This window comes from Hesperophylax consimilis, chromosome 27, assembly GCF_061612785.1.
Source record: "Hesperophylax consimilis isolate HC1 chromosome 27, BYU_Hcon_1.0, whole genome shotgun sequence".
In the NCBI taxonomy this organism is placed as follows: Eukaryota; Metazoa; Arthropoda; class Insecta; order Trichoptera; family Limnephilidae; genus Hesperophylax; species Hesperophylax consimilis.
In genome coordinates this window covers 2,960,362-3,084,589 of record NC_142862.1, presented here as the reverse complement: position 1 = coordinate 3,084,589, position 124,228 = coordinate 2,960,362, and the positions used below count along the sequence as shown (strand labels likewise).

The window sequence follows — 124,228 nt, the reverse complement described above, 5'->3', positions numbered from 1 at the left end:
ATTTATGTTCCAAGTCCCTTAAAATGGATCATGTCATAAAGGTGGTCATCAAAACAGTGAACTTTATTAAGTCGTGAGGGTTGAATCACCGTCAGTTCCAAGAGTTTCTCAAGTCTTTGGATTCACAGTATAATGACGTTACATTTTATGCAGAAGTAAGATGGCTGACCCGTGCCAAAATGTTGAAAAGAGTGTTTGATTTGAAGCAATCATTCTTCGCATGCAAGTCAAAAAGTATCCCAGAATTTGAAGACAAGAAGTGGGTTAGCGACTTTGCATTTCTGGTCGATATAGTTAGCCACCTAAATGCTGTTAATACTCTTCTACTCGTCAACTAATTAATAACACATATGATCTTATTTCCGCATTCCAAATGAAACTTGGGCTTTGGGAACAACAGTTAAGGACAAAATCTTCGCTCACTTTCCTAGATTGTTATTGCAGCCAGACGTCACACAAATGGCAGCGGATAAATACGCTTCGTTGATATCCGACTTGAACCAGGAGTTTGAAAATCGATTTCAAAAAGCATTGTGTGTTTTTCGCTGCATTTGTAGAAGTGAATTTATAGCCGGGAATTTTAGAAATGGAACACATTGTGAAATATGTTGTGATAAAAGTTAAAGGAGAAATTCATTCAGGTTGGTTTGGAAGAGTTTTACAAAACATATTTGGACAAGAAGAAATATCCTGCATTTTACAAACATGCTCTATCGATGATTTCGCTATTTGGAAACACTTATTAAACCTCAAATGAGAACACGAATCATTGATGAGCATTTGGAAAAGTGTTTACCCACAGCAACAACATCAATGTAAGAAAGGTTTTAGGTGGTACGCCTGCTTTTTGAATATGTAAGAGCGAGATGACAGATCGATGTATAAAAGACGATGGATGCATCTGCTCGCTCTCTTATCCCAACCGACAGCTAAGAAGATAGCAGTAGACAATCACTTCTATATTGTTAATAAACGTTCAATCCGCATACGCATTCTAATTATTGAGTACCACCAAGTCTGTACATAACAGTTATCAACATTGATGCACTTAGTTCTGACAAACAAAATCAGACGTCTCACTAAAATTTATTATATTATTATTATTTTTTGTATTGCCTAACTCTAATCTAATAAATATGATTCTCATTTTTGTTATATCTTCTAAAGAGAAAGATATATTTCTTGTTTGCTTTGAATAATAAAATAAATTTTGTTGTACGGCTCGGTAGGAAATACCATTTCTAAAATCTGGCCCGGCTGCTGAAAAGGTTGGCCACCCATGATCTACATGTTTTTCAAGTGCATGGTATTGTTGAGTACCCCGTACAAAATGTAAAATATCCCCCCACCAAAGGTATTAAGGGTATACTTAAAGAATTTACAATCTGCTCTTTCATTGATAGCGCTAATTTAATACATTTTTTTCAGCGTACATACGCAATATGAATAAACAGTTTTGTCCCTATAAAAACTAAATTCTTTCAAGAAAGGTAATAAAAAATACAATATTGCATCGGTGATTCAATCTTTCTTGAAAATAACCTGTCTATGCTCGTGTCCACTGGATTTTTATTTTCACTTGCTTTACTAAATTATGTTCTAATCTTATCTTTAGTTCTTATCTCTTGTCAACTTTTTTTACCACATAAAAAGCCAATTTTTCAATAGGTAAACAAGCACAGTTTGATTTTATCTGAAATCTTATCGGGGGCGGATTAGCAAATATTGTAAATTTGCCATTTGCAATAGGACATTTTCGTCAATTAAAGAAAGATTTCAAATGCGTTCAAATTTAAAAAGAACGTAGCAATTTTTCGTTGTATTATACCCTGCGTTGCCCGAAATTTACACAGAGATTTGCGAAATCTAATGTAGACAGTCCCCTTCCTCTTGTTTTGAAGGGCAAGTGTGCAAATTTCATCAGCCTCGAAATAAAACTGTAGATTTGTATAAAATATAGGCAGACGCCTGCCCGATGTCCGCCCGAATGCCACAAATACACAGATACTCTCCTTATATAAACAATAGATTGTGGAATTGAAGTGTTTTACTAACCAGAAAATAAATCTTCATTGATGTTTAAAGAGTATATTAAAAAAAGGCCATGTAACTTCTAATAAGTTGTCAAAGGCTTAACTAAAATTGGGTTATCTTTTTTAAACATGAATTTAACAAACTATCACATTTAGCCAAGTGACGTGCCCAAACTAAAATCAAATCAATTTCACAATTTCTTTGTCAGTTTTAAAATCTTGAACGACAATTTAAGGCCGACCAAGTGTTGCCATTGATGTTAAATTGCTCTTCCTCCTTTAAATTAATATTCTCTACATAACTATAATGTAATATACGAATCTAGAATAATAAATCTACTTCTACACCAACCATTAACCAAAAACAGTTAATAAATGGACTCTTCGTTAAACAGACGTGTTGTCGCTGCGTAGGCAATCGGTTTGACCGCTGATAATTGGCGTAATGATACTAATTTTAAAAAGTGCAGGGTTTTGTAAAAATAAATACATAGATAACAAAATTCTTAAGTCTAAGTCTTTTAAAAATTTGATATTAAATTTTGAATGTCATTAATTTATTGGTCAATTATGTAAAAACACTGTAAAATAGGAATGAAAAAAAAACTATGATGTAAAAACTTTGGTGTAGAAACTAACAAAAAAAAAACAAAAAACTAATTCCCCTCTGGAATTATAAACGAGTAAGTAATAAGATAAGATATATTCGAATTGAATTAGTCTCATATTAATTTGCTAAGAAGCACAAGGTGTTTTGATAAAATTATTAAATTAATAGTCCTTTTTCAATAACTTGTTGTATAATTAAGGCAGTTTCACCATATAGCTCCATCATGGCTACCCCGGTCATTCCCTCCAACCCGAATAACCGAGGTGAAAAAATGATAATTTCGCAAGGAAAGAGTGGCTACCTGGATATAAAGACAATTTTTTTGGAAGAAGGAGGTGAGAAATTTGATAATTTGTTTCATAGCCCTTGAGGTGTTTTTGCACAAAAACGGCGCTATACAAGTCATCCAAGTATTATTATTATTATTATTATTATAGATTATAGAATACTGCTGACGTGTAGATACATAGCCTTGCTCGGGATTTTCTCTAGTAAATAGTATAAAATAAAGTCGCTGTTCGTGTCTGTCTGTGCGCTAAGTTCTTCTAAACTACGCAACGGATGTTCACTATCATTTAGAGAATTTCTTCCATAAGCCGACGTTTCGGACAGCGTTGCAGTGTCCATCATCAGGGCAGATCCGGTAGATCCGAAGATGTGTAAATTTTGGTTGTCGAGTTTGTGCTTATTTATTTGTGGCCTGGGCCCGTCCAAGTGCAAAATGCCAACGGAAGTGGCGACATCTTGTGGCGAATTCTGAAAGCACAGTATTTATGATAGCCTAGGGCCCATCCAAGTGCGAAATGCCAACGGGCCTAGGCCACAAATAAATAAGCACAAACTCGACAACCAAAATTTACACATCTTCGGATCTACCGGATCTGCCCTGATGATGGACACTGCAACGCTGTCCGAAACGTCGGCTAAAGAAGGAGTTAGCGCAACACGGCATAACACCCCAAAAACAAACAACAAAAATGCTTTTGGCCGTGAGAATCTAAAAACTTACCTTCTTCCATAAGGTTTATATTGTATATATATATATTATGAAAGCATATTATATTTATAGAAAGTAGAGAAAAGTCGATGTTATCAAGTAGTTAAATATATTTTCGAGCGCTTACATTGCTAACGCTGGCTAAACCTTACGAGATACGTCAACATAATTTACTACGGAATTGTATATCTTTAAAAGGCCTACAGAAAAGTCCGGGATGGTATATGTCTATCGCCTAAGGATAATCCCCAGCAACGATGGGTACACATCAGATAGTTTGTTTAATATTATAGAAACAAGCAGTACGTTGGTCACAGTGATGAAACAATGTAGAGATATTAAATATTTCAAGGAGGGTTCCTATCACATTTCCTTGTAATGTCTAATGCTACGTATACATCTGCGAGCCGAACTGCCGAATAAAACCTCAACTTATGGGAAATAAATGAAGCAACCGCAAATGGCGCGAAACGCGGCTTGCAGTTGAGTCGTTCCTTTCCCGTAATTTGTGATACGGTTTGCAAATGTATACGTAGCCTTATATGTGATATGTATATTCAGCAAGTAGTGTATAGGTGTGTGTGTGTGTGTGTGTGTGTACATGCATGCGCATTGAACAGTTTATATCATTGACATAATGCTACTATTAAATTTAGGCAGTGATCTGAAAAAATGTGAAGTTAAAGTTTAGACAAATAATGTTATGGAATATATGAAGAGCATGATTAGTTGGAGAATTAGATGTTGCATTTGTTTCTTAATTGAGCGCATGGAACAGCACTGTATGTCTTAATAATAGTATGGTTTTGACTTTGTGAATTCTACTACACAGGGTGTAATTTTATATGAATGGTTTTGCACACACACGCCTCAGGGAGTTCAATTCCATAGCATTCAGCCTACTTTCATCCCTTCTCTGCCAGTTCCATGTCTCACTGCCATCAGAGATGTGCTTTATTTCAAATAAATCCATTTCAAATGGAAATGCAAAATGCAAAATGGGTATTTTCCATTTTGCATTTTAAATGCTTTTCTCAATGCATTTTCCATTTTAAATGCTTTTTTGCAACATTCTTCCTACTATCTCCACTCATCTTTTTTTCATAAGCCCCAAATATCAGTCGGTCCTCAACCTCGCTATGAGAGATAATTTACATTTGTCAAGTTGCTGCCTGGTAGGAGCCCTGGCAATTGAGTGATACCATTACAAAAAATACTGATTCAAATACTGAACATGGGGCCATGACGCTGTAATATTAAATGTTAGATAGCAGTTTCTATGTTTTTACGTTGGCAACATTAGTCCCGCGCAAATTTTTTGTGGTTTCATAATCTGTAGTCGTGGTGTTTTTGGACTTACCATCATGTAATATGTTTGTTCTACATTGATGTCTATTATTAAAAGACAAAACTATTTAATAATTATTTTAATTCTTTGACTTGAGAAACCATTTTGCATTTGAATGCATTTTGAAAATATGTATTTTGCATTTTGCATTTGAAATGCTTTTCTAAAAACCATTTTGCATTTTGCATTTTCAAATGGAAAAGTTTGTACCCATTTCCATTTTGCATTTCAAATGGTTTTGGGTACCCATTTTGCACATCCCTGACTGCCATACATCAGTTTTGGTATCAACACTTCAACGTGAACTGCTAGCTTCGCTTCGTTGAACATCTTTTTATTAGCACCAACGGCGTTCAGTCCCCTATTAATGGAGTTAAATACACTACTTGTGACTTTTCCCAAGTATTCATTAGTTGTCCACAAAAATGTACTTTTTAAGTAAATTAAACTTTGAACATCTTTTTGTAACATCAAATGCAACGGCAAATAATGTTGAAATAAGGTTGGAACGTATAGCGACCGACCGAAACTACTCAATAAAGTGTTTCTTTTTTCCCAGTATGTTAGATTTTTTTAACATAAATTTAATCTTTTGCGGCCTTTGACCTCGGAAGTCAAGTTGAAGTATATCACATTATTACTGTTAAAAACAACAGTTGGAATTAATTCGACCCGTATCGAAATATGTATAAACACACAATAAAAATCCAAATGAATATGTTAGATTTAGAAAAGACTAAAGGAAAATCTTTAATAAAGGTGCTCGTAAATGGCCAACAAAAATTACTCACTTACTGGAAATATAGCTGGGCAATGCTTTCGACAACACTGGACGTGAAATAACTGGGCAATGTGGGGTACAGCGGCAGTGTGACCAAATGCAATCTTTCCTAACCCACCTAGGGCAACAATGGCCGATAACCATGATGTTCTTGTATCAAAGTGAATTTCAATTATAAATTCAATTATTCCCCTTTATGCAAATGACTAATTAAAAAAAAATCTGTTTTTAGACGGGGGATACGTTCCACAGAATAGCGTGTAAAAAAGAAGTACATAATGCATATGAAAGAGGAAGATTAATTGGATGTTAAAAAAGAAAACAGATTAAGGTTTTAAGATTATCAGTAAGGTATTGTGCGTACATGTTGAGTCGAATGTAAGATTCTAATAAGAACGGATGTTACTATGTTACATTATTGGACCTTGTTTTATCAAAATCGTGTAAAATTACTGTTAAAACAAAGTTGTCTGTATACTGAGGAGGTCTCTTCTAGGGTAAAAGAGGAGGTACCATTATCTCTATAAACTCATGGAGGAATAATATATAAATTAAAAGTAAAACAATGTTTAAATTTCAGAAAACAGAACGCCTCAAATAATCTTCCAAACACGTGGAGGAACGACTAAACCTAAGAAAATATTAAAATGTGAGGATTGTGGTTACTTATGTGAAAGACAATCATATATGTGTCGACATGCCTTGACCCACTCCGGCGAAAAACCATTCAAGTGCGTGGAATGTGACTTTGCATGCACCAGGAGGGCAAGCATGAACATACACATGCTAAAACACAACGGAGAAAAACCATTTTCATGTTCCAAATGCGACAAACTATTCACAAGACGGACCGGCTTAAGGCAACACCAGGTCATTCACACGACTCAAAAGCCATTCACATGCACAAAATGCTCCTTTGCAAGCAGGCAAAAGTTCAGCCTTGACCGACATATGGCAACTCACATTGCTGAAAAGAGATTCAAATGTACCTTATGCGAGTACTCTTGCTCTCAAAAGCAATCTCTAATACGGCACATGCAGAAACACACAAACACGCAAGGCTCCATTTCTTGTACTGTGTGCAACTTCAAGTGTTCTCGTAGGGATTATTTGGCGAAACATATGGCATACCACCAAAATGTGAAGCGTTATTCTTGCCCAGAATGCAAGTATACTTGTACGCAAAACTCAGCCTTGACAAAACATATACTAATGCATTCAACGGCAAAGAAATTTCACTGCGACCATTGCGGTCATTTGTGTGCAAAAAAGTCTAACTTAAGCAAACATATTACTGCGACACATAAGGAAATGTTCTAAGTGGTCCTTCCTTATGTAAATAATTTACCATATCTATGCGCTGTCGCATGTAATTCACGAAGTTTACTAAAACACATACAGTGTGTCAAAAAGTACTGCGTGATGGGATAGATTGCATTGAGAAGGTCAGATTTGTAAAGGGTAAAACTTTACATTTTACAAGATCAAGGGTTATCAAAACAGTTTCTGCATTAAATGTGCCCAGAGAATTGTGTTATTTTAATAAATATAAGATGTGTACAATGAAAACAGTAATTAACAAGATTTGTTAGGTTTTAACCTATGGCGCCAAAGTATGTGTCTTGATGAAAAGGCTTAAATAACGATAGTAAAATTATTTTTCAATATCCCCATAAATGTCAAAGTTATGAGCTTTCTAAGTTGACATTGACTTTTTGATATAGTGGCATACAGAGCTCCGGGCCAAAAAGGCCCCTTTCTCTTTCATCATGAGTTTAAATTATGGTTGTTGGAAAATATTTGATTTAGTTTTTGTGAAAAATTATTTGCAATGGTACATGGCTGCAGTTAGGGGGATATTTAAAATTTACGTAGGATTTGTTTGGGTTTTTTATGTTTAGTTTTGATATTTACATCGTACCGGGAAAGACAATTGATGGACGCGTTTTCATGGGTTGGAATGACCAAATAAAAAGATTCCGCGACACGATGTGGTCTTTAACCTTCCAGCGGGCGCGTTGAAAAAATTTCCCTTGAGCGGGCGCTTGTCGTAAATTTTACGTCATCGAATTTTCTCCATGTAAGTGGTGTTTTCTTTATACAAATGTTAGGGATTTTTTTTAAGGATATGAAAAATGATAATAGGCATTACTTAAAAAAAAAAATTGACTTTCTAAAAAAAACGAAGCAACACTCTTAACATGTTAATATTTCAAAACAAAATATTTTATCGACCTATTTAGTCAGAATCAATAGTCTCATCCTTACAATTGTTACAAACCACCTCATCTGAAGAATGGTTCTTGCATGTAAAGGACTGGCAACGGCAACACTTCATTGATGCTGGGGATCTTTCCTTATCCAGTGCACATAACCGACAAACACCGCGTTTTGGAAAGCTTCTATTTTCTTCTTCTGTTATCGGTTCAACTGCCCTACCGTAATTCACTTTGAGAAAAACATTTATATCTTGCGGTAAATGTTTGACATTTGATTTGACTCTAGCATAGCTTGAAGCTCGATGCTTACGACTAAGTGGAAAGAGTGGGGGAAGCGATAAGGCGCGTCTGTCGTAAATTTTACGACAGCGCGCCCGCTGGAAGGCTAAGGAGAGGGACTTCAGAGTCCCGTTGGGTAGTTGACATTGATAAAATGTGTGCAGTGGAGAATACCAGTGTAAAATATTATGGCTTAAGAAATATTTATTTATATATTTATATTTATTGCCAATTCAAAAATGAATAAAATACTATCTCTTCAAAATGCCCTGCTAGGTTTTGGCATCACTGCATCAGCTGTTTCTAGGATCACGTCGCATATCTACGCAGGTTTTAAATTCTCAGATTGTATTAAAAATTTTATGAAATATTAAGGCGATGCCATACGTCATGTGACATTTTGAATCAAGCCGCTAACAATAACACCCCTTATGTAGATGGCGATAAGGTTTAAATTCCCGTTCAACACCATCCGTCTTTTTTGATAAATACAAGAAAAAAACATCGCCAAAAAGTGGCTTTTATTTTATTTTGCGGACGTTCAGGCACAAATATTTAATTGTTTTACGATCATTTTATAAATAACTTAATTTTCCACATTATACAATAAATCCGTAATCGAAAATGCATTCGTAAGTAGGAGATTTTGAACTTTAAAGCAGTTTTTATAGGCCTGATACATTATTTTTTCTAGGCTTTTTAAAAGACTTATCTAAAAAATACTGGATCATTTCATAGGCCAAAATGTGTTCTACTAGCAGTATTTAATTATAGCATCTAAAACATTTCTAAGGACGGGTTGTTTCGGAGAATCTGAACAATTCATCAAATTTCAACGTTCATTTTCGGGTTCTGTGAAAGACTTATTCAAGTTCTGTTTTTATTTCAGTTTTGTCAAGCAACTAGCCTACAATGATATAAAAACAGAACTTGAATAATTCTTTCACAGAACCCGAAAATCAACATTGAAATTTGATGAATTGTTCAAATTCTCCGAAACAACCCGTCCTAAGTGATCAAATTTTCAAACCAAAAAAACATGAATTTTTCATTGCTACGCATGGCATCGCCTTAATACCAAATAATAACAATTACAAATATAAAAATTCTGATATCAAAGATGGAGGAACCTCTTTTACGATTATTTTGTCGCTTTCCTACCACTTTTTATTGTAAACTGTAGAAATACCACTTTATATGAAACTGAAAACTTTTTTAATTACACAAACGTATTTCAAAGTTTATTGTAAATTCACTTTTTTTCATTTCATATAAAAAAAGTACAAACTTTGGCAAATATGTTAAGTTTTAAAGTCAATGACTTTTTTTAATATATTATAATTACTAGCTGTACCCCGCCATGCGTTGATGCGGCTCACTCTATCTGTGCAGATAGAGAAACTATAGCACTAGTTGCTTTTAAGTCCAACAGATGGCGCTATTTAAAAAAACGCATGTTTTTACCGGTCACAGGTGACATCTATATAATATAGGTGTATAAAAACACATGCGTATTTGAATGCAATGTTGTGTTGTGCAAATGTGGTGTTATTTATTTCTAACAAGACAGTTTTATTCTTAAAAATCATCTTCTGTTTAGCTATCGCTCAAGGAATGAGCAGAACTATGCAAATTTGCGTAGCATCACTCCAGTGGTTAACAAATGGCTTCAAAGCTGTTAATGACAAACAAATAAATAAAATCAACTGTCAAAATTGTATCACCTGCAATCAAACATACATCCAAAAAAAACAATGGTACTTTTTTAATATTTACGCTTGATTAAATATATATTTTAATATACATAACTTTAAAACTTTGCATTATGTTTAATTATTACTTAAGTAAATAGATTTATACTACATAATAAAAACAACAAAAAATACTCATTTTCTTTTTATTTCCTGTAAAAATATTGCAATAATAATTTAATCGAAAGATGGAATTTGCAGTAATAAAAAATTGTTTTCTAGTGCAATGTCACGAAAGAATCCAAGAAAATAATTTAATCTAATTCTACGTATTGTATTCCACATCAGGGCAAGCAAAATGAAAACAAATTATGCTTTGTTATCAGTAATCCTACGTAACAAAAAAAGTACTATGTAAAAAATAAAATGACTTTTACTACTGCAAATTCGAACATAAGTGCTTAGGTATACAAAACATAATACAAGTAAAACTACCTATCATTGGTGTACTGGTAAAATCCATTAACTCCTCAGGCCTCTGCATATTCTGTCAGAAGGAATCCAAATAAATGGAATAATTCAGAATGCATCTGAAGACTAAAAACTATTTTTGAAAGGTGGTGAAATATGCTTTCAAATTTTATAATTTTGAAATAAAATATAATTTTTGAAATATTCAAATTTTTTAAGCCAAGAATAAAAAGTTTTAAGAGTGGCTCAGTTATGGAAATATCATAATTTTTTCTCAAATTGCCGTTGAAATAAAATAAATTTTTTGAAATATCCAAATTTTTCTTTGGTTTCATAGAAGTGTACATTTTAATTCTTCCGTGGTTAACTTCTAGATTTGAATATAAAGCGTGGTGAATTCTATTTCTAACCATGACAGTAAGGCAGACGCAACAATTTCTACAAGATGATAGGAGCTGTTCCCAAAAGCGAACACATATCGCATTCCAATATTTGCAATTTTGGAAATTCTGAGTATTGTACGTGTACAGTACAAAATTGACTTAGTAGGGATTTTACTTGTGTTTTGACAATCCGATGTATTGCTGTCATAGAGTCAAATTTTAGACTCAATATGTTTCTCTCGTCAATAATTTCAATTTACGACTTATGGTAAATATTAAAACATATTCAAATTGAAGACAGTAAAACATACGACTTAATGGAGTCGAAATGCCAGTCGAAAGGGGACAATTTTTTATATAGGATCTCGTACTTGAGTCAGTTCATGAAAAAATGTGACTCAATGGATTTTGCTTGTAAACCGACAATATTTCATAAAATGTAATACAAAAAGGTCAAACCAAATGTTTTAATGTATTTGTACATTAGTTCTTGGATTAATTCACAATAAATTATTAATAATTCAAATAAAGACACAAAAAAAAATAAGTTTTAAAGATAATTTTCTTTGGTATTTCAGTTCAGCCATAAAACAACATTACATAGGTAATAATATTAAATTATTATAATTAATTATACATAAACTGATATTGCATTTTCATTTCTTATCATCACAAATAATCCTGGTTCGATATAAATTATGAAATCAACCATGTTGTAAATTATTGCAGATATAAAGAAATATTATTGCATTAGATAGATAAAACTAATAATTTGAAGACTGGAGGAACTAAGCAGTGACTCATTCGCAGTTGGTGTCAGCAGCATGGCAATGAGTCGTTTCCTCTCTCATTTAATCTTGACTTCTTTAATTTTTGCAATTAAAAAAAAAAACTTGCTCTTCCAGTCTCAAAAACACCCAAATGGGTAGCAATATTACTCCACTAGATTTACACAGTATAGATAAGGGAGTAATTACTCTATTGAACACTTTTGAAGACCACAATGATGATCACTTGTATTAAATTTTTTTAAATACAGAATAAATTTTCGGGAAAAAACAACCCCAACAGGTCTCAGACCTTGAAAATTAAAAAAAGTTTTAATTGGGAACAGGAGTTAGTGTTGCGGCCAGCATTTCAATAGCAATAGTCATCCTGTGTAAGCGATCCAACTGTTGTCTCTTGTACTCGAGTTTCATATTGTAGTATTGCTGCTTCAATTCGTTTTTGGCTTTTGCGGCCAAAATGTCTGAAGCACTGACAGTCTCAGAGGGATTGACAGGTCTCCATCTGCTGGCCCTGTGCTTGGGTTTGGCAGGAGTTGATTCAGTTAGGATAACTTCTGGGATTGTGGCTTCAACGGTCGGAAGGGCAGTTTCAACGGCTTCAACCGTCGGAAGGGCAGTTGCAACAGCTTCAACAGTCGGAAGGGCAGTTTCAACAGTTGGAATCGTGGCTTCAACAATCGGAAGGGCATTTTCAACAGTTGGAATCGTGGCTTCGTTTGTTGGGATTGAGGGTTCAATGGTTGGGTCAGAGCGAACAGTGGTCAGGACTGCGGCTTCAACGGTTGATTTTGTGGGTTCAGCAGTTTGGTCGGTGGGAGCTTTGTTCAGAATTGTGGATTCAATGGTAGAGATTGCTGATCCAATGGTCATAACCGTGGGGACAGTGGGCACCGTGGTAGGGGCTGAGATAAGGTCTGCGGGGATGGTAACCTGATTGAGGCAACAGGTTGGTGATTCACAGCATGTGCCTTTTGAATGTTTGGCTATGGCTGCCTTCCTCGCTGCCGAGTGCAGATCCTGCCATATCTGAAATAAACATTGAAAATAGTTAATAGTTACTCATTTATGGTGCCAACTTGCTGTCATGATGGGAAGAAGGCTAAGATCTGTGGATTCATGTCGTGGAAAAGAAGACAACTCAGGTAACTTTATTGCTACAGTAAAAGGAATAATATGGAAGATAGCATCACGGGCCCATGGCCTGGGCACTTACTGGAGCTATGCAGAATGTTTCCAAATCAATAATAATGTTAGCTAATAGACAACAGAATACCCATTAACAAAAATATGAACTGAGCAGAATGCTGGCAGGCCTGTGAAAGGGGGATTGCTTGTATAAAATATGACGACAAAGTCATCAGAAGCAGAATGCCATCAACTATAACAAAACTGGAGTAAAGGAGAATGAGTAAAGTGGTTATGATTTTAGTAAACCAGTGGTTTTAAAGTGAATTTAGCAATCGTCGTGGATAATAACACGTTTTGAAATGAGTAGGTAGTACCAAAACACCTTCAATGTTCTATTATAAGTACCGCATGAGCAAGAATATTAAATAGATTCATGTAAATATATAAATCATGCAGGTATTCATAATAATAGAGAATTATTATCCCAATCAAACCTAAACATGGTTAGCCTGACCCAATCCAAAATATGGCATAACACTAATGATACGACGCACCAAACTGCCCAGTCAGAAGTTTTATGTCCGAGACACCGAAAACCTAGTTTTCAAATTTTGTAACGTATTTTCATGAACTTTAAAAGTAAGTTATAGAAAAACAGTAGGTAAGAACATTGGCAAAATATATTTTAAAACACTAACCAGTCTCCATTGCTTCCATTCCATACTTTGTCCCGGGATGTCGTTCAACCGTTCCGCAATGGCTGTCCATCTTCGCTGGGATCCTTTGGTATTGGCCGTAAACTTCGTACGTAAAAGCTCTTGGTCGTTCGACACCAACTTCACCAGCAGATATTTTTGATCTTTGCTAATGCTTTCACCAGACATTTTTAGTGTTTATAAAAGCTTTTGTAACTAGAAACAAACCGAAACAATTAAACGTCAACAAAAGTGTAAATAAACAACAGAACCGCAAATGAACCACTCACAACAGAACTGTGACAGAAACGATCCGGAAACCAAATACTCGCAGCGGGAAATGAACCAATCAGCGAGTTGGTTCGAGAGATCAAATTCCATAGAAACTTTACAAAACATAGATAGCAAAATATTCTTCGTTTGGGTACTTGACTACTTGCCTATTAAGGCGGTGCACTACGTCGTGTAATATTTTAAATAGAGCCGTTATCAATAACATTCCTTACGTAAATGGCGATAAGGTTTAAATTTCCGCTTAACACCATCGGCCTGTTTTGATTTATGCAAAAAAAAAACATGGCCACAAAGTGCCTTTTATTTTATTTTGTGGATGTTCAGGCATAAATATATTTTTTTCCGATCATTTTATAAATTACTTAATTTTCCACATTATACAATAAAATCATAACCGAAAATGGGTTCGTAAGTAGGAAATTTTGAACTTAAAAGCAGTTTTCATATGCCTTATACATTTTTTTCTGGGCTTATAAAAAGGCTTATCTAAAAAATACTCGATTATTTCAAAGGCCAAGATGTATTCTACTCGCAGTATTTAATTAAAGCATCTGAAACATTTCTAGGCTACCAAATTTTCAAACCAAAAACACATGATTTTGCATTACTACGTAGTGCATCGCCTTAATTTCAGTTAATTCTGCGTTTTTCATGTATAGGTACTAGGGTTTAGATAATTTGGGAGGCGGGTTTGGGTTCCACATTCCATTAACCATTCATTGGAACCATACCACTGCAATAGGTCACCGAGTGATTCGCTACGTTCGGTGACTTAGCAGAGGTACCTGGGTTCAAGGGGTAAGGATTGTCCATACTTGATGGCGGACGCGTCTGCCCACCATCTGCATGGTGGAAAGGATTAAAAGAGGCTGAATGAGTGAAACCCTTTGATTTCTCAAGCCAGACTTTCTCATCCCAAACGCCTTGCATCACACAGGGTGGGACGGATTCATATTTCACTCCTGGATTCACTGACCCCCAGATTCCTATCCACCTTTCATACCCTTTTCCTTCCGAGAACTTCCTCTCCTTCCTTCTTTTAAGAAAGACCCTGAGCATAGCAAAGATTACATAGGAATGAAATTGTTTTCTTCAAGGCCTCTCCTATGTGGAATTAATGTAAAAAGGTACCTTCTACAAGAGTGTGAAGAACATTATTAATATAAATTAAATTTATAATCCTAATGCCATGAAAATAAGTCTTTTCTTACATAATAATATTAATAAAAAGTTTCATTGTTGCCTCGGCAATAAATAGGTACTTATTGATCACCCATTACCATTCAGATATCGTAATTTTTTGCTGGAGTTCTTTATCACAATTTCACATTTTTTTCTCAAATATACTATTTTGATGTGTTCAATTTAAAATTAAATCGCTGGCTGAAAACCCATGAACTAAGACGCCATAAAAAATAGCAACACAAAAACAAACATGGCGTAACAAATCGTTTCATCCGTCAAAACATGTAGCAGAGCACAAATAATGCTCCAATTACATATAATTTCGTTATTGTTTACTGTATATTTCGTTTGCGCAGGTAACTAATTGATATAACATTCATATTGTATATCTCATGAACCAGAAATGGCGTAATTCTTTGTTTGGGAATCAAACAATTACATCGATCAAAAGTATCTACAGAACCTTGTTCTTGATAAATGTTTTTCTATAGCAGGTCGCGAATAAGTAAGATATGCTCACAAAATCAGTATGAATTTTAATTTTTAAGGAATAAAAATAAATTCGAATGTAATATTGTAGTATTGTTATCAATTTGTTGACACAGAGAATTAAAATCACAAAAATGCAAGAGCATGTAGAGTTATTTTCACGCTTTATCTTGAAAACTACAGAGATAGGCACTTAAATTAACAAAGTCTACCTACAATATACTTTAATTTACGCTCGCCTTGGTCCTCTTTCATAAAAGTTCTGAATAATTCATACACTAATGAAAATTCTAACCTCATGTGAGGTAAACCTCTTATAGCTAAGTATGTACTATAATTATAAAAGAGGAGTCAAGCGAATTATTTAAGACAATAAATTGATGACTGCTAGTTTTGATCTACAAATAAAATAGCCTTAGGTACCTACTTTATGTAAGTATTTGTTAAATGTTTTAGTATGTCATCAAAATGTTCTTGCCAAAAGTCATAAAATTTAGTTTTATAATCAAATAATTCATTCGGGCACAATCTATATGATCCGTTTAACCTTTACAGGTGATGTAGATGTTTATTAAACAAACAAAAAGTACATATATTAACCGGTCGGTGGCTGAGTTGACATCTCGTTTGGGTCCCACCCAGGCGTAGTGTGTTCAATTCCTCGGCTGGCTAAGTCCTCCATCACACCACGAGCAACATTTTCCGCTTACTGTGGTGGTAGTAGGAGATTTTCAAATATTGTCAGGATATTCATAACCCGGCAATGTTTGTCTTACTTTTAAAACAATAAAATAAATATTTATGTTTTAAAATCACCCGTGAAAGAGAATTCTTCAGTTACCGCATCAAATACAATACTAATCACAATCTGATTTACACTCACATTTCCCGGTTTTTACACGCACATTTTATTTAAATATATTCATTAAAAATCGATTGTTTACCTGGCGGCCATTGTTATTTATGTGAAAGTTTTAAGGTTGGTTTTTTTCTCTCTCATTTAACCAAAAATATATGAACGTAAGAACCTAAAATAAGTTCTCAGTTTGGATTTAATAGGAATAGTTTTAAAAAATATATTATTATGTCAAAATATGGTGTGAAAAAATTACATCAAATTATTATTAGTTATTAAAATGCATTATTTTCCATTTTCGGTTTCTGAGATAGTTGTTTCTTGTTGTTATCTAACGGATAAGTGTTTTTAAAATAAAATGTCCTTATTAACCATGCCTTTGGTGCCAATGTCCCACTCTGTTGGGAACAAGGCTCAGATACCTGGGAAGACACATTGTAGAACCAGAAGACATAGCCACATATCAAATGACAACCCTGGTGAACTTTGTTAAAGATACCGGGTTACTGTTAAAGGAATGAGGTAAAATGGGAGATAGCACAATGGGCCTATGGCCTAAGTGCTCACGGGGACCTTACGTCAACCGTCTCCTATATACAAAAAAAAAAATGTCCCACTTTTCTGCATATTTATCTATTTCCCAAATTGGGGATGCCATAGTCCCACTGGCTCCAGCCAATTGGTACTCATAAACGATCTGGGCTTTGTCAATGTGAATTTAATGTATAAAATAATTAACATATCTGAATTAATACATAATTGTATTTTGTACTATAGGTTGGGCCGAGCCTGAGTTGGAGCAGCCGTCCTACCTTGAGATCAGTGCTGTAGATCAGAACACCTCGGAAGGGCTGATAGTCAAGGCCGTCAATGACAACCTCACCCTGTCCTGCGCCCTGCTCAGGGACGGCAAGCAGCTACCCATCAGCAGCATGAACCTGCAGTGGTCCATTCCTAGACAGGATGCCAACAGGTACAGCTACGGCTATATACTTACATAATACTGGGTGCTGACGACTATTGGAAAATCGGCAACGTTCACGATTGTCAACCGTTGAGCAGTGGCGGCCAGCTAATATGTGCTCCCGAGCGCCGAACAACCAACAAGATTTCCGACATGACTAATCACAATACGAAACTCGGTTCGGTTCTAATATCTCATTCAAAAGGTACCTACTTATTAAGCGCCCTTAACTTGCAGACCGAATTTGACTTGTGCCTATGTTCGTAGCAGTTCGTTTTGGATTGCGATCCAAAATTTAACTGCTTTGTCGCATATTCTGTGGAACAGTCGAAAGCGTGGGTACATACCAGTTCATACTATTCTTTGCAAATAATACCATATCATGGACGGCGTTCGGGGTTTTACCACCACATCAGAAGGAACGGTTTATTCAGTAGAAAGTTAAACTAAAACGCGTATGTTTAATGTTATTGTCGATATCGTGGTTTCAATTTACCATCTGCTATTTTCAGCGAATGTTTCGCTTCTTCGATACAAGCATTTAAGATAAAATTTGTCATTAAGAGATGAGTGATGGTCAGATTACTTATTATCAGTTTAGTCAGTAGGTACTTGCCTTTGCCGGGCACGGTCTGTTGAATTAAAAAAATTTCTTACTCTGCGAAAGTTTTTAAGTTTAATTGCAGGTTATATCGATCTTGTATATCAATTATTAATAAGGTATATCAATTGCAGGTTATACTAATTTACGATTACTTTTGTGTTTGTTCAAAGTATAAATTAAGAATGATGTCACGTCTGATGTCATCCTGATGAGCGTCTGATGAGCGTCGGATGAGCGTCTGATGAGCGTCTGATGAGCATGGACCCTTGTCAATCACCAGGGCTATTATGGGGCTAAGGCAAGAAGACATAATGTGTAAAAGCATTGAAGAACCTTGATCATGTTGTCACGTCTGAAGGTGTTTTGAGAGTCCGCCAGCGGTGAGCAGGTTGCGCCGGGTAGAGATTCGTCTGATGGAGTGCGCGAGGCCATCCTCAATTAAACAGCATCCATTGAACGTTTAACGGAACAATGATGATTCATCTTTGTGTCACCTCGACAGCATGCTTGGTAATCCAGTGTAGTCTCCAAGGAATTACGCTTCACAAATAAAACCATTTTTTAATCCAAATAACCGATTGTATATTTTCATCTCTTCAAGCCACAACACTCGAACAAGCACAGGCCGATCTCACACAGGAGTCGAAACGTTGGTTATGTGTTTTGTAAATTTAAACGGAAAGTCTCCAAAGGATAAGTTCAAGGTATCCGCGCGATCTTTTTCTCAAAATTTCAATCTCCATTTTTTTTCGCCTAACGCCACGCGCACCGCGGAATCGTCCTCCCGCGTATTGTTCCCAATCTACCTACCCGCGTAATTTTTGCTCGCCCCTCAAACCGGTCGCAGGGCAGCCACCCGAAAAACTCTCAACAAAACAATAATCAGGCACTACCGTGGCAATCCAAACTTGCACAATTCTTTGACGTTACAATTCCCCGCAACCCCCGGAAATTTTACGCCGCGAAGTGAAGTAAAATTACCAAAACAAAAAAAATCACGCAAATACCTTTCTTTCCCGGACATGTACATAAAAGACAAAGCTAGTAGAAATAAATAAGCTTTTACAGAAAACCATAAAACTAAACAAGTTATAAACCAAGAAAACGAAAAGAGAAAACCAATTCGCAGATTGGTGTTGCACAACCGTTATTATTATTAATATTTACATGAGGATTGTACCTTCACTTTTATATCTCTAATATGAGATTCGCAAACACTTACTCACTTATCGAGAGATAATCTCTCTGAGACACCAGTGAGTATGGAGAACTGAAGCTCCCACTTTATTCTTTGAAGAAGAAAACAAAAACACATATATATTTTTAACAGAAAATAAATAAAGTAACTACCTAAACTCTCTTTCTCTCCCTATGTTTATATAAATCAAAATTACCATTCTAAGATAAAAACTTGAAACAATAGAACTTAACAAAATAAAAATCCACTAAATCTCTAAGGGATCTTCACAAAATCAATTACAACATTGATTTAAAAATGTTCAGTGCAGGATTTACATAACTTAATGCCAAGAATTTTAGATGAGGTTTTACAATCAGAAGATAAACCTGTCTATCGTGGTTGAATCAGGGTTTACATATAAAAAATACCTAGCATATTCTCTTCGAATGAACATTGCTTGCTCAAGAAATATGACTAAGGAAGTAACCTAGATGGCATTCTAACAAAAATTTCACTTACCATGTAAGCAAAGAGTCGAAATTTCTTGGACAAACAAAATATAATTGGTGTTCAACTATGTGCTTTAGATAATTGACACAGGTTACGAGGTGTACGAGCACAATTCAAGAGATCGACACTTGTACTACAAAATTTACAGCATAACACTGGTACTAGCAATGAGATACTTATGCATATATTACTTATAACTAACCAAATTGTACTTATGACTAACAAAACTGTACAAAGACACACTCTTACGTAGCAGAGGTAAAACGATAATATCCAGACGGAATTATTTAATAGGTAAGTACGCCAAAGCAGTATGTACTTCCCTTTGTTTGAAACAACACAATTTGAGAATTTCCTTAAGAATCTAAGACTTAAAAATATATATATTAAACTAAATATATTTAATCATAAAACTAGTACATTGAACAACTAAAATAGAAATTACATAATCTTGTGTATGAAAAATTGCTCAATTCTTTCACACACAAAAAAAATAAGAATCCTTCTTTCCAAGTCCCCTGGAGACTCTTTGGATACTAATAAAACTTCGATAGTTGACAAAAGTATAAGAAAACTCAAATGAACTTGTGAAAGAAGGGTTCAGACCAAAGGATAATGACAACCAAAAGTTATGTCCATTATGTTGACGGGACGTCAGACGTGACATTGGCGCCCAACGTAAATAAAGTTTTAAAACAACTTTAGGTGCTCGTATTTAAGCCTATGGCAAGGGGATACTCTCTATCGTATCAAATTTAAGATTAAAAATTGTAATTTAATAATTTTTAATGTATAAATTCTCTAATAATATGCTTAATGTTTATATATAATGTGCATTACGAAGTACTTATATGTGTGCATTGCGTGGTTGCGTTGTGGCTTCGTTCGCTTTACATTGATGTTTTGTTCGGTAGACGGTGTACAATGTTGACGTGAACTAGCTTCGTTCGCTCATTTGCTCAATATATATTTTTTTAAATTAACTACTGAATGATATTCGGGTGCTGTTGTTTTAATCCACTGGTAACACGGACCTGTCAGTTGATATTGTTTTGAACATAGTGACAGCGATAATGTTTATTATTGTCGATCATTTGATATGTCATTACATTTGTAAATGCGAGCTATACACTTATATAGAATTTGAACACATTTGTTACGACTTGCGGTAACGTGTTAGTGTACCAGATTTTTTTTTTTTTAAATTTAAGAGTTAATGTTTTTTAAATAATTTTTGAAAAATTTCTCAAAAATTTTTTTTTCCTTTCAATTAAAATGGCGATTCCTAACATCAATAGTTGTACGAGGGAGGAGTTGACTGTACTTTTAGAAGATAGAAAAATTGTTCCAGAAGCAACCCTTACAGCAATGAGACAACAGGCACGTAATTTTAATCTATCATTAAAGGAAGGGGGCTCCGAATCAATAGACAAATCCTTGGATCCTCAAGTAAATAATATAACAAATAACTACTATTATTCAGCAAGAAAGGAAGATGAAGTCTATTCATGGCAGTTACGTTTTGACGGGACGTCAGACGTCAGGGATTTTTTGTACAGGGTCGAGGAACTGAGTAGAGCCAGGAAAACTAAGACGGACAATTTGGTTTTGGGTTTTGGTGAACTTCTTGAAGGAAAGGCGGCCAACTGGTTTCGTGCATTAGATAAAGAGAATTTAAATTGGAGTACATTGAGAAATAAGCTTATAGATCGCTATGAACGCGAAGACAGCCAGGTAGAAGCAACGCGATCAATTTACACTATGCGACAGGACCCTAACGACACTGTTGCTGATTTCGTGGACAATTTGAGAATAGCGAATTCCAAATTACTAGAACCCCTTTCTGATCAGCAGTTAGTGCGTCTGGCAAGGCATAGTCTTTTAGACAAATATGCAAGTGTATTAGCCTCCAGCGACACATCCGATCTAGAGTCCCTAGTTTCAGCTTGCACAAAAATAGAGATGTACACTTCAAAGCAACCCTCACATAGTCAACCTCGGCGAGCTGTTCATTTTGAAGGACCGACTTCTTCTTCTTCTTCTTCTCGAAATAATTCTTCCCAGAACAATAGATCTTTTTATTGCAATTTTTGTAAATTACAGGGCCACTCTTGGAATAACTGCAGGAAAAGGCAAAATCAAAATCAACCTCGGTTTTCAAAAAACTAAAGGGCGGTTTTCACCATCTTACGTACGAGGATGAGGGGAACCGTACTTTGTTTTCATCTTTAGAGTGTTCTAAGACACGTGCAATGCAGGCATTCACGCCTCTGGAACATGCTAAGGATGACATCAGACCACATATTAATATTAACATTGCAAATAGGATCTTTTCATGTTTATTGGATAGCGGCGCTTCGGTTAGTTGTTTTGGGGGAAATATTTATAATTTTTTTACTAGTTTAGGATTTGAATTAAGATATTTAAATTCTTTTGTTACCACTGCAGACGGTAAACACCAAGATGTAATAGGCACGATGCGAATACCTGTTACCTTTAATGAAAAAATTAAAGACATTTTATTCTTTGTAATTCCGTCACTTTCACCTACGATTATTTTGGGGGTCGACTTTTGGAGACAGTTCCAAGTAGCTCCGCAACTGTTTCCAGAAGTAAACATCACAAGTTATGATTTTGAGAGGGGCATTAATGAAATTAGAAAAATTACTGCAGCTTCTTTTCTCTCTCCAAAAGATAATTGGAAGTTAAAAGAAATCATCAAAAAATTTGAAACAATTTCATTTGAAAAATGTGGGTTAGGACTCACCCATCTTGTGCAACATCATATAGAAACCACGGGACCACCGATAAAGCAACGTTACTATCCTTTGTCTCCAGCGCGTCAACGCTTATTAGAAGCTGAATTAAAGGAAATGTTAGCTTTAGGTGTTGTTCGCCCTTCACGATCGGCTTGGTCTAGTCCAGTGCTTCTAGTAACAAAAAAAGATGGTTCCGCAAGATTCTGTCTTGACAGTCAAAAAATCAACGCAATTATGAGGCGAGATTCATATCCACTACCATACGTGTCACGCATTTTGGACAAGCTTCGTGGCGCGCGTTTTATTTCGTCTGTAGACCTCTCGAAAGCTTTTTGGCAGATTGCTCTAGATGAGTCCTCAGCTCCTGTCACAGCATTTGTTGTACCTGGTTATGGTCTTTACGAGTTTACGCGTATGCCCTTTGGCCTAAAAAATGCACCCAGCGAATTACAACGTCTAATTGATAAGCTATTTGGCCCTGAATTTGATGAAAATGTGTTTGGATATGTAGACGACTTAATATTAATATCGGTTGATTTTGAATCTCACTTAAAACTACTACGAAAGGTTTTCGAACGATTAAAAGAAGCTGGTCTAACAATAAATTTAAAAAAGAGTGAGTTTTGCAAGAAAGAACTAAAATACTTAGGTTACGTGGTAGATTCAGAAGGACTACGGACAGATCCGGTTAAAGTTGATTGTATCAAACAATATCCAATCCCGAAAAACTCAAAGCAAATTAAAGCTTTCATTGGATTGTGCGGTTATTACCGCAGGTTTATTAAAGACTTTTCCACCGTAGCAGCACCGTTAACTAAACTTACTGGCTCAAGAAAAGGAGTAAGTAATTTTAAATGGTCTCAAGAAGCAGAGGACGCATTCAACAAATTAAAAGAAGCCCTCACAACAGCTCCCGTAATGAATTGTCCAGACTTCAAGTTACCTTTCATTATACATTGCGATGCCAGCGCAGTCGGAATTGGTGGAGTTTTAACGCAGAACTTTAACGGCGAGGAACACCCAGTGTCTTACTTTTCGCGTTGCTTAAATGTTCATGAAAAAAATTATGGTGTCACAGAGCGCGAGCTTCTTGCAGTTTTGGACTCGGTTAATCACTTCAGACCATATATAGAGGGGACTCATTTCACTGTGATTACGGATCACTCAAGTTTGCAATGGTTGGTGTCTCTTTCGAACCCTACCGGTCGGTTAGCTAGATGGTCTACGCGATTGTCGCAATTTTCTTTTGATGTCATACATAGAAAAGGCAAATTACATACGGTACCTGACGCACTATCCCGTATGGAAGTCTCATTATTGTCGACGGGGGATGCGCCTGCTCCAGTTCCCACAAGTACTGATACATGGTACAATAACTTGTTCTCTAATTGTCTTAATGCACCTCAAAGATTTATTAATTTCAGAATTCTGGGTAACGAACTATTTAGACACTGTAAGACCCGTTTCGCCCTTTGCGAAGATACGGCGTGGAAATTAGTAGTACCTGCAGAGAAACGTATAGATATCTTGAGGAAAGAACACGAATCAGACCTTTCATGTCATCCGGGAATATTTAGGACTTACAAAAAGGTTCATCTACATTATTATTGGCCTGGAATGTATAAGGATGTGAAAAACTTCGTAAATCGGTGCAAAACATGCAAAGCTCATAAGATTAATACAGCTGCACCGGCGGGGATTTCTGTTAATCCAAAAATAGTCAACAGACCAATGAAAATGTTGTCCATTGACCTTGTCGGTCCACTGCCAAGAAGTTATTCCGGATTCACATATATTTTGTCAGTCGTAGACGTGTTTTCAAAATACACATGGATTTTCCCACTTAGGAACGCTACCACAAAAAGCATTGTTAAAAATGTAGAGCAGTACATTTTTCTCATTCATGGGGTCCCACAAACATTTGTTTGCGACAATGGCAAACAATTTATATCTAATGAATTTAAAAAATTGCTATCTGATTATAATGTTCCGGCATCTTTCTATAATGCTTACTACACGCCACAAAATAACGTCGTAGAACGTTATAACCAAACGATAGGTACTACACTGTCTATTTTGACCGAGTCCGACCAACGTAATTGGTCTAGGTTTCTGCCACAAATACAGTCAGCACTTAACAATACGGTTAACTTCGCGACAGGTTACACACCTTTTTTTTTAATGCACGGGCGTGAACAAATAATTGATGGCAATTTTCATAAAAATTTGATCTCTAGCGGTGCGGATTCGAATTTAGAGGAATCAAGAGATAGTTTTGCTAAGAAATTAGAGGACTTGGCTCCGATTTACAATAAAGTTTCGGAGGCCTTGTTGCAGGCTTATAGGAAAAATGCTCAACATTATAATTTACGTAGGAAGTCGGTAAATTATGAAGTTGGAGATGTGGTGTGGAGGAAAAATTTTGTCCAATCGAGTGGACCCAATTTCTTTTCGCACAAATTGGCTCCGAGGTTTGTGCGAAACGTTATCAAAAACAAAGTTTCTAATTTAGTGTATACCCTTGCAGACATGCAAGGCAAGGTAGTAGGAAATTTTCATGTTAAGGACATAGTTCACTAGCTTATGTTAAGGACATGTTAAGGACATAGTTCGGCTAGCTCAGTCGGTAGAGCATGAGACTCTTAATCTCAGGGTCGTGGGTTCGAGCCCCACGTTGGGCGCCAATGTCACGTCTGATGTCATCCTGATGAGCGTCTGATGAGCGTCGGATGAGCGTCTGATGAGCGTCTGATGAGCATGGACCCTTGTCAATCACCAGGGCTATTATGGGGCTAAGGCAAGAAGACATAATGTGTAAAAGCATTGAAGAACCTTGATCATGTTGTCACGTCTGAAGGTGTTTTGAGAGTCCGCCAGCGGTGAGCAGGTTGCGCCGGGTAGAGATTCGTCTGATGGAGTGCGCGAGGCCATCCTCAATTAAACAGCATCCATTGAACGTTTAACGGAACAATGATGATTCATCTTTGTGTCACCTCGACAGCATGCTTGGTAATCCAGTGTAGTCTCCAAGGAATTACGCTTCACAAATAAAACCATTTTTTAATCCAAATAACCGATTGTATATTTTCATCTCTTCAAGCCACAACACTCGAACAAGCACAGGCCGATCTCACACAGGAGTCGAAACGTTGGTTATGCGTTTTGTAAATTTAAACGGAAAGTCTCCAAAGGATAAGTTCAAGGTATCCGCGCGATCTTTTTCTCAAAATTTCAATCTCCATTTTTTTTCGCCTAACGCCACGCGCACCGCGGAATCGTCCTCCCGCGTATTGTTCCCAATCTACCTACCCGCGTAATTTTTGCTCGCCCCTCAAACCGGTCGCAGGGCAGCCACCCGAAAAACTCTCAACAAAACAATAATCAGGCACTACCGTGGCAATCCAAACTTGCACAATTCTTTGACGTTACAATGAGTTTGAATGTAGAATACATTAAGAACAATAGGTCGAGTTTTGAAAACAAAGTGATAATAAACAATGCCGGTCCACCTAAAACCTGAACTGATAATAAAACAAGAGTGAAAATCTGGATCGAAGAAGTTTACTCGATCATTTAACAAAACAATGTATAAAAAAGCTTCGTAGCTCTGTGCATGTGATCAATTGAATAGTTTATTTTGTTTTACGTTTTGAATTTACGATGTTGATTCAGTTTGGACAATCAGCGGTGTTACTGATGTAACTCATCTTTCTGAAAAAATCAAAAAACATAATTCTTGTCATTTACATTTACAAAAAGTTTTGAGCTTAAAGGTTTTAGGAAAAGTTGACATCGGAATGCAATTGGATTCAGGCTATCGTGCCTAAGTTAAACACCATAATGAGCCATTTAATAAAAATCGATACAGGTCAAATTTCCCAGAACATGATTTCAATGTGACGCTTAAAACGTATGACTTCCTAAATAAAGTTAAGTAAAAGTGAAATCTGTGCAATTTACGCCCGCGACGATTTTTCAAAAGCTAACGGCGCTTTATCAATTTTACAAATTTTTTATAGTACTTGTTTATTAGAAGACTTTCCCGAGACTGTGAAATTACTAAAACTTTTGTGCACCATTCATGACCTTTGGAATGACCTCAGCTGAAAGCTAAAGATGTTTCTCAACGTTAAAAAGAATAAAATCTTTTTTAAACACGTTGAGCCAGGACAGACTGAACGCACTATCAGTGTTAAGCATTGATAGAGGTCTTCGCTAAACAAAAGGAGCAGATAATAGAACTTCTTTATAAATAGGTATCTACCTTTATTTAATTTATTTTATGACTTAATGTTGTAATCCGGTGAACCCCAACATATTTTGACCACCGGCCGCCACTGCCGTTGAGTATAACGTTGGAACTACACTTCAACTATAGATATTCAAATTATTAGATTTGCCCTAACACCTATAACATAAGTCGTACATTGACCACCGAAGAGCGCACATTGAAATAACCAGACCGTGCGCAGAAAAGTAAAGTTCGCTAAAATAAGGCAAAGGTTTGCAGCGCTGTTCATTGTGAGACTTGTCTGCGTAGGATCTGAATGTTTATTCTTAAAATGAATTGCCTGACGTAGGATACTAAAATTGAGTGAGGTGACAAAATTATAACACATTTGTAAACTTGTCTAAATAGTGTAATAAAATATTAAAATTTGTAAACAAGCCCAAATATTTGTTTTCCCGATTTGGGATGTGTAGTTATGTTTTTTACGCAGCCAGCAATTTACGCGCCATTGTAAAAAAGGCTAGTAATGCAGATTTTATTTTCGAGGACCGAATGGTGAAATTACAGTGCGAGTTGCCTGTATACTGTCAGATTAATTTATTGACAAATCACCGAAAGTGGGACAGCCTCCCGCGCTCCGCGCAAGTTGGTTTTTCTCCTTTCCTCTTTTGGCTCGTCTATTAATTTGGTTATCTATGACACCAACCCATTTTCCCTTTTAATTGCCAGAAGGTATTGATATGGCTGTGCACGGCTGACCGTGAATTTTTTAGCAACAAATTAGATCACTGTAAAGATTCTTTTAAAGATCACTGTAGATCACTGTAACGATCACTGTAGGTCACTGTAAAGATCACTGTAAAGATCACTGTAGGTCACTGTACAGATCACTAAATATCACTGTAGATCACTGTAACGATCACTGTAGATCACTGTAAAGATCACAGTAGGTCACTGTAAAGTCGGTAATATTGATAAACTAATATTGAGATTAATAAGAGCACATGTACTATGGCACAGAACCTGTTGATTAGGTCAGTTATTTTTTTTAGAATTTTGAATTCAACCCTTTCTATGACCCGAATCCAGTGTAGGCAATCATGTAGAAGAGGAATGATATAGTGTTTGGTGGCACTGCGTATTAGACGAGCTGTGTTATAAAATGCCATTTTAAGGATCAGATTGGTCCCTCTATTGATTCTCACGTCAAGACTACTTTAAAAAAAATCAACAGTTTACATTTATTTCAGTTTGTACATAAGTATTATACAGCCAAAATAAAACCATTTATGGATATCCTCCTTGTGACTTTACCTCTACTGAGACAGCATAATAAGGAATAAGTAAATTAAATTTGTAAGAAAGGAATATGTAATCAAAAATTTATACATAACAAAAGATTATATAAGACGAAAAATTTACAAAACAAAACATTTATCAATACACTTGTAGCCATGGAGAGAGATTGTAGATATACATCAAATAATAATAAATATGTAAACAATAGAGACATAACATTATTCACAAACCATCAGAGAAATATTCTTTTATGGACCTCTTGTATTTGGTAAGTTCGCAACTGAAAATATCTACCTTGGATAATACGCTATTGTAATTATTGCATAGTCTGTTCAGGCAAGAATTCTGCTTAGAGTTCGTTTTGCATTGATCCACTCTGAAGTTGTGTTAATTTACATTAGAAGATGACAATAGAAAGGAAAATCAAAGAAATTAACATTACCAGTGAACAATACAAGAACAGCATGTATAGCTTCAGACACACCACAGACAATCCTGATGAGAGACTTGAGCAGTGGGACCCCTCATGTTCTGTTTAAATATACAACAGGCAGGCCAGCATACAAACTATTGCAGTAGTCCAATCTGCAAAACCATTTACCAGTCATAGCAGAATCTCTCGCACTAATGTGTGTCTCCTTAACTGACAGGTCCAGTACGTGGGTGGACGGAGGGGCGCTGTGGCTGTCCATCACGCAGCTGACGGCCAGCGACGCGGGGCAATACATGTGTCTGGAGCGGAAGAACCGCGTGGCGCTGGCGCGTGTCGCTCTCGTAGTCAGGGCCAAAGGTACGTCACAACACATCAGTGTTATCAATGGTACTATGACAACTTTATTGAAGAAAAAAACCTAAACTAACCTCTATTATTTGATCACGTTTTGCAGTATATTCTGTTTTATCCGGTTACCAAATAACAAAATATTCTCAGAGTTGTTTATTTGTCATGCAAGTAAAACTTTTTACTTTTGGGTATATATAATTTTTTTTTCTTTAGTAAAAGATTGTACGAATAACAAGCCAGAGAAACGAACCATTCTCACGACAACGACATCATGCAGGTATGGATGTTCCGCTAAAATTCTCGCTGGTGCACTGGGGTGCAGGGAAATAATGCTGATAGTCCCTCCATAGCAGTCTCTATTGAAATATCTGTGAAACAGACTAATTACAATTGATCTATTGCAATACTGTGCACAGTCCATTTCTGGGTTATCCAAGACTCTTTATTTATTAACGCCCTTTTTAGGGATAGTAAAAATTACTGCCTCAGTAACAATCTATTGTATTTGTTAAGTGATAATGAAGATGTCCACTGACTCAGTATAATTATTACCCTCCATTAGTATTCTGGCCAGTGAGGAATACATATGGTAGTTAGTCCCAGAATTTCTGCACTGAGATAAATCCTAACTTTATAGAATTTATTCTTTATTCTTTCATTAGCTTGTACATGAATATTGTAATGTGGGTTCCAAATGGGAGAATTGTACTCAAGTTAACTTATAACAAAGGCAAAATATAACAGGTTATGTGCTGTAAATTTTATACAATTGATAAACTTACATGTAAAAAACCTTACCAATAGAATCTGAAATTTAACAGCCATAATTCATGGAAAGATATATACATTGTTTATACAGACAAAGGGGGTTGTTTATCTGTTGTATAAACTTGAAATTGTAGTCTTTATTCAATGTGTAACTAAAACAAAGGTTAGTGGTTGGGAAATGTTTTTTGTTATTAGTAAGGCTATTAATATTGCATTTTGCAGGAACCTTGCTATCTTTATTCACTTCTGAATTTTAATGTTTTAATACTTTAGATTATCTTTCAGCACTAGGCGACTTTTCTCAAGATTTGTTTTTATTTTATTAATATTTTCAGGGGTATACCCATATCCGTACTGCAGTTCAGTTCTGATGTTCCTTTGTGACAAGGCAAACAGCACCATGCCCGGCGCCAAGTGCGTGCCCTACAGTTTCCTATGCGACGGGCGGCCCGACTGCCCCAACGGGCGTGACGAAACCAGGGACACATGCCAGACGGACGACCCCTGTCAAGGTCGGTGCTATGCCTTCCCACACAAACTTTAATTACCAACAGCAGCGTGACCCAAGTTAATAAATTACAGCCAAGTACGTGCCCTGAGGCTTCCTTTGTGACTGCCAAAATAGCTAATTGCCAAATAGCAGTAATTTGCATTACTGGCGAGAAAAGGTTTAAATATGCACTATGCATATAATCCATATAATGTTTAACCGTTTGAGTGCCAAAAAATTCATACATTTGCTTGTAAAATGCCACCAAAAAACATTATTTTTTATGAAACTATATATATTTTTAAAACCCCATAAATTCTTTGAATTTTCAAGGATTTCGATAAATCAAAATATGATATTGGTTTAGAATCACGCGGAGGAGTATCCCGAAGTCCAGGCGTTTCGAAAAAATGAGAATTTTCGGTAGAAAAATTGGTTCCGGGAGGTACATTTGAAAATGAGTAATTTCCTGTGTTACTCTCCATTTCTTGGTCACGATCCGAAGAATTACTGGAAATTCGCATCCTGCGGTTGGGAAACACAGGTATGACATCACTGACATCACTCTCATCAGAGCTACTCTTACTCGAACTTGAATTAGAGGAGTGGAAATCGTCGCTCCCGCTGTCAGACATTTCAGAGGAATTTTCAATTAACTAAAATGAAAAAAATAATAAATGAATCTGAAATTTAAACGGTTTACTACGATCTTACAACTATTAAGATAATACTAGCTTTTTGCCCGTTGCAGGCAACTGATGGGTAAAAATTAATCGCGCGGTGTAGTATTTGAATGTAGATGAGGCGAGGGTGTGGGACTGCAGATTTTTAAGTAACATAAATTGCCCCTTAAATAACGCCTGCTCGCGTCCCCTTAAGAGTTACATCCCAGTTTTCAAAAAGTATGTGGGCTACGCTAGGTTTGTATAGACTGGTTTGTGATTTGATTCAAATACCTGTTTTCCATGTTATTTTCTGAAACAAAAAATTGCCCCTTAAATAACGCCTGCTCGCGTCCCCTTTAGAGTTATATCCCAGTTTTCAAGTAGTTTGTGGGCTACGCTAGGTTTGTATAGACTGGTTTGTGATTTAATTCTAATAAATATTTTCTGTAACAAAAAATTGCCCCTTTAATAACGCCTGCTCGCGTCCCCTTTAGAGTTACATCCCAGTTTTCAAATAGTATGTGGGCTACGCTAGGTTTGTATAGACTGGTTTGTGATTTAATTCTAAAACCTATTTTCCATGTTATTTTCTGTAACATAAATTGCCCCTTTAATAACGCCTGCTCGCGTCCCCTTTAGAGTTATATCCCAGTTTTCAAGTAGTTTGTGGGCTACGATAGGTTTGTATAAACTGGTTTGTGATTTAAATCTAATACCTTTTCTCATGTTCTAACCTAATCTTACCTCAAAAACACGCAAAATTTAAAAACTTTTAAAAATGTAATATGTATGTTTGCATGTGAATGAAGCAATGAATGTGTGACCACAAATTTATTCAAATGTATGTATGTTTGAATGTATGTGCCTAAAATTAGCTTTTGGCCCGTTGCAAGCAACTAATGGGTAAATGTACTAAGCCATTTGATGTTTGGGTGTAGATGAGACGAAGAGTGTGGGACTACAAAATTAAAGAAAGAAATATACTGATCATGTTTTCAGTACGGGGTGACAGTACCCATATGTAAAAACTTTTAACTGAAAAAAGGTTATTTAAAAAAAAAAAAAACAATTGAATAAACCGTTTTTAATAGTAAATTACTTTCCCAAACGTCTGTGCTCCTGGTAGATTACAGCGTCACCGAGCTAATTTTTCGCAGAAATGGCTTTATAAGAATTATCATTAATTTAATAAAAAAATAAAAATATATGCAAAACGAAATATGTTACCTACTGGTTAAAAAAATAAAGAGATCATGCTATGTATGAATGGCTCCCGGGGCGACGGTTCTCATGACCGCCACCCTAAATTAAATGATTATTATTAATCGCGAAATGCAAAAACCTTTAATAAAAAAAATCGTTACTTCAACCTACTTAATATTTATAACGCAAAAAAATTATTCGTTTTAAAAAAAATCAGAATGTGAATGAAGCATTACCTATGTTATTTTTGATTATTAAATGAAAAATCTTTATCATTGTATGTGGACCCAATTTATTGGAAAACGTTTTTAAGTTTGATTAGCCATAAATATTTTTCTCAAAACACTGGTTGTTTATCGATCATCGATCTATTTTATCATCGATCTGTGGTTTCCATATGTCATTTGAACTCAATATTTATGTTTGAAGTGTAGGATGCGCATTTTTTTGCAGGTTAATAATAATTATTTCATAACACTTCGATTTATTTTATAGTTTCTATGAGGCTGTGCAGTTTAATGTTTATTATACCATAATTTGCAGCAAAAGCTTACGGGAAATGCACTGTGTTTCAGTAAACTCTTTGATACAAAACGTCAAATTCGTGCACATAAGGAAGTCTTTTTAAACTTTAATTTAATAAAAATAGAATTGAAATGCATCTTTTACAATGTATTCAAAATTAATTTGTCGTTTCGTGTCATAATTACGTTTTAACGTAGTGTGTATTCCAAAATCTGAGCCATTAGGTGGACAATATTTACGAATAATAATAATCCTTGTTTCTCCCAGGGTATTTTCATAAGCATTTGCAGGGAGAATAATCTACCATAATACATACGTAATTTTTTTTAATAACCACAAACATATCCAAATAAAGCTGAAACTGAAATCAGCGTTCAACGCAACCAAAATTGCTTGAACGGCTCTCTGATGGCAATTGAATGTTATATTTGAATTTCTATAAAACAACTGGCTTTTAATAATAAAAAAATAAAATTTGGATGATTTGCGTAGCGATGAACAGACTTGTAATATATTTCTACCATCTGTCTTACAGATTGCATTCACCGACTTGTCGATCATTAATACAAAACTATATGTAGGTACAATGTATTTGACCAACAAATCTATGCTGTGTTAAGATTTACACGCTACTTGTAAAAGTATGGATTGTTTCACAGGACTTGAACAATTCATCAAATGTAATTTTTTATTATTATTTCACTGGAGAACTGTACGCAATACTTAAATAATAACAGAATTTGAATATTATCTTTGAAATTCTTCAAATTGTAATTAAAATAATGGGTCGCTTTTCCTCCCTCCTACAACATGAGTCTCTTCAAGGCCTGTATTCACTCTTTTCTTTCCTCAAAAGACCCTCCTCACTGCATCCCCAAAGATGCCATAAGCCCCGAGGGAAATTATTTTCATTCAGGCCTCCTGTGCATTTAGTGTAAAAAGGGGGAAAATAAAATAACAGATTTTGGAAATAAGTAAAAATCAAACAAAGTTTTAATTTCATTAAAGTGTATTTATTTTTTTAAAATCTGATTCAATATAAGTAATATGGGAAGAACCAGAAAGAAACCCATATATCATATTAATTGCGTTTCATATATTCATATTTCATGTCAAATATCAGCTAGAATAATAATATATAATATAATATGTAATCTTACTTCAAATTATTTTTATATTTATTAATCATTGTAAAAAAATTGTATTTACGTATATTGTACAATTATTTTTGTGTTATAACTAAAAAAATAAGAATATGAAGTACTCTCAAGGTATAGAATGTTAAAATTAACAGAGAAACTTTTATTTAAACATATTAAAAATATGTTAAATCGTTAAAACAAACTGTCCACATACAATTTTATTTGTAAATCGTTGAATTCTAGGAATTGTTTTATAAATAAAGTAATATTTATTGATCTACCTTCAAAATTATCTTTGTAAGGAATTTACTGTGCAGGTAAATTATTGGAAATTACCTATGTTAATTCAAGGCCATCTGTTAAATAATAATTTATCTGATCTGACTGCGTATTTTTTCATTTAATAAAGAATTTAACCTTTGATAGAGATAAGCATTTTAAAGTTTGCAATTTAAATTTGATTCAATCTCTGAATATAAAACATTATGCTACGAAAGCTTTCTTCCTAGAAGAGAGAAGGCCAAATGAATTTATCGCCAATATCGTTTTTCAAATTCGCCACAAAGGCCTGTACCTTCAAAATTCTATTCAAGTAACACTGCTCCCCGTGTCAAAGGAAGTTGCGTTACTTTTCAAATATCGCTTTAATAATTATCTAGAAAATGATGAAAAAACATTTCATTAATTGTGCTAAAATAAAACACACTCTCGGGAGATCTTTTTATCTTTCTTCTACTTAGTCTGATAGGTCAGTATGGAAACGATATGCTGTTATTAAGTAAATCTCTGTGATTTGTTTTGGGATATTATGCTGTGTTGCGCTACCTCCTTCTTTAGGCAACGTTTCTATATAAGATATACTTTTTCAAAGTATGTGTGAGATAATTAATTATTCGTTTATCGTACATGTTTACTTTTCTATATTTCATTTTAAATAGTGGTCAAAGATAATTAATATTTTTTTATAGTTAATATGTTAGTCGAGCTATTTTTTTTAGTAATTTTTAGAACAACTTTTGAGTTTGAACTTGTTTTACTTTTTAAAGTTTAAACAGAATATAAAAATAGTTAAAATGCTTTTGGGAATCTATTTAATCTGAAACTAAATTTTCCTAATGATAAAAATCAACAGTTCCCTCAAATAGTGACAAATGTAGGTTTGCGTTATCATCAAATGATAAGTTCAAGTCACACTGTATGTATTTAACCCTGCGAATAAATTTAAAATGGGAAGATTAGTCTTAAATAGATTAAATTTACTGGTTTAAATAGATATGAAACGACAATACCTAATCTAAAATTTCCCTGTAAACAATGTTTTGGGTTGTTACTCCGGCCTGATTTACACCTTGACGACTTCCGTCGACTATTTGAATTTTTAATGAATTTATTGTTTTGACTCTGGAGCAAGCTACATACAATTGTCCATGCGTAAATACGGGTTCTGGTAAATAAACACCAATCTGATTAAAAGTTTGACCCTGCGATTTATTAATTGTCATTCCATAAGCAAGCTGAACTGGGAACTGGCGCCTGTAAAGATTAAAAGGAACAGTTACATCTACGGAAGTATCTAATATAATTCTAGGTAAAAAATGAATGCTCCCCCTTTTATCTCCTGTGATTGTTTCAACCTGTAAAATGTTATCTGAAAAATTTTTAACTATCATTCGAGTTCCGTTGCATAAGCCATTTGCGATGGACATATTTCTTAACAGCATTACTACGGCTCCAATCTTTAAATTCAAGGCATGAACAGGTAAACCGGGTGGATTGAAAGAATTTAAAAATTCCAATGGAAATCTAACCTGCTCCTCGGGATCTGGATTACCCTTGTCATCTCTCGCGGAATCAATACTATAAAATGTTTTCAATGGACCTTCTAATTTTTCTAAGACTTTTTCGTTAATTTTACGTGCATCTACATTTTTGGGACACAGTATCGCTCTGTCACTGAATAAATTGGAATCGGCTATAGAATGAGAATCTCCGTAAAGTGCGCTAATAACATCTTGGCAAATCGTACTTGACGGCAAAACTATTGATGACGGTACGCAATTTTGAGGAGTTGGTAATGTTCCATTCCCCAACTCCAACAACCATTCGGCAAACGCAGTCTGGTCGCTCGCAGTACGCATATTGATATTTAGATGGATCGTTTTAAATAATCTCCAAAGTGGACTCCTTTTGATGGACGATGCAACAATTTTTCCGCGGGAAGCTCTACGACAAACGGGCAAGACTTGTCTAAAATCTCCGCCTAAAACGATAACTTTCCCGCCAAAGGGCAGTTCGTTTCTCATTACATCTCTTATCGCACGTTCTATCATTTCAAAAGCTAAAATAGGAGCCATCGGAGCTTCATCCCACAATATTAATTTGGCGTTTCTTATTAAAGTTTTATTTTTATTTGAAAGTCGACACGTCATCGAACTATTTAAATTTAAAGGCAAATTGAATGCAGTGTGGCACGTTCTGCCACCGGGAATCAAAATTGCGGCTATTCCAGTCCAAGCTACGCTTAAAACGCTGAACCCCTGCGATTGCAACGAATGAACTAATGTTTTGTACAAAAAAGTCTTTCCTGCTCCTCCTGCACCATCGATGAAGAAGCACCTAGAAGAACCTTCAATCGATCTATCCGAGAGCACTTGAAGGATTGAATCAAACACTTCTCGTTGTTGGGCGTTCAACAATGACTGCATCTCAGATGCCAGGTTTCCTTCATTTACATTGTCTGCACGACTAATGTCTATATTCACAGTTCTATCAGGTTCCGGTAGACCTTGTGCGATGCAAGAAGAACCTTCGTTCAGGAGGGCGTCACTTATTTCGAGAAGTGCCAGATTCACCGCCAAGTCTGCACTATCAACATTTCTGAGAAAATCTTCCGACATGGCTGATTTGAAAGTATTCCAAATTTGCAGTGGATCAGAGGGAAGACAGTGAACTAAAATGACAACAAAAAGATTTCTAAGTGCCTTCGGCATCATGAAAACAACCCCTTCTTCTAAACACTTTACCCATTCGTTGATATTATCCGTCAGTCCCAATTCACGGGCTGCATCACTGAAAGTAGGAAGAATGACGCCGTCAACCGTTCGGAGATGTTCATAAGAAGTAGCACCTTTGACTTTCAATAAGAGAATTCTGAGATGATAAAGTTCTCGATTGCGTGGTGAAACGGAAACAATTCGCCCGATAACTTTGTCGCCCCCTTGTTTGCGTTTTTTCCAGATCTTATTGCTGTTGAAAACAAAAAAATTCGGGATATCCTGGTAAAAATAGGAATGGGCAGAGTCATCTAATCGATTCAAATTGTACCAAGCAGTTAAAGTCGTAATGTGGCTGAGCGCTAGTGCTTCTTCTTCATTTCCTTCTCTGAAATAAACCTGTTCTCCGCCCGGCAAATGTACGCCAAGTAAAATTGTGGTATGGGACTGACCGTGAATTGGATTTTCGAGAATACGCCAAGCTGCTTCCGGGGCGCTGATGAACCTACAATCCAAAAACTGACTAATTTCATCATGAACGATCGCACTGTTGCTGGTGCTCTCAGCTGCTTCTTGAAGAAGTCTTATTTCCATGCGAGCACAATCGTGACCCTTAGCGAGATACTTATGAATGTACTTAATTGCAACGACGGAAGAACAAATTTCAGCATTAATGTGGGCGTTGAATTTTCTTGTCAGATATGGGTTGAAGGGCACGACAAACCTATTGTCTACTTTGAGACTACGACACAAATGATCCTCTGCACTATTGTCACGCCGTTTGTACACCGGGTAGCCGTTTAAATCCGCTTCAGTCTCTTCGCGAAATGCTTTAGGAAATTTCTTAGAGCATTTCCCGTCAACCATACAAATTGAGTTAGGATTGACTGCGCCGCATGGACCGTGAATATTATGCTTTAGAATCGTCCTATATAAATCCTGGTCCCTCTCTCTGTCGGGTAACTCTGCACTGATGACACTATCTATATCGGACGGGGAATACAACTTGTCTGAATCACCAAGAGTGAACAAACCGTGAAGATGTGGCAAACCTCTCTTTTGTTCCTCAATTACGTAAACGTACGCTAAAACCTTACCGAACACTTCCCTTTTAACAATATCATCGATGAACTCCTCAACCTTCAGCTGGAAAACTCGCGCCACTAAATCTGGCCTATCAGAGGCACTTTGCCATGGATGGAGCTCATTAACTATTTCATGCCATTTTGGATTACAGGTTAACGTTATGAACAGGTCAGGCCGACCGTATTTTCTGACCACTGACATAGAATCCTGGTATAATTTAGACATATGCCGAGGGCCACCGATGAAGGTCGACGGCAAGATAACGACGTTTCCTGCACGAATGTCACGATCTACATGCCTATTGTTCAAATGATCCAACAATCCCTGGTAACACTCGACGCGCAATTCCTGCTGATGTAACCTCAAATAACTAAGTCTACTGGATTCGCAGCGAACATACGAATTGACGATGTACTGCTGAAACAACTTTCCTGAAGAATGAATGGGGTTGAAAATAGCACGCCTAATTGCAATTTTGTGCGAATAAAATTGGAGCAAAGTGACATTCTTCCGAACTCGAGTCGCAAAATCTGGGTGGTGCTGAAGATCTGGTGACCACGCGCATTCTCCTGAAGGAAATAGCAAAGGAAAGACCATGGAATCTAAATTTGGAGATAACATACTGATGCGTTGGGTGCTATGAGGCCTATTATTGGGGAAAATGGCTATATCAATTTCGGCAGGCAGATTGCCTTGATGGTCTTGAACAAAAATCACAGCGACATCGTTCGGACTCGTTGGAGCATTATATCGGCGCTGATCGTCGGATGAAGAACGCGAAAACAACAAACTAACGATACGCTGTGGATCACCGCTTTCTCTGCAACGTGCTTCTTCTTCCTCAACAGCCGTTTGAAGATTCATATAGCTACCTGCATAAGGACTAATTTGACGGATTACCCTATCTACAATGGACATGATTTCCTGGACACAATTCACGTTGGCCGGATGATTCATTCGAAGAGTGACTGCCGTGTCTGAATCAAATACATATAACTGAGCATAATAGGGGGCTCGATCTGCTTCTGGCTCCATCGTGGTTGAAGTAAGATGACATATCTCGCCTGAAATTTTCAAACAAAACGGACCCCTGCCTGGAACGTTGACAATTTTAGCACCAAAAGAAGCAAAAGCGCTGGCATTGTTGTATTGTCTGATGAAAGCTCTGAAATTCTTAGCACGGGCACCATTTCCTAACAAAAAGTCTTTAAACTCGGCTGGATAGTCTGATTGTGGGTTGAAGAAGACCTTTCCAGAGTGGCAACAACTATGTTTCAGACGACTTCTCTCTGCTGCAAAATGAACCGCTCGACAGTGGTTTACGGTACATTCACGATCCAAAACTCCTAAATAATGAACAGAAGGAGACATTGCATTTGAAGTTCCTGAAATGGCACATTTGAATGAAGAAACACTGCTCCTATTGCGTGGAAGGACTATTCTGGGCAATAAAACTGTTTCAAAATTTAATACGTCACCAGGGTTAGATGCAGTCACGTTCGTCGCTGGTGTAGGGATTTCGTTGATCGCAGAAACCACATCATGAGGTGATTCACGAACCTCGGATTCTGCAACAGCTCTCGTTGGTGCAGGAGCGTTGGGCGCAAGAACCGCTCCATCATGTAATGCTTCAACTACGAATTCCGCTACACCTCGCGATGTTGATGGACTTTCATCCACCACTGGAACTACATTACGTTGAGCATGTTTAATGCGATTGTATTGTAAATTTAATATGTTACCAGGGTCGGAGATCATCGTCGGTGCAGGGATTTCATTCAGCGCAGAAACAATTTCATCATGTAGTGATTCATGAACCACGAATTCTGCAACAGCTCTCGTTGGTGCAGAATCTTCATTTGGCGCAAAAACTACTTCATGATGAAATGCTTCATCAACCATGAATTCCGCTACACCTCGCGATGTTGATGGAATTTCATCCGCCACTGAATCGACATTACGTTGAGCATGTTTAATGCGATAGTATTGTTTGTCTGTTTGAATTTTTTTTTCTTTCGAATCGATTTTTCTCTGTTTATAAGCAGCTTTTTTATTCAAACATAATTTATTTTTGCGTTCTAGTTCTTTCCGTTCAGCCAGTTTTATTTCAGACAATTTTTTTTCAGCCAGTTTTTTTTCAACCAACTTCTTGCATTCAAATTCTGCATTCTTTTTCTGCTGTCTCTTTTCATACGCTACTTTGTTTATCAATTTTATTTTATTTTTGCGTTCTTCTTCCACAATAATGCTTTTCTGAACATTTTCAGCCTGTTTTTTACTTTCATTCTTTGCTTTTTTCTTTTGATATGCTATTTGATTTAAAGTTAGTTTTTTTTCTCCTGTATTTAATTTACTTTCATTCGCTTTGAATTTTTCATTACCAAACATTTTCATATTTTCATTTTCCCGCCTATTTTCCGACCCTCTAGAACTGGTATCGGCGATACATTCTCCCATTTGATCAATAGCTAATTCCTCTTTCTTATCAAGATCATCTGGCACAACATCCATATCAATAATTTTCCTATCGCCGATGCATTCAGAAGATATTTCACAAATTTGTGTGGGAACACAGCATTTTCGCAAATTTCGCCTTTCACACTGAGCATTTATAGCACACTTACCCTGATCTATCAACTCACTCCCCGAAACACTACTTTGCGAACTTTCATTCATAATTATTCAGTAAAATCAATAAAAAATTTCAGACAATGCGTAAAACACAGCTCTAACAGTCAAAAATCTGAAATCGAAAGAAAGTTCAAAACCATAGATATTGCAATTAAAGTTAGCGTCCCTAGCTAGGGATGTCGACATAAGAATAAAAATGTAACTTGTCACTGTGACTCGGTAGTGATTTTCGTCACTGACAAAATTCAAAATTTAAAAAATAAAGAGATAAGCACTTAATATAAGAATAGCTCCCGGGGCGACGGTACCCATGCCTGCCTCTCAAATTTAATGATTATTAAAAACACGCAAACTGCAAAAACTTTTGATTAAAATAATGTTTATTTTACAAAACAATAACACCGCTTCACCCTATATAACTTCTGCGCTCTGGGTACAATTTATAAATTTGCGTGACGCTATTGATGTAGTTTTTCACTACGGGGCGACGGTACACGTGCCAAATTATTTTTACCAAACTTTATTTTATTTCGTTCAAAAGCACTATCGATTTTTAAAAATATACTGCCAAGTAAGTACCTACACAGTTTTTATTGTTTCTTTGAATTCACAACATTTCGCTGCTTGTCTACGATCGGCTATTATCTCTGACTAACCAAAAGCCCGATTGTTGGCATTTTTTGTTAAAATAGCAAATGTCAAAACTTTGGCCGGTTACTGTGACACATTTTGAACCGAACGCCATCTGTGGGACGGCCGAATAACGTTCCTTAACCTTCGGAGGATGAATTTTTTCGATAATATTAAAGGCGGACGGCGTATTTGCTGCGGATTGCAATCATCAAGTTGAGCGTGTAGATTTTATAAAAAAGCATACCGCGTAGTTTTCGCTAGACCACGTGACTTCGCGAAGCTCTCCCGATTAAATAATTTTTTTGCTTGTCGGGCGAACCTGGCGGCCGGAGAGAGAAATGCGCCCTTTCGTATAGCGCCGCGAGCGCTTCCAGTTTCTGCCGCTAGATGCTACTCAAATTTTTGTCGACAAATTATCCCGAACAAAAAAATTAGTAAACATTTTCATACAAACTTACACTGACTCGAGTTTCACGTTTTTACACGCAAAATTGAACTTGAATTCTATGCAAACAGAGAGGCGTCTCGGTCTACTTTCTCTTGAAGCCTGAAACAAATGAAAGGCAACTTTTTTCAAGCACACGAAAATGAACCTAGAGTGTGAGCGACTTGAAGGTTCAAGTGGTCGATTTTCGCCTAATTTTAAGCGACCAAATAAAACAAAGAAACTGAGTATTAATATATGTATTAGAATAATATTTACCAACGCCGCAGCACCACACCCGACGTACGCGCGAATCAGAACACGACTGACGCAATCGACGGAAATCGACGATCGGCAATCTTCGTTAAAACACGAATCGACGAAAGTCGACGATTGGCAATCAAACGGTTAAACAAAAATTCTGTCGTAAAATAGTATATGAATTAATTACTAATTAATTGCATTAAATTAATTACAATGAAACTCGCTTAAGAAGTTTTGGTCCCTTGGAAACTTCTTAACCCTTCAGGTCTCAGATGGACATTACTAGCCACAAACATCATATTCCATTAGACCCTCTGAAGGACAGATATGACCGGTGCGTCCATACATTATAAAAGTATTTATTTTTATCTTTTTTTCTATGATGCGTAGAAAGGTAATTTGTTTGTGATTGAAAAGGTAAATAATTATTATTCTCAGTTTGTATCAAATATCGGTAATGGATAAAATACATAAAAAATGTCAAAGTGCACGATTACAAATTGGCAGAATTTTTTTAATGACAGTTGAAAGGAAAATATTATTTTTATTTTTTTATTGTATAAACGGCATAAAAAGTGAAGTTATATTTTTGTCACTAATTACCCATGCAAATGAATATGTGCAAAATTATGGACGTTCCGAGTCAAAATGTCTCTTTTGTTAACATTTTCATGTTTGATATTGAAAAATAATGTTTATATCTATCAATGTTTATTTCAAATACAAACATTCAATACAAACAGCGCCCCTGAGGTGATAACTCACAAAAGCGGCGCTATAAAAATTGACCAATATTATTATTAATGCAAAGATAATTTTATCCAGTTTCTAAAATGGTATTTTTTTCAACGACAACTTCAAAAATAAGCAATATGAAATTCCATGAAATTTCACCATGTCTTTGGTACTTGATGGTAAAAATATTTTAAAACCTGATGTGTTAAGAGAGTTTTACTGCATATTTCATTCCTCAGGTAAGCTGATGTGTGGTGATGGGCGATGCATACCTCGGGAGTGGTGCTGTGATACCCGCAGCGGGCACACTTGTCTCACTCACTCTTGCTGTCCACAGATAGCTATCGTGGGTGAGTAGCTGTTGCCTATCTCTTTGCACAACTGTGTACATTATATAAAGGCAATATTAATAACTTGTAATGGGACGAAACCACGCAACCCCGAATACTTTCTGGCTCATACCTATTACGGAATCCATTACACATATTGCGCAGGACATTGTAAATCTCCTACTGATTATGCAAATTATTAACCAACTAATCAGAGGTCAGCTCCACGCTACCTACCAAATTTTGTACCACGGACGGCCTATATAAGTGGGCGCAGGGCCTTGAACGAGCAGATCCTAAACCGGTTGTAGGCTCAAGACCTGATACTGGTAGAGCGAGATGTGTTATTAACCAACTAATCGGAGGCCAGCTCCACGCTACCTACCAAATGTTGTATTACGGACGGCCTATATAAGCGGGCGCAGGGCCTTGAACGAGCAGATCCTAAACCGGTTGTAGGCTCAAGACCTGATACTGGTAGAGCGAGATGTGTCGTCTCTTCCAGTGAGGTTAAAGAGATTTTTACCTCTCTCGCGAATATAGTTATATTGGTTTTTACATGACTGTTTATTGATTAATGTTATTTTTACTACTGGAGTCTTTGTTTCAAACCCGCTTATAAATTAATTATAACTATAAAATCCTATTCTACTCAGATTAATTTATTTTGAAAAATATATTTTTTTACATTTTGTAGAACGAACTGGTGGAGGACTAAGGAGTGGACGCGGAAGGGAGAACAGTAAATCACAATCACTGCTGCAGACCACGCTCTACACCGTCTCTGGTTAGTCAAGATTACGTTTATAATATGTAATAGAAATATCTGGTAAACATGTTTGTACCTTGAGTCGTATTTAGTACTGGTGTCTTTTATTGAAATGCCGTGTTGTGAAAGAAAAATATATCTAAGCACTTGAATTTCATTAAAATCCATAAAAAAATTTGCCGTAAGCTTAATCCATTTCTGTTAGCGTAGACATGACCTGCTATAGCCATCCCAAGCCAAGGTATGAGCTACCGTGCTAAGGCTGAATGACACTATATCTGGTGCCTCCGAGATACGGGGTCGCATCTCCCAGTATTTAGTCCTTACCCCAGCGCTCGGGTCTTTGCTGGGGTGGACCTTGTATTTCTCTAGATAAGCGCGGGACTAAAAATCACCATTCAAACAAAAAAACTCAGGGCCTTTAAAGAACCTGAAGTGGAGAGGAGAGCTGAGACCACCTTGGTGGACTCTTCTCTCGTGGGACCTTCAGGGAACCCAAACAAAGGGATACTTCCAATGAGAAAACCCTTACCACTTCAGGTTCATAAAAATCAAATCCATAGGAATGAGGTGAAATGGGCTCAAGTAACTCAAAGTGCTCAAAGTAACTATCTGTATTCCATCTCCGCTTTAATAATTTAATTTAATAATAAGCTGTTTCCGAGTATGCTATTTTTGTTTCAGTGTGCCTCATGATATTCCTGATAGCCGTCACGCTCCTCATATCTGCAATATGCAAGGCGCGCCTCAAGAGAGCCACCCACTACAGCGCCACCCTCCAGGGGGGGCAGGGCGAAGTGCCCCCCGAGGGCTCGGCCTCCCCCTCCCCCCCCAGCGACTGGGGCTATACCAGGGTGCCCAACAGTGATGCATACAACCCCCAAAACATCGACTCACCCAGAATGGTCTGTCCCACTTACAGTGAAATCAATAACTCCAGCGTATGTAACGTACGCCAAGATTCAGCTGAACTACCGAGCTATTTTGAAATCGCTTTTGAAAATCAGCAAATTAACAATACTAATAATATCAATAGCAGTCCCCAAGCTAGAAGACCGACCGACTTCGGTATGAGCACCCTTGCTAATGCTATATTCAACGCGCGCTATCGCCCCGTCCCGCAAGAAGTAGTCACTTCCTCTTTTAACAACAACGACATCAGTGATTCAGATAGCTCGTGCAGATCTCCCGGAAGTCACACTTTTAATATATACACGTCCCCGGCTAGACGAAATAATAACTTCGCTTCCCCGAGACGGAATAACGAATCCTTCGATTCGCCCCTGAATAGATTCGGAGAGACCCCTGAAGCATATCTGACGAGAAGATCAGCAGAGCAGAGAAGATTGAGAAGAGCAAATGCGTTGGATCGGATTTTGGATAGGTTCGGACTGAACGCACCTTACACCGTCGAAAGGGAATCTTCACAAAGTCAACCAAGTGGCAGTGAAAATGTGGAGACTCCGTTATCACCTGAGAATGAGAATTTGAACGGAAGACGTCAGTTTGTCTCGTCCATTCTCGGTAGATTGAGAAACAGCTTTAACCGGACTCCTAGAGTGCGGGAAACAACCGAAGTGCAAGATATAAGCACCAACAGTCAAGTGGAGTCAAGGAGAAGGCCCGACACTCCAAACGTCTTGGAACTGAGCCTCGAAGAAATGGATCTCGCTAGGAGTGGTAATGGCAATGATACTTACACGTTAAACGGTAGAACTATTCACTTACTAGGAGCCAGTTTTGAAGAGCGGCCTGACCTATATAGCCTCGGTCTCCAAGGATTGTATATAGTGGACGGGATCGTGGAGAATCTCAATAGGTTTGTCAGTTGTCCAGTCTTGCCACCTCCTTACTCCGAGGTGGCTAACGCCGCTCCGTCCAAAGTACTAGGACCGCCTCCGCCATACGTGAGCAGAGAAAATCTCACTACGCAAGGAGACGCCAGCAATGAAAATGCCCAAGCAAGCACAAGCGGCAGTAATGTCGCCGCTACAACAATTTCAAATGATGTTGCAACATGTTCAAATGCTGTTGATAGTGATAATGATCCATCCTGTTCAAGCGGCGATGTTGTTGACAATTCAATCAACAGTCCAAATCAAATTTTAAATTCTGCATCTCCGAATTTTGAAGACGCGATGAATTTAAGTAGAGATTTGTCTGTCGAAGGTTTTGTCAATAATAACAATTGTATACATGATTCTACACCATCCATAAATGTAGACGCTGAAGTCAGTCTATTAAAAGACATATTAAATGGAAACGGTAATGGAAATAATGGAATTCGTCCGTCTAATACTCTAGGAAGTTCGTCGAACGAGGGAAATTTAGAAATAATGTCTAATAGGTTAAAATTAGAATCGGCGGTACTGCATATCGAGCCGAATGACGTCTCAAACAACAACGTCGTGGAACAGAATTCTACCGAGCGACAGAGCAACCAAAACGACCAAAATGATAATCCGTCCTTCGTTAGTGAATCGCTAGCTAACCGTAGTTTAGAAAGCACGACCGGGCCCACTCTAAAAAAGAGCATTTTCCCGCCCATTAGTCTGGAGTTTATAGATTCCGATTGCATCACGGACTGAATTTTCAACCTATTTTTAAAATATTGCACCTAAGCTTTGAATTAAAAAGGTTCGCAAGTCGTCGTTCATGAAAAAAATAGTTTTTGAAGAGCTTGAAAAATGCAATTTAAAAGAAAGTGTCAGAATTAAAACACAAAATCATGATATTCTTTAATTTGAAACATTTACCTACTAATCTGCAGGTCAGAGGATAGGTGAATTTATTTTGTAAAAAAACGACCACATCTTATGATCTGATTTTTGAATTTCTAAATCATTTTCCGAAACTTGTATTATTATACTACTTTGGCTAATGTACATCGTAAGCTAATTCCAAGCTGTTGTTAAAATGTCATTTATGGTAAGTACAGAGTATACAGCGCTCCTCAATGCCCCTCGCAAATACTAATTTGTTTTATGACCATAAAATAAAAGGGGGCCTACTCGGTATCTTTAATGTTAACAAACCAGTAAGTTTGTGGTTTAACCTTTCCTTGCCGGTGCTGTCAACTGAGTGAACCTCGTCTCTAATTACATACTAAAGTATATCTGTAAATACACTAAACACAGAGTTCATAATTTAGATATTCCTCCACAATACATTTATGTATTGCATTAAATATTTACAATATATAAATATTTATCGAGTGTATAGAACCACAGCATGAGGAATTTTTTAACACTGTAGGGGAAGGGCTGATTCGGGTTTGTGACACGGCTAAACCGGCGGCACGGACGTTTTGAGATACATGCTAGGTTCCCAGGCATTAGTTGATCACTTAACAGCAAAAGTTTGCTATGTTACAGAAAGGATTTGCTGGTGTACAGCAAATGTTTCTCGTATAAAAACGAGGATTTCTTATACCACAAAAATTTATATTAAAACAAGGATTTGTTCCTTGACAGCAAGGATTCTTTATACTACGTATAGCAATGATTTGGTAATTGATGGCTGCGGTTTGTTATACAGTTTCCCTCATTACCTGGGTGTTAAGGTTCCTGCAATACGCCACTGATAGCAAAACTGCAAATAATGCGATTAAAAGTCAATATGAAATAATTTTTTAATGGATTCATTGCAATATCAGCCATTTGTGCAGAAATTGTAAATTTCCAATCAAAATGAATGAATAAAAACTTGTATATAATTGCATGTTAAACTTTTGTAACGGTTCCTATTAAGTTTAACAAGAATTTCACAATGTTTCGATAGGGTATGTGTGATGAGAGTTTCCAACTCAGAAGTTTGTTAATAGGCTATCCTGCTAATAATGCAGAGAAATTTGACTTTTATCGCCACGGCTAAAGCATTTCTACATTTGGATTCCGAGCAGAGATATCTTACCAGTGCATTACTGAGAGTATCTTACACTCTCGAACAAGGTATTTGAACCCATGACCTCTGAATCCAAGGTTAAGCAGTTTACTACTCATCCACAGGGTATAATGAGGAATTACTGTATACAGCTATAGTTATTTATCTTTTTGTTATATGGATTTGATAAATCACTCAGAGATTTCAATGTTCTGTGATTACAGCTTAAATATCATGGGAATAGCCTTAGTTTGTTAATTTTTATCTTGTCAGTCTTAGGTTAGGTAATTCGCATGTTATTTATTTGGGAAGGTACCTATTAGAGGTACCTGGAAGGAACAATGTAGGAATTAGATGAGTAATGTTAGTAATCGTGGATGGAGAAGTCTGTAACCCTCAACCGCTACGGAAAGGGATGAAAATGAATTAATTAATTCATATTTAAATTAATTATTATTAAAACTACTCTTTATGTAAATAATATATTATGTAATGTAAGATTGGTTGGATGTAAAAATGACATCTTTTATTGTGTTATTTTATCTTCTTGATTAAAGCTGTCCAATGTAAATAATACTTTAATAATGTATGTTGCAATATTTGTGAACAAATAATATCAACTCTATTCCTTTGCAGGAGTGATCTTAGGTTTGTGAACAATTATCCTGAATAATTTAGCTAACATTGCGTAAATCGTACAGTGATGATCTCCTGAGATGTTTTCCAAGATCGGTGTGGGATAAATTGTGCCATTTTTCAAATTCGGTCTTCAATGGACCGAAACAACCAAACGTCTTAAGCATGAAAACTTCTTATGCGAATTTCACTGTACTAGATTTAAATATCTATTATTTAGGAAAATTAATAACGACAAAACTAAAGTAAAATTCACTTCTCTAAAGTAACGATTTAAAAAAAAAAAATTCTTTATGTACAGCACAGTGAAACTCTCTTATAAAGTTTTTCAAAAGACCCAAACAAACTTCTTATGTGGAGAGACCTTTATGAAGGTACCAATTTTAGGAGCCGAAAAACCTAAACTTTAGCTTGTAAATTTCTTATGTGCAGATTTTACTGTACATTATATGATTGACAGTTTTCAAGCTATTGACCCTAACACAAGTTTTTTGAAATCTCATATAATTAATTAATAATAAATCAATTTGTGAAGAGATAATTTAAAATGCGTTTGATCGACTACATGCTTTTGATTGTAGTGTCGTATTGATGCATTTTATCGGCAATCGAATCCACAGATTCTGGATCCAATGCTGACTCTTTTTCTACTACACAATGAAGGCCTTATATATTTTCATATTCTGGTGATGATCGGTATTTCAAATATTAAAACTGTTGTCATTTTTAACTCCAATCAAGGAATCGCGCGGAACAATTGCTGGAAAAAATTGTCTTACAAAACGAGGCCTTGTTTTCTATTTAGATTCGTTCTAATTAAACTTAATATTAGTAAGTGAATGGCCGTTAGTAGAATTTCTTTTTAATTTTAACACACGCCAGCAGCGTAAATAGTGAAAACTCAATATTACATATAATAAAGTACAAAATCAAATGGTGAAATTGCAGAAAACCGTGTAAATATTACGCTAGCTAATAATACTGTTGGCTTAAAATTGTTTACTTATTATCTAATAATATTGTGTAGGTATTCTTAACTTCTCAGTGTAGGCACTAAGACACCATTGTGCACTGCTAATCTATGTATGTGTGAATACATTTCCTCATTTTCCACCATTTGTGACCACTTTTTAGGAGCAGCAGAAAAACGATAATACAGACGGACTAAATAAATTTGTAGCATTGAAAGGTATGCTGTGATACTCCGTTCCTGTGGGATCAGTTTAATGGATTGTATCTGACTTTATTTCTATATTTCTCAACGATGTAATATGTTGTGATGATAGTATTATTTAAAATGAAACGGTGATTGCTACGAATTGAACTATGCTGGTTCAAAATTTCCAAAGTTCTAGCTTTTTATAAATGTGGAAACAGAATGCTGTATTGTCCTTGTTTTTGACAGGAATTAACAAACAAATTAACAGGAATTAAAAAACAGGACAACCTGAAAATTGTTGCATTGATTATTGGCCTTGCAATTTCCAGACATAAAGCTTTGATAGTTTCAGAGCTCACCGTTTGATAGTTTTGCTGCTTCGGACAAACAAATGTTCTGCTTTATGATTTAATAATGCTATCTTATGATGCCGCAGAAGCACTTATTAGAAAAAATCGAATCTCCTGGACATTTGGCTATGTTGACTTCGCATAGTTAAATTCAGAACGGTCAATGTAACGTTGATTTAACTTTCTTGTTCTACCGGAAGTCGGATAGCAGTAATATAACATGCTTTTGGTAACTGAAATAATTATCCCGTTTATCCGGTCGAGCGATAGAGACTTCTCGGCGTTTGGTTTTGGTTTTGGCCACGCTCATTACAAATACCATACCTCCGAATATTAATATGGAAACTAATCATCTGCTTAACTATGGTTTAAAGCCAATGAATCTACCCATATTTCACTATTTATTCCATATTTTTAGGTCATTTAAAAAATAAATTATAAAACGTTATATTTAAAAATGCATGAATTCTGTATGTTGGTTACAGAAATTGCCCTAACCTTGTACTTATTTGGAACAATATTGAAAATTACTATTTGTTTGTGGTTTACTGGAAATGTCCATAGTCACAGACATTAAAAAAAGCAATTTTTAACATGCCAACAGATGTTCAATTTTTATAAAGCTAGACTACACGATACAAAAAATTATCTAGAATGTTCCATGAAAGGTACATTAGTGACATCTTTTGGTATTCGATAGAAGCTTAATCAAGCTAGTGACTAATCATATTAACTGAATGCAGGAAGTTTAAAATAAATTCATTTTAATTTATAAAAACCAGCTACCCAAATTTGGGTTGCTAACGCTCGAGTGGCTAGGTTTAAAAACAGACCACTATTGTAAAGTGCAAAGGTCAAGTTATATACCTTCGGAGGTATATCACCACGTCTGAGTAAACTATCGATTAGTGCTACTCCTCGAGTAACATATATATATATATATATTTAAATGTGAACACCGCACAAGAGTCCCAACTGCTCCCAACCGTCTGGAGCCAATGAGATTATGGCACCCCCAATTAACGTATGTTTTGAGGCTGAACGTAGTGGGGAGAGAATGATGGGGTGTGGAAAGTACCTGGCTATTTAGATCGGTCACCAAACATGACTAAAGTCATTTCAAGCAACGTTTTAGTTCTGAATGGTGGTCTTGCACCGGGGCGATACCAGTAGTATCTTTCACTCTGGAACATGCCGCAAGTATACTAAATATTATTGTATAATATCACCTAAAATTTATGCGCGCCGGGATTCGAACACGCAACCTTCTCATTGCTTATCGAAAGCCTTACCCATCGGCCATGGAGGCTGTCAAATCAATCTATCGATTAGCACTACTCATTGAGTAATGTATATTTTCTGTTTCACCACTGTTGTGTAATGCTTCCCATCAAGTATCCTATAATTAAAATTAATTGATTAGTAGTTAGTCTCTTATTCTTTTATATAAGATACTATCAGTATCGCCCTGGTGTAAGACGACCATTCAGAATTGAAACGTTGCTTGAAATGGCTTTGGACGAGTTTGGTGACTAGATCTGAATAGATGGGTACTTCCCCATCTCCTTCCCTTCCCCACTACCTTCAGCCTCACAACATACCCCAATTGGGGATGCCATAATCACACTGGTTCCAGACGTTTGGGACATATTAAAAAAAAAAAAAAAAAAACATTACTCGACAGTTTACTCAGACGTGGTGAAATACCCTATTATAAATGAGTGGATTATACAAGTACCTGCATAGTCTGTACTTATTATGAAGTAATATTCAATACACAAACCATTTGTTGGTGAAAACAAGTTATTCAACTTTAAACATACATATCTATATAAGACAATACTACATTGTGGTTCACATACTATTATTATATCTTGTTAATGTCGCACTAGTATAAGAACAGTTTCAACGTTGTTTCTCTGTTATTGTTGATGATTAATATTAAACTTGTTGCTTTTATCATTCGTAGTAATAATATCTGGATAAAACTGCCGTGACCAAGTCAAGCTGTTAGAAAACCTTTAATTTGTTTAAAAAACCATGTTTTTTTAAATTATTGATATTTTCGTTAGCTCACAAAACAAGAATAAAATATTTATTTTTTCTTTTCAAATCTATGGTCTTGTTCAGAATAGATGTATTTTAGTCCAAACAATTTTCACCATCCTGTTTTGTACGAAATTGCTGCATTTTGTGCAGCTAACTTCTGTTTCAACCAACGTTATCCTGATTTTGTTTGAAATTGCTGTATTTTGTGCAGCTAACTTCTGTTTCAACTATCGTTATCCTGATTTCATATGGAATTGCTTCATTTTCTGTGGCCAACTTCTGTTTCAACTACTTTTATCCTGATTTTGTTTGAAATTGCTGCATTTCGTGCAGCTAACTTCAGTTTCAACTATCGTTATCCTGATTTTGTATGAAATTGCTACATTTTGCGTTGATAACTTCAGTTTCAACTATCATTATCCTTATTGTGTATAAAATTGCTATGTTTTGTGCAGCCAACTACAGTTTCAATTGTAATCCTGATTGTGTAAGAAAATGCTACATTTCGTGCAGCTAATTTCATTATTATCCTACACATTTTAATAGTCTTAGCACCGAATATTGTTCTCCCATCTGAATGAGTCTTCAATGTGATTTTGAATCTCTTATTTCCTGCTGTGCCTACAAATTTTCAAAATACCATTTAAAAAAATAATAAATAGAAATGCAGATATCTTGAGACGAGTTTCGACTAAGCATGTTCAAGTTTGTGCCAAGTTGTTTAACTCGCGTTATTCACTGTTTTTAAAATCATTATAAGTTTACTTGTTCTGCAAAAATGTCATATTAATATTATGTTTGTAATCTTTTGAATGTGTGTTAAAATTTTCTTGTAATATTTTGTTAAAATTTTTAAATCTTGATGTTTAAATTATTATTCTTTGTTATTAATTAAATTTTTTAGAAATTTATGTACGTATGTAAAACTTATTTGTATTTTGATAACATTCGGTTAGTTATGGAGCTTCATCTTTACACACTGGGCAAAACTCATCCCGCAATCTGCTACATTAGTCAATTATACATTATCTTGGATTTGATCAATACATATACTACTTTAATAGATGTAATGTTGTCACTTAATTTTTGTTCTATGGCAGTTTTAACGTAGGAGAATTTGACAGCAGAATAAATAGGGTAAAGAAAAGGAGAAGGTTACTGGATAATTTATTGCTGTAATTTAAAATTTTGAAACAATAGTAATGATCATCCAATGTGTCCGGAAACTCAAGTACAAGTGGGAAACTGACTTTCGATTTTTTAGGTTTTTAGCTACTAAAGTGTTAAAAAAAACTTTTGAAGCCAGGTCTACGCTTATAGACATTAAATTACCTAAAAAATTATTAATTTTACCTACTTTTGTAAATTTATTAAACTTACGATTTAAAGAAAAAATATAAACCTTTATATTATAAATTTATTTTGACAACGTAATTATTATTTTTTTTTTTTGTCGTTTGCTGAAACAATTAAAAATGACTGCTTATTTTGATAATCGATAGCTACACTATTTAAGTCATCCTGTAATTTGATAATAATTTAGGTTATATATGGGTGCGTACAAATTGGCATCATTGGAAAATAATTCTATTTGGGATTATTACTGTCACATCATATTATTATTATATTACAGATTATTATTAATAATTGATGTCATTATTAAGAATATTTTTTTGTTCTTACCTTTTGTATATATACTTATATTTTTTACACTTTATGCCATATAATTTAATATTTATGTTAATGGCACATGTTGTACCGTTTATATTTAAATAAATGATTTACTCGATAATGAAAGCTCAAATGTGGTGTAGATTCACCAATTCCGATTTTACTACGAGTTTCTGTACACCGTGTATTTATGCATTAGAAAAAAGTTGATTGCGACATCCAGGATTTGAACTCAGGACCTTTGGATATCTGGGCATCTGCTTTAACCACTGCGCTATCGCATTCTATTTAGATGATTATTAATATTGTTTCAATATTTAACATCATTTTGATAAAAAATAAACACATTTTGAATGAGAGGGTCTTCAATTTCGTGTTGCGATAGTTGTTAATTATTATAAGTTATTAAATAAAAGATGGCCGCCATTTGGGTTGAAATCTTCAGTTAAAAGCGTTCAGATAGATATTTTTCTCCTTTCATCCGTACTACATTATATAATGCACATAGATTAAAAAAGAAACAATGCTAATTGACAATATAACTAATAATAATTTAACTACAGGGAAACTCTCCTATAAGTATCTTTAAAAACTTTTCATGAGGGAATCTTATAGGAGGATTTTACCGCATACATATTATTAATCACAGTTTTCAAGTACCACCAAATGTTACATAATTATACTTTGAAAGCATTCATTTAGTTCACTTAACTGTTGTCCGATACAAGATTGAAATTACACCACAATAGAGGGTTGGAGGATTTAAAAAAAAAGTGTACTGATTCATTTTATCCGTCATTTTCATTTTATTGTGTAAACAAAAACCTACCTAACAACCACTCTGTAAATTGCCATCGCAACACAGGCGTTTCACACCTAGTGAGATGGGCAATACGTCATTATTGTAATTAAATGTTATATTAAAGTAATAAAATAATTATCGTTATAAATGATATTTTTTGGGTATATAACTACATTTGAATTGGTTATAAATTACATTTTGTGGCTTTATAAATTACATTTTCTGGGTTTATAAATTACATTTGGTTGGTTTATAATAACACTTGATAGGTTTATAAATTAAATTTTGTGGGTTAATAAATTACATTTTGTGGGTTTATAATAACATTTGATAGGTTTATAAATAAAATTTTGTGGGTTTATAATAACATTTGATAGGTTTATAAATTAAATTGTGTGGGTTAATAAATTACATTCAGCTGGTTTATAATAACATTTGATAGCTTTATAAATTACATTTTGTGGGTTTATAAATTACATTTTGTGGGTTTATAAATTATATTTTGTTGGTTTATAACTTACATTTTGTGGGTTTTATAATTGCATTTTAAAATTACTTTTCATGGCTATAACTGGTTGTGGTATATTGTTATCAAGTTTAATTTGCAGAACTTCATGTTAATTTAATGTTTTTCTTGTATGTAATATTTATTAATAATATTTTTTAATTTATAACAAACACTTTTTTTGTAAACAAGTTCTGCTCATAATTATTATTACCAATGCCGTTTTTGATTTCTGAGCAAATTATGGGAAATGTTTTATGGTTATTACTATGTAAAGTTACCAATTTATTGTATTGTTTAAATTTGACTAAAGGTCGTTAAAATGAGGTGTTCCGAATTAATAATTTGGATGACTCACTGGGTTTTTTTTCCCCTTACGACTTTCTTTTTCTTCTTGGTCCAGAATTGAACTCAGCTTAAACATAATATGTGGCAAATTAATTATAATATTAATAAAATTTAAAAAAATGATTTTTACTATAAGTAACTAGTTTAGAAGTAATATAAATAAATCGTGTTGTTAGTGGACTCACCACAGTTTGATAATGCCTTCAGAAGGCGAAACTGCTTTCACACATAATAATAATCACACAGCAGAACTTGTTTATAAATAAAATGTTTTTTAATACATCTACTTCAATTTAGATATTGCTTTCTTCATTGGATTAAATAGATTCTTGGAAGTGGAAATAAACCCATTTACTTAGATCGAATCGAGCAGATAAACTCATTATCGATGAAAATTCATTCTTTTAACTTTTGGCGGCAATCACGATTCACACTCGGACATATGCGCATTTCTCTGAAATTGGATGATGTTACATTTCAAAATTTACAGCAGTTAATATACAAAATAAATCTCAATTGGGATTTGGCTTAGGTGCTAGCGCCGTTAGCGGTGTTCACGTATTTTAGTCAGTCCCTCGGAAGGAAAATTCCAATCGTCGGTCCCAAAAAAAAAATTCTTTTAAATTGGCTACCAGCCGGTGATGGGTCAACTAGGTCGAAAATTGAAATTAGATGTATTAAAGTAAATAAATAAAATTATTGAATATACAGGGTTTTCCAATAAGAGGTGTTATTTTGAATAGCCCACTATTTCGGTAGATGTTACTTTTGAAGCTGTCATTTTTTGACATTTGACAAGTAGAAACTACGCCAGTAATAAAAATGGAACGATACACGCTTCAACAACGCATTGAAATTATTAAAATTCACTTGAGTGAATCAAATGTAAATCATCTTGAGTGATTAGGCCCATTTCCACCTCGGTGGCTTCGTCAACAAGCAAAATTATCGCATCTGGGGCTCAGAAAAACCAAGAGTTATTGTTGAAAAGCCTCTCAATCCTCAACGTGTTACTGTTTGGTGCGGATTATGGTCCGGCGGAGTCATTGGACCTTACTTTTTCGAAAATGAGACTGGAGCAACAGTTACGGTGAATGGATCGCTATCGAGAGAAGATTTATGATTTTTTATGGCCGGAATTGGATGGTATTGATCTGGACAACGTTTACTTTCAACAAGACGGCGCTACGCACCACACAAGCAAAGAAACCATTGATCTTTTACGATTGAATATCAAAATAACACCTCTTATTGGAAAACCCTGTACTAAAAAAAACTTTAAAACCACTTCAAATTGTGGAATTTCACATATTGTGGAATTACAGTGACGGGTTTATAGATTACCGTTTGGTGGTTCATTAATTAGATATTTTGGGTTTATCAAATACGCTTTATTGGTTAAGTAAATAAATAACATTTGGTGGTTAAATTAATAACACTTTTTGAGCTTACACATTACATTTTGTAGTTTATTAATAATGCATTGTGGGGAATAAATAGACATTTTGATTTAAACATTAGGTCACATCAATTTAACAATGAGTAAAATGTATAATAATTATGATTACATCGATCTCATGGATATTAAATACATTAATTCTGGATTTGTATACCACTGTAGTTAAAAGAGTCTAGTTAATAAAATAAAACTACTATTCTTGGTCAAAATATTGTACTGTTCATAATCAATTAATAACGAAAATAAAATATTTTTGGTTGAATATTGACAAATGGTTTTTTTATTTACCCCCATAAAAATCATCCAATTAAGGCGATGCACTACGTAGTAATGCAAAATCATGTGTTTTTGGTTTGAAAATTTGGTCGCCTAGAAATTTTTCAGATGCTTTAATTAAATACCGCGAGTAGAATACATCTTGACCTTTGAAATAATCGAGTATTTTTTAGATAAGTTGTTTTATAAGCCCAGAAAAAAAAATGTATAAGGTCTATGAAAACTGCTTTAAAGTTCAAAATCTCCTACTTAAGAACCCATTTTCGGCTATGATTTTATTGTATAATGTGGCAAATTAAGTTATTTATAAAATGATCGGAAAAAAATAAATATTTATCCATGAACATCCACAAAATAAAATAAAAGGCACTTTTTGGCCATGTTTTTTCCTTGCATAAATCAAACAGGCGGATGGTGTTAAGCAGGAATTTAAACCTTATCGCCATCTACATAAGGGCTGTTATTGATAGCCGCTCGATTTAAAATATTACACGACGTAGTGCATCGCCTTAAAGGAAAATGTGAAGATTGAGGTGGTATTTCACTGTCTCTAGATAGCTTATCCATAGGATAACGTATATTCATAAATAAACAGATAAATATTAGGAATAGGTAGAAAACTCGGCCAACGTATCTGATATGATAATGAATAATAAATATATAGCCACTAATCATAGGTTTGTGGCAGCTTTGCGGCAACCCTGCAACTGCGCTATGAATCATCGGCAGACTACCTATGAGAAGATAATATAGGATCGGATTACGTCGTTCGGAATCCTCTGGACGTTTGAGCGCCTGTATAAATTCTGCAATACAGATCGTAGACAGTACACCGTGACTCCTTATCTCTCCGAGCAACACTTCATGCACGAACTCAGTGATTAACAAGATCTGCAGGTATATTATTCAAATAGACAGGATGTGATGAATAGGCATATTCAGTCGTACCAACCAAACGGTTTGTTTTAATGTAATGATGGTATTTAATCGCTTTTAAATGACGATTTATAAACTCTACATAAAATAAAACTTATATTTTCAGAATCAGCATTTGTTGATCTATATGAATACGTATTTTTAGGCCATAATATTTTTCACTGGAGTTCCTTATTATGTTGTATTATTCCATATAGCTGTGATGAAGAGAGTTTGGGCTATTTCGGTATGGGTAGGGGAAGAAAAGGAAGGTTAGGAAGTACCTGGCTTTTCACATATGGGTACCAAATACGGCTAAAGCCATTTCAAGCAACATTTTGATTCCGAATGGAGGTCTTTCACAACTTTCACTAATTGGTATAATGTTATCAACGTATCACAAATAAATAGTTTGCAATATGTATTCAGAGGCGCTTGTATTGCAGTAAATTCAAATCTCCTGGTGGAAAATGGACTTCAAGCTACGTCACGAATTTTTAACTAATCTTTGCTCTACCCCCCATTAGCCAACCTTGTTAAATATTATATATTTTTTACGAATCTTGGCCATAATTCATTGGTTTGAGTCAGGTTCAAGTGCAGAATAGTAAACTCATACTATATAAATAAATAAATCGTAAATTGAAAATACTACGCTATCCTAAATTATTTTTTTTTATGCTTCCGATTTTGTTGTCCGGGTTAAATCTTCCCCATAGGAAAAACTAAACCCTTCCACTCACTTTTCCACAAATGATCATCTAGTCAATCAACATTATGTAAGTGCATTATATAAGCAAAATAAATACAAAACAATACAAGAACAACTCGTCAACTCACTAGAGATCAAATGGGAAAATAATTCACCGACTCCAGATATTTTCATATCAGAGGGTTCGGCTCGGTAGAACTTCTAACAGGGCCTATAAATCCTACTGATCCCTCAACATTTTTTTGAATTTTTTTTTTATTAGTATTATTATTACTGGTAAGTTTTTAGATTGTCACGGCCAAAAGCATTTTTGTTGTTTGTTTTTGGGGTGTTATGCCGTGTTGCGCTAACTCCTTCTTTAGCCGACGTTTCGGACAGCGTTGCAGTGTCCATCATCAGGGCAGATCCGGTAGATCCGAAGATGTGTAATTGTTGGTTGTCGAGTTTGTGCTTATTTACTTTTACTTGTACTGTAATACCTACAGGCTTGTAACGGATTGAAGCTGGCGGGACGGTATCGCTTCCAAGTAAATAAGCACAAACTCGACAACCAACAATTACACATCTTCGGATCTACCGGATCTGCCCTGATGATGGACACTGCAACGCTGTCCGAAACGTCGGCTAAAGAAGGAGTTAGCGCAACACGGCATAACACCCCAAAAACAAACAACAAAAATTATTTTTACTATTGAAATGTTCAATGAATATCATGTATAATAAAAATTATCATGTATTTACTTTATTTATACAAAATAAAAAAAAATCCTTTTGGATAGCCTTGGATAACCTAATCAATAAATAAACCTCTCACTAGATTGATATCTTCGGGCTTTTTGAATCAAACAAATTGGTCCTAAAAAAGCATAAATATGCCAAAATAAAAATATAATATATATATATAACTCGGAGCCTACTTATTATACTATACACCAATGAAAAACTGGTAAAAATTACCCTGGTATACCCCCCTGGCCTATACATACACCAATGAAGAACTCAGAAAGTTTATTCCATAGACTTTTAGAGTTTTTCATTGGTAGTAACCCCCCTGGCCTAAACGTCATTCGTCAGTGTTGTCATATTTTGAACAATATAAGTAATGTCAAATGTCAGAGTAGTACCTACCTAGTTATCATTTGTTTTATCTTTGTCTTGTAATTTTTCTCTGCAGAACTTCTGTCAACTTCTGTCTTCCGTCGGTCTATGGTCGGTCTGTGCTGGTTGCTACCGTGTAGTTTTGACATATTGCTAAATGTCAATAACAATATCAGATTATAAATAACGATTTCGCTGCATTGTATTTGAGCAATACCAGTGCACGTATCAGATTACAAATGATTCGTTAAACTCAATATACGCTTTAACAATACGCGCAAATTGTTCGGCAGTCAACGTCATCCAGTGCAAGCGGCTTCTAAAATGACTCACATTATTAGGTGACCATTAACATCGATGCCTTTTCGATTCAAATTGCTATTCCGCAAACTGTTCGGCAAGAAGATGAGCGGCCAATTCAAGGAAGTTCCCTCGGGTGTGGTGGTCATTCAGAAATTAGCGGCAACATGTTGCCCAAGGCGAAGGTTCAACCGTCAGTTATGGTAAGTTCCTCTTTGTTTTATATTCTGATCGTTAATTAACGAAGGTGTATGTGTAGACAACGTCAAAAACACCCCGTGAATATGGTATCAGTTATAAGTTATAACCATGTACACATAATGACAGTTTCCAAACCATCACATCCTTTATCCAATGGATCCAACACTGTTTATAAAATAATACGGTCTTCATAGCACGTTTTCGTAAATGTTTCCCTAACCGCCGCACTTTTCCTAGGCACAGATTATGGAAATGACACTTCGTTTAAACTTAATTACCACAAGAAACAACGATTTACGTCAGGATAGATGGTAAAAAATGCATTATAATTCCATTTTTATTCAATCAAAGCTCATAATTTACCTCAAAACGATCCCTTTCCCGCCATTTCTTTATGGAGTGACACTTGCGTAAGCTTGTTTCAATGTTAATACGCATAAATTACTTGATTAACCCAAATTAATAACATAATAACCTATTTTGTACATGTACATAATTGTTTCTTGTAGTAATTGTTGAAACAAAGTGTAATTTCCATAATCTGCATAAAAGTGCGTCAGTTAGGAAAATAACTACCAACATGGTTTATGCTGTGAATTCTGTAAAACGTATCCTATCCAAACTGTTAGAAGAGCAGGCAAAATATTCTAAGAATCCTTTTTTCATATTGGCCAGTATGCATATTTATTGGAATTAAAATCTAGGTAAACAAATATTAATAGCTTACACCCCTTATCAATTAAAAGCAAATATATCTGTGATAATTATCACCATAATCGTTTGCTATATTTGTAAACAACCAATACTGACATTGAGGTTATTCACATCACCTAGGTAGGTACTAATGGTGGACTTTATTAGAACTGTCATGATTAATTTCATTGTCAGGTCATTGCACTAACAACACTGTTCGCTAATATGATGCTAGTAGAAGGAATTCAAATATTGTCGTCTGGAATTGATTCTTTAGGCGGGAAAACAGCGTTATGTGGAAAAGTGAGTTCTGAGATGTGGGATGTTGAACATTTCATTTAACTGTAGTGAGCATGTATACACTGAAAGTTAAATAAATTTATGTGTAATAAAATATTGTAATTAATATAAAACACATTTTATGTATTTTAATCCATTCATTCAGAAGTTTTGAGTACAATCAATGTAAAAGAAAAAAATAACTCGTATTGAGATTAACTCGTAATGACTTGTATTGAGAGGGCGCTAATGGCCGTCTCAATAGGGCTTGAGATCTGTTGTTGAGATTTTTGATATTAATGTAGTTCGATATATGGCCCGTAATTTTAATTAATCTGTACAAAAACAGCATTATTTCAATGACGCCGTTTTCCTCATAAGGGCTCAATTATTGTCTTTATTTTTAAAACAAAGGAAAGAGAAATCATTCTTTGTAATATTAGAAAGGAAGGAGTGAACCTGGGTCTCGAAGAGTTGGCCTGAGGTTATGAGGTATAATATCTACACAATAATATCTACATTGTACAAATGTTGGGAATGCATTTGAAATTAAAGGAATCAATGAAGCTAGATCCTGGTAGCACATTCCATTGAAATACTGGTAAAACCAACCAAAAGCTTCCCACCTGACACCTACATACTTTCTAAAGGTTGAAATCCGTCCATTAATATAGGGGAATCCGCCAAATTTAACCCCTTTTACGTAGAGTCGAGTGTTTGTTTTCAAGTATCTATGGGCTCCAGACCAGAGGTGGCTGCCACTCAAGAGTATGGCATACTTGTGATTTTTACAGGTTTGTATCTGTTGTATGTTATTTCATGATAATATAATTGTTTTGATTAAGTTACAATGGCATATTTTTACATTTTCAATTATTGTTTCAAAGCTCCATAGCTATCGATGGAAATGACTTTGTCTTTTGAAAATTGTTTCATCTATCCAGAAATTTCAAACAGAAAAAAACAGTGCAAATTTCATGATGCCAGGGCTCACCGTTCAAGATCATTTGCCGACCTGAACTAAAATATTAGTAAAATTTTAAATATTTCGATTCTGATGTGTGTTGTGATGTACATATATTGTTGAGTTTGATGAACCATCATAGATATCTCTAAGATAAATTAAAAATACAGGAAATGAATATCTCATTGATTATGACACATCAGTAGTTTGTATTGATTTACCTTGACATATCAGCAAGTACTAGAGGTATGTATTACCATGTCTATTAGAAGTTTACCTGTGTAACTAGCTGTATTATATTATTATAAAACATATAATATATAAGTGTAATAGTTTGTAATTGGACAGTCAAGGTTTTTATTTTTCATAAAACGTGTTTACAAAAGAATCTTATAATGAAGACAAAAAAATCTTTGTTCGTCACTCTGAAGGTTAATAAACTGAATATTTCGCATTATGATGTGATCATAATTTCTTTTATACTAAAGTTTATTTTATTTTATTTGGTTTTACGCCCAGCCGGGCTTTTACATGAATTTTAAAAACTGAATATATCTAGTGAGCTATCGAAAATTATCCAAAAAAATTTTTAAAGCATAATATAATAGTAAACTGATAAACTGAATATAAAACAATATTAGTAAAACGTGTAACAGTAACATAAAATAATATACAAACTAGAACAATACTTCATATAAATGCCAATTAATTTCTTTAAATTTATGCTGGAAAATAGTGAAAAAAAAAACATGAGAAAAGTTACATTTTATTTCGATGGCCTAGCGCACATATGTGTTAAGTGTAATTAGTAAATTGAATTGAATTTTTGGCATAATATGGCTAGTTTGCAAAAACGCTTTGAGCAATCCCTTGTCATAATGTGTCTAATTTATAGAACCTAAAAATATATATAGGTGGATTCATTGACTTTAAACCGCAGTAAACAGTTAAAATGGTTCGATACTAATATTTTGAGGAATAATAATAATTGGATGACTTGTATAGCGCCGTTTTTGTGCAAAATCACCTCAAGGGCGCTGTACAAACTTATAATACATTTCTACAGTGATCTATGTTATTACTTAACTATTTATGGAGAAAATATATAGTACAATACTTACCTGGTAGGTCACTTGAGATTAACACTTAATCAACATTATTTAATTGTTTATTAGCAAAATTTAGATACAGGATTTAATTGGACTTAATAGGAAAATTGAATATAACTGAACTTTCACTTAGGAATGGTATATTTAATTTAAGGGTACGACAGCTTAAAAAGGTAAGTTTTTAGTTTAGACCTGAATTCTGTTGGACTTGTTATGGATCTTAGTTCCGGAGGGAGTTTATTCCAAGCCTTCCTTCGGCCCAGATACTCCGAAAGCGCGATCACCAAACTTAGTATTTGGCTTGCGCTTAGGTTCTATCAGTCTGCCTACAGCTGATGATGTTGCTGATCTAAGAGTTGACTGCCTCAGACAAGTGTTTTCCGGGACGCATAGTTCAGAGATGTAGGGTGGGGCCATTTGGTGTGTCCGTGGGTAAAGTGCACAAACTTCTAAAGGTGATTTTACACAATAGTACAAGTAAAAAAGATAAATAAGTTTTTTCTAAATTTCAACATTTTATGGTTGTTTTCAGGTACAAAAGTAAAATTGTTTGTTTGGAGAAAATAATATTCTTCTATTGAAAAATATTTTTGTATTGAAAAAAACAATATATATATATATGTATATACAACCAGTCGTTTTAGTGGAAGAATACTCCAGGTTAATTTTAAGGTGTGAAGCAACAAAATTAATGTGAAAATCCGCTTTTTATCCACTGTAGATGAAGTAAGTAATTTAAATTTCCCACGGAACATCTATTTACAAAGTGTTTTACAAAAACATGTAATTGTTTTTACTTAAAACTGCTCTCAACACATTTGTGCGCTAGGCCATTGACAGTAGTAGTTGAAGTCCTCGGTGTTGTCCGGTCTTTACATATAGTATTTCGAAATCAGATTTAGACGGTAATTTTCTTCATATTTTGAACGTCAAGTATGCGAAATTTCATCAAGTAGCTTAAAAATTAAGATTTAAGGCAGGCATGGGCAACCTTTCCCAGGTATGGGGCCAAATCATCATTCTGTCTCCGAGTCAAGGGCTGGACCAAATTATTAAATAACATAATAAAGTAATATTAAATTAAATAAACACATTGCTACTTCTTATAAATTTTTAAATTTATATACCTAATGAACGACATAATATTAATATTCTATACTGATTACAAAATTTAGTGTGAAGATTGGATGTACTTGAATTACGAGACTGTCAATATTGGCGTTGGTTTTGCATAAGGAACCTACTGTAGGTGTCGTCCAAGCGGTGGTGATCATGAATTAGTAAAGTGGAGCCGCTGCAAGCGCCTGTGTCGTCTCCATTATTTAATCTCTCCCTGAAACTATTCATTTCTTTCTCTATTACTTCGCTGAGATCAATCAGGGCCGCACAAAATAGCTCGGCCGTCCGGCGGTTGCCCATATATGTTTTATGGTGTTAATAAAGGGGGTACGGATTGTTTTTGAAATCTCGTATAGACAGTGACCTTTCTCCTGTTTTGAAGGTCAGGCATCAGGATATCGTTATTTTTCACAAGTTTACTAACGGTCTATTAAAGTAAAGTCTCTCTAATTTGTCAAAAAACTTGTGTAAGACAATAATCCTGAGGCAAATACTTTATAAATACTTCAGTTTCATAAATGATAATATCAATCACAAATCCTACAATTATAATCCCAATCAAAAATCCTACAATCATAATATCTATCACAAATCCTACAACTATAATATCAATCACAAATCCTACACAATTAAATTGATTTTTCACAGGTTGCGCTAGTGTAAGTATGTACAATATAATTTCTGTCTGAGTTGATTGCACATGTTTGGATTGCATATATTGGTATGTTCAGTTGTGCAAATATAACAAAATTTATGTACTACTACAAACAAAACCACTTTTATTTACATGCAGCCAGTTTTTATTTGCTAGTTTTATTTATTTCTAGAACAATAATTTTTTCCACAATACGGTATCGAGTGGAAGATACTCACACGGCCATTGTTCCCAACTTTTAGATCGATCAATCTGAGGCACCGATCAGCCAAGTGGTTTATTCAGTGATGCTCGTTTCGCCTGTTTCCAAACATCTTTATCGTTGAAAATATATTTTTAGTTTCCCCGCCCACTTTCATAGACAATAAAATGACATCAAAGTAAAAGCTTTCAATCTTAAATTAATATTGTACTTATTATTAATACAGATAATTTGTTTTAAGTAAATACGAATACGAAAATAATGCATGAACCAAATGATGTTTGACATTTCGGTGTCATTTTTCACTCTGTTGACACTTTTTTATAACTGATCCTTTTACTGAGCAAGAGGTTAATCCAGTTGTTTGGTTCCTCTAGCTTGTTAGGAGAGTTGCGTTGGGAAGAGCGTAATTGTGCCTTTGAGGAATGTTGAGCCAAATTTTCGGCTCAACAGTTGATCAGTAGGTTTGGGAACAGCATGACGGCTGCTGTATTGCTCTGGTAAAAGACCACCATTCAGAGTCGAGACGTTGTTTGAAATGATTTTAGCCGTGTTTAGTGACCAGATCTGAATAGCCATATACTTCCCAACCTTTCCCTTCTCCACCTCCTTCCCCTTTATGGATGCCATAGTTCCACTGGCTCCGGCAGATTCTTGTGGGGTAGTCACATAATAAAAACCCTTTATATATTTAAATAGACCTAACCTTTTTGTCATTTTAATGAATCAAGCAGCAAGTAACTTATTATCAAACATACTAATTTCGGTTGTCTGTAATGTGCGTAATTCTTGTGTGAAATTATTCACAGTCAATGAACTCAAATTTGCTTTGAACTATTTTTGAAAAAAAAGCTGAAGTGGAAGAAACCACAATAATAAATGACATTTGTCTTAAAATTAAAATTGGAAAGGAGTCAACTATATTAGCAATATATCGATCACCTTTATCTTACAATTTAGATCCTTTTATTAAATCCTTGGATGAGGAACTCTCTTTACAAAAAGCAACTAAAAACTTATTTCTTATTGGAGATCTAAACATCAACATTCTACATAACGGTCATCCCCAAAAAAATGAATATCTACAGAAATTATCCTCGCATGGTCTTAAAAGCCTAATAAATGAACCCACTCGAATAGTTGACAATTCCAAAACCTGTATTGACCATATTATGAGTAAAACTAAAAAACATACCCAATCTGTCATTTACGAATTAACAATAACTGATCATTTTACAACAATCCTAGCTATAAACCAAAAAAAAGAAAGAAAAACTCGAAATAGACCGACGACAATAGAAAAATCTGAATCAAACTGGAATGCCGTTAAATAAAACTTGCAATGAACTGATTGGAATAAATTACATAATATTGACAACCCAAATGATGCGTGGGATAGCTTCATTGATATTATCAAACATAACATAGTGTCCAATACCAAAAAAACTGTAAAGAAAATTTCACAAAAGAATATATACATCAAGCCTTGAATCTCGCAGAATATTATAAACTGCATAAGAAAAAGAGACGAATTACATAAAAAACTTAAGCAAAATCCTTATGATATACACAAACTACGATACTACAAAAGATATAGAAACATTTGCAAAATCATTATTAATACCACAAAAGAATCCTACTATAAAAATAAAATAGAAGCATGTAACGATAATCCCAGAAAAATGTGGCAAATTTTAAATGAAGCGACCAATTCTATATTCACCAGTAATACATCAAAAACCGATGAACTGAGCATAAACCAGGTTCCCACTCTACTTGCTGAAAACCCTGACAAAATTCTTAATCACGTTAATAATTTTTTCACAACCATTGGATCAAAATTAGCAAAACAAATTACACCTGGTGATGATGCAGTCGCACCAAATGAAGTAAGCAATCTGTAAAGGGAACTAAATTTCAAACAAATAACCGTTGACGAAATCAACAACATAATTACTTCCTTAAAACCAAATGTATCATCGGGGGATGAAGTAATCTCAACAAATGCAATAAAACATCTCAGTGAAGAAATTGCCTTCCCACTGACACATCTAATCAATTTGTCTATAACTAAAAGCATATTTCCCACGTCCCTTAAAGTAGCAACTGTCATACCTATATATAAACAAGGATGTAAAAATGATATCAAAACTTTCGACCGATAAGCCTTCTAAGTACCTTTTCTAAAATATTGGAAAAAGTGCTAAAAATACAACTTATGAAATACCTAGAAGATAATAAATAATAACCTATTATCGAAAACTCAGTATGGTTTTAGACAAAACCTGAGTACTACCGACGCCATAGACGATATCATAAATACGATCACGAAAAGTTTAGACAGGGGAAATAAATCTTTGGCGATATTTATAGACCTACAATTTTTATTTTTTATATTTACTCCACACAGGAGGCCCTGAAGAAAATAATTTCCCTCAGGGCCTATGTCATCTTTGGGGATGCTGTGTGGAGGGTCTTTTTGTGGAGAGGAAGGAGTGAACATGGGTCTTGAAGAGTCCCATGTTGTAGGAGGGAGGAAACACAGAGGCCGGCAGTTCGTTCCACAGCCGAGCTGTTGAACTTAAGAACGAATCGTAGAAGCGACCCGTTCTCATGTGACAAGTGTCAACTGTGTACAAATGTTGGGCGCGCGTTTGGCGTGTATCCCGACTACGCACCGGTGCCGAAGGGATCAATGACGCTAGTTCCTCAGAGCATCTTCCATTGTAATACCGATAGAACAAGGACAGCATACCTACCTGACGCCTGTGCTCTAAAGATTGCAGTCCGTTTGTTAAGATTGGGGAATCTATCTAACGGACCGCCCGTTTCTGCACAGAGTCAAGGTTTTTTTCAGGTATTTTGGGGCTCCAGACCAGAGATGGCTGCCAAATTCGACAGTAGGGCGCACTTGCGATTTGTACAGGATGAGCAGTTGTGTACTATTAAAGTATCTGCGGGCCCTGTACAGTACGCCCAGCTTCTGAGAGGCCAATTTTACTCTGGCTTCGATGGAGCCCCCGTACCTGAGCTGGTCACTTATAGTTACACCAAGCATATCAATGGAAGGCCTGTTCGGAAGATTGCTTCCGTTGAAGGAGACTAGATTATCATTTGGATCCCTTTTAGACGTAATCAGACAGGGTTGGGTCTTTGAAACATTAAATTCGACGAGATTATTTTTACCCCAGGAGGAAATACTCTCGAGATAACCGTCCATTCTCTGCTTCAAAGCCCTCCGAGCCGTTGGAGTTTGTGTGCCCTTTGGGGGCTTGTCAAACAAAAAGCTATCATGAACTGTACTGTCATCCGCGTAGCAATGAATCGGTGCACATGTCAAAAGGCAATACAATAGGCCTTTGATACAATAGACCATAAAATCCTTTTCAAGAAGCTAAAAAAAATCGGGATGTCAAACACAACTTTTAACCTGCTAATAAGTTACATGTCAGAACGTACACAGTGTGTTAAAATTGAAAAGCACAATAGTAAACCTCTACCAATAAAATATGGTGTACCGCGAGGAAGTGTCTTAGGACCTTTATTATTTGTGATTTATATTAACGATATCTGCAACTTACGCACAAAAGGAAAAATAATTTCTTTTGCCGACGACACTGTTATTTTATTTAATGAAAGTGATTGGGTAACCAATAACAAAGAAGCTGAACATGGGCTTGTACTTCTGCAAAAATGGCTTAAACAAAACTCACTTACACTAAATGTCAACAAAACGAAATACTTAACATTTTCTATAACGGCCAGAGGACAACCAGCTGAGCATTATGCTCTCAAAATACATGATTGTCAAAGAAAAAACTTAACGCAATCATGTCACTGCTCCACCATAACACACTCCAAAAATATAAAATATCTCGGCGTTGAAATCGATGAAAATCTTCGATGGGACACTCACATAAATAGCATTACAAAAAAACTTACAAAGCTCATGTACTATTTAGAAACGTACGCAATATACTGAATAAAAATGATCTATATAAAGTCTACTAAGCTCTTTGCCAATCACGCTTAGAATATGGGATTATTGGATGGGGATCTGCCTCAAACTTTCACATGAAGGAGCTCGTTAAAACACAAAAAGTAATAATAAAAATAATCCTGAAAGTACCCATAACGACTCCATCAATAGAACTTTAAAAAAAATTTAACGTGTTCAGCATTATAAAACTGTACTAAAAAAATGCACTACTCAATTTTAAAGAAAAATATGAACACCTTGCTGAACAACACACCTACACTACAAGAACGAAATCCTCAAATCTACTAAACATTCCAAAATTAAATACATCTTTCGACCAGAAAAACCACTATTTCCATGCTATAAAATTATATAATGCTCTTCCTATTGAAATTAAAAAAACCAAAGATAGAGAAAAGTTTAAAAAGGACATCAAATTATGGCTAACTAAACATGAAGATGAGGAAATCATTAAATTTATGAAGTAACCCCAACGCAACCTAAAGACAACAAACATAAATACTTTTTGCTTAATATATTTTATATTTTGTGGGAACCATAAATTAGAAGATGAGTAAATCATGATCAACACAAATACAACAAACTACAGTCCGCCTCGGAACAGGAATACCTAGTGAGGAGGACTGAGAACAAACTACATCACTTTATAACTTTTTTTACTTAATATTGTATCATTTTTACATTACTTTATATTGCCGTTAAATAAAGAAAAATAAAAAATTGTAACTGCTTGTACAAAGAAAAATAATTCAGACAAGCAGGTACGCAAGTAAGTGTGTATCCATAGTATAATATTTTAACAGAAAATTATTTTAATTGACTTTTTCAAAATTGGAATTATAATATTCCGTGATTTTTCACAGGTCTAGCAAAATAGATTTGCATCGACACGTTGCGAATAACACTAATATTGGTGATATTCATTGTTACTATGTTCTTTATCTATTAAATGATAAGCAATATTCGTAAACATATTTTACACATGGCTTAAAATTGATAAGCTGCCTAAATGAAGGTGGAAGAACTAGGGAGAATGCGTTACCGGTACTTGGTCACATTTTTACTTATTTTAGACACCATCTTCTTGTATATGTTTTGATTCTTATTTTGATTATTCACTGCTTTGAGTACATATATGTGTGCACATATAAAATGTGCCTTTTATTTTTGTTAATTTCGTACCCCAGTCTTTATTCAACAGATATAGGTCGCTGAAAATTATGGTGTGAGAGCAGGTGGTGGGCACGCAAGACAGTGTTTCCGCTTTACATAGTTTCGCTTTATGTTGCTTCAAACCTCGTAGCAATCGCCTACATAAGAAATTATGAAATAAATGATTTTTTTACTCACTGGTTTTGATTGGTTCCTACCAGAATATCATTCATCCAGTTCCTACCTCTCCGTTACCATCACCTTGCTGGAAAATTATTTGAATTATAGAACAAATAAATAGTGCAAATTCGAGTGTGGTTGTCAAAAGAAGGATTAGGATTACCTTGGAAGCAAGTTGTTGGTTTTTTCGTGTACATTATCTCGTTTTTAAGTAAATTTGAAAAAGGAATTTGTCTATCTTGGAAGTACATAATATAATTTTAAGTACTCATTGGTTGTGTTATAGAGATAATTGCCTCGAAGTATCGTGGTGAAACTCACTATATTGTGGTTGCGTTGTGTGCTTTTTCGCAGAGATACTATGGAAAGTGATTGGTCATCCCGCTTTACTTATATGCCTTGTTCTTTCCTACACATATCTTAATTTCTTTGAATTACTAGTAATATTCAGATTCCCATTTGAATAGTGAAGGCTTCAATAATTTAGACGGTTCGTCTAAAGATTATTTATTTACGATAAAGAATTACAAAATAGTCTTACTGGAATAACTTCCGTTAGTATTTTAGGCTCTTTCAGTCTGTATGATTGACAATACATTGTTAACAGACTGATTGCCATCTCTAATGCACAGACGCAATGTGGGCATACTGAGTCTGTTCTACAGGTATTTTAACGGAGCCTGCTCTAAGGAGCTAGCAGCATTGATCCCCGGTGCACCGGTGCATAAGCATGAAACTTGACGTACACAAGCGGAACACCTGTTCACAGTACATAATATTGGCTTCATGGGAACGGGTCTCTTCTTCGACTCGTTTTTGAGTAAGGCTCGTATGTGGTAACTGTATGGTTACCGGCATCTGTTTTTCCTCCTTCATGTTATCCGGGTCTCTTCAAAACCATCATTAATAAATCCCTTCCTACAGCTCCTATCTTAACCAGCCTCAGGGTGGCGACATAGTTCCCCAGCCTTTACACTGACAGGCGCACCTGTGAGGTGTTACATAAAAAAAAAGTTGACAAAAAAAACCACTTTGAACAATGTGCTGCCTACGATCGGCTAGGGTTCGGGAATCTCCTTCGGAACCGTTCGGAACCAGGTGCGCGTCATCGCTTGCTGTACAAGCAATGCCATCTGTGATTAATTGCTAAAACTAACTTTAACATATTATCGACACTTACTATTATTATAGAATTCCAGCAATCACCATTTCAGTGTCCTTCGTAGTTATATTACTGTTAATGTGACATTCATTCTACCTTAGCATTAATTCCGGTATATGACAAATGTAATTATTGATTATAAACCCGCACTTATAACATGAATTTTGCGGAAATGAAAAACACGTTTTTATAAATGTGTGATACCCATCTGTGACACTAATAATAATTAGTTTCAATACAATTATTATTAGCGGATTGTAATAAGAATAAAATTTAATCTAAAGTCTTTGATATTCACCAGTAAATCGATACATTAGTTCAATAAACAATAGGATCAATCTAATACATGAATATAATATGTGCAATGACGTTACAATATATCTAGACTTGCTATTGTCTCACAAAATTAAGATAAAATGTGGCAAGTAAAAAATGCTCTTGTGTTCCCAGTACATTGTTGCTCATGTATGACAAAGATAAACACTAAACAATTATATGTGTATGAACGGAAACCGGGCGGTGTTTTCGTATTCTAAGGCTGCGTCGAATACCACCTGAGGCCGAATAGAGTAGGGGGCCTGGGCGCCTGACGGATTTTGAGGTGTCAAGTAATTAAGTCAGTTCCATGCCATTGTAGCGATGCTACCAGAATATTCGGGAACGTTCGCCCATGCCAAACGCATCGTAGCTAGAACTCTCTGGATACGATGCACCGGGCGCGTCAAGACGTACTCAGTCAGTCTTAAATCAGCAGTTACAACAGTGATTAACTTGCGGGCCCTGCGAACGCCACTTGGCCGGCCCCCCATGTCGCGCCCCGTTGTTACTCCGCGTTGTTACAGGCCACTGACCTACTCACCCACGCCCGGCTTTGCACGGACCTTTTAAGAGAGGCTACAGATTATCATGGACTCTCGGGATTACATCAGCTCCCTGGCTCCGGATATCATCTCTGGCCTGCGCTTCTCACGCGCCTAGACCCTGCGACACTTCGCCTCGGTCCTGTGACATCGTCGCCGGTCTGCATCTCCCGCGCATCTGCCGACCAGGTCGATCATACCTTCGGATATCCTGTTTCACACTGGAGTACCCGGAAGACTCCACGTCATCCACAGTGCTAAACACATCTTCAAGTCCTGTCTTCACCAGTGTGGTGTCGAGTCACCGACTTTACCGCCTCGACCACTCCACTGCCGTCATCGTGGCTTACACCTGGTGTCATCTTCATCGGTCCGGAGTCATCTCACAACTGCGCAACTGACTCAAAATAAACGCTTTGACATGACAACCACTATCTTTCACTGTCTCACTACCAAATCCCCAAATCATAATAGAGCAACGACAGTTTGTAAATGACAGAGATTCTTGTTGATACTCGTAGCTGCTACTAGCTGTTGTTTTACCACAAGCATAAACAGAGCGATTAGACTATTAGTCTCACTACCAAATCCCCAAATCATAATAGAGCAACGACAGTTTGTAAATGACGGCGATTCTTGTTGATACTCGTCGCTGCTGCTGATGTTGTTTTACCACAAGCATAAACAGAGTGATTAGACTATTTTAAATAGTTGGCGACAGCACTGACTTCGTAATTAGGCTGTTGGCGCGCCCAGACCTTAACTCTAGTCGGCCTTGCATTTTCTCTATGATGCAAAATAAGTAATTTGCGTGTATTTATAAATGAAATGTTATTCCTTGATTTTACTAACGTTTGTCAGGTAATTAAAACACTTTCTCTTCATACACAAGGGCATTTTGGCACATTTTTAAGGCAATTTACTTAGCGATAGCATATGACCTTATGCGACTCAAAACAATTTAGTACTAAAATCAAAAGTACTCCAATTGACATACTTTTTGCTTGTCTTCAGCGCGTCTATATATATTTTAACATCATTGAATATGTGACGGAAAATTTAAACATTCTTCATGGATTGATTCATTCTGATTTTCAACCAACTGGCGTAATTTTTTTTCTAGCCTAGAGAACAATTTTTAAAAACATACTTTTCCCACCTCTTCTTCAATGAATCAATTCATTTTAATTAGCAAGCTTTGTGACTACCCAACAAGAGTCCCAACTGCCCAAAATCAGTGAGACTAGGGCATCCTCAATTTGGGTTGTTGTTAGGCTGAATGAAGAGGGGTAGGCGACGAGTACGTGACTGTTCGGACGTAGTCAATTAACCCGATAAAAATCATTTTGAGCAATGTTTCGACAGAATGAATGGTGGATACTGAGAATATCTACATCTCAGGAAGGCGGCGCAAATATACCATAAATTAAACCGATTAAATTAAACAAATCAGCATTTAGTGTATTGCTAAGATTAAAAAAAAAATAATGAATTCTGAACTCTTGGTGTGTCGATGCAAATTTTTGCTTTCCGCCAGCTGCGTCTATTTTCGTGACAACTTGTTTGTTTTTTGCAAAAATATGTTTTTGTAAATTGTACAGTCTTACCAGATAATGTGTTTATATATTGATAAAAATAATGTATCGTCTACTCACCCGAGCGATTTTTGCCATACTATTTCAAATTCGCAAAAATGTTTTGAGCGATCGCTTGTCGTAACGTGCCAAATTTAAAGAACCTAAAAATATGGGATGAATGACAAAATGTAGGTGGATTCATTGGCTTTAAAGTAGCAGTAAGCAGTTCGTATGTTTCCATATTAATATTTTGAGGAATGATTTAAATTAAACAATATGGTAAATGTATATTTACAACTAATCACTCGAGTGTGTTTTACCCAGAATAGCTTAGAGCCACCGTATCCATATGGATTAAACTCACTGAATGATTTCTTTGATTGAGTATCATTCAATATGAAAATAGTAATTAGACCCTTATAAATTTTCATGACACGTGAATTGATATCTGTTAATGTATTTCGAGTAGTTGTTTTAATCTCTGACTCGTGTTGGATTTTTAATGCTATTGCTATGTCACCACTTAACATGCCGATATCATGCACACAGTTAAAAATTTCACTGCATGTTCGTGGTGCTTGTTAATCTACATAAATACGCTGATAAATCAATCATCTATTGATACACTCACTACAGGACCGACTGATGGCTTAACCCATCGCCCCCTGAATTAGTAAGCGGTTTCAATTGGCCCTCACCCCTGAATTAACTTTTTAAAATTGGAAATACTAAATCTAATATAACTGTTTAAATAATGTATTACTGTTTTTAAATTTACTTGGGTATTTTAAGGTAAAAATGATTATGGGCAACTCGTGCTCCTTGTCAGATGTCTAAATACAAAATAAATTAAAATCTTTATAGGTGTGTACCAATTTATTTAGTATCCATAATAAAATATCATCAAGATTATCATCGAACTCATGCAATTCCCATCCGAAGCTAATATCATCGAACTCGTGCAATTCCCATCCGAAACTAATATCATTGAACTCGTGCAATTCCCATCTAAAACTAATATCATCGAATTCTTGCAATTCCCATCCGAAACTAATATCATTGAACTCTTGCAATTCCCATCTGAAACTAATATGATCGAACTCATGCAATTCCCATCTGAAACTAATATCATCAAATTCGTGCAATTCCTATCGGAAACTAATTTCATCGAACTCGTGCAATTCCCATCCGGCACTAGAAATCTGCCAACCTAGGCCAGCAGAACTCTTGTATTGTAAAAGCATTTAATTTGGCAACGCAACAACTGCAATGGCTTATCTGCATATATTAACTAATAATGAAAATTATTGTGGTTAAATTTTATGATATTATTATCTCTCTATGTACGTCTGTGTAGTGTACACAAATACATTGTACTGCTGGTTAAACAATAACATGTATGTTGCATTCATTGTATTTCTAAAGTCAATGTGTTAAAAAATGCATTATATAATTGTAAATATTTTAAAAGTCATTCTTTTATTTACATTTTTTACAATCTATGAGAAATGAAATGATTAAATTACTAAAATGTCCCGCATTCTATATAGATTTTGTAGATAACCTCAGCATCGTTAGATAAAAGATCACCATTTAGTATCAAAATATTGCTTGAAAAGGCATTTTTCATGTTTGGTGACCAGATCAGATAGCTAGGTACTTCCGGACCACCTTCTTCCCCTTCTCCTTCCTCTCCAAACTTAATTTAGACTCATAACTTATCCCAAATTAAGTTTAGGCTTCCTATGAAAAATTTATCGGCAACATTACCAACGTATTACCTACAAATTCAACAATAACTTTGAGTGTGCATTTTAAACTTTGCAGCAAAGACGAGCAGTAGCTGACTCAATATTTATACACAGAATTTTAAACAATGACATTGACTGTACCAAACTTCTGTCCCTTATTAAGTTTAACATACTTTTGAGACGTACACGACATACAGTGCTATTCCACACGTTTAACTATAAAACAAATGCAGCATTTAATTCGCCAATTAACCAAGCTCTTCATACTAAATAATATTTGTCTTAACCCTTTCACACCCGCATTATTGTTTCCACATATATAAAATATGTAATGCTTGATAATACCTCAGATTATTATTTAAAATTTTTTGGTATTTAATTTTTTTTTTTTTTTGAAACTTTTCTATGTTAATTTGGATTAACATTGGGCGTCAGAGGGTATTTTTAAAATAGTAACCTAAAATAAACATAACACAAAAGTAATACAAATAACTGTTTCATGTCAAAAATGCATATTTACAATGTAATGATAATCTCCAAGGTACAAAAAATAACATTTCAACTAAAATTCATTTAGAAATAAAGAAATAATCTACGATAATAAATCTTTAAAAATTCGCCATACTAGTCGAAAACATGTCCCTCACTACCAGTGTTAATTTGAATGAACATTGAAATTCATTTACAATATTCTGGGAAATGACTGTGATCGGTGAATTGAACTGATGTTATTATTATAGAACACATCTTAATGCGTTAAAATATTTGTAATTCGAGTATAAAATATTGATGTCACCTTAAATTAAGTAATCAATGACGGCAGAAATTCGATGAAACTCACAATCAGCAGATGTCAAAATATTGACGGCCGGCATAGTCCAGTGGTAACGCATTGGACTGCCATTCCGAAGGTCACGGGTTCGAACCCGGCGTGCGCAAATAAATTTTATTTGATTAATTTGTGTTATTTCACAATTAATTAATTAAAATAATATATAGTATATTTGCGGCACGTTCCAGAGTGGAAGATACTACCAGTATCGCCCTGGTGTAAGACCACCATTCAGAATTGAAACGTTGCTCCAAATGGCTTTAGCCGTGTTTAGTGACTAGATCTGAATAGCCAGGTACTTCCCCACCTTCCTCTTTCCCTTCCCCACTTACCTTCAGCCTCACAACATCCCCCAATTGGGGATGCCATAGTCTCACTGGCTCCAGACGGGAGCAGTTGGGACTCTTGTGAGGTATTCACTATAAAAAAAAAAAAAAAAAATTTATCATTGTTGTGGCAGGAATAAGGATTTCAACCGAGCGGAAAAAATAAACACCACAGAAAAGACTACAAGCTATAAGAAAACGAAAACATGGCTTTTCTAAATCGCTACCGTTATGGTAAAAAAATTCACAAAGTTCATGTTAATTTGAATTAAGACTGGGGCTGAAAGGGTTAACTCTAAAATTGACATTTTTCAGATTCAGCCCAAATTCAAACGTGGCATCATGTCAATAATTTAAACTGTTCAATGCGCATACATACAGACACACTCACGCAAGCAAACACTCACACATACATTACACACGTCACACACACACCTATATACTACACACGTCACCTGGTAATTAAGGAATAAACATATCACTTAGCAGACATTACAAGGAAACATGTCACAGGTACACAACATGAAGTATCTTATTCCTGTATATTGTTTCATCTCTGTAAATCATGTACTGTTTGTTTCTATAATATAAAATAAAAAAACACAAAACAATATTTATTACAGGCTTTAAAATGTTTAATGAACTCCCTGTAAATGTTAAGGAAGCTAAAAGTCTTTTCATGTGTTATGTCTTAATGTTGTCTAAGTCCAATTATTAGTACGTAGGTAATATAATAATTGTAGTAGTCTTAGAATAGGTTTGTACTAGATATAAAATGTAAAATTTTATAGCTAAATAAAGTATACAAAAAAAAATTGGGTACTATTTTTGTCCTTTCTTCGTCCTAGAATATATGCGTTTCTTTTACTGAATTTAGATGTGGGGCCAATGGGACTATGGCATCCCCAATTTGGGTATGTTGAGGAAGAGAAGGAGATGGAGAAGGTTGGGATGTTTCTGGTTATACAGATCTGGTAACCATACCAAACACGGTTAAAGTGATTTCGAGCAATGTTTTGATTTTGAATATTGCTTTTCCACCAGGGCGATACTGAGAGTATCTTCCATTATAACTAAGTTTCATGTTCGGCCTTCACTGTTATGATTTTTTTTTAAATTTCATCTAACAATATAGTTTTTGATGACCTCCATTGTTGAGGTAATGGGGTAATGCTTTCGACTAGCAAGCTGGAGGTCGCAGGGTTCAAATCTCAGCGAATTACTCACTTAAAATAATATATATTATACTTGCGGCACGTTCCAGAATGGAAGATACTCTCAGTACCGCCCTGGTGTAAGACCACCATTCAGAATTGAAACGTTGCTTGAAATGGCTTTAGCCGTGTTTGTTAACTAGATATGAATACCTTCCTCTTCCCTATCTCCTTCCCCTTCAGCCTCACAACGTACCCCAATTGGGGATTCCTTACTCACTTGCTTCAGATGGTTGGAAGCAGTTGGGACTCTTGTGCTTTTTTTTTTTCTATATTAACTCCACACAGGAGGACCTGACGAAAATAATTTCCCTCAGGGCCTATGTCATCTTTGGGGATGCTGTGTGGAGGGTCTTTTTGTGGAGAGGAAGGAGTGAACATGGGTCTTGAAGAGTCCCATGTTGTAGGAGGGAGGAAACACAGAGGCCGGCAGTTCGTTCCACAGCCGAGCTGTTGAACTTAAGAATGAATCGTAGAAGCGACCCGTTCTCATGTGACAAATGTCAACCGTGTACAAATGTTGGGCGCGCGTTTGGCGTGTATCCCGACTACGCACCGGTGCCGAAGGGATCAATAACGCTAGTTCCTCAGAGCATCTTCCATTGTAATACCGATAGAACAAGGACAGCATACCTACCTGACGCCTGTGCTCTAAAGATTGCAGTCCGCTTGTTAAGATTGGGGAATCTATCAAACGGACCGCCCGTTTTTGCACAGAGTCAAGGGTTTTTTTCAGGTATTTAGGGGCTCCGGACCAGAGATGGCTGTCAAATTCGACAGTAGAGCGCACTTGCGATTTGTACAGGGTCAGCAGGTGTGTACTATTAAAGTATCTGCGGGCCCTGTACAGTACGCCCAGCTTCTGAGAGGCGAGTGCTGTAGTAATTTAGTACCCTGTTACCTGTTAGATATTGTATAAATATTTAAACTCGTAGGAAAGTTTTCCTAACATATCGTGACAACTAGACCACTATTTATAGAACACATTAACTTTACCTTGGCAGTTAAACAACTCATTGTCTTCTTATCTGAATGATAAAGCATCGAGTGCAGTTACATTACATTGCTTTCGATGTATGCATATTAAATAAAAACTCTACCGTGAATTTCACTAGTATAATAATCATTACCTAAGTATCCCCTTGAATTTATATTTTGTTGAAATATATGACATCTTTTTTAAAAGAAGTTGGATGGATATGTAAAAGCTCCTTAGCTCCATAGAAATAGTAATTACACCCTTATAAGTTTTTCATGACAAGTAAATTGCTATCTGTTATCTCTTCAGGCTAATTTGTTCTGTTTTGGGAGCAAACAGCTAATACCCATAGTGTCAATTTGTTTGCTTTCGGAACAGCTTATATGGTCTCATAAAAATTGTTGTATCTCCCTTACCTTTATAGTTAGAAATATGAACCAAACAGTGTTAGAAAGAGAAAACACCAGGCTTTATATTTTTATGTATTTCATATAGTTGTTTTAATCTCCGACTTGTGTTGCATTTTTAATGCTATTGCTGTCACCACTTAGCATGCCGGTATCATGCATGCAGTTAAAAATTTCACACTTTTCACCGCATGTTCATGTTGCTTTTTCATCTTTGTAAATACGCTTATCAATCAATCAACTGTTTGACAATCACTACAAAATCAGTCTGGCTGACTTAGAAATTTCAGACAGAAAGGCTGTGTAAATTTACCAATATGCGGATTTTCTGATTGAAATATTTAATTCGAAATTGCAGATAACAAACATTGTGTGGTGTGAAAGATACTTTTAGTATTTCCCCTGTGAAATTACCTCATTCAAAATTGAAAAATTGTTTAAATTATAATAAATGATTTGTTATCTTCTTTTTTTTTAATTATTGAAGACAATATTAGCGATTCTTAAACGAAAATCTGAAACAGAAAAATCAGAAAAGATACGGTCTCATCTAGGACTCGAACCCAACTGAGCTAATTGGACCCTATCTCCTTTGGTCATATTTAACTGTATCATACTTCGAATAAGAACTACCAACATTGTCTTCATTTTTCTCACCGCACATTTTTATTGGCAACTGTCTTTATGTATGATCGCAAGATTCAACCCAAACTAAATGCAATCTAGACAGCGTCTTTAGATAAACATATCTTATTTTTATTTAAATGTGCGACATCTATTGACTTTTCTGCAAGTCTAGGATGAATATTTATTTTTTTGAATAACTTAGTGAGTAAAACCTCAAATTGTAATATTTAATTATTTAATTAAATATGACCGAAGGATAGGGTCCCATTATCTCACTTGGTAAAGCGGTGCCCCGGCAAGACAAGGGTCCTGGGTTCGAGTCCTAGATGTGACCGCATCTTTTTCTGATTTTTCTTGACTGTTCTATTTATTTTTTGGTTTTACGCCCAGCTTGGCTTTTACATGGATTTTAAGAACATACCTAATGAGCTATCAAAAATTATACACAAAGTTTTTAAAGTAAGAAATAACTTTAAACTGATAAACTGAATATGAAACAATATTAGTAAAACATGTAACAGTAACATAAAATAATATAGAAACTATAACATTACTACATATAAGACAAATCACTAAAACTAAATTACCAACACTACTATAATTTGTAGGATTCAATAGAGTGATGGTATAGATTATTCTTGATTCTATAAATGGAGTCGGTAAATATTTCAATAGTACCCCCAAACTTGTTGCCCAGATAATGCATCATATTGGTTAGTGAGTGTGTCTTGAGTTGGTTGTGTATGTATTGCAGAAGAATGTTACATTTTGTCTTGTGTTCCAAGTCGATATATCAAAGTCTTGTAAAAAAAGACTGTGCAAACCTCTAAAGATTTGACTTTATTTATTTCTAAACTAACTGACGTATTCCCTGCGTTGCTCCAGACTTATAAATGGTTTGGGGTAAAGTTTTCAGGTTATGAGGCCTTTTGAAGATATGCAATTCCGTAGTACATTATTTTGATGCATCTCATAAGGTTGAGCCAGCGTTAGCAATGTAAGCGCTCGAAATATATTTTTTACGACTTGATTACGAAACATTGACTTTTCTCTACTTTATGTATATAAATATAATATGCATGTTTTATAAATAAAAACCTTCCAGAAGAAGTTCTCTAAATGATTGTGAAAACCTTATCAAAATGCGTTGCGTGGTTTAGAAGAACTAAGCACACAAAATTACAGACGCGGACATCGACTTTGTTTTGTACTATTTAAAGATTGCTAAATAATAATATTTATTTGATAGCGCTTACCTGATGTATTATTTCTTTCTCTCCAGCTACCAGAGCAGCATTCTGTTCCTGACCTACGTCTCCTACATGTGCTACCACTTGACGAGAAAACCCATTTCCGTAGTCAAGAGTGTGCTGCATCAGAACTGCACCAGCCTCGTGCCGCCCCCGGACATCGTCATCGACCCGACCAACAATGCCACGTGGTGCGATTGGGCTCCGTTTGGTAAGCAGAATTTATTTATGTATGAGTTATATAGAAATTATATCCCTAAATATTAATAACTAGCTTACGTGTTCCCTTGCGTTGTCGAATTTTCTCTACTTTCAATAAATATAATATCCATGTATTATATATGTAAACCTTCCGGAAGAAATTCTCTAAATGATGGTGAAAACACTATCAAACTCAGTTGCATAGTTTAGAAGAACTAAGCGCACAAACAGACAGATGTGGAGAGTGACTTTGTTTTATACTATTTAGAGATTCTAGTATATTAAATAACCAAGTAAATTTAACGTTTTATGTTTATTTTTATGTGAATACCGCACAAGAGTCCAAACTGCTCCCAACCGTCTGGAGCTAGTGAGACTATCGCATCCCCTATTGTACGTTGTGAGGCTGAAGGTAGTGGGAAGGGAAAGGAGATGGGGAAGAGAGAGTTGGGAAAGTATCTGGCTATTCAGAACTGGTCACCAACACGGCTAAAGCCATTTCAAGCTATGTTTAAATTCTGAATGTTGGTATTACACCAGGGTAATACTGAGAGTATCTTCCACTCTGGAACGTGCCGCAAGTATACTACACATTATTTTAAATGAATAAATTGTGAAATAACACAAATTCATCAAATGAAATTTGCTTGCGCACTCCGGGATTTGTAACAGTGACCCTCGGCTTGCTAGTCGAGGACCTTACGAGGCCCTCAAATTATTCTATTCTAAACATATTTTCCTTAACCACTCAGAACATTAGAACGTCAAAAGACGTAAATATGATAATAGCGGTCAAGACATTAGAACGTCTTTTCACGTAAACGCATGAGATTTTACAAAAATTGATTTATATCCATCACTAGTATACAGATTCCCATGATTTAAAAAACAGAGTATCGATAATGAATAACGCTACGCGTCTGTATTTAAGAATATCTATGGAACGTAGAGGTGCATTATCTAAGCCGATTGAATCTGTCATCTTGTTCGTTCATAATTTATTGCGTTTCTAAATAATTTATTAAGAATATTTTAGTTTGAACGGTTAATATTTTGAAGTGACTAATAGTTTTTAATTATATTTCTTCAATATATAAAGTGTTATTTCTTTATGATACTCAGAAAAAAGTACATTTTTCAAAGCGTTGAAATAATGGTAAGCGATTTTTACATATTGACGTTTTGACATATTTTGACGTTTTCATAAAATGTATATTTAGAAACGCAAATATTTACGTATAACAACACAATGCGATAGTGGATTTCATAATCTTTCCAAAACATTTTTTAGAATGAAGCTATGTTTTCCAAAACGTGAGTTATGAAGCTTTTAGCAAAACTCGTAAATAACACAAAAATGATCACGTTTTGACAGTTCTCAAAGGAACACATAATAAATTAAAGTCTTTGTCTGAGAGGTTAAACCGTTTATGAGGACCAATTCCTCTACCCACAGTTATTTCTTGAGTAAAAAGAGTGTTGTAAGTTTTTGATTCTAAGAATTGACTTGATCCAAATCATCCATGTGATGCATGAAAGGTTGGATATTGCACGTTGCTTTATTTGTATCACTATCTATACAGATATGATATGATGTTGCTTCAAACATGTGTTAACCCCTATAGTGCTGCCGGCTACATTTGCAGTCCAGTGAAATAATGACTACCTTGAGGTGCACTGCGGCGTGCAGTGCGTAGATCTAGGTTTTAGAATTTAGCATTTTATTACTTTGCAAGAAAATTCCAAAGTTAAAAAGTTGATTTTGTAAAAGTCAAATCTAATTTTCAATATTTAATTTGGCTCTGAGATATTCCCCCTTACTAATAAAAGTGTTTTGAATTTTACACAATAATCAACTGTTTACCATACATTAATTGTTGTTTATCAGTTGTGTAAAATTTAAAACACTTATATCATTAAGGCTCATAATGTATTGGCTAGCAATTAATAGTTCTATGAACAATGGACCTTCCGTAGTGTTGATTATTCCGATTCGACAGCTCATAATGCTCATGCGAACTCTGGCGGAGAAAAAAGGTACTATCTAAAATGGTTACCATCTTGACAGGATTGACTGAATATAGAACACACAAGTAAATTTATAGACAGACGAATTGCAATAGAATTCTTTAGTACATTTTGTTGATGTATCTCACAAGGTTTAGCAGGCGTTAGCAATATAAGCGCCCGAAAATATATTTTTTTGTCTTCATTACAAAACAATATAATGAAGAAGTATGAAAATATTCTTCATTTTTATTTTATTTTCCAGTTAAATAAATGTTCTTCACAATAAATTCATCACTATGACTTTTGAAAATCGGAATTTTTTTTTTTTTTTTTTTTTTTTTTTTTTAAACATACAACAAACGATGTTGTATTCCCATGAGTTATTAAACTCATTAAGGGATCGCCAATTGGTAGTTTTGAAATAGAAGAGTAAAAAAATTAAAAAAAGAGTTTTGTACAGAAAAATTAGATTAAAAATTAAAAATTAAAAAATTATGACGTTTGACATGAAATTTTCAATGCGCTTTTTCACAGATAAAATAAATATGTTTCCAAGTGACGAAACGACAGGCCTGAATAATAATATTAAGATATGTTATTTCTTTGCCAAGTGAATCAAATATATTTTAGTATGCTAGGAGCATTTTTAAGGTTCAAAATACCATAAAATTGAGTCAAGCGCGTTGAGTTTTGCTTCGGATACACTGGTAAAAGATGGAGTTTTAGACACATGGGGAGAATATGGGTATTTAGTATTGATTGCACTGAAGAGATAAACCGATAGAAGTATTGCGTCTGTTTGCCCAAAGTAAGGTTATTTTTATCTTACTTCTGGTGAAATTTTGTTATTTTCATTATATTGAAATTATTGCGAGGAACCAATAATTAATTTCATTGGCTGTTTGTCAGACGACATCAGGTTTCTTTCAAATCGCTATAGATCATGCAACATCAGTTTGCTTTCAAATCGCTATAGATCATACAACATCAGTTTGCTTTCAAATCGGTATAGATTACACAACATTTGTTTTCTTTCAAATCGCTATAAATCACACAACATCAGTTTTATTTCATCAGCTTTCGGATTCGACAACGTAATACTAGAAGTCAGGATTTATTTCAGTGCAGAAATTCTGGGACTAACTACCATATGTATTCCTCTTTGCCCAGAATACTAATGGAGGGAAACAATTATACCAAGTTAGTGGACATCTTCAATTTATCTTCAAACAAATATAAAATGTTGTTAATGAAGCAATTCAGTTATGCACAATAAATAATGTATATTTCTTAATATTCTCATGTAAAAGCCCCGAAAAAGGGCGTTAATAAATAAATAAATCGGTATAGATCACTCAACATCAGCTTTCCTTCAAATCGCTGTAGATCACACAACAGTTTTCTTTCAAATCGGTATATATCACACATTCGGGGAATTTTTTGTTCAACAATTGATTTACACTTCATGAATGGAATTTACATAAGAGACTAAGAATTCGATAAACTCTTTCTTTGGATACCTAATGGAGTAGATAAGAATGCATAGATAATCTTACCTTCATCACAACATGCATCCTCTTAGTCACCCCATGAGTGCATTCCCGAACCTTATTTTGATTTGGTATAACTAAACGCTATATCCTGTTGTGGTCATTTGAATCATTGGCTTTGTTGACAGATGAATTAGGTCGTAATGAATAATAACACATGTTTGTTATGTTTGGTTTCAGATGGGGCAGATAGAGATGCCACGGCTCTATTGGGGACATTGGACTCTGCTTTTCTCTTTGCCTACGCTATTGCCATGTTTTTCTCCGGTAAGTTCATAGATATACAAATGGATAGGCTTGCCGTAACATAAAATCTGGGTATCGTTTCGACGAGCTGGAGGAAAACCATGTGATCATATTTTTGGCACCATGAGGGTTGGAGAACGCCTTGAATAAACTACGACATCACTCGTAAGTTGACCTCCGAAGAGGCGCACATTTAAATAACTAGACCCTGCGCAAAAAAGTAATGTTCACTAAAGTAAGGCAACGGTTTGCAGCACAGGCCATTGTGGAACATTTCTGTGCAGGATCTGAATGTTCGTTTTTTACCGAACCGCCTGGCGTAGCGACGCCAAACATGAGTGAGGTGGGTAAATTATAACGATTCTATGATAACTCAACACCACGACAAATCAATACACCTTCAAAAATGTAATGTTTTATGTAACCTATTTAACCTAGTTTTTTGTTTCACCACTTTTCATGACTTTATTTCACTTTTTAAAGTTGTGTTGAATTGTCACTTTGATGAGTTATCCGGTCACCAATTATAACACATTTGTAAAAGTGTCTAACTAAATACTATTACAAAATATTCAATTCTACAAACAAGCCCGAACTTTAGATTTGAGATTTGTAGTTAAGTTTTTTATGCCGTCCGCAATTTGTGCGACATTGTAAAAAGTACTAGTAATTCATAAGTAGATTTTGTTTTCGAGGACTAAATAGTGATTTTATTATACGAGGGGGTACCCAGAAGAAACTGAACTGATGATGCGGGGGGCTTAGCTTTTGTAGTACCGGGTTTTGCCGGTAGAACCGTGCACAGCTACCTTTCCTCTGTCAGGATGTTAGGCACTGCGCTGGAGAAGTCGTCCATTCGGCTGGTGTGAATTTTTTGGTGATGGTTGTTTTGTGTGCTCGTCGTTATTGTGATGGCTGATTTTCGTAAATAGCGCACGGATGTGGATGTTTTGAAAACTGGCATAGAAACTCTTGAAATGTTAAAAACGGCCTACAAGGATAATTTATGAAAAATTATCTATGCACCAGTTCTTGATGTACATAAAATATCAATTATATGCTGTACTTTTTTTGACAATCATAAATCATTTTTAAAACTGCTATAACTCTCTTATTTCTTGACAGATTTATGAATGACTTATCTTAAAAGGTTCATTAAGTCACCTGAATTATGTTGAAACATGTAAATAAACAATACAATGCAGGACGGCTACAATATTATAAAGAGTAATGCATAGCGATAAATCATGTGTCACCTTACACACACTACCATATTGTTATACCGTCATCCTCTTCAAACTGTTTTATATAAACAATTAAGAATATTTTGACAGCTAGTCACAATTTGATAAAAAGCTAAACAATATTGTTCAAATGTCAAAAATTCAAATGGGTGTTGATCGAGTATTAAACAAGTCAACTTGCATTGATAACAAGTTTAGTCTTAGGAATGTACGAATGTGGACGAAGCAAGTAGCAAAAAGACGTGTTGGTTAGTGTTATTATGTAACATTACTAATTGATATTTGCAGGTTTTGTAGCAGAACGCGTGAACCTTCGGTACTTTCTCTCTCTGGGTATGATCCTCTCTGGCACCTTCAGCTACATGTTCGGCATTGCGCGTTCCTACGACATTCATTCCATCTCCTACTTCATATTCGTACAGGTCAGTCTATTCATTCTCATTCTACTAATACTAAGGACGGGTTGTTTCACAGATTTTGAGTTTATTTTCAAGTTCTGTGGAGGTTCTATTAGTCCTAAAAATATTTAAAAAAAAAAAAATGGCCAATAATGATATAATAACAGAACTTGTACAGAAACTTCACAGATCTTGAAAATCAGCTTTGAAATTTGATGAATTGTTCAAAATCTGATGAATTGTTCAAAATCTTATGAATTGTTCAAAACCTAAGAAACAACCCATCCTAAGTTTTTTTATTTTTTATTATAGCGACTATTTAAACATTGTATATTGTAAGGGACGCCGGTGAGAGGGGGCGCAATTCCCCACGGGGCCCGTCGTAGAAAGGGTGCCTTGGAACAAATCGGCGTTAGCTCAGGTGGTAGAGATTGAGTTCCATGACATCAGGGATTAGGTCAGCCAATTGGGCTTTTACACGAGGGACTGAAGGCCGAACAACCACTCCATATTCGTCAAAGGAAACGCAATGAATGGGATATGAAAGTATATTCACAAAGCACATTTATATAACAGAATACACACATGAAAAGAGTAATAAACATCCTAACATTTCTAGCTTTTCGTTGGGTCAATCTCTATCGGTATTTTAGGTACTGGCTGGCAAGCTTGTAGGTGAGCATGATTCAACATAAAAGGCACATACAGGAGAATTATAGTTATCAGCTTACATGGGTTTTGCAGGATGAATCTCGTACTTGTTGAACCACAATTAGCGGTCATCGGCTGTACTGTACGCGCTATTGCGCGCACGGTTCTTCATCGTGAATTGGCACAGAATTGATATAGGTTTTATAAAGTACTTGTGCGAGAAAACAGTCGTTAATTTAGGCGCGCTTATGTTTGCGTCTCTGTTGGCGGTAACGCTCACATGTTATCAAGGCCGAGGCCAGATTGCGAGTGGGGGCGGCCGTTGGTGAATGCCCGCGTGTGTGGCGTTGTGCAGTTTACCAACCTCACGGTGCACGCATGCGCACCGCGAACAATGGTTACAACTGATAGGTACTAATTTGAATTCGCGGGAGTTTTGAACGTGTCAATTCGTTACGTGACAATATACAAAATATGATATTAAATACAGTGTCCGGATAACTTATCAAAATGACAATTCAACACACCTATAAAAAGTGCTATAAAGTTATGAAAAGTGATGAAACACAAACTAGGTTAAATAGTTACAGATGTAACCTATTTAAAATAGTTTTTGTTTCATCACTTTTCATAACTTTTTAAAGGTGTGTTGAATTGTCATTTTGATAAGTTATCCGGACACCGTATTTAATATCATATTTTGTATGTATACATACTAAGTAATTTAAGGACTACTTTACGCGGGTAAACCGAGAACATTATTCTACATCTTACACCCGTGAAAACCTTAACCATAACATACTAAGTAAGTATATACTAAGAAATACAATTTACTATACATGTATTTAATGGTTCCATGATAACTCCTCAAAATGACAATTCAACACACCGATAAACAGTGCTATAAAGTTATGAAAAGTGATGAAACAAAAACAATGTTAAATAGATTACATATGTAATATTTAATAAAAATATTTGGCACTGAGCTTGTAATTATAGGTATAGGCCTGGCAGATTCTAATTTACAAAATAACAATACGAATTAAGACCGTTTAAACGCCACGGCCTGCGTAGATTCAGATTTACGAAATAACATTTTTACAATTACATGAATTACAGTATAAATTTTCATGCATTGTCTTTTTTGACTTTTAGATATTTTTTTCAAATTATCATGGTTTGAATTACAGCATTGGGTTATTCGTAACTTAAGGCGATGCCATACATAGTAATGCAAAATCATGTGTTTTTGGTTTGAAAATTTGGTAGCCTAGAAATGTTTCAGATGCTTTAATTAAATACTGCGAGTAGAATACATCTTGGCCTTTGAAATAATCGAGTATTTTTTATATAAGTCTTTTTATAAGCCCAGAAAAAAATAGTGTATAGGCCTATGAAAACTACTTTAAAGTTCAAAATCTCTTACTTACGAACCCATTTTCGGTTATGATTTTATTGTATAATGTGGTAAATTAAGTTATTTATAAAATGACCGGAAAAAAATTGAATATTTATGCCTGAACATCCACAAAATAAAATAAAAGGCACTTTTTGGCAATGTTTTTTTCTTGCATAAATCAAAACAGGCGGATGGTGTTAAGCAGGAATTTATACCTTATCACCATGTCCGTAAGGGTTGTTATTGATAGCGGTTCAATTTAAATTTATTACATGACGTAGTGCATCGCCTTAACCATATTACTCTTTTTGTAAACACTTAACGAGATTATATGACAGGGATATGCATATTTATGCAATATCCATTCTCAACTGATAAGGCTAATTGCAGATTAGCAATAAAAATATTTGGCAATAATTTTTGTGTCAATATTTCAGGCGGCGGCGGGCGTAGCACAGACTACAGGGTGGCCCGGCGTGGTAACCGTGGTGGGGAAGTGGTTCGGCAAGGGTAAGAGAGGACTCATCTTCGGCATATGGAACTCCCACACGTCCATTGGAAACATACTGGGTGAGTTAATACAAGTGACAGTCTCCGGGAAGTAAAAACCTGCACCAATATTAAATTCTAACTATAGATAATAGAAACAAGGATAATGGGCCATGAATTAGTATGCATTTCGGCAACATCGTTCACCCATACTACTGCTGCTTGTATGTATGCACAACCGCACACCACCTTTGTTTCTACTGCTAAGAATTGGTTAAACCCCTTAAATTGGAAGTCAGTGTTAAGTACAGGGTAAGTGGGCCCCTTCTTGGAATTGAACAAAGGTGGATTAAGAAATGCTAGCTCAAGGTAGAACAGGTGAATCTAATTCTTCAGGGGTGGGGAACTCTCAAGCTCACTTTCACGTTCCTCGGTCAGAATATGGGAAAGGTCTTTCAATTAACACACGGCAATACATGAGGACAAAGGTTTATTCGAGTAGAGTACACTAGGACACAAATTAACTTTATAGAAACACAATATATAGATCTCTCTCTCTCTCTCGACTGGGTGAAACGGTATTTAAAATGAATTTACGGTTGTGAACACAATTACAGTGGGAATTATTCTGGAGTGCTTACTGTGCGCCAAGTATGATGAGTGCTTTTTCACGCCGTGCTGGTTTGCTTGCGCCCCAAAGGGCAGCGATGCTTTTTGATGCACCCGCGAATTTAACGGAGGTACGGCTCCAACGGGCGAATATAAGTATCCGAAACATGGTTAAGAACGATACGGCAAAATATCGATTACATCAATAATGAGTCTGTTTTTAAATGCGTAAACTACGCGAGATATGGGTAATTGTATTTCATAACACTACCTACACACGAAACGCAGGACTTTCATTCACTCCACTGCATTGATAGTTCATACAGTTTGGTCGTAGCTTTTCCAATTTGGTTTCGGCCGAAACTAGAACAGAAGCTGAATTTGGCTTCAGTTGAAAATATGGTTTCGGTCGGTCATTGACATGTAGCAGTAAAATAAAAGTAATAATGATTAACTAAACCAATTTAATTATTTAATTGAAAGGGAGTCTCAGGTACCAGTGAGGCCCACATTATCAAATAATCTAAACAAAAGTTATTTAAAAACAAAAAAAAGATAAACTACATGCCATCAACGAAACTTCTTATAACAGGAACAATGCGCCTTATTTCATCAAAACACTTATTATTGAATCAATAACACACCATATTTGATGTACAACACTTATTAAATCAACGACACTCGATAATTCATGTATAACACTGCTTATTAAATTAACAACACTATATTTCATGTACAACACTTCTTATTAAATCAACAAAGCTCCATATTTCATATACAACACTTTGTATCAAATCAACAACACTCCATATTTAATATACAACACTTTGTATTAAATCAACAACACTCCATATTTCATATACAACACTTATCATTAAATTAACAACAATCCATATTTCATGAACAACACTTATTATTAAATCAATAACACTCCATATTTCATGTACAACACTTATTATTAAATCAATAACACTCCATATTTCCTGTACAACACTTCTTATTAAGTCAACAACACTCAATATTTAATATACAACACTTCTTATTAAATCAACAAAACTCCATATTTCATATACAACACTTCTTAATAAGTCAACAGCACTTTTTAAACCATAAACAACACTTAGCACCATCCGGATTACTTCTTATTTCTTCAACGAAATTTGTATTTACATATTTTATTTATCAATTGATTTTTACGTACCTACACTAGTGCGGACCTGCGAAAAATCACAGGATAGTATGAATTTTTAAAATCAGTTTCATTTTTGAAAATGACAAATTAAAATAATTTTCTATTCAAATATTATAGTTACTCACATAATTTTGAAACATTACCCTTAAATTCAAAGAAAATTTGAGTTCATTGAACCAGAGTTAGACAGAATACACAGACATCCGAAATTAGTATTTTTGATAGTATATTAAAAACACTACAGGTTTTTAGATTTAAATCATCAAAATTGTGCCATTGTTGCAATGTGTATATGATGTTGAAAACATATCAATTCGAGAGGCGGGTACGGGTACCGCCGTCCCGGGAACCATTAGTTGGATAACCATTACCTTTGCTTTAGGTCACCCCAAGTGGTTCGCTATGTTTGATGACTTGGCAGGAGTGCCTGGGTTCATGGGGTGATGGTTGTCTTGGTCTTGGCAGCAGATGCATCTGCCTACTTACTGTGTGGCGGGCCGGATTTGGAGAGACTGGTCGAGAGAGACCTTTTTACCTCTCCAGTAGGATTCTCTCAACTATCGGCTTGCACCACATTGGGAGGGATGAATTCAAACCCCGGATTCCTATCCACTTCTCGTAACCTTTTCCTTCCCTGATCTTCCTCTCATTTCTTTCCTTAAAAAACCCCCCCACAGCATCCTCAAAGAAGACATAGGCCCTTTCTTTCTTTTTGTTTTTAAAAGAAAGACAAACATTCTCATGTTGTGAATAACCTGACAGTATCTTATTATCTCCTACGTAAGTGGAAATGCTACTTTTGCAATGGAGGAACTTACCTAGCAGAGGATTGAGCCAGGAACGCCTGGATGGAAACCCGACGCTTTTGACCGCTCGACTAACTAACCGTTCAAAAACGCTTCTTGTTTCGTCAACATCCAACATTTATATTATGTAATTCCAGGCACGGTCATAGCGGCTAGATTCGTAGAGACAGACTGGTCCCTCTCCTTTATAATCCCTGGTTTCATCATGGCCGTCACCGGCTTCATAGTCTTCCTCTTTCTGGTGGAAGACCCTCAAGATGTCGGCTTGCAAGCCCCTGACAATGTGTCCGGCCGGGTAAGTCCCTCCCTATTGAATTTGTCGATTATTTTACCAAAACATTTATTTTAAAATTGTCTCAATAAAACAACAATTTAAGCCATAGATAATAGAAACAAAGGGAGATACGGTATGTTTTTTGAAATAGAACTACGGTTTCACGAAAAGCTTGTTGAATTAAATGTAATATTAAATTATCGTAGTTTATTTATTAGACTGAAATACTCTTTACAAGGCCCAATTGTTTCACAGAAATTCAAATGTAACATTGTCATCAAATAGCCTCGTCAAACGCTGATTCTAGGTGCGTTTAAGCTTTCTGTCAAATCGTAATAAGCTGACAAGCTTAACAACATGATAGTTGTCCTCTTCTGCTGATCACAATTCTTTCAAAAGCTGAAACAGACTTAGGACAGGTTGTTTTTAATCAGCATTTAACGGGAACCTTTCAACTATCAAAAAAACAAATTAATGGTCATTAGATGACTTTGTCACATGTGAATTTCTACAAAACAACTGGGCCTAAGGGCAGAAGATAAGTAAGTTTACGAGTGCATAGACAGCCAGGAGGCCAATCTCCGGTCTCTTGTAATGTTAAGTTCTCAATCTGACCTTGAGACAGCCTCGTATGCCTATTTCATACTGTAGGATTAGAGATCTACCTTACTGACTAATTAAATACTCTGTCACCAGTGCCATCTATGCACTGTGACGGAAACTAGTACCTCAAATATCACAGTATGGATGCGTGCTGACTGTCGCCGAGCTACAACCAAACGGCACAGACTATCGAACCTAATGAAAGTTATGCGTTTGGTGTGTGGACCGAAACAAATCATGACCCATCTCCCTTGTTACTATTATCTATGATTACACCAATACCCCAAGAAAATAACAATAAATACCTTAAGTATATCGTAGTACGGATGTGATTTGGGGTGGTTGGCAAATGGGATTTCTTTGAAGTAACACTAGAATAAATGTTAAATTTTATAATATCCGTGAAGTTTTTGATATTTGCGTAATTAAAAATTTTTATTTTAATACTACATATTACGTATATCCACAGAAATTCCAAGATTTATTTGTAGTCAGTATTCTGAGATACTGTAAGATTTGTAGTTAGTATTCCAAGAAGATTTGATTCTGTGCTGAAAAAATAGAAAATGACTTATGTAAAAAAGGTTTGAAGCTATGATATCAAGATTTTGCTCAATAATTCTTAACCTCTCAGACAAAGACTTTTATCTACTATGTGTTCCTTTGAGAACTGTCAAAACGTGATAATTTTTGTGTTATTTACGAGTTTTGCTAAAAGCTTCATAACTCACGTTTTGGGAAACGTAGCCTCATTCTAAAAAATGTTTTGGAAAGATTATGAAATCCACTATCGCATTGTATTGTAATACGTAAATATTTGCGTTTCTAAATATACATTTTATGAAAACGTCAAAAATATGTAAAAATCGCTTACAATTATTTCAAAGCTTTGAAAAATGTACTTTTTTCTGAGTATCATAAAGAAATAACACTTTATATATTGAAGAAATATAATTAAAAACTATTAGTCACCTCAAAATATTAACCGTTCAAACTAAAATATTTTTAATAAATTATTTAGAAACGCAATAAATTATGAACGAACAAGATGACAGATTCAATCGGCTTAGATAATGCAACTCTACGTTCCATAGATATTCTTGAATACAGACGCGTAGCGTTATTCATTATCGATACTCTATTTTTTAAATCATGGCAATCCGTATACTAGTGATGGAAATAAACCGATTTTTGTAAAATCTCGCGCGTTTACGTGAAAAGACGTTCTAATGTCTTGACCGCTATTATCATATTTACGTCTTTTGACGTTCTAATGTTCTGAGTGGTTAATTGTCAATAGATATCTCTATTGTTACCTTGATTTATCAATAAAGCAATAGTAGCAACTTCCTGTTTTATCATTGGAACTGTATATAAATATAATATATATATGTTTAAAACATATATGAGAAGTATATAATGTTATTTATTTGTATTGCAAGTTATCATTACGGGCATATATTATGTATTTCTTATGTGTATGGTGATTAGTTTAGCATTTTAGAACCATTATTGTGTACACAAATTTTACCTTTTTCGTTTTAATCTGGTCTGTAGTTAATGTTTTATGTTATATCCTTAAACATGATAATATCAGCATGTTATGAAAAGGGATTTAGTCTGGACGCACTATGAGGTTAAAACTCCAACTAAGAATATGCTATGCAACAATCTAACTCTTCAGCTTTGAACCATATTTCTAATCTTAAAACATATACTCTTTGTACTAATTATGCAGTAACCTTGATAATCTGAAACATTAAATTTAAATATGGCTTGTCAGCCGCATTTAATTTTTACTTGAAATTTTAAGTACAATGTGATTAGAGATTTTCACGGCAAAAAGTATTATTGTGATAAATTTTTGGGTTTTTATGCCTTGTTGCGCTTCCTCCTACTTTAGCCAACGTTACAAAAACAACACCACTAAAATCCCATTAACCTCTTGAACGCTAGCGTATACTTAAATCATTTATTTATATTCGTAAAATCATTTCTTCGGACAAAACTAGCTATTCTGGAGAAACTATGTACGGTAGATTATATTCTCGTTTTACAAATATATAAACACGTTATCTGGTAAGACAGTACAATTTCCGAAAACATAATTTTGCAAAAAACAAATAAGTTATTACGAAAATAGAATCAGCTGGCGCGTTGCGAAAATTTTGCATCGGCTCAAGAAGTCGGGAGCTAGGCTTAATAGTTCTTTATATCCGGTACTCGACTGTTACACCAAAACTAAACGCCTAAAACCACATTAAATTGACCGGACCTGAGAGGAACACTTTCAATATAGTAGTAACAAGCATAAACCCACACTTCACCACATTCTACACATTTGCCCTGATGATGAACACTGTAACGCTATCCGAAATGTTAGCTAAAGAAGGAGGAAGTGTAATACAGCATAATACATAACTCAAAAATTAATAACGATTATCAAAATGTATACAACGTCAGCATGAATTGAATTAAAACATTGATGTATGTAAATTTTTGGGCATCATGCCTCTTTTATGTACTGAAATAAAATCTCTTCCTCATGCCTGAGTAATGGAAATGCTCTGGTAAGAGAATGCCATTCAGAATCGAAAATTTGCTTGAAATGGCTTTAGCTATATTTTGGATTAACTAGATTGTACTGTATTTAAACTTATTATATCTTGCATTTAATTAATCTTATTATATTATTTTTTATTATTTTATATATATTTTATATATACCTTCCCTTTAATTTACCTAATAAAACTTTTACCCCTTTATTAATTAATAAATGTGTTTTAAATTTTACACAATTGATAAGCAATCATTTACCCTGCACTAATAATGGTTGTTTATCAGTTGTGTAAAATTAAAAATATGTTTATTAGTAAGGCTCTTAGTCATTAATCCTAAATATTGGAATGAAGCTAACAGGCATTTTGATTGGCCGCCTTTACTAATATCCGACCAATAGAACGAGCTCTACCGACGGTTGGAAGCCGGGAAGGGGCGGGGATCCGACGATAGCGACCAATCGGATGACGGGGAAGAGGTGTTGGTCGGTGGAGAGGTAATAAATGTATTATTTTAACTGCATATTTATTAATATTAATTATCATGACAAATCACGGAATATTGCTATCCCGATTTTGAAAATGACAATTAAGATAATTTTCACTCAAATTATTATATTATAAGTAGTTACTTTATCGCTTGTCTGAATTCATTACGTAATCAGTGTCAATTTGAAAATGACACTTAAATTCAGAGCAATGTCGAGTTCGTTGAACCAGAGTTACGCAGGACATATAGACAACTGAAATTAGTGTTTTTGACTGCAGCAGAAGGTCGACGTGAGTCATCGACGAAGAATCTTTATCATGCTGAATTCTTCCATAATTATCTTCCTTCTTACACATCTTGTATGAAAATGAAAAAGACAGAAAATATCGGAATGTCAAATGCTCCAATCAAATACTATTAGAAATTGAAGAATGTACATTCTCTCTGAATTATATTTTATTATTAAATAGTTTGATTAAGAATGGTAATTCTTAGGCGAATCAAGCTGCGACATATGATGCGTATGCAATGGCTTACAGGGAATATCTCGTGAGTTTAACTATATACAACTTATGTCATTATTTTTATATAAGTTTTCGTTAAATGTAGGGGAAATTTTTTTGTCCTTTCTGATCTGATTTAATAATTCTAATTACTAACAATGTGACTGCTGAAATATAATGCTACATATACGTACGCGAGCCGAACTGCCGAACTAAACCTCAACTTATGGGAAACGAACGGTGGTCCTTTCCCATAATTCGTGGCTCGGATATATACGTACTTATCACCTTAAAAATTTTCTTTGACCTTCTGACTTCTAGAATGTAACTCAATCCACAACTTAATATGTTTCATTGATCTTGTGGCTTCTAGAATGCAACTCAATCCACAAATTAATATGTTTCATTGATCTTCTGACTTCTAGAATGTAACTCAATCCACAACTTAATACGTTTCATTGATCTTGTGACTTCTAGAATGTAACTCAATCCACAACTTAATATGTTTCATTGATCTTCTGACTTCTAGAATGTAACTCAATCCACAACTTAATATGTTTCATTGATCTTCTGACTTCTAGAATGTAACTCAATCCACAACTTAATACGTTTCATTGATCTTGTGACTTCTAGAATGTAACTCAATCCACAACTTAATATGTTTCATTGATCTTCTGACTTCTAGAATGTAACTCAATCCACAACTTAATATGTTTCATTGATCTTGTGGCTTCTAGAATGCAACTCAATCCACAACTTAATATGTTTCATTGATCTTCTGACTTCTAGAATGTAACTCAATCCACAACTTAATACGTTTCATTGATCTTCTGACTTCTAGAATGTAACTCAATCCACAACTTAATATGTTTCATTGATCTTGTGGCTTCTAGAATGCAACTCAATCCACAACTTAATATGTTTCATTGATCTTCTGACTTCTAGAATGTAACTCAATCCACAACTTAATACGTTTCATTGATCTTGTGACTTCTAGAATGTAACTCAATCCACAACTTAATATGTTTCATTGATCTTCTGACTTCTAGAATGTAACTCAATCCACAACTTAATATGTTTCATTGATCTTCTGACTTCTAGAATGTAACTCAAACCACAACTTAATATGTTTCATTGATCTTCTGACTTCTAGAATGTAACTCAATCCACAACTTAATACGTTTCATTGATCTTGTGACTTCTAGAATGTAACTCAATCCACAACTTAATATGTTTCATTGATCTTCTGACTTCTAGAATGTAACTCAATCCACAACTTAATATGTTTCATTGATATTCTGACTTCTAGAATGTAACTATTCAATCCAATCCACAACTTCTGGAATGTCACTCAGTCAACAGATTGACACTGTTACATTAACACAGTGACTGCTGGAATTTAGCTGAATCAACTACTTATAATTGCTTAATTTTTCCTGTAACATCTGGAATGTAATTCAATTGACGGGTTAAAGCTGTAACATTGACCTTGCATCTTCTGGAATGTAACTCAAACGCCTTTTACATGTATTATTGTATGATAACTTAACAACTTTGGTTCAATAATGAAAGCATCTGGAAAAGGGTTGTAAAGTATTTTAACCATTGTTATCATGGAATTTAACCCCGTATGAAAGTGTTACATTAACCCTAGAAAGATAATCTACGTCCGTGCGACGCAGACGGCTTTTAAGTATTGCTGTCTCTTTTTAATTACAACACATAGCATCTTGTCTCTCTTAGTCAATTCAGTCATCGACCGGAGCTAACATGAGACAGCAGTGTCGCAACGGTAAGTACTCTAGATACCTAGATATGGCTTTGATGTACATCCGCTAGACGTATGATTATTATCTTTTGTGAAACTTTTGCGAGACAAGTATTTTGTCTAATAAATGTGACAAATAGTATAACTTAATTATTTTAGTAATTCAAAAAGACTGATAAGCATTTAGTTATTGTGAAAAGAGCCAAAAAGTAACAAAGAGAGACTAATATTTTTATAAAATGGTCCTATTATAGAAGTAAAAGATTTTTTTTAAATTTATGAGTTTTTTATGTTCGTAAGTAAAATTATGTAATTAATAAATATAATTACAAAATATGGGTTTAATTTTTTACAATAATACATAAACTAGTGCGCAAAACCTAAAATATACTAAAAAGTACATATACATTTCACATTATGTAGTAATGTCGTTGCATATGTCTCTGGGATATATGATTATCTTTAACGCCATTCAGTATACGATTATCTTTCTAGGGTTAACTTTTCTACTTCTGGAATGTAACTCAAATACCATTTAGCACTTTAACATTATCCTTAACTTCTGGAATGTAACTCAAACACCATTTAACACTTTAACATTATCCTTAACTTCTGGAATGTAACTCAAACACCATTTAACACTTTAACATTATCCTTAACTTCTGGAATGTAACTCAAACACCATAAAACACTTTAACATTATCCTTCAACTTCTGGAATGTAACTCAGCACCATATTGATTTACAAACAGCATAAAGTTGTTGTATTGATTCTACAATGTTTGTTTTTTTTTTTGGTAAATATACAAAAAATAGGGACACGTTTAATATGCGCGTTTTATTTGAAAACAATTTTTAGTAGTTAGATAATAATGAGAAGTAAGTATTTCAGTTTCCAGAAATGGAAAATAATATATTTTAGTAGCTATTTCGTTAAAAAAAATGGATAATTTATTTCTTTAATAAACCCAAACCAAGAACCTAAGTTCCTATTTTAGGATGTTAGGTTCATATTTTGGGTTAAATAAGAGAAGAAAAAAAAAATATTCCTAAAATTTTTGCATCAATAACAATGGCCGCCAAGTGGACAACCGATTTTAATTTAAAAAAAATAACTATTTAAATTCATTATATTCAATTTCCGAAAACCGAAATACTTCTCATTATTATCTAAATAATACAATTTTTTTTATTTTAGTAAAAAAGTGCGTATTAAGCGTGTTCCTAATATCTGTATACATATTTACCTTTTTTATCTACATCTTGATCACAATATTAACAACATAAAACTGACACATGAATAATTTTCTTCATTAATAATTCGGCGAACGGTCGGTGGCCGAGTTGACATCGCGTTTGGGTCCCACCCAGGTGTAGTGTGTTCAATTCCTCGGCTGGCTAAGTCCTCCATCACAACACAAGCAACATTTTCAGCTTACTGTGGTGGTAGTAGGAGATTTTCAAATATTGTCAGGTTATTCGTAACCCGGGAATATTTGTCTTTCTTTTAAAAAAAAAAAAATTGACTTCTGGAATGTAATTATAACTTCTTGTCTGAAATCCAAAAACGTGGACCACATATCATAGATTATTTTTTCAACTTATAAATATGGTCTGGGCAAACATGTTTAGTTCTCATTTAATTATTGTTTCATTCACTTTCATCAATCATTTTACTGCTTCTGTTCCTGTATGTTTTCCCCTGCACTTTAAAATCCCACATCTGCATAAAAATATCAAAACCCTTTACCGTATAATATAACTATCTATTTAAATAAAAATGTTAATGTTTGTCAAAATCTTACATCTCCGAAAGTTCTTGTTTTTTTATACCTGTACCAGCTGTATCCTGCCATGCGCTGCTGTAGCTCAGTCTGTCTGTGCAGATAGGAAAAAATAGTGCGTGTTGTTTTTACGTCAAACAGATGGCGCTATTTAAAAAAAAAGCGTATTTTTACCTGTCACAGGTGACATCTATATTATCTATGTATATAATACACGCGTATTTGAACGCAACGTTGTGTCAAAATTTCAAAGCAATCGGAGAAGAACTTTCGTATATTTAAGATTTTGAACAAACGAACATTTTTATTTAAAAAGATTATATAAATGTCACCTGTGACAGTGAAAAACATGCTTTTTTTAAAACAGTGCCATCTGTTTTCTTTAAGTGCACAGATAGACTGAGCCAAGGCAACGCGTGGCAAGGTAGAGCTAGTTTTAAATAAAAAATTGACTTAGTAAACACCACTTTTATTTTTTATACTTATGCCAACCGGGTTTCGCTACAACCGTAGCTTCTTCAGGATAGTATGATACTGGATTAACATCTAAAATCTACAAGTAACATGTGTTATTAATGTATTAAGCTTTCACTTAGGATTGCAAAAAATTGGGGTGGGTTTCAGTTGAGGAGGTAGTGGGGGTAGGTAGGGGGTTGGAAAGAGAGTGGTATTTGTCAAAAGGGAACAACCTAAGTATTGGGCTTCTATTTAGGTTCATTTGATTGTTGATGACTTTGCTATCAATGTTTTTGGCTTTCCATAACCCTAGTGCCTCCAAGTTATTCAGTCTGTTCCTTGTTTATGAAGTAACCTGACTCCTGTGTTTTTATTAAATTTGTAATCTGCTTCAATGAGATGGTTGGAAAATTCGGAGAAGTCATCAATACTTAGACATCTTAGGTGCTTTTTGTTGCGTAATATTAATATCAATTTTGAAAACAGTATTGTAGCCCTGAAGAAGCTCGTGTTGTAGCGAAATCCGGTCGGCATAAGAATAAAAAATATGTATGGTGTTTACCAAGTTATTCTGTTATTTAAATTAAGTATCTGCTTCATATGAACAAAAAGTTTAATATATTATTTACTTGATATCATGAACACTTTCTTTTTTACATAAATACACCTACTCTTTTTTAAATATATTTTTTTTATTTTATCGGCAATAGTTATTATTTAAGTTGTACAGATTTGTTTGTATAAAACATAGAATAAAGAAGAACCATTTTCAACCAAAGTCTGACCATTTTCCGCTTAAATTTCATACATGCAACTACTGTGTTTCTCTGTCATTGTGAAATTCAAATGGGGTGGCGATATTCAATATCAGTAAGAGAGAAAATGTGCTTACTAAATGGGCTAGAACCAAAAGGTACCAAGTAAGTGGCGACATAGGTTTCCATTCAAATCTACATGGAAGACATTTCTAATGTTCTTCTTTATTCTATGGTACAAAATAATAATGGATTACTTTGTTAGTAAGTTCACTAATTTCTTAATCTTTAAACTACATTCGTCATAATTCATAATTGTGGATGCAATAGAATCCTGTCTCCACCCAGTCTCATAATTTTTGTGAATTGTAACATAAATATTTCAAAAAGCATGGGTGAAAGGCTCTCTGTTCCGTTGCATTGTATTTCTTCTGTTGTTTGGCACTCAGACTACCATTCCCCCCGTAACGGCGTGTACATAGCACTAATGACCAAACGCATGTGTTGTAGGACCACACAGCGTGCAATAGGAGTCACAGGGCACCCAATCAGGAGTACAGCATCAACAGCAATGTAAGTATAAAGGCGTACTGCTGATAGGACTGTTGTAACCTCTCCCTCTTTCTCATAATGATGTATGTCACTGAAAGAGAGGTTCTCAGTGGCAGGACCGTCCAGCATAGTTCCAGACATTAAAGACACTGATATACTTCAGTAATTTGAGCACTTAGATCAATAATTAGTAATTGTATAGACATGCAAGTTTTGTAATAATATGAGATGTTGATTTGAGTGAAGAAGAGTGTATAAGTGTGATCAGATTGGTTTAGAAAAAGTTAAGAAAAGAATGGAAATAAATTGATGTGGATTGACGGAAATATGCAATCAAAGTTAGAATGAACAAGGTTGGGGAATATTGAAAGTCATTAGCCAGAGTGGACTATTTTTGATAAGAATGGGCCTCAGTTGCACAAATGAAAAACATCACAACAAGGTTGGAAAATAATGATTGAGGGTAGTCAAATTTGGATAAGAATGGGTAATATTGGATTTGGTGACAAGACAGAACAAAATTGGATTAGAATAGGCAATAACGGATATCGTTTACAAGAATAGACTAAAGTGACAAGAATGGACAAAATTGGATTTTAGTGACAAGATTAAGTTGACTTCAGTGACAAGAATGAGCATCAGTGTCAAAAAGAAAACAGTTGGATTAGAATAGGAAATAATGAACATCATTAAAATAATGGATCAAATTAGACAATATTGGCAAGAATTGTAGGATTGGACATCACTCACAAAATTGACCAGAATGGGGATAGCCAAAGAAGTAGGCAACAATGAACATCAGTGACAAGAATGGACCAACAGGAAATAGGACTAGCTGAAATGTACATGATTTAAAATAGTGAACGTTCTGTTCATAATTTTGACACAATTGTACACAATCTCAACAGAAATAGTCATCCAAGACCACAGTCTCAGGTAAAAGTAATCATTTCCAATTGTACATAATTCATTTGCACTTGGTACTGTGTCAACATTCTCCACAAGTAATTTTCATAACCTGTCAATCTTCCCATTAAATGCACGTTTAATTTCGTCTAGCACAAAACTGTCCAATTGGTTGTGGTTCGTTTAACAATGTGCATTGTGAACCACTGCACAATCGCACTGTATCTGTGAATGTTCGGAGGTTTGGTGTCTTTCAAATTTACATGCAAAAAAAAGAAACCTTACACAAATATGTACAAATTTCAAGAAAATTTTACTTGAATTTGCATTAATTTCTACAATTTTTCTTGTGAGAAAAGCTACTTTTTAGCCGTTCATATTTGAATACTTTAGACCCATTGTTTGCGTCTTAAAAATATTGCATCATTAACTAACATAACCGACATGTCTATGTATATTGCAGCCCGAAGGCCCCATAAGCCGGCACTCTCCCAGCGAGAGCACCATGCTGTTGGGGATCCCAGTCGCCCCCGAGATGAGGGCCGTGGGCTTCATGGGGGCCCTGCGCATCCCCGGGGTCATCGAGTTCTCCCTGTCCCTGTTCTTCGCCAAACTCGTGTCCTACACATTCCTCTACTGGCTGCCGTTGTACATTAAAGATACTAGTAAGTATAATGTGAGGTGAGCTGTGAGGTTTCTAGCTACAGAGAGATTTTGAGATCATGATAAAGAGGATGTTGGCCTGCACTTGCCAATACTAACTCCGATTTTGTGACTTCCAGCTCACCTGGGTCCGAAGACCTCAGCCGACCTCTCCACGACATTCGACCTTGGCGGCATCATGGGTGCTATCCTGGCCGGCGTGCTCAGCGACTGGAGTGGCATGTCTGCCACCACTTGCGCCTTCATGCTGCTGTTGGCTGCGCCAATGGTGAGTGCTGGATGGCCTATTGAGGACTGGTTTATCTAACTAATTGCATGTACACCCTATTGTTGAATTTGGCAGCCGACGCTAGTCTGGAACCCTAAAATACCTTCTTCTGCTTTCGTATGGTGGAGGGGTCAGAGGGGGACATCTAGGTCCATTCTAGGGCCTCAGGCGTCGCCAAAGATATTAGAAGAACGAGATGTGCTATGCGCAGTTCGTACTGAGTGGAATTGTTTTGCCGAGTGTCGCCGGTTTTGTTCACCAATACTACTGCACACCTTCGCTTGCGCTAAGGTATCCGCACTAATACATAGAACAGATTTCTGTGCGTACACGTCCCGATACCGTTCAAAGTACCCTAATTAGGTAGTACTCCGGCAGCCGGCTACGGTCCGGCGGCCAACATAGCATATCTCGTTCTTCTAATATCTTTGGGCGTCGCCATGTGAACCTCATCAATCCCACCGGGGAATGAATGGAGCAGGCTTTCGTTGACCACATGTTCGGTGGTCTGCACCGCACCACATTCACACATCGCCGACTCTTTAAGGCCCCATCTGTGCATCATGTGGGCACAGCGGCTATGGGGGCACCTTAACCTATTGATGGCGGACCAGGTTTTGCGAGGCAATGAGAACCCAGGCTGTCTCTCGGTGGGGTCCTGTATGAGATGGGCATTTCCCACGTTGGCCGTTTGCCAATCAAGTTTCCACTTATCTTCTGGGGTGAGAGTTAATCGGAGGAGCCTCTCTCCTTCCGCCCAGAAGGGCTTTCGGGACTTCAAGCGGCATGCCGGGTGGGAGACGACATCTTCGTGCAAAGGTATTGTGCTTTTTTGCAGCGCCTTCTTGTATTCCCTCAGTGTTCCAATTTTTCGCCTGATGTTTGGCGGCGTTATGTTTGCAAGTATGGGGAGCCAAGGGAGAGGAGTAGATTTTAAAGTCCCGCTGATGGTTCGCATTGTGGCATTAAGCTGAACGTCTACCATGGAAGTGTGCGTGCTTCTAGCCTATACTGGAGTACAGTATTCAGCCGTTGAGAAAACCAGGGCAATGGATGCTGTTCTGAGCGTGTTGGCGTCACATCCTCAGCTAGTTCCAGCTAGCTTATTTACTAAGTTAAGCCTTGTCCTAGTTTTTTTTACAAATACCTAAAAACAACCCTTGGCTCTGTGCAGAACTGTGCGGGGTGCATTTCATAAATTACCTTATCTCAATAAAAGGAATGCAGTCTTTAGAGTGCAGGCGTCAGTTGGGAATGCTGTCCTTCTACCGGTTTTTCAATGGAACATGCACCGAGGAACTGGCGTCATTGATCCCTTCGCCACCACCGCACAGCACTGGTGGGAAACATGCTAAACGCATGCCCAACATATGAGAAAAGGTTCTTGGAATGATTACAACATAGGTCTCTGCAAGACTCACAAGTTCAAGTTCACTCCTACTTTTCTCAAAACAGAGCACCCACAAGGTGTGCATAGGCCTGAGAGATGTTATTTTTAATTTAATAAAAACTACAATGTTGTCTGTTTGTTTGTCTTATAGATGATGGTGTACCAGTGGTTCGGCACAATCAACTTTGGCATGAACATCTTCCTGTTGATAGTGGTGGGGCTGTTAGTTAATGGTCCATACGCCCTCATCACCACTGCCGTCAGTGCAGAGCTGGGTAACTATTATACCATACTTTAATCCTTTTTCCTTTTTGTGTACGCTTGTTGCAGCTCTCTGGTTAAATGTATATTATTATACACGCGCACTAACCAATAGGATGCACGATCTGAGCAACAGCTTTGGGGTTACTATTGATATATTTACTGACTCCATTATAGTCGGGATTTAATTTTAAAATAATACACATTGAATTATTATTTAATTGGGCAATTTTTAATGATATGTTGAGGTTAATCTGTCGGCCAAATTGCCACCGTGGCTGTGCTGCAGACTTTGACCCTTTTGATCAAATTTTCAAATATTTTTTCATTGCAAACTGGTTCTGCTAATGTTCAATATTATTTATTGTTGAGAACGGTGATGTTCCTGGATTCTCATCGATGCTCGCAATGTTTTCGGCCGACCACACAGGACAAAGACGCGGTAGAGTTTATTGGTTCATAACCGAGTCTTTGAACGGTGGACTCGTCAAGTAAAATATTGATACTAGAAATTTCACAAACTTTTCGAGCAGTCTCATAACATCATGAACAAATCAATTAAAAAAATAATAATTCCCACAACAATAGTGGAGTGGTATAGTCGTCCCAGAAAGAAGTTGTATGTGACGTTATCATTCTGTCTTTTTCATTTTCATACAAGACATGTGAATAGAAATAAGCTAACAGGAAGCTTGTTCATCTTTTATTAGAATCGTTGAAGACAATATTAGCGATTCTCAAAATGAAAATTTGAAACAGAAAATCAAGATAAGATTTGGTTGCATCTAGGAAATGAACCCAGGACCTCAGCCTTGTCGGGGCACTGCTCTACCGTTAAGCTAATTCGACCCTAGCCCCTTCGGTCATCATATCTTCTGTATCATACTTCGACTAAGAACTACCAACATTATCTTCATCTTTACATATGATTGCAAGATTCTTCCCCAACTAAATATGATCTAGATAGTGTTTTGGATAAATAAAACCATTTTTATTTTAACCTTTCCCTTACTGTGCTAAAAAAATCCACGCGTTCCAGTGCTGTGTAGTCAATACACATCTCAAAATAAGCGAAAAATATGAATATTCATAGCTAATCGCTTATGTTTATTATATATTATATCAAAAGTGATAATAATTGTAATTTTAATTGCTGAGAATATGAAAAAACCATCGGCAGATGCTAAAAAAACGTGCGAGGAGTCCACATCTAACGACAGTCCACGACCGACTGGCTGGCACATAAATAAACCACTCGGCTGGCGGCTGGCACACACACAGCTATGCGGTCGTAAGTATCGATGGTCTAAATCAAAATACAACTGCGGACGTGTGGATTTCTCATGTTCCCGCATAGCGAACTAAAGCGGGACATCAATAGCGTGTCATTTCCTCGCACACTCTTCGCGTAGCAGTGGCACACGGTTGATTGTATTGGTGTATTTGTTCACGTTTTTCAACAAAAATCTCTGATTTTTAATTGAATTTGAAAACTATGTAAAATATTATTTTTTAATTCGGTGCATAAATGATAACGGAGGAATACCTAAAATTTTTTTTTTTTTTTTTTAATATTTTTTTTTATTTTATAAAATACAGTATAATGTTTAAATTTACATAGTAAGAGCATATTTCAATAAAAATTAACATGTTTACCTTTACAAGAGTCTAAAACTCGTGTGTAAAGGGAAAATAATAAAAACTTAACATACATATGTAAATAGAAGAAAAAAAGAATCATAAAAACATATAAAGTGAAGAGATTTTAGTTTTTTTATACAATAATTTATAAAATAATATAGTGAGATATCATCGTCATTCTAATTCGTTAAATTATTTATTGTAGTGAAGTTAATTTTATTTTTAAATTTATTAAAATCCGGTTCTAATCTCATCTCAGTCGTTAATTTATTAAACCATACCACTCCAGTGTACGTGTAATAGTGTTGTGCAAAACTGGTATGCATTAATGGAGTCCATAAGCGACCCATTGTATTTTGCCTATTGCTCTCGACACGAACCATGGCATGGTGTGACTTCTTATACAGATCTTTATGGATTTGAAGTAGCGTATTTTTCGTATATGTATTTTTTAGTGATGGGACTTGAAAATCTTGGAAAAGTTGTAAGGTTGGGTAGTCTGATGGTTTTTTTATTAAAATTTTTATTAACAGCCTTTGAGTGATTTCCAGCGGTAAAAGTGATGATTTGTAAGCTCCCCCCCACGCAACGATACCATACTGTATTATTGAATGGGCTAGAGCGTAGTAAATATTTTTAAGAATTTTTAAGTTAAGTATATTTCTTAGACTAATAAATATGTAAATGAGTTTTCTTAATCTATTTATGATATTGTTTATGTGAGTTTTCCACTTAAGTTGACTATCTATTATTACACCTAAATATTTAATTTCATTTTTATTTCCTATGGATAAACAGTCATTATTTTGGCAAGTAGATTTTTTTGATATGCATTTTTTTGAATGTATTTTAATATTTAATGTAATAAAAGGGTTTATTTTGTTTATACTAAAAATTATATAATATGTTTTTTCAATATTTAATGTTAATAAGTTTTTATCAAACCATTCTTTTAACGTATTGATATCATTGTTAGCAATTATTTCAAGTTCATTCAATGAATTCGCTTGAAATATAATTGCAGTATCATCTGCATATGAAATGAGTTTTCCTGTTAATGGTAATTTAAAGATATTATTAACATATAATATGAATAGAAGAGGGCCCAATATGGTGCCTTGTGGTATTCCAAAGTCACTTGTGTTCGGTTCACTGAGAGTGTTATTTATTTTTACATATTGACTTCTAGAGTTCAGGAAACTTTCTATCCACATTTTGGCATTATCTATAATTCCTATTTTGTTAAGCTTGTAGAGTAATTTTTTGTGACTTATGCTGTCGAAGGCTTTCTTTAGGTCTATGAATATTGCAAGAGATTTTTTGCCTTTGTCTAGTGCTTGATGTATTTTTGTTGTTAAATCTATGATTGCGTCCTGTGTGCTTATTTTTTCGCGAAATCCAAATTGTTGGTCACTCAATATATTATTAGTTTCAATAAATTTTAGCAGTTGTTTTTTTGCTACCTTTTCAAAATTTTTTGAGATATTTGATAATACTGATATAGGTCGGTAGTTATTAATTTCTTTAGTATCACCTGATTTAAAAATCGGTGAAATAATAGTTTTTTTGTAAATAGATGGAAAGATTCCTTTTTTAAGACTATTATTTATGATATGTGTAATAGGTTTTTTCAAAAAGTTAAGATTTTTTTTCAGAATTTCAACGGCTATCCCATCAAAACCTGGTGCGGACTCAGTTTTTAGGTTTTGTATTATAACAACAGTTTCTTGTTCGGTTATCGTTTCGAATGTTTTTACCGTTTTATTTAATGAAGCTACTGGAATTCCTGATGTGGTGGTATTATCTATGTTGTTAGTTATTTCGTTTGCGAGATTTTTTCCGACATTTGAAAAAAAATTATTGAAAGCATTCGCACATAGTTTTGGGTTATCAGAAACTTGCATAATATTATTGTTAATGTGCAGCTTTAAAATGTCACTTGTCTTTCTTTTTTTATCAATTATTTCATTTATTGTTTTCCAAATTTTTTTACCACTGTTACCTGAATTTAACATCTTTTGTTTGTAGAATTCTTCTTTGGTCATTTTAATTAGTGCCGTTAGTTTATTTCTGTATTTTTTAAAGTGTAAAATAATCGAATTATTTAGTGGGAATTTTTTTGTAAGTTTAAATAATTTTTCTTTTTCTCTAATGGAAACCACTAGACCATGGGTAATCCATGGTTTTATTTTTTTGAATTTTTTTTTATATATTTTTTTGTGTATTTCACAGCTTGAATCTTTTATATGCTTTTGTAAGGTGTCATGAAATTTTAAAGCACTATTATTTACATCTTCTGTGCAGAGTATAGATTCCCATGTTTCGTGAGACAGTTTTTCATGAAGTATTTGTTGGTTTATTGATATTTTAGGCATGTTAGATTTATTACTATTATTAATGTTTTGTTTTTCTATGTTAAGGTTAAGAATACATGTATGATGGTCCGTTATGTTGTTTCTCCATATTATTGTTTGAAGATTATCAATGTAGTTGGAATTACACCATATGTGATCAATACATGATGGTATTTGATTATTAAATTCTCTAGTATATTTATTAATACAGGGTTTAAAATTTAAAGCGGTCATCATATTAATATAATTGTCCTTTTCAATAGTGTGATTATTTTCAGCAATGTTAATATTAATATCGCCAATTAGAAAATTATTTGTACATTTATTATTTAAAATAATATTATTCAATTCTCCAATAAAAGTGGATATAACAGCAGAGTGTGTCCTGTATATTGATATTATTTGTATAGGTAGTTTATTATTTATGCTCAGTCTTATAATAATACAGTTTGCATTAGTCATATTCGTTTCAGTAAAGAGTACGTCTTTAAATATCGTCTTCGTGTATATAACAATACCACTATTTTTGTTAATATAATGTGAGCTCTGAAAGTAGTTGTAATTGGGGAGAGTTGGGATGATTGAGTTGGTGTTTAAATGTGCTTCAGTCAGTATGATTATGTCAGGATATTTGTTTAATAAATTTAGGTTTACTAGAAAATGATCAAATTTTTTTTTTATAGATCGTATGTTTAGATGCATTACGGTAAATGAATCTGGAGTCGTTTGAAGTATTGTGTTACAGTCATTAGAGTTGTCACAAATTACATTTTTTACGTAAAAATTTTTTTCCAGATGTTGAATAATGTAGTCATCCATTTCTAGTTTTAGCAAAAGGATTAAATAATATATAAGCGTTTGATGCATTTTTGTTCAGTGAAGCGAAGGAATATATTTTAAAAATATTATGATATTGGTAATCGTATTGTATATAGTTTTTAAACGGTTGTGAAATGTTTTCTTTAACACCTCGTATGCCGGGCCCGCATATGCGCCCATACAAATTTAAAAAAAAAAAAAAAAAATTTATATGCGATTTTAACCCTAATGTACAAAGAATTTGTATGGAGAACAAGGTCTTAATCGCTTGAGCTATTCTCGTTCTTTACGCATCATATTTCAGAAACACTTGAAGCTTCTTCCACATCTAATTTTAAATTTTTCTGTGGGATGCCAACTCAACCAAAAATAACGGTCAAAGCAGGTCAAAGTGAAACATCGCGGTTCTATTTTAAAGTGCCAAAACGAAGTAATTTATCAATAAAACGTAAGTAATGTTTTTTTTATACATAGTTTATTGTTCACGGCATGTGTTTCGGTAAATTTAAAATACGAAAACTCAAAATAACCGACAAAATATTACGTCAAAGTATACGCCATGTTTTCGTGATAAAAATGTTCGTTTTATTTCTAGCTATGTTCCATCATATATTGTGTGATTTGCTTTGTTTCGTATCTCATTTTGCAGATAAATCAATTGAGAACATATATCACAGCCTTTGATTTGTCCATATTTAGTTAATATTTTACAAAAAATAATATTCTAATGTCCTCCGCGCTAAAAAAGTGTCCGAGAAATTTTTTGACGTTTCTCCATCAATATTCACGTAAATATTGCCTAATCTTATAAGGATTGTACATTATTATGTAAAGAAAACTATTGAGATTGTGTATAAAAGCCCTAGTTTCGTCAATATTTAGTTAATATTTTTTAATTAAATAAATACGAGACATCGGAAACCTGCACAAATACACGTGAACTGTTTATATGTATGTGTGAGAGGCCATCTTGAAATCATATCCGCGCCTGCGTAAAACGCACTTCGATCTGCGCGCGCAAATATGAACGATTTTTACAAATTCAAATTTTGTATGGGAGCTACAGGGTTCTTACAAAATACATGATTTATTAGAAATATTTATTTCTAATAATATTTATTAGAAATATTATTTTTTATTTATAAAAATGGTAATAAATATCACAAAATTAGATCAGTTATATAGGGTGTGCAAAAAAGTACTAACAAACTTTTTTTTTGTTTAGGTATAAAATATTTATACGCGTATTGATTTTTTTTCTTTTCTTTCTGTCTATAGGAAACCGACCACGTCGTTGCGGAGTTCTACGGATTCACTGATAGCGAGGATGAATCCCTCGCCGGTGATGTAGAACTTCCGTCAATGGTGGAAATGGATGTTATGGATGGAGGATGAGTTGGAGCCTTTGGAGGAGGGGGAGGAGGAGAATCCAGAGGAGCAGACCTTCACCTGGTCCGAGGATTTCTCCACCTTCACGGGTCAGCGTGAGCATTATGCCGTCCTACAGCCTGGCCCATCACCCGACGTGTTCCCTCCGACAGTCGCTACATCTCCATATGACGTCTTCTTATGTGTTGTTGTTTATGGTTTTGGTTATTTGTTGAATGTGTGTTATCATTTGTTACTTGGATTTTGTTATCTGTGATTGTAATTTGGTACTGGTTGTTGTTATTTATGGTTTTAATTATTTATTGAATGGGTGTATTTGTGCATTATTTGAATAAAAATGTTTACTGAAACAAGTGCATTGTGCATCTTTGCATTGTTTGAATTTTCGTTTCCATTCATTGTATCTTCCACTTTTGAGGAGGACAGAAACAGTGTCTAAAAATTTGAATATTATAATAATAAATTTATGTATGTGAAAAATGATTTTTTTCGCAGTCTCTCGACCAAAGATTAAAAAAACGTGTTTCATGTACCTGTTCTAAAACTGAAATAAATATGATGAAATTTTTTTCTTATTTATTTTTGAACCACACAGTATCTGAATTTAAAAAACGCATTTAAATAAATAAATAAATATTAATAAAAAAAATATTAGAAAATTTTATTTTTATTCCCCGAGTCATGATTTTTTTGTCACCCTGTTCTTTCAAACACATCTGTATACATGGGCTGGCCGCCATTGTCCGCAACCGAATTCAGAGCAATGCAAAAAGATCGCGAATTCTTCTAAGGTAAACTCTTACTTCTTTCATTATTTTTGATATAAATTGATTGTGGACATAATAGATTTGAGGTATCATCAGAAAGATAGTTTTATCTACATTATTTTGATGTAATTTTTATAATATTTCACCCAAGAAAAGTGATGAGAATTTACTTCGTAAGAAATGTCAAAATTTTTACGTCCTAATGAATAGTTTTATTATTAGCATTATTTATTTACAGGTTTCTTGTACAAAATAATATTATTAGTAACAACAGTTGTATAAACTACCGAAATCTGGAAGAATTGTTATCATATACTTATAAAATACGACACAAAAAAATTTTAAGTGGACACTTGACGTTTGATTTTTTTTTTGAATAAATGAAAATATTTTACATTTTCAAAGAAGTGTCAATGGCATTACTTCTTCGAAAAAACCTTTGGATTATTTTTTTTCACGAGGGGTGTCTATTCAGGTTTGTGTAGAAATAAAAAAATCAGTTAATTTTCTTATGAATATATTTTTTTTACATTTGTTTGCCGAATGGGAAAATTTTTACACATTTTTTTTGTTAAAGTTAGCTATTCTGGGAAAACTTGTAACAATATTATCATGTAATATATATGAATAATAAGATACATTATCTGATAAACAGAAAACAATCGCAAAATAAACAATTTCTTTGTTTTTAAACGGATGTTTGACCAAAAGGCAGGAGAGTAATTTGCGCGCGGTTTTTTTCAAAAAAGCTTGGAATTTCCGGGCATACAACAGGTTAAACACATTTAAAGTTTTGAAGAATTTAAACGATATTATAATTTGTAGTATACAATGAGAGTTTTTCGTAAATGGAAATAAATTTATATGTAAATTATTGGGAATTAATATATAGAATTTTATATAAAGTACTGAAGGTATATTATAGTTTTTATAATACAATCTAACTAGTAAATTAGTTTTATGATATAGTCAGAATTCTATTTTTTCCAAAGCTATTTTAAGCATTCTTTGATAATATGAGCAAGCTTTATTATTTGCTAGGTGATTTGTTGGTATTTTTAGATTGAATCTTTCATTTGTTGTGGCACAATTTTTACATTTTGGAGAAGTTTCCTTATTTTCACAGTCCTTGTAGGAGTGGTCTCCTGCACAGTGCATACACGACATTTTATTTGTTACCTTTTGTAGGCATCTGCTTGATGTGTGCCCAAATTTAAGGCAAAAATAGCATTGTACGACAGGATTTGTGTCTTCCACGTATATTCGCTGATACCCCAGGTTGATTTTTCCTTCTTTTATTATTTCTTTTCTGACTTTGTTGTTGGTTTCGACAATGTAGCTAACATTGTCATTAAATTTATTTTTTATTATTTTTTTAATTTCAAATAGGGTACTTTTGTTTAGACCTTGAGTTATTATTTTTATGCCTTCATTCTGGTTGATTATGTCCTCAACGAAGTCCTCTTTATTGTAGTCATTGGAAATTCCCTTGAAGATCATTGTAGGTTGTTTTTTCTTTATTTCTTCTGCATTTGCTTCCCTGACTTCGTTATTTATCATACTTGATAGTTTGTCTACATCTTTTTTTTCGGGACACTTTATGACGAGTCTGTTTGATGAAATCTGTTTTATAGCGTTGATACGAACACCTAATTTTCCCGGTTTGACCTTTTCTTGTATTTTTTTTTTCAGAGTTTCACTTGTTTCGCCACTGTTTTTTGGTGTGATAAGAATGCAGAATTCATTTATTTGCTCCGAGTTTTTTTTATATATTGTTGGCTTCAGCGTCATCTTACTGCTTATAGGTTCTGTTGGGATTTGTTTTTTTATTTCAGTATATTCAATTCCGAAGTGTCCTATAAGGAATAATAATTGTTGGGCTTTCCCGGAAATAAAATTTATTTGATCCTTGTTATATTTTTTCTTTTCATCTTGAACAACACTTATCAGTTCATCAATAACTGTCTTAGCTTCATTTAAGTATTTATGAGAGGTTGACATGATTTAGATTTAGTTGATATCTGAATTTATGTTCGGTAGTGCACCAGCTTCCCCTTTTCGTGACAGCGACCGCCTAAGTAACGTGCCCGTAAGCAGGTATATACTGTGTGTTATGTTTACACAATACACATTTATGCGCAAACTGAGACGTTAGAACTGTCGATGAATGTCACAATAATAATATGCAGGTATTTTTCACAATTTTGAACTGTTTGTTTGTTTTAACGGTTTATTTTAATTGAATATTACAAAAAAACACTTGATATTACGTCTGGCACTTTCTCCTAAAGATTTTTATAATTTTCACTTCACTTAGATATGTTTATCGCTTGGTAATTTGATTTTTTTTGTAACCGCTGAACACAAACATCCGCGTGGCTCAACGATTGACTATTTACTTCAAACTCTGAACCCAGAATTTATTTTATTTATAGAATTATTTATGTTATTAGAAGCAATGTGTAGTAAATACACACCACAGATAAGGAAAGGTTAATATGCGACATCTATCAACTTTCTACAAGTCTAGGATGAATATTTTCTAGATGCGACCAAACAGTTTCTGATTTTTTTTGTTAAAAACTTATCTTTTGAGAAAATGTATACATATTGCCTTCATTGATTAAATATTACAATTTGTGCTTTTACTCATTAGGTTATTTGTTCACCGATGATTTTATGATGATTTTATATAATTTTAGGAACACACAGCTCTCTGGAGGGTAACTCCAAGGCCTTGGCTACCGTGACGGCCATCATCGACGGCACCGGGAGCATCGGTGAGTCCAATCACTGTTAATATTGACTGCGCTTCGTGACAGTATCATCAGCTTCGCCCTGGTGAAAAACCGCTGTTTAAAATCAAAACGTTGCTTGAAATGTTGACCAGATTTGGTTCTTCCCAGACTTTCTATTCTCAATCACTCCGCTCCCTCCAACCTCACAACACATCCAATGGAGATGTCAATATCTTACTGGCTTCTTGGAAGTTGGAAGTATTTTGGAGAAACAGAGGAAGATGTGTTGAAGTGATCTATTTCATAGGCGTCCGAAACATTGATGTCCTTAGCTCTCCATGCAGCGCAGTACCACGAGAAGCGGAGAAGCCTTGTTCCCCGGAGAAATTGGAGTGGGAATCACAATTCTCAGACATCTGGGCATCTTATATAGGGCTAGAAGATTCTTCAATAGTAAAAACTTTATACAAATCTATATTTGGAAGCCACCTCTGGGCTGAAGCCCCACAATACTTGATAAACCTACATGATTCTGTGCAAAGAAGGGCGGTCCGTCTCATTGACAATCCATTGTTGATCGATTGCCATCTCTAATGCACTGCCGCAAAATGGGCATGCTGAGTCTGTTCTACGGGTAATTTAATAGAGCCTGCTCTAAGGAGTACACGAGGAGTAAATGCGACGTACACAAGCGGAAAACCCGTTAATGATATATTGAAACAAATTTAAAACTTTTTTCAATATATCATTATAACAGAATTCTACCACGAATTGTCAGTATCAAAAATAGAAATATTAGGAATACCCGTTCAAGGTTGATATTGGCTTCATGAGAACGGGTCGCTTTTTCGACTCATTTTTGTGTAAGACTCTTATGTGGAAAAGCGGCATCTGTCTTGCTTCCTTCATATAATCCGGGCCACTTCAAGACCCGCATTAATAAATCCCTTCCTACAGCCCCTACTTTAACCCGCCTCACAACACTGCCCAACCGGGTGACGATATTGCTCTGCCTTTACACTGTACGGATTAGACTATTTTTGATACTGAAAATTCTCACTATAATATATATCTCAGCAAAGAAGCGACAAGTAAAGAAGATAAAATGCAAAGTGACTAATTGATGAATAATTGTTTAGGTGCGGCGATTGGCCCCATGCTGGCTGCCGTGGTGTCCTCCAGAGGCTGGGCGCAGGTGTTCTATATGCTCATCTGCTGTGACTTCCTAGCGCTCATTCTCCTACTCAGGTAACCTAACCTCCATCTTGAAATATGTATATTGAGATTGTTGTGTGTTTACAGTAAAGTTCAACTGTTTCAATTAAAACAATAATTATCATTTTCACTCTAACATCTAACTAATCTTTTTTTACTTCCCTGCTTCTAAAACTGTTTTCATGTAATCATAACCTGTCAAACCTTAAAAATAGAACAAATTTGAAAAAAATAATTGAACGATAAAAAGTATGAAAGTACCTACCCCAATTTTGTTACATTATTAAAAAAAAACAGAATCTACCCACCTTTTGAGTTTCATTCAAATTTACAACATATGAGGGTGGTCTGAAAAGTTTCCGACCTAATGAAACAAGAATTTTTTTCTTAAGTTTTTTATTTATTTTTCTATATAGTCTCCTTGTAACTCTACACACTTCTCCCAGCGATGCTCCCATCTCTCTAACCCGTCTTAATAGTACTCGGCGTTTTTCTCTGTCATGGAGTTATCTTAAGAAAGTTATCCCAAAAAATAGTCACCATCACTTTCCCAGCCGAGAAAACAGTTTTTGCTTTTTTTGGAGCCGGTTCCCCCTTTGCAGTCCACTGTTTTGACTGTGTTTTTGTTTCGGGCGTATGATGGTGTATCCAAGTTTCATCTACAGTAATTAATTGGCCCCAAAACTCGGATTTATTGCGCCTAAACTGCGCCAACAGAGCATTGGAAATGTTCATTCGAACACGTTTTTTGTCTAACGTGAGCAAATGCAGCACCCAATCCGCGGACAGCTTTCTCATGTCTAAATCTTGATTTAATATGTGACGGACACGTTCTTTGGACATTTTCATAACCTCTGCTATCTCTCTCACTTTAATTCAGCGGTCATCTAACACTATTTGGTGAAGTTTAGCAATGTTATCTTCAGTAGTTGCAGTTTTTGGACGTCCCGAACGTTCATCGTCTCTCAAGATCCTACGGCCACATTTAAATTCAGCTGCTTAAAATTTCACTGTGGTAAATAATGGTGCAGAGTCCCCATACACAGAGTCCAACTCATCTTTGATTTGCGTAGGCGTATTGTCTTTCAAAAACTAAAATTTAATAACAGCTCGATACTCAATTTTTTCCATTTTCACAAAAACACACACATCGACTCACTCAAACGACTGTCAACTAAAAACTGCGTGTCCAAAATGGCCGAAACTTTGGTGAGTAACTGTCAAAAGATGCACAGCTACATTCACTAGAATTGACGAGTACCGCCATCTTTGCGTTGAGGTCGGAAACTTTTCAGACCGCCCTCGTATGTGTGACGAGACTACTAAAAGGAAATCACATGACAACATTATTGGTGCTGGTAAACGAGATAAATTGCCTATTGTTTTGGCCATCTTATCATGCCCCGTCAAGATAACTATAATGTATAAAACATATTCACAACACAAAAATGGTCTCCTGCAACAGCTCCCCCAAATTTGTATAAACTTGAAATAAAATAATTTTTTTTTATTGATATTAATTGCGTTCGAAATTATGCCAGTTTTGGTAGCGGGTCGGTGGCGAAACAGAGACACATATACGTAACAGAGCGAGAAGGAAATAGATTTGGCCTGGCAATATTTTCATAATATCGGTAGCCGAAAAAATCACCGCCAAGACAATCAATCATAACAATGAGGGTTTTTTAATTTTATTTTAATATATATATATTTTTTTTTTCTTTCAGATTAGTGAAGCACGAAATCCAGCGATGTAGGCAACATCGGCCGGGTCCCACAGAATAATTACAAACAATTAGTATTGCTAGCAATGAATTATAACAAATTAATGTAACATACGTTAAAACTGCCCCGCTGACTGGCTCCAACTAGTTCTCTTACTGAGGGCGGGGTTTATTCCAAAATGATGGCAAAACAGAAAACTTAAGTTAAATGAGGAAAAGAAAATTAACCTAACCTTTTATTAATTTTTATGATGTTCTGTTTTGTCCGTTTACCGTATGCCAAACTTGAGACTTTTTTTACGATTTTCGTAACACTGTTCCAGAACAATAAGTTTTAAATTAATATTTTTGTTTGTGAATAATAAAAATTTTTTAATTGAATTTTTTATAATATGTATATGGAGAATGAGTTGTGCTATTTTTGAAAGTTGTTTTTAAAATAAACTTTTTGTTCTTGAAATTGGAAAATCGGAAAAAAAATCTCTGCCTACCACATTTTTTGTTACTGTCATCTAAAGAGGAAGTGTGGTGTGTGAAAAGTTTTTTAAATTGTGTTGGAATTTCTTTAGTCAAATGTGCAAATTCTTCCTATGTTAAAAATAAGATATTATGCTAAAGGGTCTTACTTAATTTTATCCTAGGGCATTATAATTATGATCTATTTTTTCAAATTTAGCTTATAAAATTATTATATAATTTTTTACACGATTTCATGTAAACATCTGCACATTTCTTAAGTAATGTATAATTTTAAGGAAATTAAGTATTTAAATCTTAACCATTATATTCTTTCATCATTCATCTACAGAAATTAGGTGTAGATGAAGCAGTAAAAACTCTTGAATGGTAAGACTGGCATCATGAAATTTGCACAGTTTCTTCTAGTTTAATGCTACTATTTTCAGATCGCAAGAGTCATTTACGTAATGAGCTTTATTGAAAAATCTATTTAAGGGTAAAACAAAATAAGGCACAACCGCCATTTTGATTTTCCATGTTTTTCAATTGTTCAACCAAGGTAAGTGGGTTTAATCCTGTGTGAAACCAGATAGTAAAACTATTATTTTAGTAAAATGAGGTGAATTAAATGTGTTCTTCATATTATTTGATTAAAAATACAAACATACCGCACTCTCTTTTAGGTCGGCAGTATTATGATACCATACAGGGTGTCCTGTACAAACATTTAGTTAAAATGATAATTTTTGTTTTGAATAATGTAAGTACAGTTTCTAAACACCCTGTATCTCAGGCATGTAAAACTTATCTTGGTCCATTTTTGCATCATGTTGATGGCTGTAGGTATCCCAATAATTACAAATACTTCAAATTCCTAACTATTTTTATCGTTTTTTATCAAAAAGCAAGTTTATCAGACTAGAAATTTGTCCAAACGTACGAAAGACTGTCACATTCGCACACTTACGCCCGTTTTCACCAAACAGACTGAATGACGGCTGAGTAGAATTAGAATTTTTTTTTGCATACGCATATTTGGTGTATCACCAACAAGGTTTGGCGTTATATTTTGCTAAATGTTCTCATCTGTCGAAATTGACGTCAATTTTATTTTCAGGCCAATTCTGCGTTATTTTTGGCGAATGATGCTTCATTTTTGGTAAAATTAGCGGTGATATTTTGCAACAAAAATGATGTATTAATTTTTTTGTTATTTTGCAACAAAAAGTGGTTTTTTAACTAATCGAATAATTAATTACAGTACACGGCATGTTCGAATTGAAGATATAAGTGAAGCTAACTTGAATTTTTCAGATCTCCACAAATGCATGAAAAAAAATACATATATGTGTATGTTATTTATTTATGCATTCTTGCATAGCGGATGTAATTATTTTTGGTTAAATGGAATTGAATAATCCTTTGCTAAATTTTCCACTATGTGTATATTTCTTATCAAGTGTATGCTAAGTGTATAAGACAATATTAGCAATTCTTAAATGAAAATTTGAAACATAAAAATGCCCCATAAAATTTGTTGAGAGATTTTAGCTCTATTTCAAACGAGTCGTGTTTTATTAAATATTTTCATAATTTTTGCTTAATTATTATCGTTTTTTAATACATATTAGAGCTCTCCCTCATATTTACATATCTCCCTTTCGTACCATCTTTGAACGCTAACTACGGGGCCTTAAGAATCGCTAATATTGTCTTCAATAACAGGGTGGCCACAGACCTGGAAAACCGGGAATTATCAGGGAATTTTACCGAACTGGGAATTATCAGGGAAATGTCAGGGAATTTTAAAATATTCTTAAAATATCAGGGAATTCCAAAAATAAAACGAAATTCGTTATTTACGATTTGTGAAGTCCCAAAGTTGTGTTTTATTACTTTTACTTGCGGCGTATGTAACAAAAGATATGCCGACAAAGACAAACTAGATAAATATGTATTTTTTTATTATTATTTTCGTAAATAGCCCTTGCAACACAATCATGTCGTAAACCACCCGCCTTGGTTTTTCCCCTATACTATGTAGGTGCGAAATCTGTAAAGAAAAACCTAGCAAAGTTACAACACAGTGTCAAAAGGGTCGGACACCCAGTACGGTCGTAATAAAATTTAAAGATCATCATTATCAACATTTTTACAAAGTGTCAATACAGTAGAACCTCGTTAATTTGAAATCCACGGGACATCAAAAATCAAATTTCGAATTAACGAATTCCCACGTAATTCGAATTTTTATGAAAAAAAAAAAAAATACGCCGAAAATCGATTTTCTCGGCCGCCTCTTCAAATCCGGGTGGTATTTTAGTTGTAAATTCGTATTAATACCTATTATTTCTTTATTTTCGCGGCCGATTACCGTAGCGGCGGGCCCTTTAAATTCAGATATTCGCAATAAATTCGTAAAAATGCTATATATTCACGCGTAAATCGAGATTTCGCTTCCGATTTCGGTCGCGGCCTACCCTTTAAATTGAGATATTCGTAAAAATACGATATATTTCCGCGTAAATCGAGATTTCGCGGTAATTTTCCGTCGCAGCCGGCCCATTATTTCAAATATCTGAATTTAAATTCGTAAAAATACGATATATTTCCTCGTTAAACGAGAATTCGCGGCCGGCTCTTTAAATTCAGATTAGAAAAAAATTCGCAAAAATACGATATATTTCCGTGTAAATCGAGAATGCGCGGCCGATTTCCGTCGCGGCCGACCCTTTAAATTAAGATATTTGATGTAAATTCGTAAAAATATGAAATATTTCCGCGTAAATCGAATTTTATCGGCAGTTTTTCGTCGCGGCCGGCCTTAAGTTCAGATATTTGAAGTAAATTCGTAAAAATATGTCATATTTCGGCGTGAATCGAAATTTTTCGGCCGACTTCCGTCGCGCCGTATTTTTTATCTCGGATATTCGAAGTAAAGTTAGTAAAAATACGATATATTTCCGCGTAAATTGAAATTTCGCGTCCGATTTCCGTCGCGGCGGGCCCTTTAAAATTCAGATATTCGAAATAAATTCGTAAAAATACGATATATTTACGCGTAAATCGAGATTTCGCGGCCGATTTCCGTCGCAGCGGGCTATTTAAATTTAAATATACGATACATTTACGCGTAAATCGAAATTTCGCGGCCGAGTTTCGTCGCGGCCGACCCTTTAAATACAGATATTTGGTGTAAACTCGTAAAACTACGACATATATCCGCGTAAAACGTATTTTCTCTGCCCTTCAAACTCGGATATTCGAAATAAATTTGAAAAAATACAACATTCCAGTGTAAATCGATTCAGATTTACAAAATAATAATACTAATTAGGACTATGTATAACCACGTAAAAATACATTTTTCGGCGTTTTACCGCCACGGCTAACTTTTAGATCAGATTTACGAAATATTATGATTTATTTTCGCAAAAATCAAATTTTTTCGAATTTCATGAACAAATTTTCGTGCGCGGACAAAAATAAATTTCGAATTACGAATTAACGAATTTCGAATTAAAAAAATTTTTGTATGAAAAAATTTTTCTGCGGAAATTTTTTTGGCGAGAATTTCGAATTACGCGTTTTTTCGAATTATCGGGGTTCTACTGTACTTACTTTTGTTTATTTGTCTATTTTTGTCTGGTCTTTTCATTTGTACACAAATTGTCTTCAGGCGAAATATCATAAATATGTAATAAGTGTATTTTGTTTTGAATAGATCATTGTGGTGCAAGGAAATAATAAATGCTTTAGATGACGGAATTCCCTTTATTTATGTATCTGTTCTAATTTTCTGGCGTAGATGAAAATTGTGTTTCAAAAATAAAATTTTGAACGATATGTCCTTATACCAAATAAAACATATCAGGGAAAAATATAGAAACTGCCCTGGAAAACCTGGAATTATCAGGGAATTTTGAAATCCGTTTTTTGTGGCCACCCTGAATAATCAAATTGTATATTTTTTTACTTAAGATAGTCTTGGCTCAGTTTTGATTGGTGAATGCAGCCGTTACTCTGTAAAACCTGGCTTGTTTCTCAAAATTCTCTAATATTTATAAGGAAAAGAAAATTTATCACAAGTATGTCAATTTTTGCAAACTATGTAAAATAAATTAATCTAAAATAAATAACATACACTTTTCAAAAATCCTGCAATTAACATTTGTAATTTTTTTCTTGATCTGCTTTACCTACTAATTGATAATAGAAACATAAGGAGATATGACATGAAAGCGTGCTGACTGTTGCCAAGCTACAACCAAACTGCACAAAAAAGGTCAAAATAAAGGTCCCGCTCGAATTTCTTTAATTTGTTTTAAATGACTATATCTTCGAAAATATTTCAACAAAAATTTATACATAGTAACTCAGCATACCCAAGCTATAAAAGTACTAAATGAAAATCGAATATTATTTAAAATGCAACTCCATTAACCTTGTAATATGTTTATTACGGTCCGCCTATCGGTGTTTGCCCATACCTGCTTTCTTTAATTATGCCCGACATCTCTCGCTCGCTTACACATAGGAGTTGAGTGGGGCGGAACAGAGATAGATCGTTTTGAATCGGGTTTCACGGTCATAAAAATTGTAAATTTCAGGAATTGAATTATTACATTAACAAATAATATACTATCCTTTTGTTGAAATACCGAATGATAAACGAAAGGCACGAAGATAAATATAAAAAGAAGACTTGCATTAAGATTCCTTAATTATGTACATATATTTGGGACCTAAAAGAGATTGGTATATAATATTCATATAAAAATATTGAATAATTTCATCTTTTCTTCTCATTGAAATGAGGCCGGCGCAAAAGGTAGAACTACCCTTCCTGCCGTTAAGCATCAATCGACCGACCGAGCGGGTAGAACTACCCTTCCTGCCGTTAAGCATCAATCGACCGACCGAGCGGGTAGAACTACATTTCCCGGCCGAAGTGTTTTAATAATATTGACCCGTCTCCCTTGTTTCTATTATTTATTGTTGTGAAAACAGTTTACAAAAATTACAGAATCGGAAGTAATTTGAAACTTGGAGGTGAAGGGAACATCATTGGATTACGATAACTTAAAACTGTGTTTTTGAGGTCGGTTGTATCTCAGAACAACAATGTTTTGAGGTTAAGTTGGTGGCATTTGTTTGAATTGGACAGTATAGGAGTAATCTTGGATATAGTGGTCCCAGAGAAAGGTCGTACGTAAGTCATCGACGATCATCCTCTTCCTGCTCACACGTGTTGTATAAAAATAAAAAAAGAAAGAAAATACTAAAGTCACACACTCTTACTGGGGACCACTACATAGAATATTTTTAGATCTGTAACATTGGGCACGTGCATTCACAAAATTACGGGAAGAACTTTAGGAAATACAAAAGAAATAGAAAATGCCAGATAATATTTGAATTGTATTTTTTACAAATTTTATTAAAAAAATTGTTATTGCTTGTGATCCAAGATGTTCTGTGCATAACATTGTTAAGTACATATGTATACTCTTATATGCAAATTGTGACACAAATTTATTTCTTACGTAAAAGTTTTAATTTCTGTGTTATTATCTTATAGATTATAGACAACTTACAACTTGATACACTATCAATTTTTTTTTTAACCTATGATATATTTTTATGTATTACGTAATCAAGTATTGAAGTACGTATTTATTTTGTGTTTATGATTATGTATTTTTAATTTTAAATCCACGCTACAATTTGTAAATAAATTTGATAAAATCACAATGCTTTTGATTTGTAAGTATCTACACCCGGAGAGTAGGCACATGCTCCTTGCTTTATTCACATTCATACATACTCATCTGTTATTCTGCCTCAAGTATTTGTGAATACCGCACAAGTGTTCTAACTGTTCGGAGCCAGTGGGGTTGTGGCGTCCTCAATTGGGTAAGTTGTAAGGCTTAAGGGAGTGGGGAAGGGAGGGTGATGATGGTTAGGGAGGTCGGAAAATACCTAGCTGTTCAGATCTGGTAACCAAATCAAGCTAAACTTTTTGATTCCGAATGTATTTTTCAACAGGGCGATGCTGAAAGTATCTACCACTCTGATATTTAAGTCACTTCTGGACTTTAACCGTTCACTTTTGATTCATAAATTTTCCTAGCACTCATTATTTAATGAGCAGGCAGCAT

General features: G+C 34.9%; 3 protein-coding genes and 1 non-coding gene across 6 annotated transcripts; 3 read left to right on the top strand and 1 right to left on the bottom strand.

Annotated features, from left to right (window-relative positions):
* Positions 1-10,400: 10,400 nt before the first annotated feature.
* On the bottom strand, positions 10,401-13,733 carry LOC149410473 (uncharacterized). Its single transcript, XM_089647982.1, has 2 exons — positions 13,427-13,733; positions 10,401-12,626 (listed from the first exon to the last, which is right to left on the bottom strand). The coding sequence occupies exons 1-2, from the start codon at positions 13,610-13,612 to the stop codon at positions 11,913-11,915; spliced, it is 900 nt and encodes a 299-aa protein (XP_089504108.1). The 5' UTR covers positions 13,613-13,733; the 3' UTR covers positions 10,401-11,912.
* Positions 13,734-15,165: 1,432 nt separating this feature from the next.
* On the top strand, positions 15,166-56,578 carry LOC149410471 (uncharacterized). Its single transcript, XM_089648007.1, has 7 exons — positions 15,166-15,258; positions 17,025-17,220; positions 28,445-28,584; positions 29,682-29,858; positions 42,377-42,487; positions 43,164-43,253; positions 43,920-56,578. The coding sequence occupies exons 1-7, from the start codon at positions 15,204-15,206 to the stop codon at positions 45,821-45,823; spliced, it is 2,673 nt and encodes an 890-aa protein (XP_089504133.1). The 5' UTR covers positions 15,166-15,203; the 3' UTR covers positions 45,824-56,578.
* TRNAK-CUU (transfer RNA lysine (anticodon CUU)) lies at positions 24,873-24,945 on the top strand. Its single transcript has one exon. It is a non-coding gene; the product is annotated as a tRNA-Lys (tRNA).
* A 2,591-nt stretch (positions 56,579-59,169) lies between the features above and the next one.
* MFS16 (major facilitator superfamily transporter 16) lies at positions 59,170-117,748 on the top strand. Of its 3 annotated transcripts, XM_089648001.1 has the most exons (15): positions 59,170-59,600; positions 80,969-81,147; positions 84,878-84,964; positions 86,476-86,609; positions 89,073-89,205; positions 91,869-92,026; positions 95,568-95,663; positions 96,152-96,205; positions 101,432-101,494; positions 102,843-103,044; positions 103,162-103,310; positions 104,852-104,975; positions 114,634-114,711; positions 115,809-115,917; positions 117,612-117,748. In XM_089648001.1, the coding sequence occupies exons 1-15, from the start codon at positions 59,455-59,457 to the stop codon at positions 117,667-117,669; spliced, it is 1,770 nt and encodes a 589-aa protein (XP_089504127.1). In that variant the 5' UTR covers positions 59,170-59,454; the 3' UTR covers positions 117,670-117,748. The 3 variants fall into 3 exon arrangements, with proteins under 3 accessions (XP_089504127.1, XP_089504128.1, XP_089504129.1); XM_089648002.1 differs by lacking the exon at positions 96,152-96,205; XM_089648003.1 differs by lacking the exons at positions 95,568-95,663; positions 96,152-96,205.
* Positions 117,749-124,228: the final 6,480 nt, after the last annotated feature.

Bases quoted from the DNA above. Each gene is read 5' to 3' on its own strand.
- LOC149410473 (XM_089647982.1), bottom strand. From the start codon at position 13,612: ATGTCTGGTGAAAGCATTAGCAAAGATCAAAAATATCTGCTGGTGAAG. The intron at 12,627-13,426 runs GTTAGTGTTTTA...TGTTTATTTCAG, and splicing joins AATGGAAGCAATGGAGACTG to ATATGGCAGGATCTGCACTC.
- LOC149410471 (XM_089648007.1), top strand. From the start codon at position 15,204: ATGCTCCAATTACATATAATTTCGTTATTGTTTACTGTATATTTCGTT. The intron at 15,259-17,024 runs GTAACTAATTGA...TTTGTACTATAG, and splicing joins TGTATATTTCGTTTGCGCAG to GTTGGGCCGAGCCTGAGTTG. The intron at 43,254-43,919 runs GTTAGTCAAGAT...TTTTTGTTTCAG, and splicing joins CACGCTCTACACCGTCTCTG to TGTGCCTCATGATATTCCTG.
- MFS16 (XM_089648001.1), top strand. From the start codon at position 59,455: ATGCCTTTTCGATTCAAATTGCTATTCCGCAAACTGTTCGGCAAGAAG. The intron at 89,206-91,868 runs GTGAGTTAATAC...ATGTAATTCCAG, and splicing joins GTCCATTGGAAACATACTGG to GCACGGTCATAGCGGCTAGA. The intron at 92,027-95,567 runs GTAAGTCCCTCC...TCCGACCAATAG, and splicing joins CTGACAATGTGTCCGGCCGG to AACGAGCTCTACCGACGGTT.